Source organism: Camelus ferus, chromosome X (assembly GCF_009834535.1).
Source record: "Camelus ferus isolate YT-003-E chromosome X, BCGSAC_Cfer_1.0, whole genome shotgun sequence".
Classification (NCBI taxonomy): Eukaryota; Metazoa; Chordata; class Mammalia; order Artiodactyla; family Camelidae; genus Camelus; species Camelus ferus.
Window position 1 is genome coordinate 82283802 of NC_045732.1, and position 144179 is coordinate 82427980.

At 38.3% G+C, this 144179-nt stretch overlaps 1 protein-coding gene and 1 long non-coding RNA gene across 2 annotated transcripts in view; both read left to right on the forward strand.

Annotated features, from left to right (window-relative positions):
• Window positions 1-6402: 6402 nt before the first annotated feature.
• Window positions 6403-89297, forward strand: LOC102511285. The gene is made up of 5 exons (XM_032474713.1): window positions 6403-6516; window positions 6708-6861; window positions 39124-39437; window positions 87599-87739; window positions 88302-89297. The coding sequence occupies exons 1-5, from the start codon at window positions 6403-6405 to the stop codon at window positions 88302-88304; spliced, it is 726 nt and encodes a 241-aa protein (XP_032330604.1). The 3' UTR covers window positions 88305-89297.
• A 44534-nt stretch (window positions 89298-133831) lies between these two features.
• LOC116662031 overlaps window positions 133832-144179 on the forward strand; it is a 12673-nt gene continuing 2325 nt past the window's right edge. The window contains exons 1-3 of the long non-coding RNA XR_004318013.1: window positions 133832-133896; window positions 136006-136088; window positions 136358-136878. This is a non-coding gene — a long non-coding RNA (uncharacterized LOC116662031). The remainder of the gene's footprint in view (window positions 133897-136005; window positions 136089-136357; window positions 136879-144179) is intronic.

Genomic DNA, 144179 nt, shown 5'->3' on the forward strand with positions numbered 1-144179 from the left:
CCGTGGGGACACATGGGCACTGCGGAATCTTCCCAAGCCCCTCCACTAGGGCACATAGCTCACAGCCCGGAACTGACTGGTTGGTTGGAAAGGGAGGGTGCCTGGGCAAGAAGGAAACTCTCCCAGCATGATGCTCTTCCCGCGCCGGACCTCTCAGGACCCTCTCTAAGCATGGGTCACAGCCTTCATCCGCATCACATTTGGAACTCAATTTTTAGTCACTCTGAGTATATAAGGTTGACCTGCCTCTGCATTTTGATGACACTGTATGTTTTGATATCCTAGGTGACATGTCTGCATAAATACATTAAGACAGGAACAGCAAAGGTCATAACTTTCCTTATTACTGAAGATAAAATTTAATGAGCTAGATCACAGGCTGCTTTAAGAAGGGCTGTACCAGGTTAATGGGGCTCTGCCACTGAAGCCAATTACACTGGGTACAATTACATCCTATTCTAATAGCTGTAAGTCAGGGTTACACAAAGATTCTGTCTCTGGGTAATTACTAGCTAGGAAGCAGGTGAGGGGAAACTAAGCAAATTGTCACTGATCATACAAGAGACACACAGAGAGCAGAGGGTTTGTAGCTATTCCGGGTGCGTGTGTGTCATCTGTTGCTAAGAAGGAGCTGGCTTCATAGTCAGAAAGCCCTCTTCTTTTAGCACTGACCAAAAGGATATGTGATTTCAAAGACGCTTTTAGAAAAGTAGCTGAAAAGTGAATAGTAAGAGAGGGGGAGGAAGAACTCAGAGAGCCCTTCTCTATTGAGTCTGTCTGCCTGAGGGTTTTGCAACATTTAGTGGGCTGGCATGATTGATTTTTTTCTAACCAAAATACAAGAGAGCGTTACCAAAACCCAAAATAATATAGTAAAATTTGAACAAACAAGCCTCAAAGATTGACTTAATAAAAGACCTCCTTTAAACCTCTCTTATCCTCACCCTTGTGGCTACTTACAGGTCCTTCACTATACACATGGCTAAAAGGGGTCGCTGAAGAGCCTTCCAACAATTACAGATCCAACAGAAATGTACATGAAAACACTTTGAAATTCCAAAGTAACAGAATTTCCCTATGATCTCAGGGATCAATTTGCACACTATTGATTTTTGAAAAGCCTTTGAGGGAACAACGCATCTTCTCCAACTGAAACACATGTGTTCATGTTATCAATGAGTAAATATTGAAAAATCCAGGGGAGAAGGGGGTAATGTTTTCTTAATGAAAGCATCAATGACATTTATTAGAAACTGTGGGCAAATCATTGCAGACAAGGGCAGCTGTGTTTCTGAGCGCTGCCTTTTGCGTAGTACGATATTTATAAGGGAATGCGTATTAAATGACACAAGCAATGTCAATTTTTCAGAATGTTCTTTGTTTCCAAGAGGTTAAATATTATTTTCAAAAAGTAATTCCTAATATTAGTTGCTCAGACCACAATTGGAAAGACTTCCAGAATGAGTCAATTAAAGATCCTTTCAGGGTAATGAAGTGATTCGTGTAAAGGAGAAACAGAGTAAGAGGGAGTAGCTGGTAGGGTGTGAAGTCAGATCATGACCTCTGCCTACTGCTTACCCGGAGATTGAATTTTGGTTTTGTTGCTTTTTTTATCATTGGAAGAAGAGAAGGAAGAGGCTTTCCAGTAATTATATATTCATTCTGTCCCTTTTCTCTCTCTAAACAGAACTCATTTTTCTAGATCCTTCAATTTTTCCCACACTCTCCAAAATGCCATTTGTTTTTACTCCTGATTTAAGATTGCTATCATTTTCTTGATGATCTTCTTCAGGGATTGTCCTTAAAGAATTGAATTGTGTAAGTATGTTTAATCATCTAAAGGAGACTTCAGTCACTCCTAGCAAGGCCCCCAAGAGCCCTAAATAAATCAAAGGACAGAATGTTCTCCAGTTTACTTTTCTAATTCTTTCAGTATTCAGTTATACATAATGTCATCTCAAAAAGGAAGACAGCCCCACTGGAAGTGTATTAATGCTTGAGAGTTACTCAAGAAATGGTTCAGCCATTCTCTCAGTTGAAGAGGTCCAATGTCAATTTCGCATATAACTTCAGTGATCCAAATGTATAGATAGATATCCTTCTTTAATATTTACACTGACTGTGCCCACTCAGAGAACATAGTGGTCAGCTGTGTCACTCACATAAGTACAAGAGAGAAAACAGAACATATACCTTGACATAAGAATTAATATAAGAAAAATGAAAAGGTGCATGTCTTGAGGAACAATATATCCAACATCATATGCTGCTTACCCCCACCCAGAACTAACACAATCCAAGAATGATCAACAGCCAAGTTCCAGACATAGTAAAATAAAAAACTCAGATATACCGGAGGTTTGCTCTAATACCAATGGGTCCGCATTAGAGGCAAAACAAAACAGTCAGAAATGAGTTTTCCTGTCACTGGCAGAATTAAACTTTCTCAAAACGTTTAAGAATGACCCAGATCAATTCCTGTTTTATAACCTCGCTATTCAAAGAGTGGTCCATGGACCAGAAGTATCAATATTACTTGGGAGCTTGTCAGAAATGCAAAATCCCAGGCCCTCCCCCAGACCTACTGAAACAGAATCTGCATTTTATTAAGATCCTCATGTGATTTGTAAGCATGTTAAAGTTTGAGAAACACTGCCTAAAACACTATAGACCATGATGTTTCAGTGTCTACTTTCATTATGATCTTTGCAAGAGAACATTTAAAAAAATTCTAGATTCAGCCATAAATTCAGTTTCATGGATCTCCGAACAGGTCCATACTCAGATTTGTCTCTATATTATGAGAAATGAAAGAAATGTCTGGTAAATGATTATACTAAGGACACTATGGCCCTAGTGAAACAAGCATTAAGCTTAGAGTCAGAAAGTGATGCTCAATTCCTGACTCACCATTAGCTGTGTGAACCTGAACAGATGCTTTATCTCTGCGATTGTTCTTTCTTTCACTTAATGAAACTGGATTAATACTACTTGCGTTATAGTGTTGTTAAGAGATTGTACCAAGAAGATGTTAGCAGAGTGCTTAAATAAATAGAAGACTGATCTGTTTCTGAGGACCATCCCCAAATTCCCCCCGCCCCAGATCCTCAATATTAATTTCTCTTCTCTGGTTAACACTGTAGTTTGTTGTCTCAAAGGTAGGAGGCAAGTTCACATCAGCTTACATTTTCTCAAAGCAGTAGCCTCTCAGGTCTCATCACAAAGTCCTTACTGCTCTCTCTGACCAGATTTGGCCTAAATAATGGCATGTGAATAAATCATAAATGAGAGGTGGAGTATTTCAAACTAGTTCTCTTCCAAACTGATAACTTAGGTGAAACAATTTTGTCCAAGACTGACTGCAATTAGAGGATTTCCAGAGAACCCCAGAGACATTTTATGACTATCTGTCAAAGTGTGGCTTGGAGAATGCTGAGTCCTACCTACAACATAAAATAGGTGATCCAGGGGGCTTCTCTCATTTAGATAGCTTGACTATTTGTCCTCGTTTGCCCAGCATAATCCCAGTTTACTCTTGTTTATCCAGGTGTAATTATTAATATCTCCGATTTCACTTTAAGAAAGTATTCCAGCTTGGATGATAAATTATACAGTCACCTGTAAGCAGATGGCCTTGGCTATCCAAAGTTAAACAGGTAAGTGCAAAAGCAATGTTGCGCTTGTTCCCTTGCTTTGTCTGAGCAGCGATTTTGCTTCTGACATAGACCCCTATAAATTTCGTCAGTCCTCCCAATCCTATGCTGGGCCTGATATTCCTTGTTGGCATTCAGTAAGCTTTTACATCCCTCTTCTCTCTTTCTTCCCCTCTGTTTCAGAGGATGAAAACTTGGGATACGTGCACCAGATTGCCTTGCCAGATGAGGTCCATATAGTCTCAGGTTCCATATGGTAACATGCATTCATGTGAGGTTTGGAAACAGATGAAGCAAAATCCATTCCGCTTCCTCTGTAAGTGGCAAGCAGACTTGTAGGATCCCCCAGTGCATGTTTTTCTATTGTTGTTGCCATCTCTGCATTCCCCAGCCACTTAATCTGCTTTGAGGCTGAAGAAAATCTAGAAAGTGGGCAGCGACTGCCTTCTCATCCATGACCCTGAGTAGCAGCATCTCCGTGAGCCTCTGCAGATGTGAAAATGAAATCCAGTGGCATTAGCTTGCCTTTCACTCTCTTTATCCCTTCCAGTGCTGTGTTGTTGTTTGTTTGCTTGCTTGTTGATGTTCTAACAATTTTATTGAGCTATGACTGATATAATTCACCCTCTCACTCCTCTTTGTCCCCCACTGTGGGGAAGCTAATGATCTGCTCTCTGTCACTACAGATTTGTGTACATTTTAAAGTTTTACGTAAGTGGAATTTTACAGTATGTACCCTTTTTTATTTGGCTCCTTTCACTCACCGTAATGTTTTTTGAGATTCATCAATGTTATGGCAGGTATCAGATTTCATTACTCTGTATTACTGGGTACCATTCCATTATATGGCTATACCTTTTTCACTCACACACTTATTGATGGATATTTGCATTGTTTCCAGTTTTTTGTTTATTACAAATAAAGCTACTATGAATATTCCTATAAGTCTTTGTATAGGTATGTTTTCATTGTCCTTGAATAAATACCTAAGAGTGCAATAGATGGATCTTATGAAGGTTTATTCAACCTTTAAAGAAACTATCAAACAGCTCATATAGCTTAATATAAAAAAAAAAAACTAGCAACTCAATCAAAATGGGCAAAAGACCTAAATAGACATCTCTCCAGAGAAGACATCCAGATGGCAAACAAACACATGAAAAGATGCTCAACATCGTTAATTGTTAGAGAAATGCAAATCAAAACTACAATGAGGTATCACCTCACACCTGTCAGAATGACCATCATTTACAAGTCCACAAACCATAAATGCTGGAGAGGGTGTGGAGAAAAGGGAACCCTCCTACACTGCTGGTGGGAATGTAAATTGGTACAGTCACTGTGGAGGACTGTGTGGAGGTTCCTTAAAAAAACTAAAAATAGACTTACCATATGATCCAGCAATCCCACTCCTGGCATATATCTGGAGAAAACTCCAATTTGAAAAGATACATACACCCCAATGTTCGTAGTGGCACTATTTACGATAGCCAAGACTTGGAAGCTACCTAAATGTCCTTCAACAGATAAATGGATAAAGATGTGGTATACACACACACACACACACACACGTGTGTGTGTGTGTGTGTGTATATATATATATATATATATATATATATATATATATATATATATATATATATATATATACTACTCACTACTCAGCTATAGAAAAGAATAAAATAATGCCATTTGCGTCAACATGGATGGACCTGGAGGTCATCATTCTAAGTGAAGTAAGCCAGAAAGAGAAAGAAAAATACCATATGGTATTACTTATATGTGGGATCTAAAAAATGACATAATGAACTTATTTACAAAACAGAAACAGACTCACAGACATAGAAAACAAACTTATGGTTATCAGTGGGTAAAAGGGGTGGGAAGGGATAAATTGGGAGTTCGAAATTTGTACCTCTTGGGGAGTGATGGAAATGTTAGGCATTTTGATTGTGGTGGTGATTTCATAGGTATATTCATCTATCAAAATTCAACCAATTGTACATCTGAAATGTGTGTAGATTACTGTACAGAAATTATACCACAATAAAGTTGTTTTTTCAAAAGAGAGACTACCAAAGGGTTTTCTAGAATGATTGTTCCAGTTTATATTGATTGTACCATTGTATATGGTTTCCAGTTGCTTTGCATCTTTGTCAACACTTGTAATTATTTTTTAATTTTATCCCTTTTCATTAGAGAGAAGTAGAATGATCCACACCTTTACCAAGACTTAAATATGGCCATATTAGCTTAGAGGGTAAGCTATACAAAATACTAGGTAATGGTGAAGGGTGAGAGAAAACAGAATGAACCATGGAATCAGGGTGGCCATGGGGTATGACCTGGACAAAATATCCTCTCCTTGCCATGTGAGCCTCCAGAATTGAACATGGAGTGACAAGGAAAGTTAGCAGGTCAGTTTGGGAATGCTGTTTGGGGGGTGCTGAAGAAAAGCCCCTTTTGTCCAACCAGAGAACCTTTGCCTTCACAGAATCACCCCCACAGAGGTATCAGGAGTGGTACTTTGATATCAAAGCCGTATCATGGCCTCCCCAGCATCCACTACCCCATGTTGATGTCCTAAGTGGTGCATTGTGATGTCTAAGGCCCCCTAAGCCACCATTGGCTGGGGCAGTGCCTAGCTGACCAATCAAATTGAAGGGTGTGGCTCCTCATTGTCTGAGGAGGGTATATATAGGGAGGTCAGAAGCAGAGGCTTTGGGTTAGGCCAGTTCTTGGCACCATCATGACTAAGGTAAGCAGGAAACCACAGGAGCCAAGAACAGCTGCAGTAAAATCCACTCTGAGGATCAAAGGGAAGAAGACCCTCTGTCAACCAAGGTCCAGAGATGGTGTCAAAGTAAGATGACTGTAACCAAGCTCCTCCTCTTCTCCATTAACTTTGCTGCCCAGGATCCCGACCCTGCCCTTGCCTGGCTCAAAACCCCTCATCACCCCACAATCCCTTTTTCATGAAGCCCTCCCCTTCCCATTCAGTCCTTATCCTCTTTCCCCAAACTAATACCCTTCTGGGCTCTCTTGCCTTTCTAGGTACCGAAGACAACCATGAAAGTCAAAAGATCCTGTCAAAGGAATTCAAGAAAAAAGATTCAAACATCTGCCACTCAGTCTAAAAAACTTAAAAAAGCCAGAAAACCAAAAATGGTGGTCTGTTACTATATGCTTAACAAGAAATTGAATCAAAGTAAGAAAATGAATCAAAATAAGAGGCAGAATCAAAATAAGGGACAAGCTCAACCTGTCCCAGAACAAGAGACCCTGGAGAAGCCCACCACTTCATATAACCTGTGAAGCCAGCAACTGAATAGAAGAGGCCAGAGATCTTAGAATTGTGTCTCCAGATGCTTGGTTTCTGAGAAATGGCCAACCACAAAGACTGAATCTCACACCAATATAGTAAACTGAATCTCACACCAATGGCTATGATCAAAATAAAAATCAAGTTGTGAAAATGTGATATTTGTGTGTCTATCTGAATTTTCTGATGATGGGGAGGGAGGGAAGGAAGAGGAGAGGCAGGTGCATGGGAAGGGAGGGATGTGAGGTCCTGGGTGGTTGGGCACCAGACCCTTAGGTCCACAGTGAGCCAGACAGTAGAGGTCAGGACTGGGTCAGGCCTGGGTCAGGACTGTGCACTGAAGATAAATTTCCCTCCTAACACTGTGTCAGGGATAAGGAGTAAAAGGGTGTAGTGTTACTGCATTTGTTTGGGGTGGGGAATGACATTAGGGTCTAGATTGACAGAACCCAGATGGGAAAAGGGTTTGATGTGTGGACAGCAACTATGATAACCCCCTCAAAGCAAGTCAGGAAGAGAAATCACCTCTTGGCCACCTACCTCATAATGGGCTTTGTTGCACCCCTGTTGTATGATGTAAACTAAAGTTACTCACAAGGTACAAAATGCTCACCCTACTAAAAGTTACCATTAGCACTCCCAAGGACAAAAATAATGTTGGGAGGGAACAAACCCAATGCTGATTAGGCCACTTCTTTGCTAAAAAACTCGGGGTGGAGCAGTGGCCTCCCAAGGGCAGGTCAGTGGGAGTGGTCCAGTGGTCCACTCCTGGTGCAGGTGATAAAGAGGACCATTGCCTGCAGAGAATTTTAATACAAGTACAAAATCGAGTAAAAGTTGGTCTTTTAATTATCACCATACCCTAGATTTTCTAAATAACTACAGTGGTATAACACTCTTCTTCAACAAAGTCTTTTGTTAGTCCAAGTTCTAGAAGTTTAATGTGGTTTAAGTTTTAAAAGTATAAGCTTCATTCTACAACTAAACAAAAAACTAAATTCAATTTAAAAATGGACAAAGGAAACAAAGGACTTAAGGATATATTTCCCCAAAGAAGATACACAAGTTATCCATAGGTCCATGAAAAGATGCTAAACATCATTAGTCATTAGAGAAACATAAATCAAAATCACTACATATACTTCACACACATTAGGATGGCTATTGTGAAAAATTGAAAGTAAGTGTTGGTGAGGATGGAGAAATTGGAGCCTTCATACATTGTTGTTAGAAAGGTAAAATTGTATAGCTGCTGTTGCAAACAGTTTTGTGGTTCCTCTAAAAGTTAAACATAGAATTACCATATGATCCAGCAATTCCACTCCTAATTATATATCGGAAAAACTGAAAGCAGGTGCTCAAACAGATACTTGTACACCGGTATTCATATCAGCATTATTCACAATAGGTAAAAGTAAAACAACATGTGTCTATCAACAGATGAATGGATAAACAAACGGTGATATATGTATGCAATGGGATATTATTCAGCCATAAAAAGAATAAAATTCTGACATGCTACAATGTGGATGAGCCTTGAAAACATTATGCCAAGTGAAATAAGCCAGAACCAAAAGGACAAATACTTTATGATTCCCCTGACATGAAGTACCTAGAATGGGCAAATTCATAGAGACAGAAAGTAGAATAGAGGTTACCAGGGGCTGGGAGAGGGAGGAGTGGGGAGTTATTGTTTAATGGGGACAGACCTTCTGTTTGAAATGGTGAAAAGTTCTGGAAATGGATAATGGCAATAGTTGCATTGTAAATAAAATTAATGCCACTGAATTGTACAGTTTAAAATGGTTAAAAGGGAGAATTCTATTTTATGTTACATATTATCATTAAAATGCAAAAAATTTATGCAATATTCAAAATAGCACATTTGTAGTACTTCTCATTTAAAACTCACTGTCTTCTATGAGGGAGTTAATTTGGAGCAGTCTCTGTTATACAGGCTGCCACAGTTACCACTGCTCCTTTCCATAGAAGGTTCTCGATGATTTGAGACCACTTCCTGCACACTTCCCGCCTGCAATCCCTGAGATAAAGTAGGTGACGCACACACCCTACGTTTAAACAGTAGATTCTAAACACACAGGGATATCATAAAGATTGTCAAGGTAAACACATACTGCGTTAACTTGTTAATAAGCTGCTAAGCAAGAGTTTGAAACTCTTGGGTGTTGCTTTTAAGCTTTGTTAGGTGGGACCAGAATAGTACTTGGTCTAGGGCTAATATTTCCCCACTCCCGATGCAAAACCCTCTACATGTGCTTCCTTGTGGGCTGTACAATAATTTGTACACTGTTCCTAGTCCCATTTGAGCCCTGAGGACTGTTCCTCTCAGTTCTCTTGGGTAGTCCTTTCCTTGGCCTGGGGTAGTTTCCTCATGTGCAATTGCTAACCAGTACTCTGCCAAACACTGAAGGGGAACGTCTGTAGATCTCTGAATCAATCTGTCTCTGTTTCTCTCTCTGTCTGTCTCTCTCTGTCTCTGTCTCTCTGTCTCTTCGTCTCTGTCTGTCTCTGTCTCCGTCTGTCTCCCTCTCTCCCCATCTCATTACTCTCTGGCACTCTGCCCTCTGAACTCCAGCTGCCTTGGTCTGCCTAGACTGCCAGCTCTCTCTCTTCACTTCAGGGTGACCACCAGGATCTCCCTGGGTTGCGTGTTCCTGTCCCACAGCCTGGAAGCTCAATCTACGCAGTAAGCTGGTTCCTCCTAAGTCTCATCTTATCTTCATCCTGTCTCACTGATATCACTGTCCTTCATTAGCCAATGTCCAATGTTTTGAAAACTGACATTCAATATATTTAATTGGTTTTTTTTTTAAGTTGTAGGCAGGAGGGTAAAGGTTCTCACTACTTAATCTTTCTCAGAAGTGGAAGTCTTATCTCATTCTGTGATTTTTAAGAGAAGTGATTTACTGTAATAAATCCTTTTCTGTCTGAAAAACTTACAATTTTTCCTGTTTTGCTAATAGAACACTGATTATAAATATGCCTAGAGTTTGAAATAAATGAGATTAAAAACAGAAATGGAAACTAACATTTATTTAGTACTTACTGTTTGCTGGGCAAATTGCATACTTAGGCAAATCACTCAGTGAATATGAGCTGACTCTGAGTATTACTGATTTTATTTAATATTTTACTGCATGTATACATAATTAAATTGCATTCATTAGCAACTATATGGCTTGAGTATATAAGGATGGGATAGAGAGAGTAGTGGTGCTGGTGCTAGAACAGGAGCCAAACGAGTTCTAATGGCAGCAAATTTAAGCAATGGACCTTTGACAGTGAGTGGCTAAACAATTATTATTTCAGTGACTATTTACATAGATTGTGTTTCTACATTTCTTGGCTTGCCTTATTTTTAGAACGCCCTTAAGTGCAGGGTACTCTAGGACTATGGAATCTGATCATAAAAGCGGAATTTTATTCTTAAACCTGAATTATATATTATAATAGGAGATTTGTAAAAATTTCTTGAAAATACAGGAAAGTTTAAAGAAGCAAATTAAAATAACCAATAATCCCACTGCCTACTGATAAGCACTCTCATAGTCAACTTTATATCTGATCAGTGTTTATCTAAATGCATGTGAGTCTTTATCAAAATGTATATATTTCAGTTATTCATAAAATTATGTTGATATTGTATTTTTAATGTGCTTTTATGAACCATAAGATTTTTATACTTTATACTTCTTAGACCATTTTATAAAAATTGTTTTGAGAAAATGTAGTCTTGTTATTTATGTACTTGCTTCGATTTTCAAATAGAATTCCTCTTTTACTATTCCACACTATAATCATTTTGGTTCATCCTAAGATGATATCCCTGTATTTGTTTACAATTTGCTTACAAAAACATCACTTTTTTAAAACCATGATGGCACCACCAGTGGTGTGCTGGAATCCTGTCACACTTCTTTGCAAGAGGTGATTATGAGCATTTCTTCCTAATACTGCATTCAGTGATGTCAACATTTGTTGCCTGAATTCAGCTATGGGAGTATTTACAACATAGAAAAAGGAAAATGGTATAACTTAGGATCTATTTTTCTGGAGAACCAGTTTTTAAAATTTACTAACCCACCTCTGGGTATAGCCATGTCATAGAATACCATACTATTAAATGAAGATGTAAATAGATAAGGAAAAAGTCAAATCATAGAAAATAAATGTATTGTATTCCTACTTCTGTTAATATGAAATCTATATGCATATGCAAAGAAAGATGTCTTTAAGGACTAGGGTTACCTCTGAGAAATGTGACTGGGGAGTGATCTGGTTTTGTTTTTTTTTAATTTTGAACACATTTGTATTTTTTTAGACCTTTGTAGTGAATACACTTTTGCGATTAACATATATATTTAAATTAATAAATATTTCTTCAGGAAAATAAATTTATTGTGCTGATATTATCTTGAAAGTATTAAGATAGCAACAACTACAATAAAACCACTTATTTACTGTTTATGATACATCAGATGTGCATTGCACTGGGTAGTTTTTGTATATGTTTACTCATCTAATCCCCACAAATTCTATATGACTTGGATATTATTGTCCTCATTTTGCAGAAGCATCAGTTGAGGTATACAGAACTTATGTTATTTTGCCCATAATCTAACAGCCAATACTGATGTGAAAGCTTGGCTTTAAAGCCAGCCTTTTTCCTCTCTACTGAATGGCGCATTCCACTCAGTTGTTTGTTGTTTTGGAACTACTAATTTATAAGTCCATCTCCGAGTTAATGAGAAGGTCTTACACATGTTAGGAGAGGGACAATTGTTCGTATATGCTGTATGGCTAGCTTGAGGAGGGGTGGGGATGGACACCGTGCTGTCATTGAGTAATCCTCAGCATAAGAGAAATTTGAAAGGCAAAGTGAAAGGGTTGAGACAGAGGCGACCAACTGAACATAGAGATCATGTGCACAATTCCTGATTAGAAAAGAGTAACATTGGAAAAGGACTAGGTGCAGAATTACATGATAAACAAAAACACAAATAACTTGGCAGATGGGTGAAAGCAGGACATCAGGGGACTGCAGAGGTGGTAACAGAGATGGCCAAGGGGAGCCCAACTCGAAATCCGGGGCCAGTAAGTTAAGAGCGCTCACGTGAAAATGTACGTGATGAGATGAACAGTTTCCTTACAGAATGTGTTCCTTACAGGATTAGGCTAGTAGGTGGGGGAAACGAGGCCAAAAGTTTGTTCTTATATACTTAGACCAAATCAGATTTGCGAGTTCGAGAATGAAGTTCCAGCTTTGGGTAAATGGCTTCATCTTGCTGTGTCTCAGCTTTCTCATATGTAAACAGGGCACTGAAATACTTCAATAAACTGATGTGAATATGAAATAACAACGCACTTATTATTAGACTGGCAAAAATTAAAAAGCTGGATAATGCCAAATTCTGGTTGAGATGTTGGGAGTGTCCTGTTGATAGGAATATGGCCTGGTGCAGCAATCTGGAGAAGAATTTGGCACCAATTAGTTAGTTAAATATATGTATCCTTACCATCCAACAATTCTGTTTGTGGGGACTTATCCCCAGGACATTTTCACAGATGTCCATAAATTCTCACATAATGTAAACATTACGTATGAAAAATATTACAATATGGTGAGAACCATAAATATCGCTGAGGTTTGCAGCTGAAATCATTCCCTGGTGACATCAGAAACCTCCTTCTAGTTTCACATTCTAATTGCTTAACATGGCAAGATACTTCCTGCTGTTATTAAGCCCCAAAAAGAAGACATTTCCATGTGTTTGGAACCAGACATTTTGTAAATCGTTTTAGAGTGCAGAATATTTAATTTGGTGTTAACTTTCATTTTGAAATGTTTTTTTTTAAAGGTTCAAGGACTAGCCAATCAAATACAGAGATACATCAGGCAGTCTCTGACCTTAAGGATCCTGTGTGACTTCAGAAAATATTTTAGAAAAAAAAACAAAACACAGTGTTTTCACCCATCGGCAGCAAAAGAGAAGTTCAGTTCAGATTTTAAGTCAATGATACGGTATCTTTTATCTGGATCGCAGCTCTCTAATTAAATCTTTCTGGCACTTTAACTCCACAGAAACCCAGTAGATGATTCAAAGTCAGTCACTGAGTGTGATTTAAAATCAATAAGAGTGAAAGACACCCTGGGAGTGCTGTCCTTTCAAAGGAAGTGGGAGCACTGTCATGCCTTGTTTGCAGAAAATCAATTATCTGAAGCAGCTACCAGGATGATAGGGACAGAGAGAGCTCATGTCTACAGATAGGCCCGTGCAGTTATTGGTGATCTGCATATATGATCACTGTTTAACACTACTGCACTTTAATGCCTTCTTGTAGGAGCTGCTGAAATGCTTGCTGTTATAGGGGAAGGGAACAGATTTCTATGCGTAGAGAGCTGAAGTTGACCAAAAGCAAATGTTAGGGTGGCTTGTTTCCCCAAAGTAGCCTTGGTATATATTTAAATATGCAAGGATACATTTGCCACATTCCACGAAGACCTGAGCATACATAGAGTTTAAAAAGGATCGAAGAACACTTAGGGTTAAAAGAGAAAAACATAAATAAGATGTCATGAACAGAGAAAATATATATATATATTCAAATAAAGCAACAAATAAAAGATCAACATCAGATGGATGTGGTTCCCCTCAAAAAGGATGGCATATTATGCTTCAGACATGTCACATCCTATTGCAAAATCTGGGGGTTTTGCTCATTAGCACTTAAAAAGTACAAACTCTTTAGGCTTACATTAAAGGTCTGCTATGAACAGGCTCCAACTTACCTCTCTAGCTGTGTCCATAACAACTTCTATCAAGCAACCTTTGCTCCAGAAAAATTGACTAATGCAATGATTTCCCTAAGACTCCTCTGTTTTCCTCTTTGCCTGTATCCATACTATCTTCTGGGACCCAAACCTCACATCCTTCAAAGCCCAGCCAGCCTAATGGTCACCTCCCAAAGTTGTTTTTTCAATAATCCCAATAAGTACCAATTTTTCTATGTTCTCTACTCATTTATCTTACTGTTTACTACATGCTGCCTTTATGATAGTTATTTGAATATGTATCTTATCAGAAACACATGCCAGAGGGGTAAATTATTAGAAATCAACAGTGTGATGACATAAAATATTATCAGAAGCAGAGTTATCTAGGACTATAAGGGAGACAACCATTGTATTCTGCAAATTACATCTAAGAATCTGTTTTGAAAACATAATAAAAAACAAAGACAAACTGAAGAGTGGGTAAGAAGACAAAGGAATTTAAACCAGAGGCTTCTTTCATCAGAGGTCAAGAGGAACTCCATGTCCTTATATTAAGACCACCCTTTGCAGGATACCAAAGGTAGAAGCCAAAAGGATGCCCATGGACTCACAAAAAGAGCACAATACTGCTGGCCCACAGGCTTCTCTTGGCAGAGCTCAGGAGGAAGCTTATGCACTGAGAGCGAGAACACCTCAGCCCAGGACTCAATACATCCATCATCAGGGATCAAGTGGGAGCCCCCACACTCTACATGCTCCCGGCAAGGCTTCTCACCCCTGTGCCTTCACCACAGGCTTGTTATCCCTTTCTGCCTTAAGATTACCATGATTAAATTTCATCCTGCCTTCATAAAAAGATGCTCGATATCACTAATTATTAGAGAAATGCACATCAAAACTACAATGAGGTATCCACCTCACACCAGTCAGAATGGCCATCATTCAGAAGTCCACAAATGACAAATGCTGGAGAGGGTGTGGGGAAAAGGGAACCTTCCTACACTGCTGGTGGGAATGTAGTTTCATGCAGTCACTATGGAAAACAGCATGGAGATTCCTTAAAAAACTAAAGATAGACTTAACATATGATCCAGCAATCCCACTCCTGGGCATATATCCAGAGGAAACTCTAATTAGAAAAGATATATTCACCCCAATGTTCATAGCAGCACTATTTACAATAGCTAAGACATGGAAACAACCTAAATGTCCATTGACAGATGACTGGATAAAGAATTTGTGGTATATTTATACAATGGAATAATTCTCAGCCAGAAAAAAGAATGAAATAATGTCATTTGCAGCAACATGGATGGACCGAGAGATTATCATGCTAAGTGAAGTAAGTTAGACAGAGAAAGACAAATATCACATGATATCACTTACATATGGAATCTAAAAAATGATACAAATGAACTTATTTACAAAACAGAAACAGACTCACAGACATAGAAAACATACTTATGGTTACCAGGGGGGAAAAAGGGGGAGGGATAAATTAGGAGTTTGGGTTTAGCAGATACACACTACTATATATAAAATAGATAAACAAGGTCCTAAGGTATAGCAGAGGGAACTGTAGTCAATATCTTGTAATAGCCTATGATGAAAAATAATATGAAATGCTGTACACTTGAAGCTAACACAACATTGTAAATCAACTACACTTCAGTTAAAAAAAATTAATCCTGCCTTCTCTTAAATTAATCGCTCTGGGAAAACTGGAAATTCAAATGCAAAAGAATGAAATTGGACCCTTCCCTTATACCATATGCAAAAGTAAACTCAAAATTGATTAAAAATTTAAATGTAAGATCTGAAACTTAAAAAACTACTAGAAGAAAACATACTGGAAAAGCTTTATAACATTGGTCTTGGAAATGATTTATTGTACCAAAAGCATAGGCAATAAAACAAAAATAGAAAAGTGGGACTATATCAAACTAAAAAGCTGTTGCACAGCAAAAGAAAAAATCAACAAATGAACAGGCAGAGATAGATCAAGATGGCAGAATAGGAAGGACATGGAATTCACCTTCCTCAAAGAACACATCGAAAGTACATTTACATGTGGAATAGTTATCACTGAAAACTAACTGGAAACTTGCAGAAAGACTCCTGAACCGAGGCTGTAAGAAAGATCCACAAGGAATAGAGTAGGAAGGGACGAGAAATGATCAGGTCCAGATCTGTGCCCCTGGGAGGGGACTCAGAAAGATGAGGGAGGTTACATGGGTAGAGATTTGCCCTGGGGTGTGAGTGGTTCGAGCCACTTATAGGGCACTCCAATCCTGGGGTGTGACACAGGGAAGACAAGCATCCTTGGCTGGTTGAAGGGTCACTGGGGCTAAAAGGATGACTGTGGGAAGCCTGGACACCCCTCTTGAGGAGTGCATGCTTGTTGGCTTGCTCCGGAGGCAGGGAGGAGAGGACAGATTGAGACTGCACTTGTGGCTGCCTGCTGTCCCACAACTGCCCCTGCATACCCGCCAGCCTGAACAGAGCAAACACTCCAGCCCTGCTTACTTTGTGTTGCAGCTCTGCACCAGAACAAAGGCTGCCACTACCAGGGAGAGAGCTTGGCTGTGGGGAACAGAGGCCAATCTGACCCAGGGCGGCGTCTGGGTGGGGCAGCCAGGGCCATTGCTGGCACTTACTCAGGCAGTGCATCAGGGACAGTCCTGATCTCTAATGAAGGCCAGACTGCCACAGCAGACAACCTGACATGACACATGCCGAGAGCCCACACAGACCCCACCTGCCCTGCAGCACTGCTCCTCAACAGGGTGGGGGCAGCAGAGACTTGGGGGAGTGATCAGCTGTGAGAGACAAAGGGGACTCAGATTGGAAGCTGTGTCTAAGCCGTGGGGTTGGCGGCGGGGGGCGGTTAGTTTCTGCTGGTGCTTGCACAGGTGGCAAACTGGAGGCAGCCTGGACCTCAGTCTGCAGCCAGCCCATAGATGGGCCTCTTTTTTTTCAACCTGTACGGGCCCCTCTTGCTCCAACATGCCCCTCCTCTGGGGCAAGGGTCCCAGTGCTAGGAGAGGGGAGAGCACACACTTGAAGGGAACAGAGCCAGCTTGGGCCTGACACTCAGTGCTGCTGCTCCAGGAACTTGGGACCTGACCCTGCCCCCAGTAGGGCTGTGAAGGCCACTGAGCAGAGAGGAAGCCTTTATCTCACACCTGGCTCCAGCCCTAGCCTCTCCTTCTCCAGCCCCACTGCTTATCAAGGTGATAGCTGCTGGCACCCCTTGAGGAAAAACGACTTGTGTTCACATCAAATCCAACTGTCCCATCAAAGTCACTAGGTACATGCAGAAGGTACAGGGATGCTCCCACACAAGGACACCCCTTCAAGATGCGATGGGTAATTGATTCACCTAAATTCATGGAGGCAGAGGAAGTTAGCAAAATGAGAAGACAGAGGAACTGGTCTCAACTTATAGACTGATAAAACAACTAAAGAAACAGATAAATAATTTATCAGATAAAGAGTTCAAAGCATTAGTAATAAGGATGCTAACTGAATTAGGGGAAAGAATAGATGAACACAGTGAGAATTTGAACAAGGAACTGGAAAGTATCAAAAAGAACCAGACAGAACTGAAGAAAACAATAACTGAAATGAAAAACACAGCAGCTGAGGTGATACACAAGGATGCATAGGTGATCTGGATGTTAGAATAATGGAAATCGCTCAATCAGAACAGCAAAAAGAAAAGCAGAAATGAGAACAGTTTAAGAGATCACTGGGATAACGTCAAACATATTAACATTCAACATTACAGCCCATGAAGGAGAAAAGAGAGAGAAGAGGGCTGAAGAGGTATTTGAAGGAGTTATCGGTGAAAACTTTCCAAACCTGAAGAAGGAAACAGATATCCAGGTATAGGAAGCACAGAGTCCCAAACAAGATGAAGCCAAACATACCCACACCCAGATATACCATTATTAAAATGACAAAAGTTAAAGATTAAGACAGAATTACCAAGATAGTAAGACAAAAACAAAGAGTCATACACCAGGGAACCCCCATAAGGCTATCAGCTGATTTCTCTGCAGAAATTTTGCAGGCCAGAAGGGAGTGGCATGATATATTCAAATTACTGAAAGGGAAAAACGTACAACCTAGAATACTCTATCCAGTAAGATTATCATTTAGAATTGAAGATAAAGAACTCAGACAAGCAACAACTAAAAGAGTTCATCAGTACTAAACCTACCCTAAAAGAAATATTAAAGTGTCCTCTCTAAGTGGAAAAGAAAAGGCTGCAATAAGAAGTAAGAATTTATAAGAAAGGAAAAATCCCACTGGTAGAGACAATAGCCAAGATATTGAAGTAACTCAAATCCCCATCAATAGATGAATGGATAAAGGGAGCAGCAGTTTGGGTTTATATTCAAAATACTGTTTATGTATACAGCTCATACAATTCAATCTCAAAAAAAAAAAAAAAATGACTGGATTTAAAAAATGGGCCTAAGTAGACACTTTTTCCAAAGGAGACATACAGATGGCCAAAAGGTTCATGAAAAAATGTTCTATATCACTAGTCATCGGGTAAATGCAAATCAAAACCACAATAAGATATCACCTCCCTCCTGTCAGAATGGCTATCATCAAAAAGACAAAAGATAACAAGTGCTGGCGAGAGGGTGTGGAGAAAGGAAACCTTTGTGCACTGTTGCTGGGAATGCAAATTGGTGCAGCCACTAGGGAAAACAGTATGGACGTTCCTCAAAAAAATTGAAAATAAGCAATCCTATTTCTGAGTATATATTAGAAAAAAATAAAATCAGGATCTTGAAGAGATATATGCAGTCTCATATTCATTGAAGCATTATTTACAACAGAAAAGAGGTGGAAGCAGTCATTGGCAGATGAATAGATAAAGTATGCTTTATGCATGCAATAGAATATTATTCAGCTTTTAAAAAGAAGGAAATCCACATGCTACAATATGGTTGAACCTTGAGGACATTATGCTAAGTGAAATAAGACAGTCACAGAAGGACCAATACTTCATGATCCCATGTATATAAGGTATCTAAAGTAGTCAAACTCATAGAAGCAGATAGAACGGTGGTTGCCAGGGGTTGCAGGGATTGCAAAATGGGGAGTTGCTGTTCAGTGGGTATCAAGCTTGTCATGCAAGATGAACAATTTCTAGAAGTCTGCTGTATAACAATGTGCATCTATTTAGCAAGACTGTACTGTACACTTAAAATTTAAGTTTAGAATTCATGTTTTTCACAATAAAAAAATAAATAAATTTCCTCTCGCTTTTTATATATTTTGATGCCAGTTACCAAAAGAAGCCAAGAGTCCTGAGACATCCCTCCTTCATTTCATGGACTCTGGAAGCCATTCTGCATCTTCTTTTCTGACCATTTCTCCCACATCCTCTCAACTCCTGAAACTCATTCACTGGGCCCTTTGGAAATTATCACCATCAACATAAACTCCTCCATTTGCAAAATATCTCACCTCTTCATAGCAGAGACCCCATTGTCCCTCCTCTTTGTTGCAGGCATTTATAGACCCTTAGCTCCCAGTCACTGTCTCCAACACAACTCCTGTCTTAATTGTGGGCAATTTCAACATAAACAAAGATGGTCCTACCAGTCCTCTGTCTTCGCAGTTCCTTTTCCTCTACTCCAGTGAAACTGTTTTCCACCCCCTTACTTAGTCACTCCATGGTCATATCCCAGACTTTTTTTATATCCAGTAATCACAACTATTTCATAATCCCATTCCTTGACTACAACCTCCTAATTTGTAGAAATGGGAATTGTGGAAGAGTTGCAGTTACTGGAAATAATAAAGTCTAAAACATTCTTTGAGCACTCTAGGGCATCTAATACATTGAACCTACAACATTTTGTTATCTGCCACCCCACTTATATCCTCAGATCCCTCATTATCCAGATTGCATTATATAGTCAATTATCAGAATCATTAATTGCATGCATGTCTCTTTCTAACTGCACTTTTATACTCACTTGGGTAAATCACAACTATGGTAGGTTAGTATTTCAAAAGTCTAGGCAAGATCTCAGTAGTACATGAACTAAAGCATTGTAGATGTATTAGAGGCAGTGTATTTGAGTCATGTGAATGGAATTGACAAGACATATCGACAACGGGAGATTAGAGACAGTAAGGAACTAAGGATGACTTCTATCTATCTTGAGAGATGGAACATCCATAGTGGCAACATTAACTGGTCTCGGTTAACATAAAAAGGGCCATTTGTATGGGAGAAGATAATGTGCTTCTAGGCCCGCTCTGCTTTAATTGCCTCTGTGTCACCCAGATGGAGATATCCAGCTAGTAGTTGAAAAATATGGTCAAAAAGCTCAGGAGAAAATTGAGAATAGCAGTTACTGAAGTATAGTAAGAAGTTAAATCCATATGAATGAAAGAAATCATTCATGGGAAACCATATAAAACCAAACAAAACATAAAAAGAAGAGTCTGTATCAAGATCAAAACAAAACCTGCTTTGGGAATGTATAGTTTATTTTTGTTTTTACTCTTTATTGCTATCCATCACAGTGTGTAATCAACATATCATTATCTAACTCTCTCCCCAAAGAGGGAAATTATAGAAAAATAGAGATAAATTTCTCTTTATAAAAACAAGCTATATAATTCTTCCAAAATACTCACTTTTTGCGTAGTTTCAAAGGGATGGATTATGAGAAAAATTGTTTTCTGATTAGAACATGACCTATCATGATAAGAAAATGCATTGCTTTATTACATTCTCATATATTTTGGTCCTATGGGCTTTTTTCTTATGATTTAAGATCCACTATAAACATTCATCTATTTATGTTAGGATCTCTGTAAACAAAGGCCCTTCTAAAATACTGGGTCTAAGTGCCTAAGGTATTTTGATTCTCATACAAACTCTAGCATCTGAAGATAATATGTCTGCCCTAAATACTGGAAGAAAGGAAGATTTATCAGAAATCAGTGATTGACCATTAAATCCTGAAAGATTGAACAGGCAGGACTGGGGCTCAATAGCTATGCTTGGTCATTTTCCCATTTGCTTTTAGAAACATTCTTCACTCAAATATAGCATCATCATTCCTGTAACAAGAACAATGCCATTTCCTGAAGTTATCCAGAAAGTCAAAGGCAAAATTAGGTTATAAACTTGGCCCAGCTTTTTATCAGACATGTGATGTTCACAAGTCATTGACCTTTCTAGGGCTCAGTTTCCTTATATAAAATGTTTTTTAATACACAATGTAATTATCAAGAGGATTAAATAAGACTTCTGTGCAACATGTAAGGTATTAATTCTCCCCAATGTAGTTTCACAAAAACAAGAATTATTCTCTATTGTGTCTACTGATGTATCCCAAGTACCCAATAGCATACCTGGCACAAAGTAGGTGACTGATAACTATTTCTTGAATGAATGAATGAATTTGACCTCATTCTATCTGACTTTAAAATATTTCAAATTGCATACTAAATAAACAAAAAGCAAAAGAATAATACATACAGGAAAACATTTACATCAATAAAAATTGACAAAAATACTTCATGGAGGCCATGGGATCACAACAAAGTTCGTTTTTTTGAATGGGAAACACCAAACCAGACCAAGTACAAAATCTTGAAACATAAACAAGAGGAAACACCCCATGTCATAAATTCTAATCATCTCAATTTTAAAATGAGCTTACAGTAAAAATTAAAAATTTTTTAAAATAAACCTTTACCAGGAAGTAGGATTTTGAACAATTAGTTTTAATGCATTCTTATGTGTATTTTCCAAATTTTCTAATTTCTTCAATTATTTTCAGAAGCTGACCTAATGGTTTTGCCATTACCAAGTATGTCTTGTCCTTAATTATGCCACATGTGACCACTGTGCTGTAGATGTTTTTAATGTAAGAGGCTTAAAAGCTGGGGGATTTTTTTCATGAATGAATACTGCCAATAGGTCTACTTTTTATTTATCTGTGTATCAGACTGGAGATACTAACATCATATTACTTTCTCTTTTCATAAATTGATTTGTTTTCCTCTTGCTTTTGGTTAAATGCTAATTGCACATTCTTTTTAAAAGGCTTCTGTGTTTTAGTGGTGTAGATATTTTTCCCTGAGTTCATTTCAGCTTTTCCTCACCCATTGAAGTGTAATACACTTTCTCAATGTTTTAGTGGTTATCCAAGAGTTTGCAATATAAAATTACAACCGATCCAAGTCAACTTCCAAATAACTATATCATTTCATGGATAATGAAGGTAACATAACAGATGTACCCAATTCCTCCTTCCTGCCCCTTATAACATTGCTGTCATTCATTTTACTTATCCATATGATATAATCACCTAATTACACTGAATTATTACTTTTGACTGTTATACAATAGATCAGTTAAGAGTAAGTAAAATAGAAGACTTTATTTTCCCTTCATGTATCCTTTCTCTGATATTTTCTTTTTTATGTAGATCTAAATTTATGACCTATATCATCTTTCTCCTCCTTGAAGAACTTTTAACATTACTAGCAGGGCAAAGCTGCTGGAGATAAATTCCTTCTTTTTTATGAATCAGTCTATATTTCTTCTTCACTTTTAAAGAATAATTTCACTGGATACAGAACACTAGGTTGGTATCCATTTTTTTCAATACTTTAAATATTCCACTCTACTCTCTTCTTGTTTGTGTGGTCTTTTATAAGTCCCCTGAAAAACTCTTGTTCTTGTTCCTCTATAGGTTAGGCTTTTTTTCCTTTAACTTCTTTCAAATTTTCACTTTGTCTTTGGTTTTCTGGACTTTTAATATCACATATATTATTTATATAGATACAAATTATATATATAAATATAAACTTTTGTACTTATCCTGAAATTATCCACAGTTCTTGGATGTTCTGTTCTGTTCTGTTCCTTTGCTTCTTTTTTCCTCTTTGCATTTCAGTTTAGAAAGGTTCTATTATTGACATATCTTTAAGCTTACTGAATCTTTCCTTGGCTCCGTCCAGCCTGTTTATGAGCCCATCAAAGGTATTATTCATTTCTGTTACAGCATACTTGATTTCTATCATTTCCTCTTAACAGCTTCTTAGCATTTCCATCTTTCTGTTAATGTTACTCATTTGTTCTCACACATTGTCCACTTTTTCCTTTAGACTCCTTAACATATTAATTAAAGTTATTTCAAATTACCCTGTCTGATAATTCCAAAATCTGTATCATATCTGAGTCTTATTCTGATGTTTGATTAGTCTCTTTGGACTGTGTTTCTGTCTTGCCTTTCAGGATGCTTTGCAATTTTTTGTTGAAATCCAGATGATGTATCAGGTAATACGGAATATAATAGTCAGGGTTCTCCACTGAAATGGTGTATATATATATGCAGACCTAAATGTAAAATGCAAACTATGAAACTCCTAGAAGATAACATAGGAGAAAACCTAGATGACCTTGGGTATGGTGGTGACTTTTTAGATACAACACAAAAGGCATGAGACATGAAAGATATAATCGATAAGCTGGGCTTCATTAAAGTGAAAAATGTCTGCTCTATGAAATACAATGTCAAGACCATGAAAAGATAAGCCACAGACTGGGAGAAAATATTTGCAAAAGACACATTTGATAAAGGACTATTATCTAAAATAAACAAAGAACTCTTAAAAGTCAACAACAAGGAAAAAACAACCTGATTAAAAAAATAGACCAAAGATCTTAAGAGATTCTTTGCTGAAAAAGATATACAGATGGGAAAAAAGTGTATGAAAAGATGCTCCACACCATACGTCATCAGGGAAATGCAAATTAAGACAACAATGAAATACCAGCACGCATCTATTAGAATGGCCAAAATCCATGACACTGACAACACCAGATGCTGGCAAGGATGTGGAACAACAAGAACCTTCATTCATTGCTAGTGAGAATGCAACATGTTACAACCACCTTAGAAGACAGTTTTGTGGTTGTTACAAAACTAAGTATACTTTTACCATACAATCCAGTAATCATGCTCCCTGGTATTTACCCAAAGGAGTTTAAAACTTACATCCATACAAAAACCTGCATGCAAATATTTACAGCAGACTTATTCATAATTGTCAAAACTTAGAAGCAACCAAGATGTCCTTCAGTAGGTGAATAGATAAAGTGTGGTACATTCAGATAATGAAATATTATTCAGTACTAAAAATAAATGAGCTATCAAACCATGAAAAGAAATGGAGGAAACTTAAATGCATATTAGTTAGTGAAAGAAGTCAATCTGAAAGAGCTACATACTGTATGATTCAAACTATATAACATTATGAAAAAGGCAAAACTATGGAGACAGTAAAAAGATCAGTGGTTGCAGGGGGCAGGGAGTGGATGAATAGGCAGAGCACAAAGGACTTTTAGATCAGTGAAAATAGTCTGTATGATACTATAATGATGCGCACATGTCATTATACATCAGCCCAAATCCATGGAATCTAAAACACCAAGAGTGAACACTAATGCAAACTATGGACTTTGAGTGCTAATGATGTATTAATGTAAGTTCATCAGTTGTAACAAATGTCCCATGCTGGTGGGGGATGTTGATAATGGGGGAGGCTATGTCTGTGTGGGTGCAGGAGGTATTTGGGAAATATCTGTACCTTTCACTCAACTTTGCTGTGAACGTAAAAGTACTCTAAAATGAATGTCTTTAAATAAAACAAATAAAAAACAATATACATTCATAGTTCACTTACTTTGTCAAAGGATTCTAGGGCACCCGATGTTGGATAGGCATACCCTCAATCCAGCTGATAGCTCTCAGATTCTCCTACTCTCCTGCTTAAAATTCCCCCATGGTGGCGGGATCTAGGGGGTGGTGCAAGTATAAAGAGGACACCCAAGGGAGCTCCTTTGTGGTGATGAAACAGCTCTGCACCTTGACTGTGGAGGTAGTTACACAAACTTAAACATGTGACCACATCTCTAGACACTATGGCCAAGCCAAGTGGACACAGAAAGCTAACCATCACAGGGACTGAGGTAAATTGGCCTTTATCATGAGTTTTGCTGGATAAAAAACAAATAAGCACTAAAGTAAGGAGGGACTTTATTTGAAAAGATGATTGCAGTAGGTAGAGTGCACAAAATCCAAAAAATGTCTCCAAGGTCAGCCAGAAAGGGATTTTATTTTGTGGTAACAAGGCTAGAAAGAATTGGCTATTGGGGAGTGAGATGAACCAGTGGCATGATCAGACAGTTCATGTGATGCTCATATTCATAAGATGCTGTGACTAGAAACTGAAGCTGGAAATGTATTTCCTTATGGTCAGCTCATTTTCAGAAGGGATCATTGTTCCAACATTTGTTTCCAATGTTTGTTTAAGCACTCCAAAGTCTGTTTAAACTTAGGGGTGAGTCAAAGTTCAGGACTAAAATTTGGTCAAGTCAGTAGGCATTATGTTCTCATTGACCAGCGGGGACAAACAGTTCAGCTAATTAATCATTTATAAGACAAAGAATGGGAATTTGTAGGGTCAGTGCCTGGTCTTGTTCTGGGTAAATAAAGGGGTGACCTGCAAGTCTGAGCAGGGTGGTGGGATTTCTTTAATAGTAACTGTTTTCCAGGATCATAGAACTCTGGTTAAGGTCAACACTGCCAGGTTTTATGCTAACCTGACTATGAGCTGATCTTGTTTAATGTTTGCTATAGCTGTAGGTGCCAGAGGTTTCAACTTCCTCTAGTTCTAGTCCTTGATTTTTTTCTGTCCTGTTGGCTTTGGGTTTCCCTAAAAATGCTTCCTTAAATAATAGAAGCACCTTGCTGCTCTTTGAGCTGTCATCCACTCTTAGTATATGGGAGCACTGTTAATTGTATGGTAAGGTACAGGGAGAAGCAATGCTCTTTTATCTTATTACATCTGTCTTTTAGGTGTCCCTGGGCTGTGCCTTCACAAGTGTTTCTCAGCCTCCCCTCCCTATTGGGTGATACAGGAAAGCTACAAAGGACTGGAGTTGAATAATTACCCTTTGCTTGCTTCTGAGAAGATTCTGGTAAAACCTTTTCCCTCAGAGAGTAGGCCTTTGTTATAGATAATGCTCTAGCTCAAAGTGGAGACGTTTCTCCTCTTCCTGCCAGAGCCATAAAGGAATGTTTTTTTGACTCTTCACCAAGAGAACCTGTTGGACTCCTGGACCCCGTGAAGGCATGGAGGCCTTCCTAAACAATACAGCCCCCAGGAATTTCTCATACTCACTGTAGGCCACACTCAGCCTCTAGCAATTCATCAAAGTTTCTGTTAAGTGTACTTTCCAGTTTGTGACTCAAGTGTCTTCCATTCCAAGTAAGCTGATCTCAGCTGGGATTCTCTGTATTTGCTTGTTTTCCAGATTTGGAAGTGGGTTTTGCCCTGTGACTTTAATACTCTGGTGGGTCCAGGAAAAGTCATTTGTTTTTAGTTTGTTGAGCTTTTTTCTTGCTTTAAGGATGAGAGTTTTGATTTTCAAGTTCTTTACATCTTACAGCTGAAACCAGAAGTCTTCAATGTCATTTTTTATGATTAAGAATCACTTTATATAGTTTAAATTACAGAAAATCAAATGCACTAATTAAATTTTTCTTCTATTTTTATCTTCATTTGTATTTATCCTTGTGCATGATTTGTTATTTCCACTGATATGGAGATCCTGAAATTCTTTTTTCACGCAATTAAAAGTTGAAGGAAATTCTAATTGTCTCCATTTGGAGATGAAATGAACACTTATCTCTCACATAATTTTGTTGACAGATTATTATACTTCTTGTGTACACCTGTTTTTATTTCTTAAAGCCTACTTATGCATAGAAAGTTATTTATTTTTAAAAATTAAAATTCAATAGCTCATCATTTTATACTGATGTTTGAGATATGCTGTGAAATTGTAGACGATGTTCTTAAAATAACACCAACAACTGTATACAGAATTGGACTTGGGCAAACTAAATACTATCTAGCAACAGTATTCTGTCTCTGCTTAAGAGCCCAAGAATGTCTCAAAAGAAGTCCACAGCCAGAATTCTTTAATTGGCTAAATAAAATAAAACTCACAGAATAGAAAAGTAAGGATCTAAAGAGATCATATGATCTATTTTGGCTAAGGAGAAACATGAACACTGAGAAATAAGGTATTACACATTTTGTTATGTGTAGAGCGGTAGTGAAGAAATAACACCTTGAAATTTTGCCTGGCTTTTGAGACTTATCACAGACTTTGGATGACAGCTGGGACAAATGTCATAGTTTAAAAAATACATCAGGAACAATAGACTTGCATAAACGGCAAAGCATTTTAAAAAGTAACATTATGAAAAGTATTATGAACAATGATAAGTGACAAATGAAAAACTGGAAAAATCACGAAAATTATAAGACTACCACATCCAGGTAATTTTAGTTATGAGTGAAAGAAAGTACAACTTAAACAAGGTGCCTTATAATATTTTTAGAAAATTCTATTTTCTCAGTTTGAATAGATTTCTAGTACAGTTGTATCAGAGCTCTGGGTCTAATTGTCTGTGTTCCTCTTGATTCCGTACACTTTCTAGTATTGGCTTCATTCTCAGTTTGGCATCCTTCAAAATCACAACATGTTTGTGACTGGCAACTGGGGCTATATTATCCCTTTTTCGTTCCAAGAGGAGAAAATGTTCTACTTCCCATAACCATCAAAAACATCTTAAGCTTATTTCAGATTAGGTCACTCTTAAACCCAATCACTATGTTCAGGGAGTATTTCCATCATCTGATTCACTTACGCTTGGGCTAGTGCCTATCATTGTGGACAGCAGGGTGTAACTAACCAAATTCCCTTAGCTTAGACTTCCTACACTGGAGGGCTACTTGTCACCTCTGAACCAATCACTGATTCGCCTAAGCCCACATTAGGTGCTGGTGCCTAAACTAATAATCAGCAAGGAAAGAAGATGGAATCATTCTCTATAGGTTAGACCAATCCCAGTCTACTACTGGAGCTGGGAGTAGGGTTAATCCATCTGAAACCACATGAATGCTATACAGTTAGGAAAGGGTAAAATTAATGCGGCAGAAGCAACTCCAATATTTGCTGCCTAGAAAAAAAATGCCAATAGTTTTTTTTTTATAAATAAAAGGCCATCATAAAAAAGTGAAAGACAAACACAAAATGAGAAACAGCAAAGGATGTGATAAAGAAATTCAGAAAAGAAAAATTACAAGTGATAATATCAATAAAATATAAAAAGACTTTCTATTTTACTAGTAATCGAATATATACATATTTTAAACTGACATTAATTTTTCACATATCATATTTGCAAAAATGAATAATACTGTTCCTATATTGGGTTGGCAGATGTGTGAGGACAATGGCATTCTCACCTATTTTTGGTGAGACTAAGAACTGGCAATAAAAACTTTTCTGAAAGGTAGCCTGGCAATTCATATAAAAACCTTGAAAAGAACATACATTTGAGGGGATTAAGATGGTGCACTAGGAAGATGTTGAGCTCACATCAAAAATACCTCTACATGTAGAGGAGTTCTCACTAAAAACAAACTGGAGACTGGCAGAGAGACTCTCATGCAACCAAGGCTGTACAGGGAGGTCCACACAGAAGTGGGTAGGAAGGGAGGAGAAGTGATCAGGTCGGGACCTGCACCCCTAAGAGGGCACACACAGGAGGGGGATTATATGGGATTGGAGATGCCCCTGGGGAGTGAGGGGTTCAAACTACATCTTGGGAACCCCAGCCCTATTGTTGGACACTGGGAAGATTAGTTCCCTTAGCTGGTTTGAAAACCAGTGGGACTAACAAGATGGCTGTAAGAAACCCAGACTCCATTTGTGAAGAGCACCACACACTTGCCACTCACGAAACACAGCAGAGGAAGCAGATGGAATCTGCCCAGGTCTCTGGCTGGTTTCTTACAAATGTCCCGGGATGTGCCCCAACCCAGGCTGAATGCCTGCTCTGGCCCTCTTATTCCATGATGCATCCCCCACCAAGGGATGAAGGCTGCCATTGCTGAGGAGAGTGACAGGAGTAGGGGACAGAGCTGGCTGAGGCCCAGCCTAAAACTGAAGAGGGCGAGGGCAGCCATCACCAGTGCTCGTGGAGGCGGCACACTGGCGGTAGTCTGGCCTCTAACTGCTGTGCTCAGGCTGCCCCGGTGTGCACCTTCGCCGGTACTAAGTACCTGCTCCAGCCCCTTTGCTCCAGTGTTGCTCCCCTCTGGGGCAAAGTTTCCAAAGCTGGGAGGGGAGAGAGCACACACCTGAGGGAATGAAAACAACTCTGACCCTAAACTCAGGGCTTTTGCTCCAGCAACTGGGGACCCAACTCCACCCTCAATAGGGCAGTGTTGGCTGCTGAGCACAGAAGAAGACCAGGCTCACACCTGGTTCTGGCTCTGGCTGCACACCTCCAGCCCCATCTGCCACCAAAGTGATAGCTGACAGCAAACATGGGGAAAGACGTGACTCATGTTCATTTCAGATCCAGCTCTCCCAGCAAATCCACTAGGCACACGCAGACTGAAAAGCGATGCTCCCACATAAAGACACCCCTTCATGACCAGGATAGATAACTGTTTCACCTAACTTCATAGAGATAAGGAAATTTAAGCAAAATGAGAGGACAGAGGAATTTTTTTCAAATGAAAGAATTAGAAAAAAAACAGAAAAACAACTACAGGAAAAGGTAAATAATTTACCAGATAAATAGTTCAAAATTGTTCAAAGCATTAGTAATAAGAATGCTAACTGAACTAGGGAAAAGAATAGATGAACACAGTCAGGATTTGAACAAAGAACTAGAAAATATAAAAAAAGAACCAGTCAGAAATGAAGATTACAATAATTGAAGTAATAAACACACTAGACAGAACTAACAGCAGACCAGATGATACAGAGAAATGCATAAAAGATCTGGAAGATAGAATAATGAAAATCACCCAATCGGAACAGCTAAAAGAAAAACAAATAAAAAAGGAGAGCAGTTGAAGGGACTTTTGGGACAACATCAAGTGTACCAAGTTCATGTTACTTCATAGACTTAAGTGTATTCCTAATTTAAAAATGCAAAAAAATTTTTAAAAGGGTGTCACAGAAGGAGAAGAGAGAGAGAAAGGGGTCAAAAATAGATTTGATGACATCATGGCTGAAAACTTCTCAAACCTGAAGAAGGAAACAGATATCCAGATACAGGAAGCACAGAGGGTCCCAAACAGACCTACAACAAGATATATCATAATTAAAATGACAAATTTAAAGATAAAGAGAAATTCTAAAGGCATCAAGAGAAAAACACAAAATCACAAAAAAGGGAGCCCCCATAAGGCTATCAGCTGATTTTTGTACAGAAACATTGAAGGTCACCAAAAAAAAAAAAAAAAAAAAAAACAGGCTAATATTTCTGCTGAATGTAGATGTAAAAATTCTCAACAAAATATTAGAAAATCAAATTCAACAACACATTGAAAGCATCATACACCATGATCAAGTTGGATTTATTCCAGGGATACGAGGATGATTTAATATCTGCAAATCAGTGTGACACACCACATTAACAAAGAGAAGGATAAAAATCACATGATCATTTCAATAGATGCTGAAAAAGCATTTGACAAATCAACATTCATTCTGATAAAAACTCTCCTCAAACATACTATAGATGGAGCATACCTCAACACATTAAAGGCAATTTATGACAAAGTTGTTAACAAACTAGTTAACAAACTCACTGGTGAAAAGCTCAGATTTTCCTCTAAAATTAAGAACAAGACAAGGATGCCCACTCTTGCCACTTCTATTTACCATAGTATTGGAAGTCCTAGCCACAGCACTAATTCAAGAAAAAGAAATAAAAGACATCCAAATTAGAAGGAAGAAGCAAAACTGTCAATATTTGTAGTTGACATGATACCACATACAGAAAACCCTAAAGTCATCACTGAAAAACTATTAGAACTAATAAATGAACTCAAAATGAATTAAAACCCTAAGTAAAAGACTGGAAACTATGAAACTCCTAGAAGAAAATGTAGGCAGAGCAATCTTTGACATAGACCATAACAATAATTTTTCATCTGTCTACTAAGGGAAAGGAAACAAAAGCAAAAAACAAACAAATGGGACCTAATTAAACTTAAAAGCTTTTACACAGCAAAAGAAACCAGTGACAAAATGAAAAGACAATCTACTGAATGGGAGTAAATATCTGCAAATGATATGACTATAAGGGCTTAATATCCAACATATGTAAACAGCTCATACAACTTTACATCAAAAAACCCCCCAAACAACCCAATTTAAAAATTGGCAGAAAAACTGAATAGACATTTTTCTAAAAAGGAAATGCAGATGACGAACAGGCATATGAAAAGATGCTCAACATCACTAATTATAAGCGAAATGTAAACCAAAACTATAATGAGATATCACCTGACACCTGTCAGATGGCTATCATCAAAAAGTCTACAAATAACAAACGTTGGCAAGGATGTGGAGAAAGGGGAGCCTATGTGCATGGTTACTAAGAATGTAAATTTGTGCAGACACTATGGAAAACATTATGGAAGTTTCTCAAAAAACTAAAAAGAGAACTACCATATGACCCAGCAATTCCACTCCTAGATATATGTCAAAAGAAAACAAAAACTAATTCGCAAGATACATGAACTCCAACATTTATAGCAGCATTATTTACAATAGGCAAGATATGGAAGCAACTCAAGTGTCCAGATGAATGGATACAGAAGATGTGGCGAATATTACTCAGCCATAAAAAAGAATGAAATTTTGTGCGCACACACGCACACACACACATACACACACACACACACACACACACACACACACACACACACAGGAATATTACTCAGCCATAAAAAAGAATGAAATTTTGCCATTTGCAACAACATAGATGGACTTGGAGGGTATTATGCTTAGGGAAATAAATCAGACAGAGAAAGACAAATGCTGTATGTTATCACTTATATGTGGAGTCTAAAAAATACAAACTAGTGAATATAACAAAAATGAAACAGACTCACAGATTTAGAGAACTAGTGGCTACCACTGGGGAAAGGGTAGGGTCAGGGACAACACAGGGATAGGGGATTAAAAGGTACAAACTACTACATATAAATTAAATAAGCTACACAGATATATTGTAAAGCACAGGGAATATGGCCAATATTTTGTAACAGCTTTAAATGGAGTATAACCTATAAAAATATTGAATCACTATGCTGTACAATTGAAACTAATATAATATTGTAAATCAGCTATATTTTAGTAAAAAGAAATAGAACATACATTTTTACTTAGGCTTTTGACTGTTAGGCATTTAATCTAAAACTATTGCCAACAAATTTGTAAACATTTATACACATGGTTCTCCACAGCAGTACTGTTTGTAATAGCAAGGGTTAAAAATAATCTGAAAACCTACTGTTAATTAAGTATATTACTAAGGTATTTTTTCCAGACACTGTGCTAGATGCTAGGGACATGACAATGAACAAGACACATGTGGTCCCAGTCTTCCTGGAACTTGCATGGACTATGGGAGCAAAAATATTAACACTAGAGCAATCCTTAGAGATAATGGCAGACACGTGTTTGTTGAGATGGAGATTCTCCCAATATATTGTGTTGAAAAGGAAAGCTACAATATAGTGTGTAGTTTGATTCAATCTCTATAAATAAAAATATTCATTTATGTTTCTATGCCCACCCAAATATATGTGTATTATATACATTTTAGCATTATATAACATATATAATATATAATATAAAGTATGTATTATATACATTATAAGCATTTCAGGTATAACAATAAAAACCAAAATACTAACAGTATGTACTTCTGTGAGATGGCCTTAATGGTGCTCTCTAATTTCATTTTTTATACTTTTTTTGCATTTCCAAACTGTTTTGCATTGAGTATATATTTGCAATCAGATAACATTAATGCTCTTTCAAAGCAGAGAAATACAGACATTAAATTAACATAAGCCCAGGTGTCCCTTCAAGTTCTCACTTCTTTATATTTCCAAGGCCACGTTTCTTCCCAATTCCCCCATAATACCCTAGATTCCAGTCATATTCAACTCCTGAAGAACCAGCTTTCTTGGGTCTCAGTCCCTGTGCAGATTCTCCCCCTGCCCTTGGTCTGGAAGACACTTTCCCCTCCTCTCACTTGGTTGTCTACTTCGGGTGTTTTAGGATTCATCTCAGGTGTCTTCCCACCTCCTTGCCTTTCGACTATGACAAATGCCTCTCCTCTTTACCACCACAGCACGGAACAGTTTGTGTACTACGAACCAATTCATCACATAAATGGAAAAATTAATTTAATATTACTTTCCTCCTTTTCCTGCCTCGTTCTCTCTCCCCAGCAGCTCACCCCTTTCTCCTCTCCTCCTCACTGCCCTGGTTCCACCTGTGCCAGCCTCAGCTTTTTCAGAAGGGCACAGACAATAAATGCCAATTTGGGCCTTTGGCCCTGGCTGTTTCCTCTGCCTAGAATTTATTCCCCAAGATAGCCACAAGGCCAGTCCCTCACTTCTTTGAGTCCTTGCTTAAATACCCTGGATTAACAAGGCCTTCCCTCACTAACCTCTGGGGAGGAAAACTCCCCATTTCTCATAACCCCAGAGTTTCTGTCTATGCTGTATAATTCACTATTTTGTTGTTCTTCTTTGACTAGAATGTAAGGCCCATGAGGGCAGGGGTCTATGTATCTTTAGTTACTGATGTGTCCCTTGTACCCACAACAGTGCCTGAAACACAGCAGGGGTTTCATTGATATCTGTTAAGTAAGAAACATTACACCAAAGAATTTCTGTTCGTTTTACAGTCAAATAAATTCAACTCCAGACTTATGTAAGAAGAAACCTGATTTGAAAAGACTATTGCAGGAGGGAGAATGCTCTGACCACAAGTTCTCTGACAGGAACCATGTGTGTGTGTGCGCGCACGTGTGCGCGCGCTGTGGGGCAAGTGGTGAGGATGAGCAGACAGTATGATGGGGGCAGTTTAATAGGAAGTGTTTCTCTCTAGAGTGAGTAGATTCTCAGCATGAGTTCTTAAGGGAGCAAAGAATGTCTGAATCTCAGTGCTTCCTCAAGTTTGGGGGAAAGCCAAAGTTCAGGGGCTGGTGAGGACGAGAGAAGCCTGACTAAAGTCTGGTCAAGGCAAGTCAGTGGGTATGTGATGGAGAGTTGTGAGCACCTGGTCAGTCCCTGCTGCTGTTTGAGAGGCCAAGTCTGTACCTAGACACTATACGGATAGAATAAGTCACCGTGAGGGTAAGGGTGGTCAAAATAGTTTTCAGCGGTGGACTGGCCTTCATATTCCTGTTGGCTTTGAAGAATTAGCTATATATCTGTTGAGCATGTTGTCAAGTGAGAGCTGTTGGAGGGTCTTAGAGATAAGGTGCTGGTGAGAAGTATGCCTGGGAATACAATGAAAAGAATGGTTACTAAGGGTTAAATAAGGTCATAAAACCAAAAGCTGAGGTTGGAAGGGGTCAGCCAAAAAGATTCCAGGACATTGGACCCAAAGTGTCCTTAGATGGCAGAGTGACAATCACATTGGTGATCAGACGAATTTTCCAGTGTGTGTTTTGAATATTTTTGGTGATGGCCCAGACATCACAGATGTTTTGGGGAACATATGAACAGCAACCACTTCTGACCACTGACCACCATATAAGTGCCCCTTTGGGAAGCCAGAACCATGTCCAATCCCAGTTGCCGGACTTGAGGTAGTTTCATGGTAATCATGTCGGTGATTCTGGTAAGACTGTCCATAGTCTCGGTTATTTCCCAGTGCAAAGCATGGAAATTGAGGGAGTTTGTAAAGAACCCTGAGAAGACTTTGGCTTCTTAAAATAATCAAGGACATGATAAAAATCAATATAAAAGCACAGGGAATTACTCTAAAACCCAGTATTTCTGCATTTTAGGCAAATTACGTAGAAGTCAAAGAAAAACTTTTATAATTTCTTAAGAGTATGTGGAATCTAAAAAATAATACAAATGAATGTATATGCAAAACAGAGATTCATAGATATAAGAAATGAACTTTCAGTTACCAAAGGAAGAGGGGAGAGTCAAATTAAGGGTATAGGGTTAACAGTTATATAAAACAGATAAGCAACAAGGATAATTTGTATAGCACAGGGAATTATAGCCATTATCTTATAATAACTTATAACGGAGTCTAATCTGCAAAAATCCTGAATCACTATGCTGTACACCTGAAACTAATATAATATTGTAAATTAACTATACTTCAGCTTCAAAAAGAGTAGATCAACAGTCCAAGAACATTTTGTCATTTGACAGAGAGAAAACCACATTCCAGTTTTGTAGTGATGTAAAATTTGATATTAAAGTTACTTTTTAAAAATTATAAACAAATCCATTAATCTTTTGCTAGGTGTGAACACCACAAATAAAATTCCCATTTATAACTTTTTATATCTACTTAAATTTTATCCTACATTTTCTTGTCTTTTATTTTGGGACAACCAGTCATTTTTTACTTTAGGACAAAACTATTTCTTTCCTTAATAAAAACATATCTTTCATACTTTGCATACAAAGTTGTTTCTATATGTTACTATTGTTCCTAGTAGAGTTTTATTCATATATTGATTATAACATTCATTCACAGTAACTTTTAGTTTAGAGAAAAGTTGGAAGTGGATAATAGTGAATTTCTGTCATACATCAGTATTTTGTGGCAGATTAACAGAGCTTAAGAATACAGCCATAACTATCTTTTATAGTACAGCTTTTCAATGAGGTAGAAATAAATACATTCATTAATAGACCCAAACATATATAGCCTTAAAAGTATGGTTAGTAATTAATATTTCAGTATTTTATCTTATTTAAAAGGGATCTAGTTATTTAACGAATATTCATTAATTAACTTAGCATAGGTCTAAGGGTTTCACTTACCAAAAATCTTGAAAACTGTTTTCAAGCTAACATATCACAAAACATAATCAGTGTCAAAATAAAGTTTGCCAGGATAATGATTTAATTTGTTTAGACATAAATTTACATTTTTTATTATCTTAAATATTTAACAGCTATAGTGCTTGTGTACTCAATCAATAAACCTGTATAAGTTTAGGAAGAATATCCCAAATAGAATAAAAATGTATGTTTATATTTTATCTAAACTTGGTAACTCAGAAGACATAACCGATTTTATTCAACTAGTCTTGTTTGCCAAGATTTAAATTATGTGAAATTGAGGTTTTTTTAATTTTTGAGTTAGTTTCTGTAAGAATATTTTTTAAAGTCTTAGATGTTAAATTTCCTTAATTTTTGAGAATTTTAGGAATATTTAACTTATAGAAGTACTTACTTATCTCTAAGCCAGTCAGAATAGAGTTCCCTTAAAGCATTTTATAGTCTGATATTGTAATATTATCTGAAGTAGGAAAAGAACAGGCATCCGTACATAAATGCAAAACCAGACACAGACAGCAAACTAATAGCTTTAATGTAAAAATTTTAACTTATTGGTTTATATAAAAGTGCTGGCTCTTGACCCCAACCACCTATACATATTTTTTTTTTTTTAAATCAGGATTGCATTTCTGGTAGATGGAGCAAGTTGAAGTTACCTACTCAATATGAGAGTTGAAGTTTCCCCAATAATATTAGTGGAGGAGAACTTTTAAGACTTTCTTTGCTCTGATATGTAATTTTACAGAGGCTGTGTATTGAATTTTGGGCAACTGACTAAGGATACACCAAGTTTGGGTGCTTCTAAAGCTCATTGGAGTGGATAAAAATCCAACTTGTTTTCAATTAGCCTTTTCAACCTTCAGTGTTTGCTCTTGGGGTCCTTGAGCCCCTCAAGAATAACCAACAAGGAGAAGGTGGTCTAGAGATGAAGTGACTATAGGACTTTGAAGGGCTGAAGAAGGATGGAAAAGCTTTAGCAGAGGTGGATAGAGGGATGGAGGAGGTAAGACTGTTGAAGGGGGACAGGTAAATCAAAGGATTCAAGGAGCTGAAGGGAAGTTTGAAGGTCATGAAAAGAAAGAAGGAGCATGGGGGGCAGGGAGATGGGAAGGGATGGGTATTTGCTGAGTTAGTTTAGGGAGATCCACGTTTCCAAGGCCACTGTGGCTCTAAATTATCTTTAGTGAAGTTTTGTCACTTTTTTAAGATATTGAACTGAATTAATGTCATAATGGTAGAGCAGGGAAAGAAGAGGGAGGGAACATAGTAGAGTAAGGGTTACCCATGGGATTAATTAACTAAATCAGCAATAAGACCTTAAAGGAACCAGGGAAGTCTCCTGCTTGAGAGTTAGGGAGTGAGTCCCCACTCAAAACACCAGAGAACAATTTCTTTGCTCAAAAGAATCAAAATAACTTCTTACCATGCTGTAACAGACATGATGCCCAGATCACTGGTTTGAGAACTGAATTCACCAAAGGATTCCCAAATTCATGAGCAAGAGAGGCGTTCAAAAGATTTGCAAGGTGTCATTAGTTACCTGTGCAGGGATGACAGGGTCCCATGAGGAAAGTCCAATCTTGAGCCAACTCATGGCAACATAAAACTGTCAAATAAAACAGATCCAGACTTAAGTAAGGGAGACTTTATTCAAAAAGACTATTGTAATAGGGAAAATGCTCTGACCGACAGATCCACAGACATCTCAGAATCCAACAGAAAAGGGTTCTTTTTCTTTCTGGTTTTTTTTTTTTAATAGGAAGGGATAAGCAGGGCTAGCAGGAACTTTTCTGGGAGGTGAGGGGCTATTTATGGGGATGAGAGTAGACAGCAGCATGATTGGGGTAGTTTAACAGGAACTGTTTGACTCTACACAGCCAGGAATGAGCTGCATTTTAGTGCTTGCTTAAGCTTGAGGGTGAGCCAAAATTTAGGGGTCTGTGGAGAGAAGCCTGCATAGCATTTGGTCAAACCAGTGGGTTACTTGTGAGTAATTATGTGAGCCATTACCATTCTGAAAATTCTTTCTGTATTCCTACTTTGTCTCTCTCAACATGTTGATATTGCTCAGTGTGCTCAAGAGTGATAAAAAAAAAATCATACTTTTAAAAGTCAAAACCTCAAGGCAGCCAGATTTCTAGTGTAATCGTGGCCTCAGCTTCTGAGACCTCAGTGTTCCCTGGTCAAACTTCAATGAGATCTTAACCTTTTCCATATGTCACAGACATGTTTACCCAGAGCTGTTTCTGCCACTGTCTTAGAATAACTACATAGTCATTACCAGTAGCTTTAATTAAGTAGATAGTTCACCACCCTTTTTCTGAGATAATCTCAACTCCCTACACAGACATTGTCACTGACATTTCAGGTGAAATTATAATCACTTTCCAGCAAGGAGATGAGATCATGATGTCAGCAACTTTTACTTAGGCTTCAGATAGCCCCTTTCCAGACCAGTTGATTATGACCAGTGCAGCCACTATCCCCACAGGAAATGGCACTTGGTAAGTCATTTTTTTTTTCAGATTGTTCTCATATTCCTAAAAGGAACTGAATGTATCTCAGGATATGGAGTAAGAAATACCTGGATGAAACAATTTTGCTGACTGGTTTGGAACACAGTATCTAATTATACAGGCAGGGAAGATTTTATTTTTTGAGGGAACCAGAGGCAAGAGCCACCCCAGTCTACCTACTTCAGGACCACTTGGCTTGCCTCTGTCGACAAAGGATGTTGCCTGGCATTTCAGCAAATAAAGGATGTTTTAGCCAGGAAGCCAGCAACCACAGCAGCCGCCCCTGGCGATGCACCCTGAGGGGATTCAGGATGGAGAACAGGATATTGGCCCTAGATAGTTAAGGTGCAAATGAAAGGAAAGATTTCAATAAGCCCATACAAAGAAAAGCACTAAATTCATTAACTGAAGACGGCTGTTTCTGTGATTAGCAGTAAACTTTTGATGTTCAACTACTAGTTGTTTTTTTTCCCAACAAAAACGCCTACCTGGCTCCTCTCTTACCTCTTTGGAACAGTCCCTCAGAGACATCTGAGAGGCTGTTTCCCCGGCGCTAGTTAAGTCCAAACAAAACTCGCAACTTTTACGCTGTGCGTCTTTCTTCAGCCCACACCTCCTCCATCTTCGCCACAAAGGTCCTGTCAGAAGTCTTTTCTCTTGTCTCAGGTTAAAAATACTGACATTCACAAAACCGACTCCAAAGCCGAAGGCTACCTGCACTGAAGGAGGTAATGCTTCTAAGCTCCCAGACCCTTAGCCCTGGCCTGGCGCGGTGGGAACTACATTACCCAGAAGGCTCTGCACCGTGAGCCTCGGGTCGCTGGGCCAATGAAGAACCCGGAGAGGGACGTTTCCGTGCCGTGCGCACCACTTCGGGGCGGGACTTCTGGGCTAGTCCTCCTGGCGGTTATTTTATTTGGTCTTGGTTTGGTTCCCGGATCAGAGGCGCCAAAGCAGGGTTGTACCCGAGATGGCAGGGGAGAAAGCGTTGTCCCCACTGCACAGAGGTGGGTCTGAGGCTTGGCAGCGTCGCCGCCCGCGTCACCCTGCCGCCGGCTGGGCCGGGGACGACGGAGCCCGGGTCCCCGCCCCGGTCGCCCGCCGCTGCTGGATCTGAGGCGGCAGCTGCGCTGTCGGACCGGGCGCAGGTGGGTGCTGCTATTCCCAGGTCGTCACCCGACTCGGACCCCCCCCCCCCCAACTCCAAATGCTAAATCCCGGGATGAAGGTGCCTGCCCAGATCACTGAAGCGCAGGCGACTGTGTCCAGGACAGTGGGTGCTCGTGAGCGGGGTCCCTTCCTAATAGACAGTGAGAAAAGATGTGGGAGAGTTGCGGGCAGAGGGACCAGCATGTGCAAAGACTTGGCTGTGCGGCTGCGTCGGGAGCGTTTGGCACACCTAGGATGCGTGGTGTCTGTAAGGAATGCAGCGTGAGGGGAGGAGGCACATGCATGTGGAATGGCAACCTTACCAGCTGGCCCTTCATTCCTAGGGCGCTCCAGGCCTTGAGGAGTTTGTGAACAGCAAAGGAACACAATCTGGGTTAAGACTTTTGAAGTTTTTCAAAGGTGGGTCAGATTGGAGTTAGAGGGAGGGAGACCAATGAAGAGGCTGCTGCAATTGACTGGGGCCAGACCTGAGTGATGGCATCAGTGGAGGCCAAAGCCCGCAGTGTTTCCTGCTGCATCAGATGCTGTGAACGAAGGTAGCCAGTGAAGGACGATCCTAAGATTTGTTTGTTTTCTTTCTTTCTTTCTTTTTTTTCCTGAACATCTGGGAGAATGGAGATGGAGAAGTTGGGTGGAGGGAGCAGGTCTTGTGTTGCTGGGGAGGTCAGCGGTTGGGTTTTGGACTTGGTGATTCTGAGATGTTCCAGAAGTGTGTGTATGTGTGTGTGCGTGTGTGTGTGTGTCACATGGACAGCTGGACAAGCAAGTCTGCAGTTTTAGGAGGAGTCTAGGCTGGAGATGTCAAGGAAACTTCAGATGTGGATCAGGGCATAGCCGGGGGGTCAGATTTAGGGGAGGGAATCTTAAGGTTATGTCAAATGAGCCTGAAGTGACAAGGGAGGGCTGGAGAGTAGGTACAGCGGATGGGCATCCCCAAAACTGCCTCCAGAGAGGAGGAGGCCTTCAGCCCTAGTGGCTCTGGCTATTCTCTGAAGAGAGAGAGGCCTGCACTGGGTAAGGAGCCTGAGCTGGGGAATGGTGTGTGTTCACTGCTCTGTGAGCTCAGCAGCATGTGTCTACTCCCTGTGAGCAAGAGAAGAGTCGGCCAGGCCAGACCAGACCAGTGTGCCAGCTCCTTCAGCCGTCAAGCCCCCTCGGCAGGAAGGATGATCCAGTGTTCCAATGGAAGTTTCCTTGAGCAGGTTGGCCTTCAGGGGACCATGCAGCAGGCCGGCTGTACTGCTGAAAGAGCTAGCATCCCACTGGCCTCTTGACCCACTCCCCAGAATTTGTTTATGAAATAATTGCTACTTTAAACATTTCTCTAAAGAAAAACACATGATAGAAATTTAAAATGTGGATTTAACTAGTTGAATGTATACGAATTCTTACTAATTGTTTGAAAAGTTACTACACCTCTAAGCATTTGATTAAAATCAAGAGTCTTAAATATCACGTTAATTTAAATGCTTAAAAAGCAGGAAAGCCACCCACATTTTCAAAAGCTCATCACCTTATTTGCTCCCAAGCATTTACCAAAGTGTTAAACCTGTGGACAGTAAAAGCTGATATTTAGGAGTTGACATGTACCAAAGTGTTTGATACCAACAAAGCCCTCAGAGATGGGTACCATTTTTATGCCCATCTGACAGTTGAGGACGTTGGTGCAAAGAGAGGTTGAGTCCTTATGCGAGTTCATGCAGCAGATACAAAGCAGTGCGGTGATTTGAATCCAGGTGTCCCTTTGGATGTAAACATACACCAGGTCGTTAATTCTCTATCAGTCATCCTGATTACTCTCATCATAGCCCTGATGGCTCTTAGGACTTGTCTTATTTTTTCATTAGTTGTCCACGTGGCTTCATTCCTAACTTCATTACAGGACCCCCTCCCCACCCCCCAGTGTCCCCTCCTCAGAGAAGCCTTCCTTGGCTGCCCTGTGGAGAATTGCCTTAAGTCTCTCCTGTCTCACTCTTATTCTGTTGCCTTGAGGATTCTCTTGCTCATTCATATAGATCCTTGTGGCTGATCTGTCTCTAACTTTGGAATGTGAGCCCTGTTCGTGTTCTCTGCCCAGGCCTAGAGCAGTGCTGGTCTGGACCAGGTGCTCAGTGAGTGAGTGACTGATGCTCCCCTCCACGGGCTCCCCTCATGCTTAGAATAACTCCAGCCTCCCTGCCGTGACTTGGAAAGTCCCGTCTGATCTGTCCTGGGGAACCACCTCTGACTGTGTCTCCTATTGCCCGCTGCCACCCAGCCATGACAACCTGAATGTGTCAAGCTCATTCCCTGTTTCCGGCCTTTGCCCTCGGAGTTCTCCTCAATCGGGACGCTGTCACCAGACCCCTTCCTGTCTGCCCTTTCACATCCTTCCAGGCTCTGCTCACATGTCACCTCTTTGAAGAGGCCTTTCCTGGCAGTTCTAGGTAAAATAGCCTCAGTCCCCTCCTGCCCTCACTTGGGCATTTTTTGTGCAGGGAATTTGGCACAATTACAAAAGCAAAGATGCAGGCTGAGTTGAGCTTGTCCAGGTTGCTGAATAAATAGAAATAAAATAGGAAAAATACTAATAACAAAACAATCATAAGAGTTGGCCTGTGATATGCACTGAGGAGCCATTATTATGGACCTCCTCACTTAAATCTCACCTTCTTAGAATTAGATTTTCTTATTATCCTTATTTTACAGAAGAGGACATTGAGTCTCTGAGAAGTTGTGTTACCTGCCCAAGGTCACACAGCTCTAAAGTTGCGAAAACTCAAACTCAATACATCAGCCTCAGAGCCTCCACTTGTAACCATGACAATACCCACAGTGGGCTGGGGCGGCCTCGGGGAGACACCTGAGTCAGCTTTGCAGGGTAGGTTTGGGCTTAGGAATGAGGAGGGCATACGGGGCATTCCAGGCAGAGGGAACCACGTGGGTGAGGGCAGGGGGGTGTGTGTTGCAGCAGGCATGAGAGGGCCTGCGTGGCTGCTGCGCAGGTTCTGGAGGGCAGATAATGAGATAGCTTGCTTGATGCTCATCTCACCCTGATTGTGGTCATGGAGGAGCATGCAGGTTATACACATGGACCTGGAACCAGAGGGACCTGACTTCAGCATGCTGCTTATTTGACGTGTGACTCTGGTTCACCCTCCCTGAGCCTAGCATGCTGACTGTGACATTGAGATGATGCTGGTGTTGACCTCATGGGCTCTGGGAAGAGAGATACAAGTAGCCAAAACACACTGAGCACAGACATGTGCCTGGCATCCCAGTGTTTGCCTGGGGAACATTTTCTGTTTCATCCTCACAATAGCCTGGCGAAGTGTGAACTTTTAGTGGATTGATGCAGAAATTGCTGTTCAGAGAAATGAAGTGACCTCCCCAAGGTCACACAGCTGGTATGTGTCAGACTGAAGAAGCTTGGTTCAGACTTAGGAATCTGGCTCCAGTGCTGGGGACGGTTCATCACTTTAATACGGCGCATGAGGCGCTCAGCACGGAGCCAGGCACACAGCGAGGACCAGTAAGACTCGGCAGCTGCTGCTGCTGGTGCTGTTACCATTACTGGTGTTATGATTATTATCAACATTACTTCCTCCTTCCTCTGACGTGCTCCAGTGCTTACTCTCTCTGTCCTCATCTCAGGACCCAGGGACTTGTTATTATCTTGTGTCATTCTCCGGTGGCTTCCCCTAAAGAAGACTTCACTCTGACCCCATTGCATTCTGTGCACCTCCCCCTTGAGCCCCGCAAAGAGCTAGGCCCCCAGGCACACGGGGATTCAGGTCTTGGGCCCCTCTGGATTGTTTCCAGTGACTGAGTGACAGATTCTGATCACATCCTATAATCACAAGGTCAACATCCCTGTCTCTCTTTGACTTTCTAGGGATCAGAGGATGTGGCTATGACCTTCACTTTGGGTTCCTGGCCTAGAAGACCTAACCCAAAGGGCCCTGTACGAGGAGGTGATGCTGCCCAGCTGGCTGACCTGCTTCTGCCGGGCAGGTCCTTGCCTGTGCCGCTTTAGAGGCCCTGCAGCTGCCTCCACTCTGCCCCCGCGCTCCAGGCCTGGCTCTCCCCGGGGGCCTGGGGGCCTGCCCTCGCCCCTCCCCGTAGCTCCTGATGTCCTGCCCTGTCTCCCTGTGTCTCTCCCAGGGATTGGTGGGGCTAGAATCAGAGTCCTCTTCAAGATGATACAAAACAAAGGGAGACTTCATTAGAAGGGAATGGGGTTATATTGCAGAAACCAAGGGCAGGATGTCCAGCTGGGCCCCATGAGAGGCTGAAATGCAGAACTGAACCGAACCGCCATCTGTCTCGGCCTCGAGTACTTAAGGTACTCGGCACGGTCCCCGAGACAGGTCTACGGCCATGGCCTCTCTCTTCGTGTCGGCTCAGTCTGCTCTCGGCCCAGTGGCTCCTTCTGCTGCAGTGAGTTTGAGGCAGGAATTGGTCACCCCAGTTCTCACTCTCTGAGACCCCAGATTCCTTGCCTCTACTTTTCTCTGCAAGCTTCACCTCTTTCCTCTCAAGCTCTCTCTGCACTTGGACTTGCCTGCGTGGTTGTCCTTGAGGCAGGAAATGGAGCCTGCATTTCCCTCGACTTTTCACCCCCCTGCCCGTCGCAGGCTGGCCTCTGTCTGAGCTCCTCATCCCAGGTTTCCACACGGGGGAAGCCGGCTGGCCTGGCGTGGTGGAGGAACGGGCCCCCACAGCCCCTACAGCAGGGACTGGTGACGGGCTGTTCTCCAAGGAGGGGGGTGAGTCAGACCAATGCCAAGAAGGCATTTGTCATCACTGTCGCCTGGTACCTTTCAGAGGAAAACACAGTTTCGGTTAAAGGGTAAAAGCTCAGTTGTGCCCAGGTGCCTGCAGGGTCTGCCCCTGTTTCCTGAGGCCTGGGCCAAGACCTCCAGGGGTGCGCGAGGTGAGTGTAGAGGGTGTGCGGGCACATCGCCACACGGCACTGACAGGCAGCCTGAGAAAGCCGTGCCTTCCCCTCTTGTCTGTGGTCAGCATGGAGGGAACAGTGACCATTCCATGAGCACTGCCCAGCTGTCAGGCCTGCTCTGGGCACCGTCCATGCGCCACTCATTTCCTTCTCCCAGTGTCTCCCTGGGCAGTGCAGGGAAGTTCAGCCAGTGCAGTGAGTCTCAGCTGAGAAAACGGCCCTTGACTTTGAGATGTCCTCTGCCCTTCTTTTGTGAAATATTGAGGAGAGTAGACGATGCGTGTGATGTCTGAATAAATGTCCTTAATTGACCAAATAACTATGTGGGTTTCATGGGTTATATTTTTTACTGGTTCATAAAATGCCAGATTCTGAGAATCACCATATTAGCCACTCCCACTAGCCCCTATTTCCTGAAGAGTAAATCCTCCCATTCATAGCCCTTCGTCTCCATGTCCCACTCTCCACAGAGCTGCTTCCTCCTTAGTGTAGCACTCAGGAGCCCGGGCTCTGCAGCCAGACTGCCTGTGCCACATCCCAGCTCCGCTGCTCTTGAGCTCTGTGATGCTGGACAAGTTACTTAACCTCTCTGTGCTTCGGTTTCCTCATTGGTGAAATGGGGTAAAACAGTATCTAATTCACACAGCTGTTTCAAGGGAAAGTAATGTATGAGAAGGCTTAGAACATAGCCTGCTGTTCACTGACGATGCTGATTGGTGATTATGGTCCCTGTTGTGATCACGATTGATTACGACTGATACTGTCATCATCGTCATCATGCTTGGACTCGGCACCTTCTGAAGCCACGTTGAGTAGTCCTGTGGAGAAACATCACAGGTGGCAGACACAGCCATACCTGCACTCCCGTCTGGCCTCGGCCACTCATCATTTCCAGGCATGCCCCATGACAAATCAGTTTATGTCCCTGAGCCTCCGTGCCTTCATTCCTGAAATGGTGCCTGTCACAACACCTGCTCCCTGAGGATGCCGTGAGAAAAACCAGAAGTAGAATTCTTTAGTACAGGGCCAAGAGCAGGAAGGACCTAAGCAAGCCTTGGATCAGTGAAGACGCATTACCACGTTCTGGAATGATGAGACTCACCATTCACTATGTGACTTCTCCAGGTGAGTCCCTAAACTTAGCTGAAGTTTATGAATGTACTTAAGGTACTCGGCACGGTCCCCGAGACTTGGTAAGAATCCATAATCGTTTTGGTCTTGCTGCTCGAATTGAAATTCTCATGGCAGGATGGCAAAGAAGCACCTGCACTTGGGAGTCACAGCGCGAATCTTGGCGCTGCTGCTTACTTTCTCTCTGGGCCTTCTCGGTTTCCCCATCTGTGAGAGGGACAATAGTCGTACTGGCCTGATAGTTGATTATATGAATTAAACTCGTATTTGTAAAGCTCTTAGGAAAGAACTGGACACGTGGCATGGGCTATCTACATTTTTCTTAAGTAAGATAAATGAGTACATTCCATCTGTCTTTCCACCCAACCTCTGGTGGTCTGTTTACCAAAGAATTGGTCAGAAGAATAACTGAATGGAAACCTGTCCCAGATGGCCAAATGGCTCCCACTGGCTGGGCTTCCCTGGCCTCAGCATCCACACAGCCTTTCCCAGGAGGTCAGAGCGATCCCCCACTCCATGGGATAGTGGGCAGGGCTCCTACCCTTCCTCCCTGAGGGGGATCAAGCCCTCGGCCCCGTGCTCTCCTGAATCTCTGACTCCAGCCTGGGAAATCTGCAGCTAATGGAGGCTGAACACATGGACACAGACCGGCCTTCTCCCCTCATTCGGGGGACCTCACCTTTGAGCCTGTTTCCTCACGTAGAAGATGGAATGATAAGTATCCCCTGGGGCCGCGGCGAAGATTACATGAAGACGTCCTTGCAAAGCGCCTCACACCAGGCCCGGCTGAAGACGAGCGCTGCTGTGAAATAACGCAGACGCCTCACTGAGCTCCCTGATCAGGTGCACGTGCAACAGAAGACCAGCTCAGACGGGTTTCCCCTGAGGCACGTTCACTCCCCAGCAGGTGAGCAGCCCGAGCGGGGGTCCAGCTCCATGGCTGGTACTGCCATCGGGGATGTCAGGGTTCTCGCGCATCCGGGTGTCTGTCTTGTCCTCAGGCTGGCCACCTCCCAGGGGTTGTGGGATGACTGGGCTAGCACGCCTCCACCAGTTACCCCTCTCCCCCCACTCCAGAAGGAATGCTTTGTCTTCAGAGTGCTTGCCTGGCCTGGGCCATCCGCCTCCCTCGGGTTTCTGACTATGGTGAGATGCCTTTTACCGACCGACTTAGACCCGTGCTTTTCATCCTCCTTGCCTCCTTAGGCTGCAGTGAGCCTCCCCCTTGTTCTATCTGGGAACTCCTACTGCCCAATCAGGAGTCAGCTCGTGGGACACCTCCTCTGGGAAGCCTCCCCTCATCTCCTCACTCCCACCTGGGCCTGGTTAGGCGCTACTTCCCTGTGTTCTCGTCACACCATGAGACGCCCTCTCTTAGACCAAGGGCAGCACACGGTGTCGCAGAGCCTACCACTTCCCAGCTGGCCTCACCTGAGGGAACATCGCTCCAGGGGCAGCTGACTCAGGGAGCCTCAGGGCCATCCACATTGGGGTGATCCAGGGAGCAGCAAGCACTGGCCTTCTGAAGTGCAGGAAAGGTGCCTGAGACCATGGCCAGTCCTGCAGAAGACCTTCCCCAGGAGGACGAGCCCTGAAAGCCATAGTGCAAGCACAGAGAATACACGGTATGCACTCTTTGGGTGTTGCAGCAGCAATTTGCGGGAAGATTCTGCGAAGGAATGGGGTTCATCCAGGCCCGGTAAAGACCGCGTGCTTCATCCAGGAAGGATTCTTGCCAACGCAAGGACTGGCAGGAAGGGTTTAATAGGACTTTCCTCTTCGTTCAACACCAGGAGATTCACACTGGGAAGAAGCCCTGCGAGGGCAGCAAGCGCCACAGACAGTCTCATGACAGAGGGCACCTCACTGGCCTCTCATCCGTGCCGGGAAGGAGCCCAGAGGAGAGTGGCGTGGACAGGCGTTCACATGCCACTCGGCTCTTGTCCCGTGTAAAGTAACGCACTCGAGAGAAAAGCCCTCTGAGGGCAAAGCAGGCAGGGAAGCCTTTTAACCTGACACACAGGGAGGTGTGCTGAGAAGCCCTGTAGATCGCGGAGCGTGCAGCCTTCATCTGTGGCTCACAGCCCACGTCGCTCCAGCGTTTTCCCCCTGGAGGGAAGCCCTCTGGGTGCACTGAGAGCCGGAAAGCCGTCGGTCAGAGCAGATGCCTCAGCCTGAGCCCTGTCCGCCCTGGTCCTTTGTGTTTATGCAGGGAGCCGTCCTGGCTCTGCTGCCTCATCTGTTAGGTCCTTGTTTATTAAAAACCATTTAAGATAAGTGTTTCATTTTGTATGGGTGCGTGTAGCTGTGTGTTTGTGTCCCCGGGTAGAGTTACTCTTCATATAGGAAGCCCTTTGCTGTGAGGATTAAAGACGGTTGTTCATCCTGGCTTCTAGGCCGGCTCCCTTCACTGCTCTCCTTAACTCCGTGGCTACCATTCAGCAGGGGAATATTATTGTTCATTAGTTATTGGCCTCATTGTGCCAACTGAGAAATATCCTAGTATCAACCACGTTAAAACCCTTTCCACTCTCTATTTCCAGTTTCCCAAGTCAACATTCATCCCTGAAATACCCCAACTGTATTTTATTTAATGTTTTTCTCCTTGCAACCAGGTGTTTCCTAAGGCCCCAGGGGCTGCTAGCCAAGGTGATATCTGACTTGTCACTCTGCACTCAACTGTGACAAAGTCTTAGGTTGACACTTGTCCTTTCTAATGTCATCCTTAACATTTTCTCTCCCTTTCCTATTTGGTCTCCCACAGACACAGGAAGCTCTGCATCTCCTGACATTGTCAGATTCCATTTAATTCCCTCCTCAAAAAAACTCCCAACACTCCATAGCCCATGCTATCAGGCTGTAACTCCAGCTACCACTTCTGCAGTCATTACCAACATCTTGCTCAAAATGCTTTCTTTATTGGAGGCCTGGACTCTTGATTCATGGCCTCTCCCTCCTCCCCTATTCCTGTTATGATCCACCATGACTTGAGCATCTGTGATGGGTGACCCAACCAAAGCTCCATAACCTCAGTGCCTCACCATCTTGACTTACAATGATCTTTTCTTCCACTCCACTGCAACCAAGACTCCAGTGGTTATACCTGGAACATTGTCATCCACACCCCCAGTTACCTGGCCACACTCTTAGCCTTCTGCCACCATACTCTCAGATATTTTATAATCTAGGTTTTCAATTCACTGACACCATTGTATTCTCATTCTCGGTGACCTCCTTTACCTCTATAGAAATCTTAAATTCCGTGTTTTGTTATTACTGCAAATCACTTGAAAACAAACTCAAGAACTACATAGTCCAAAATGGTAGATACATGTCACTACTGAGCAATTGAAATGTGGCTAGTATGACTGAGGAACTTAATTTTTAATTTTGTGGCAAATTAAAGTTATATATGTTTAAGGAATACAACATGATGATTTGATATATGTACACATTGTGAAATGATTACCACAATCAAATTAATGAACATATCCATCACAACACATGATTACCTTTTTTTTTTTGGTGTGGTGAGAATGCTTAATATTACTCTCTTAGCATATTTCAAGTATACAATATAGTATAAGTTAAATATAGCCATCACGCTGCACATTAGATCCCTAGAACTTATTTATCTCATAGCTAAAAGTTTGGTCCCTTTGACCAATATCTCAAAATTTTTTACATCCCCAATGCCCAGTTCTATTAATCATTCTCTGGTTCTATGATCCTGACTTTTTTAAAAATCCCACCATATAAGTGAGATCATACAGTATTTGTCTTTCTCTATCTGGCTTATTTCACTTAGTATAATGTCCTCCAGTTTCATCTATGTTGTTGCAAATGTCAGAATCTTCTTTTATGGCTGAATAATATTCCATTGTGTATATTTTATCATATTTTTAATCCAGGCATATGTTGATGGACACTTGAGTTGTTTCCACATCTTGGTTATTGTATATAACGCTGCAATGAACATGTGGGTGCAGGTGTCTCTTTGAGATAGTGGTTTCATTTCCTTTGGATATATACCCAGAAGTAGGTTTGCTGAATCATACGGTGGTTCTTTTTTAGTGTTTTGAGGAAACTTCACACTCTTTTCTACATTATTTGCACCAATTTACATTCCCACCAACAGTGAACTAGGGTTCCCTTTTCTCCACATCATTGCCATTACTTGTTATCTGTTGTTTTTGATGTGAGGTGATAACCTTATTGTGACATTCTGAAAGGTATGAAGTGATACCTTATTGTGGTTTTGATTTGCATTTCTCTAATAATTAGTGATGTTGAGAATCTTTTCATGTGCCTCTTGGCCAGCTTTGTTCTTTTTCTTCAGTATGGCTTTGGCAATTCTGGGTCTTCTGAGATTCCATATAAATTTTAGTGTTATTCTTTCTAGTTCTGTGAAAAGTGTCCTGGGAAGTTTGATAGGGATCACATTAAATCTGTTGATTGCTTTGGGTAGTATGGCCATTTTAACAATATTAATTCTTCCAATCCAAGAGCATGGGATATCTTTCTATTTCTTTAAATCATCTTTAGTTTCCTTAATCAATGTTTTATAGTTCTCAGCATATATCTTTCAGCTCTTTGGTCAGGTTTATTCCTAAGTATTTGTTTGATGTAATTTTAAAAGGGATTTTTCTTTTACTTTCCTTTTCTGATATTTCATTGTTAGTGTAAAGAAATGCAACATACTTCTGTATGTTCATCTTGTATTCTGGTACCTTGCTGAATTTGTTTATCAGCTTTGGTAGTTTTCGTGTGGAGTCTTTAGGATATTCTATATATAGTATCATGTCATCCACATATAGTGACAGTTTTACCTCTTTTCCAATTTGCGTCCCTTTTATTTCTTTTTCTTGTCTGATTACTGTAGCTAGGACTTCTATTACTATGTTGAATAGCAATGGTGAGAGTGGGCATCCTTGTCTCATTCCAGCTTTTAGCAGGAAGACTTTCAGCTTTTTACCGTTGAGTATTATGTTGGCTGTGAGTTTGTTGTAGCTTGTATTATGTTGAGATATGTTCCCTCTACACCCACTTTGGTAAGAGTTTCTATCATGAATGGATGTTGAATTTTTCAAATGCTTTTTCTGCGTCTATTGAGATGATCATGTGGTTTATATCCTTTCTTTTGTTGATTAATTTCTGTATATTGAACCATCCTTGTGACCCTGGGTTGAATCCAGTTTGATCATAGTATATGTTCTTTTTTATGTGTTGTTGGATTCAGGTTGTTAATATTTTGTTGAGAATTTTTGCATCTATATTCATCAAAGATATTGGCCTGTAATTTTCTTTTTTGGCAGTGTCTTTGTCTGGTTTTGGTATCAGGGTGATGGTGGCTTCATAGAATGAGTTTGGGAGTGTTCCCTCCTCTTCAGTCTTCTGGAAGAGTTTGAGAAGGATTGGTAAAAGTCCCTCTCTGTAAGTTTGGTAGAATTCCTCAATGAAGCCATTCAGTCCTGGACTCTTATTTACAGGGAGTTTTTTTTTTATTATTACAGATTCTATTTCACTTCTGGTGATTGGTCTATTCAAATTATCTGTTTCTTCTTGAATCAGTTTTGGTGGACTGTCTTTCTAGAAACTTGTCCATTTCTTCTAGGTTGTTGTACAATTTATTGGCATATAATGGTTCATAATATTCTCTTTTGGTTTTTGTATTTATTTGGTACTGGTTGTAATTTCTCCTCTTTGATTTTTTATTTTGTTTATTTGTTTCCTCTCTCTTTTCAACTTGATGAGCCTGGCCAGAGGTTTGTTGATTTTGTTACCCTTTCAAAAAAACAGCTCTTGGTTTTATTGATTTTCTTTTTCTATTTTTCATCTTTTAATTATTTCCTCTCTGATCTTTATTATTTCTTTCCTTCTGCTGAATTTAGGTTTTGTTTATTTTTCCTCTACTTCTTTTAGGTAGTAGATTAGGTTGTTTATTTGAGATTGTTCTAGTGTTTTTGAGGAAGGCCTGTAGCACTATGAACTTCCCTCTTAGGACTGCTTTTGCTGCATCCCATGGATTTTGTATGGTTGTGTTTTCGTTGTCATTTGTCTCAAAGTACTTTTTAATTTCCTCTTTGATTTCATCATTGACCCATTAGTTTTTTTAGCAGCATGTTGTTTAGTCTCCATGCAATCTTTTTTTTCTGTCTCTCATTATTCTTTCTGTGGTTGATTACTAGTATCATGCCATTGTAGTCAGAAAAGATGCTTGAAATAATTTCTGTTGTCTTAATTTTATTGAGGCTTGTTTTGTGTCTGAGCATGTCGTCTATCCTGGGGAATGTTCCAAGTGCACTTGAAAAGAATATATATTCTGGGGTTTTTTTGGATGTAATGTCTTGAAAATATCAAGTCTAATTATTCTATTGTTTCACTTAGGATCTCTGTTGCCTTATTGATTTTCTGTCTGGAAGATCTGTCAGTTTTTGTTAGGGGGTGTTGATGTCTCCTACCATTATTGTATTCCCATCAATTTCTTTCTTTATCTCTGCTTTATTTGTTTTCCTGTATTGGGTGCATATATGTTAATGAGTGTAATATCCTCTTCTTGTATTGATCGTTTTATCATTATATATTATCTTTCTTTATGGCCTTTGTTTTAAAGTCTATTTTTTGTCTGAGTGTTGCTACCCCTGCTTTCTTCTTATTTCCATTTGCATGAAATATCTTTTTCAATCCCCTCACTTTCAACCTATTGTCTGTCCTTTGCCCTAAAGTGGGTCTCTTGTAGGCAGCATATTGTCCAATCTTGTTTTATTATCCAGTCTGCCACTCTGTGTGTTTGGATTGGAGCATTTAGTCCATTGATGTTTACAGTAATTATTCATAGATGTGTATTTATTGCCATTTTAAACCTTGTTTTCTAGTTGATTTTGTATTTTTTTTCTTTGTTCCTTTCTTTTTATTTCTGTTTTTCCTTTTGTGGTTTAATGATTTTCTTTTGTATTATGCTTGGTATCTTTTCTTTTTTGTTTTTTTGTGACTCTGTTGTATATTTTTGATACACGTTTACCCTGTCTTTCATGTTTGTTAACCCATTACTATATCTACTTGCTTTAGATTGGTAGTCATATAGGTGCAAACACATTCTAAAAAGAAAAAGATCTCCATTTTCTTGCTCCTCTTTCCCACATTTTGATTTTGATGTCCTCCTTTACATCTTCATGTTTATACTTTTGCTGTTCATTATATTTATCATCGCATTTCCAATTGTGGTTTTCTCTTTTCTGTGGATTCTTGCTTCTTTTCTATTTGAAGAAGACCTTTCAATATTTCTTTTAGGATAGGTTTAGTATTGCAGTATTCTTTTAGTTTTTGCTTGTCTGAGAAATCCCTAATCTCTCCTTCTATTCTTGATGATATTGTTGGGTAGAGTATCCTAGGTTGCAGGCATTTCTCTTTTAGGACTTTGAATATATCTTACCACTCCCTTCTGGCCTGTAACGTTTCTGTAGAGAAATCAGCTAATAACCTTATGGAGGTTCCCTTATAACAACTCTTTGTTCTTCTTTTGCTGTCTTTGGAATCTTTTATCTTTAAATTTTGCCATTTTTATTATAATAGTCTTGGTGTATGTCTGTTTGGGTGCATCTTGTTGGGGAACCTTGGTGCATCCTGTACCTGTATATCTGATTCCTTCTCTAGTTCTGTGGAGTTTTCCCCCATAATTCCTTCAATATATTTTTGATCCCCTTTTCTCTTTCCTTTTTCTTCAGGGACCACTATTATGCATAGATCAGCATGCTTTATATTCTCCCATAGATCCTTTATATGGATTTCTTTTTTTTCAAATTTGTGTTTCTGTCTGCTCATCTGATTCAGTGATTTCTGTTATTCCATCTTTCAGATCACTTATTCATTTTAATGCATTATTTAGATTGCTGTTTATTGCCTTTAGCTTGGCTTTCATCCCAGCAACTTAGTTTTCTGATTTTAATTGGCTCCTCTTTATAGTTTTTATTTCTTTTTTACAGTAATCTGCATTTCTATCAGTAGCCTCTCTTAATTCCTTCTGTATTTTTACTAGCTTGTTTTGAATTCAATATCTGGTAGACTGGAGAGGTTTATTTCATTGTTCTTTTGGGGGATTTCTCTTGTTATTTTAATTGAGAGTGGTTCCTCAGCTTCTTAATTTTACTTATATTTCTCTAACCCTATGAATTTACAAGTAACAGTTATCTAATGTGGTCTTAAAAGGCTATTTTTATGTAGGAATATCCCTGTGTAGTCTTTGTGCATCTTAATATTTTTGCTGTAAGGGCTGTTTTTAATATAGATGGCTGCCACATCTCTCCTCCATGTGTGCTGGCTGTTATCCTTTTGATAGCGGGTGTTTGGTGTTATGGTGACCTAAGCCTGCACTGACTGTTGAGCTGGGCCACCTCTTTGCTCTGTGGTTTTGACAGCCCTGTCAGGGGCTGGGTTCACTCCCCAGTTGTTGGAGTAGAAGTCCCCAAATCCATTTCTGAGCTGCTGTGTGAGATAGGTGCGACTGGAGTGCTTTGGCTGGAAAAAGAGCTTCTGAGTATTCCTCTGCAAGAACTGTCTACCAGGAAGTACATCATGCAGTGTCACCTGTCACCCCTTGTGTGGGCTTACAACGTACACTGTTGTTGGTGCTGCCCTTGGTCCTGCCTCAGCAATAGGAAATTAGGTAGTCTGCCCTGTTGTCCCTCATGCACTATGCTCACAAAGTCACCAAGGCATATCCATTGACATCAGGCGCCAGGACCCACTGTGGTCACATGTAGCCGTGCACCTGGATCCACCGTGGGCTGTGGGATTATCCCCAGCCCCACCTCCACCTGCATGTGCCCACTGTTAACACTGGGCCTGCCCCAGCTGCACACCAGTGTTCTGCTTGGATGTCCCACATGCACTGTGCTTACAAAGACACTTGGGTCCCTGGCAGCATTGTAAATCCACCAAAGTCACCTGGAACACAATTTTTGTTTTTTAATCTTCATACTAGCTTATTGAAGTTGTTGATCCACAGCCTTTACTATATATTTGCCTTTACCAGTGGGCTATTTCCTTTGTATAAATTCCTACTTCTTGCGGTAGCCTTTTCTTTCCACTTAGAGATGACCCTTTAACATTTCTTTCAGGGTTGATTTAGTATTGATGAACTCTTAGTTCTTCCTTGTCTGAAAACTTCTTCATCTCTCCTTTAAGTCTGAATGATAATCTTCCTGGGTAGAGTATTCTAGATTATAGATTTTTCCCTTTCAGCGTATTAAATATATCATGCCACTCTTTCTGGCCTGCAGTGTTTCTGTACAAAAATTAGCTAATAGCCTTATGAGGGTTCCCTTCTATATGACTCTGTGTTTTTCTCTTGATGCCTTTAGACTTTATCTTTATCTTTAACTTTTGTCATTTTAATTATCATATATTTGTTGTGGATCTGTTTGGGTTCATCTGTTTGTTTATCTTGGGTATCATTTTCTTTCTTTAGGTTTGGGAAGGTTTCAGCCATAATTTAATCAAATACATTTTCAACCCTCATTTCTCTCTTCTTATTCTGGAGACCCTGTCATATGAATGTTGGTACACTTGATGTTGTCCCAGAAGTCCCTTAAGCTGTTCTTATTTTGTATTTGTTTTTCTTTAATCTGTTCTAATTGGGTGATTTCCATTATTCTATTTTCCAGGTCACTTATGCATTCCTCTGTATCACTTCATCTGCTGTTAATTCCTTCTAGTGTGTTTTTCTTTCTTTAACTTTTTTTTTTTACTGAGTTATAGTCAGTTTACAATGTTGTGTTAATTTCCAGTGAAGAGCACAATTTTTCAGTTATACATGAACGTACATATATTCATTGTCACATTCTTTTTCACTGTGAACTACCACAAGATCTTGTATATATTTCCCTGTGCTATACAGTATAATCTTGTTTATCTATTCTACATATGCCTGTCAGTATCTACAAATTTCGAACTCCCAGTCTGTCCCTTCCCACCCCGCTCCCCCTAGACAACCACAAGTTTGTATTCTATGTCTATGAGTTTGTTTCTGTTTTGTATTTATGTTTTGTTTGTTTGTTTTTTAGATTCCACATATGAGTGACTTCATATGGTATTTTTCTTTCTCTTTCTGGCTTACTTCACTTGGAATGACATTCTCCAGGGACATCCATGTTGCTGCAAATGGCGTTATGTTGTCATTTTATGGCTGAATAGTATTCCATTGTATAAATATACCACCTCTTCCTTATCCAGTCATCTGTCTTTGGACTTCTAGGCTGTTTCCATGTCTTGGCTATTGTATATAGTGCTGCTATGAACATTGGGGTTCAGGTGTCTTTTTGAAGTAGGGTTCCTTCTGGAAATGACAACCTACGGAACGGGAGAAAATTTTTGCAAAAGATGAAACTGACTTGATCTCCAGAATATATAAGCAGCTCATACAGCTTAATAAGAAAAAAAAAAACAGTCCAAAAATGGTCAGAAGACCTAAACAAGCAATTTTCCAAGGAAGACATACAAGTGATCAATAGGCACATGAAAAAATGCTCAATATCACTAATTGTCAGAGAAATGCAAATCAAAACTACAATGAGGTATCACCTCACACCAGTCAGAATGGCCATCATTCAAAAGTCCACAAACAACAAATGCTGGAGAGGCTGTGGAGAAAAGGGAACCCTCCTTCACTGCTGGTGGGAATGCAGTTTGGTGCAGCCACTGTGGAAAACAGTATGGAGATTCCTCAAAAGATTAGGAATAAACTTACCATATGACTCTTCTAGTGTGTTTTTCATTTCAGTTGTTGTACTCTTCAGTTGGGAGTGGTTCTTTTTTATATTTTCTAGTTCCTTTTTAAAATTTTCACTGTGTTCATGTATTCTTTTCCATAGTTTAGTTAGCATTCTTATTACTAACACTTTGAACTATTTACCTGGTACATTATTTATCTCTGTTTCTTTAGGGGTTTTTTCCATGTATTTTTATTCTTTCATTTGAAACAAATTCCTCTGTCGTGCATAACTTTCTCTGTCTCCATGAAATTAGGTGAAATAGTTACCTAACCTGGTCTTGAAGGTTGTCCTTGTGTGGGAGCAACCCTGTACTGTCTGAGTGTGCTTAGTGGCTTTGGTAGGAGAGCAGGATCTGAAGTGAGCATACATCATGTCTTCCCCCAGGGTGTACTGGCAGCTGTTATCTTGGTGGGAGGTGCAGCTAGAGATGGAGGGGCCACAGCCACTGCCAGGTGTAAACCAGTGCTGCTTCTATGCTCGGCGGCCAACACCGCCCTATTGGGGATGGAGCTTGTTCCCCAATCCCCAGAAGTCCTGAGTTTCAGGTCTGAGCTGCTTCCATTCCCTTTAAGTGTGTGCTCTCTCTCCTCCCAGCATTGGAGACTTTGCCCCGAGGGAGAGCAGTGCTGGGGCATGAGGGGCTGAATGGGTGTCCAGTGTTGGCCAGGGTGCACACTGGGGCAGTCCCAGCATACCAGTCAGAGTTCCAGAGTGCTGCCAATATGCTGGCTTCATGGACACCAGTAATGTCTGCCCTCAACCTGTTCAGATGTAGGCCAGGTCTGAGCTGGCTCCATCCCCCTTCACCTCCACAGTCTCCTCAGCAATGGCAGCCTTTGTCCTAGTTGGGAGGTGTGCTGCAGAATAAGAGGGGTTGGAGCAGGTGCTCAGAGCGGGTCAGAGCGCTTCCTGGGACCATTGTTGGAAACCAGCCAGAATCCTGGGCAGCTTCCATCTGCTTCCTCTGCTGTGTTTCATGAGTAAGCAAGCCTGTGATGCTCTTCAAAAATGGAGTCTGGGTTTCTTATAGTCTTCCTGTTAGTCCCATTTGTTTTCAAACCAGCTAAGGGGACTCATCTTCCCAGTGTGGGACTCCAGGGTTGAGGTTTCCAAGATTTGGTTCAAACTGCTTACTCCCCAGGTGGATCTCTGAGTTCTTGTCATCCCCCCTCCTCTGAGTCCTCTCCTAGGGGTGTAGATCTCAACTTGATCACTTCTCCTGCCTTCCTACCCACCTCTGTGGACCTCCCTTTACAGCCTTGGTTGTATGAGAGTCTTTCTACCAGTCTCCAGTTTGTTTTCAGTGAGAACTCCTCTGCATGTAGATGTATTTTTGATATGTTCATGGAGGGAGGTGAACCCAGTATCCTCCTACTCCATCATCTTGATCTCCTCCCATCCCTCTGCCTATTTTTTAATAGATTATATTTTTTTTTCTATTGAGCTGTATCAATTCCTAATATATTTTGGGTATTAACCCCCTATCAGATAAATGCTTTTGAAAATATATTCTCCCATTCTCTATCCTACCTTTTCATTTTGTTGAATGTTTTACTTGCTGTGCAGAAGCTTTTTAGTTTGGTGTAGTCCCACTTGTTTATTTTTGCTTTTGTTGCCTGTGATTTTGATGTTATATCCCCCAAAATTGCTAAGAACAATGTCAAGGAAATTTTCCCCTGTTTTCTTTAGGAGTATTACAGTTTCAGGTCTTACATTTAGGTTTTAATCCATGTTTAATTTCTGTGGATAGTGTGAGAAAGATCCAGTTTCATTCTTTTGCATGTGGATTTCATGTTTCTGAACATTTATTGAAGAGACTATTATTTCTCCATTGTGCATTCTTGGCACTCTTGTCATAGATTAGTTTATCTCATATATGTGGGTTTATTTTCCATCTCTCAATTCTGTTCTGTTGGTCTGTCTGTTTTTATGCTAGTGCCATATTGTCTTGATTACTCTAGTTTTATAATATAGTTTTAAATAAGGAAGTATAAGGCCTCCTGCTTTGTTCTTCCTTCTCAAGATTTCTTTGGCTACTTGGGGTCTTTTGTGGTTCCACACAAATTGTAGGATTGCTTTTTTTATTTCAGTGAAAAATGCCATTGGAATTTAGAAAGGGAATATATTGGATTTGTAGATGACTTTGGGTAGTATCAACATTTTAGTAATATTCTTCCAATCTATGAATGCAGGTATCTTTCCACTTATTTGTGTCTTCTTTAATTTCCTTCATCAATGACTTTTAGTTTTCAGTGCACAGATCTTTCACCTAAGTTAAATTTCTTCTTATGTATTTTATTCTTTTTGATGCTACTGTAAGTAGGGTTATTTTCTTAATTTATTATTCAGATAGTTTGTTGTTAGTATACAGAGACACAACAGATTTTTATACATTTTGTGTCCTGCAAAGTTACTGAATTCATTTATTCTAAGGGTTTCTGTGTGGAGTCTTGGGGATTTTCTATATATAAGATCATATCATCTTCCACTGGAGACAGTTTAACTTGTTTCTTTCCAATTCATATCCCTTTCATTTCTTTTGCTTGTAAACAGACTACATTTAGATGATACTCTATGATAGATGGAAGTGCCTTGGTAATGGCCTCAAGCTCTAAGCAACTAATGTCTTCAGAGGCAAAAATAAATTAAATGAGATAACCAAAAACCTAGTGTAGTGTAGGCACTGGGGTGAAAATCTGGAAATCTGGGCTGTGAAATACCAATATGTTGCTAAGTAAGAAATTTTACCGTTCTTACACCTCTCTTTCCCTAGCTATTTAATGAATGGGTAAAATGTATTATATATATTTGGCATACTTTTGAACTCAATTATGCTTTATATTTCATAGAAAATATACAAATGCTTCTTTATTAAAATTGCTCATTAATAAATACTACTGACCTAATAGATTATTACATAAAGCAAATTGAAATAACCTACATACCTCAGGTCAATTTCATATTTGACTTGCTAATCCTTCTTGTCAATCACTACTTAATTTTACCACTACTTAATATAACCACTGTCTTCCCTAAATATAACATTTCTTCCAAATCTACCCTTTTCCTTAAAATAGATTAAACTTTTGCAAGACTGGTTTCAGTTCTGATATATCTGGCTAATTTCCTGTGAAATGCTTTTGTAGTTTAAAAGCAGACATCAAGTAGTCTTAAGGACTGATCCTGCTGAGGGATGGTACACTTAGGAAGTTGTTATTTCATTCAGCTAGACTCCCAGTAAACACTCAAGAGTGTGTATGCATATGTGCGTGTGTGTGTGTGTGTGTGTGTGTGAGTTTTGCTAGTTGCCATTACATAGTAAGTTGCCAGGCATGGCATGTGATCAATCCTGAGAATACTTGGGAAGAACCAGGAGTTTCTATAGGACCTGTCTGAGATCAGGATTGGGCAAGATTTTTTGGCAGGTGGAATCTTCCTTCTGTGAGTTGTATCACTGGCCCCTGCATGTTGCCCAGTCCCCTCAGAGAGGTTTCTTGGCCTCGTTTTCTCGATCACGTCACTGTTCTCAACTGTTGCCTGTACAGGAGGAATCTTCCCTCCATTGATAAAGACACCAGTTCCTCAAACAATCAGGAGTAACAGTATGCTGACGTTCTTTCCCAGAATTCAAAATTAGCTAGTTGAATGATAAGCATACCTGATTCTTTACTTCCGTTTTGCAGCTGAGAAAAAAAGATGCTCATTAGTGCTATGCCTTTACAGTCAACCCTGTGGTCATCCTCTTAACATTCAGAAGGACATTTCCCAGATACCTGATTACATCTCTTAACCTTAACTCTGTCCATTGAAGGTGTAGCTTTGATAGTTCAAACATGCATTGAATAGTCCCTTGGCAACCACTGACCTCACTGGGTTAGGTACTAAATGTAATATGGTAGAGAATGTCTCCTGGGGAAAAAAAGCTTCAAATTACACAATCTAAACTTATTGGAAACTAAATTAAAATATGCCACATTTAATTGGTGTAAAAAGGCTTTTCAAACAGATGGAATGTACAGCCTTCAGTAAGCTGAAAGTGGAAAATTCCTTTTTTCCTTCACCTATACCAAACCAGATTTGTAGGCCAATTTCTCTTCTGTTCTGCTTGAAATTGCCTCACTTGTTTCAGCTCTGCTAGAGAAGTGCACACGACAGGCACTCCAACACTTAGGAATTCATGATTAAGGCAAGCAGAATCAGAGAGTCAATCACAATCTGAAATTTATGGGGAAAAGCACAACTGCTCTAGCATTTTGAGTATTTCCCCTTACCTCTGTGAGACTGAGAATTTATTCATATGGAAAACTGAGTGAGGAGATTCATATAATTGGTATTCTCTTTAGTAGGGCTTTGATTGTCTTTTCTGTCCTGGAGCACTAAGTTGGAAATCCCAAAAAGTTGACTGTTAAACTTTAATATGCAGAGGTACCATGTTTTAGTTTAAAATGCAGATTTTCAGGCACCATGCTCCAAAGTTCTATTTTAGTAGGTCTGGTCTAGGGTGTCCTGCAATCAGCCTTTTTAACAAGCATCCCACGTGACGTGGTATAGGTCAGACTACAGTTTGAGGAAAACTGACCTAGGCCCTTTCCTGAAGTCTAGAGAAGTAAGCAGATACTGACAGGCCCCATCCTGCTGCAAACACAGAAATGCTGAGTTAAGATTTAACAAAAATGAGCGTAATATATAGGTGAGTTTGAAAGAAGGGGAAGTACCCTTGTGCCAGAAAAAGAGACAAGAAAGCCAGAGAAATCATAAGGAACTTCCACCAATTTTGTGTAGTTGTCATGTTTAATTTAATTCTCATAACAATTCTTCAAAGTATACCCAGTATGAAGGTACATACCAGGTATTAGTACCATGACAGAATTGAGATACAGAGACATGAGATAACTAATTTAAGATTATACTGGATTATACCAGAAATTCCACTGCTGGGATTGAAGCCAGGAAGTTGGCTACAAATTTAACACTTGTAACTAGTACTAAAATCTCAGGTAATAAGAAGCAATAAGGATTAGAAAGAAAGGAAGGAAGTTATCTATAAATGATATGACTATCTACATAGAAAATACAAAAATATCTACAAAATAAATTTTACGAAGATGATTTCATCAAGCGGTTTGTACACACAAGATTAAGACATCAAAATTGTTCTATACAGTCACACAACAAATTAAGCAAGGTAACGATGATTTAAAAACTCACATTAGCAACCAAAACTATGGCTGCATAATAGTTTTGTATTTCAATTTGACTAGGCCACAAGGGGCCCAGACATTTGGCCAAACATTGTTCTATGTGTGTCTCTGAGGGTGTTTCTTATGGGATAAACACTTGAACTGGTAGACTGAGTAAAGCAGCCTACCGTCCATGATGTGGTTGGGCCTCATCCAATTTCTAGAAGACTTTAATAGAACAAGAAGGCTGAATAAAAGGGAACTCCTGACTGCTTCAGCTTGGACACTGGTCTTTTCCAGTCTTCAGACTCAGACTGAAACATGGGCTCTTCTTAGGTCTCCAGCCGCCGGGTTTTTGACTGGAATTTACACCATCAACTCTCTTGGTTCTCAGACCTCTGGACTCAGAGTGGAACTACACACCAGCTCTCCTGGGTCTCCAGCTTGCTAAGTGCAGGTCTTGGGACTTCTCAGCATCCATAATCATGTGAGCCAATTCCCTATAATGAATCAATCTCTCTTTCTCTAGATAGATACAGTGATATAGATATAGATATAGGTACATAGCTGTATACACACATCGTACTGGGTCTGTTTCTCTGGAGAACCCATAACTAACTGCTAATGCAGGGTGTAGGAATTACTAAGATAATGCACAAGGCCTGTTCATGTGTAGGAAGAGATTATATTCATAACATTCAAACATTGCTAGCTCTTCAAGGCAGAACCAACTGGTTATTTCCACCTACAGGCTCAGGCCTACTTCATCTTCTCTTTGAATACTGAATTAAGCAGGAAGTATATCTACACCTTCTATCTTGCTTTCCACTGCCCCCACATGCTAGGGCAGTGGTTCTCAAAGTAGAGTCCACGGGACAGCAGCATAAGTAATGGCATCATTTGCAAGCTTATTAGAAATACTTCACCTCAGATCTGTTAAACTAGGTCTGGAGTTAGACCTCCAAAATCTGTTTTCTAATAAGCCCTCCAAGTGCTTGAGTCAGAGGACTACCGTTCTAGATCCATGGTTCTCAAGTTTAGCGTGCCTAGGAGTGACCTGGTGATGGTGTCAAAATGCAGATGCTGATTCAGTGGGTCCTGGCTGGGGCCCGAGACTCTGCATTTTGAAAAGCTCCTATGTGATGCTGCTGCTCCAGGGAACATGCTTTGAGCAAAGAAGTTCTGGGATTTACAATTAAATCATCCTCCCAGATCCAGGGCTCCAGGCAAGCTGGCTGGACTCTTGTATTGCTTCCTCATTGTTGACATTCAGACCTAAGACTTAGTCCCTCAGAAACATCCCTAATCCTTCTTCCCCCCAGTTATCCCCTAGTCACATTTCTCCTTCCCTGTAATCAAAATATTCCTTCATACCAGTGTGTGTGTGTGTGTGTGTGCGCGTGCGTGTGTGCGCGCGCACATGGACATCCCATTCATTCACTCGCTTGCTCTTGCACCTAGGCATCCCAGTCAGCTGGAGGTGGTGATTGTAGGTCCTTACCTCCTACTTCTGACCGAAGTACCTTCCTGTATCCCATGCCCTTGGTAGACTGTTAAGTCTAGTCTAAAGTTAAGTCTCGTACATAACATCCTATTTTTCTGACTTGTTTATGATAGTCCTTCACCCTCGGCCAAGTGAGTATTTTATACACTTGGCAATTTATCTCAAGAAAATATAAATGCCCAAGGGTCTGTGGATCATAGTTTGAGAAAAAGTGCTGTAGTATCTAAAGGATGTCACTTGAGGTGGTTGTTTAGTGCCATTTAAACACAAATGAAAACGCAGGGCCACCGATATATGAGCAGAACTCTTTCAAAGATAATAATCCAAAAAAATGCAGAATGCACTTTTATTAATATTTTTAGATTATCCTTAACGTGGAAATAAAACATTTAACAATCCTCAGAGAGATCTCAATACTGAATGAACACTGGCTTAGAGCAATGCCGACAGTCCCAGTCTGGTGGGACAGTGCATCCAGAGGATGGCTACTCTCCCGTCTCTGTCACAAGATACACCACAGTGTGATGGGTAAGACTGCAGGCTGTTGAACTATGCTACCTGGGCTTGCTTCCTATTTTTTAACTATACCTCTTTCATTTACTGGCTGTGTGACCTCAGGCAAGTTATTTAATTGAATGTGGTGAGCACTCAATAAATGTCATTTTATAGATAGATAAATACACACACATACACATATATATGCACATACATTACATTATATATGTAGGAGGTGTTGATGCTTCCTAGGCTGTTCCGTGAGAGTGCAGATGTCTGTACTGAGGATTAGCAGTGACATCAGCATGATGGGGAAGTTGATGTGGCTTATGCTCTTTTTATTTCCCATCACACATTAAACTTCTGCACCACCAAGTAACAGCAGCAGAACAAAGGTACACAATGAATCCAGCAAGGCACAGAGAAGTCCATTACTGTATATTATGGGTTGAATTGCATCCCCCTAAAAAAATATATGTTGGAGATTTAACCCCCAGTAGCTCAGAATGTAAGCCTTATTCGCAGATAGAGTCTTTACAGGGGTAATTAAATGAGTTCAGTAGGGTGGGCCCTAATCCAGTCTGACTGGTGTCCTTATGAAAAGGGGAAATTTGGACACAGAGACACACAGAGAGGGGAAGATGATGTGAAGAGACACTGGGAAAAGACAGGCATCTACAGGCCAAGGAGAGAGGCCTGGAACAGCCCTCAGAAGGAACCAACCCTGCTGACACCTTGATTTTGGACTTCTAGCCTCCAGAACTGGGAGACAATTATCCTGTTGTTTAAGTGACCCAGTCTGTGGGGCTTTGTTACGGCAGCCCTGACAAACTGACACAGCATACATGAAGTCCATTCCCCACCTTGCTCTTCTCCTAATGGCTTGAAAAATACTTACCATTCAGTTCTGTCCATCTGTGTGCGTTTTACCTTTGTCTACATAACCCAGCAAGTCCTAACCCTTCCCTACACCACCTTCTGTTAAGTTACCTTGTACCATTTTCGATTAAGTTAAGGAGTATATTTACTATGATATTCCTTTTTTTTTTTTTCAAGTATTTAGACCTTTATTTCTTTTGGGGGGATTTTAATTTTAATTTTTTTAATTTTATTTTTTATTGAAGTGTATTTGATTTACAGTGTTAGTTTAAGGTGTACAGCAAAGCAACTCAATTATACATACATTTTTTTTAGATTCTTTTCCATTATATGTTATTACAAGAAATTGAACATAGTTCCCTGTGCTGTATAGTAGGTCCCTGTTGTTTGTCTGTTTTATATGTAGTAATTAGTATCTGCTAATCCCAAACTCCTAATTTATCCCTCTTCCAACCTTTCCCTTTTGGTTGCCATAGTTTGTTTTCTATAATATTCTTATATTTGTCCATGATTTACCATATCTTTTCAATGTTCCCAGGACTTTTTGTTGTTACTGGTTTTGTTTGTGGTGGTAATGCAGTTTCATGATTTTTAAGTGGTCTGTCACAACCCTGTTTTTCTCGTAAACCCTTTTATATTCTATGTACGAATTTACAAACTGCAAGGTTTTCCAGGAACATATGTATTGCATTGTATTAATTTTCTACTGCTGCCTAAGAAATTAGCACCAACTTGGTGTCTTAAACATCACAAACGTTTTTTATCTCACAGTTTCTGTGGACTGGGAGTTGGTGGGCATAGCTTAGTTGGGTCCTCAGTTTCAGGGTCTCACAAAGCTACCATCAAAATGTTTGCTGGAACTGAGTTCTCTTCTAGAGTCTTGACTGGGGAAGAATTCACCTCTAGGCTCTTTCAGGTGTCTGTAGAATTCATTTTCTTGAAACTGTATTATTGAGACTTCTTCACCGTGGCCATTTGCTTCAGGCTCACAAGGAGAGTGTCTCATTCCAGTCTGCTAAAGTGGAGTCTTATATAAACAGAGTGTTATATATAACATAATCATAATTGTCACATGGTTGTGACAAGCAAAATCATAGTTTGCCATATACCGTAACCTAATCATGCGAGTGGCATCCATCACCTTTGCCATAATCTATTGGTTAGAAGCAAGTTACAGGTTTGCCCACTCTCAAGGGGAGGTGATTACACAAAGGCATAAATACCAGGAGGTGGGAATCATTAGAGGTCACCTTCAGGCATGGCAGGATTATATTTAATATAGAAGATTCTTGTGCCTTAATAGGTGTTCCACATATACGTCAGTGCATAGTGTTCCATTTATGCATCGAGAACCAGACATTATAGCGAGGCCACCGAACCATGGTGAATAGATGTGCAGGCAAGTCTCAGCTCCCTTTTCTTCCAGGTCTATACACAGTGCTTCAGGATTCAGGCACAGATTCTAGTATCCAGAAGTACACACCCAATATTTGACAGAAATGACTACCTCATGAATCATGTAAAATTATTGCCCCTTCCTATTTTCCTAGGCTTAATTTCTCTTCTCTCCTGACAGAGGTTGGAGCTTCTAATTTCATAATCAGAGGTGGAGAAAGGAAGTCTGACACTTGCTTCTTCCTTCTTACAGTGATTTTTTTCTTTTTGTAACCTGCCTCACCCTGATTTTTTTCCTGGCCTCAATAGTTTGACATTCCAAATATGGGTTAGCCAGTTTGCTCATTGTCTTTAACTTTGTGTCCATTGATTCTTCACGTCCTGAGATGTTTACAATGAAGGACATCCACTTGATGTTTGTAAGAGGAGCATCTTGAAGGAAGTATCTAGGAAAATGGAAATTCATTTCTTCACATTTTAAACAATATGACTTTCTGTAAGTAGCCATTTTCAGAAAAGCCTTACTATTCTTCACAAAAGGATACACCGTGGCTTGTACAAATACAACATGCAGCCTCTCATTTAGTCTTCCTTTTTAATCATCTAGTCTCAAATAGCTTTCCCATATGTCAAATTATTTTTAATGTTCAATGTATTAGTAAAATGGCTCAGTACTAACCGCTCGGGTATTTTCAAATAGGAGAAGTAGGGTTGAATCTCCCAAATTGCATTTACAATGAAAGATGCTTCATGCCAGTGACTCAGATCTTGACAAACGAGGCACGACATTCATTAGTTTAATGTTTTTCCCCCTATTGTGATAGAAATTCATAATGTCAAAGCCTAAGTAATGTGAAATTATTCAGCAGTGTAAGAAAAAAATTCAATAAGCACTGCCTACCAGTTACAGTTCTTAAGCTCATCTGCAGATTTCTTCAGTTGAAAGTGACTTAGGAGATTATAAGAAAAGTGCTGCCTTTTCTTACAATCTTACCTAAAATCATCATCCCTTATTTATTTTTGCTCAGTTTTTTCTCAAAACAGGCAGATTAATACATTGATCTTAGCTTCCATGAGTCTTTAGGATAAAGGATACAAAGAGTCATGAAGAGGCTAAGATAGCTTGATTGTGGTAACCATCTCACAGTATACATGAATATCAAATTATCACATTATAAACCTTAAGTATATACAATTTCTGTCCATCAGTTATACTTTAATAAAGCTACAAAGAAAGAGGCTTAAGATAATACTGCTACTAGATAGCAGTGTCTATAATTGTGTGGTAGATATTATAGAATCAGAGGCTATATTTGAAAAGAATGAAGGCGATGTCAGGAGGTCATCAGTCCAATCTTCGTGGCATTAGGCAGGACTACATCTAAACCCTCTGAAATTGCATGGTGTAATGGAAGGAATGCTAGCCTAGCTCTCAGGAGACTTCTGTTCTAGTTCAGGCTCTGCATCATATATTCTAGATCTCAATCTCTTCATTTACAAAATTAAGTAATTGGACTCCTCTAGTCACTAGGTTGTAACAAAGCACCTTTAAATAAATTTGCCTTATCTGCACAGATGCATTAGGCAGTTCTTTTTATTTGTTTTAATCACTCACATATTTTCTACTTAAGTATCATTTTCCTCCCTCATCGTGAAGTCAAATAGTTGATTACTATTGTGTAAAGTTGCACATCTACTTCCTTGATACATATGTGTATTTGATCCCTCAAATTGTGTTCATCTCTGGCTTAAAGTAATGATACACTGTGGTACAATGTAATAAGGACAGACATTGTCATCAGGTTGACTGGGTTTCAACCCCTGGTTCCATACATTTCTAGGCCCATGACATAGGGTGAATTCTTGACCTTCTGTTATACTGTCTGTCTGTAAAGTGGTCAATTATAATCATTTCCATGCATATACTCACAGTTCCCTTGCTCCTCTCTCATTTCTTATACTCCTTTAGCAAAGCCACTTCTGGTTGAGTACAACTCTCAGGCTGCTCCATGTGTGGATGGTGGAGCTGAGCATGGTTAGAAACAGTACAGCTGTGTCAACTCGTCTCACTTGAAATTCCTAATCTAAACCACAAAATTCCTAAACCTTAAGTGGGTCTTAAATGCCATCTGAAGCCATACTATTTTCCCTGGTTAGTTTTACTTTCCCACTCTCATAGGTGACTATATTTTACCTGTCTTTTCCTTAATCCTCTTCCCTTGCCATAACTCTCAGGAGGTGAGTGTTCAGCTAGGAATGACCGTGTGACTAATTTTGAGCTTTTGGAATGGGAGTGCAGGAAATGTGCAAATTAAAGAAAATGAACTTCCCTGGATTTTTTTCTCTATCCACAAACTAGAACATGGAAATAGCAACCCACTTTGACTATGGAGTGAAAACAACTTCAGGGAATGATAGAGCAAAAAATGTTCTCCAGCTCAGAACAATTGACTGTTACATGAGAGAAAAAACAAACTCTGGTTTTATATAAGCCACTATATATTGGCATTTCTTTGTTACATAGCCTCAACTCTTAATACATATTTTATGACTGAAGTATGAAATATATACAATAAAATGTATAGATTTTAAGTGTCCAATTCTTGTTAAAGTCTACAATCCTATATAATAATATAATCCCCATCCCACCCCCCAAAATATAGGGTATTTCTTTCATCCCAGAAAATTCCCTTGTCTTATCTTTCTGTCAACCCCCATAGGCAACCACTTTCTGATTTCTATCAATATAAATTAATTTGTCTCTTAAAGACATTATATAAATGGGAAAAAACAGTATGTACTGTTTGGTGTCTGGCTTCACTTAGGATAATGTTTTTGAGATTCATCCATGTACTCCATGAACTCACGAGAGTTCACTTTTATTTATTTTCTTTTTCATTGAAATACAGTCAATATAAAATGTTGGATTTGTTTCTAGTTTATAGCATAGTGATTCAATTATATATATATAACTCCTTTTCATATTCTATTTCATTATTGGCTATTATAAGGTATTGAATATAGTTACCTATGCTATACAGTAGTACCTTATTGTTTATATATTTTATATATAATAGTATCTGCAAATCCCAAACTCCCAATTTATCTTTCCTCAGCCCATTCCTCACCTGGTAAACATAAGTTTGTTTTCTGTGTCTCTGGGTCTGTTCCTGTTTTGTAAATAAATTCATTTCTGTCATTTTTTTAGACTCCACATGTAAGTGATATATAGTATTTTTCATTCTCTTTCTGGCTTACTTTACTTAGTATGACAATCTCCAGGTCCATCTATGTTGCAGCAAATAGCATTATTTCATTCTTTTTAAGGCTGAGTAGTATTCCACTGTAAATATATATACCACAACTTCTTTATCCAGTCATCTGTCGATGGACATTTAGGTTGTTTCCATGTCTTGGCTATTGTAAATAGTGCTGCTATGAACATTGGGGTGCATGTATCTTTTTGAATGAGAGTTCCCTCCAGATATATGCCCAGGAGTGGGGTTGCTGGATCACTGAGTAAGTCTATTTTTAGCTTTTTAAGGAATCTCCATACTGTTTTCCATAATGGCTGCACTCCGACCAACTACATCCCCACCAACAGTGTATGAGGTACAAGTGTGTGGTCTATCCTAGAGAATGTTCCATGTGCACTTGAAAAGAATATATATTCTGGTTTTTTGGATGTAAAGTCCTGAAAATATCAATTAAGTCTAACTGTTCTATTGTATCACATAAGATCTCTGTTACCTTATGGTTTTTCTGTCTGGAAGATCTGTCCATTGGCATTAGTGGGGTGTTAAAGTCTCCAACTATTGTCCCATCAATTTCTCCCTTTATGCCTGTTAGTATTTCATTTGGGTATTTAGGTGCTCCTACACTGGGTCCATATATGTTAACTAGTGTAACATCCTCTTCTTGTACTGATCCTTTTATCGTTATATAGTGTCCTTCTTTATCTTTCTTTATGACCTTTGTTTTAAAGTCTATTTTTGTCTGATCTGAGTATTACTACCCCTGTTTTCTTGTCATTTCCATTTGCATGAAATATCTTTTTCAGTCCCGTCACTTTCAATCTATGTGTGTCCTTCACCCTAAAGTGGAACTCTTACAGGCAGCATATTATAGGCTCTTGTTTTATTATCCAATCTGCCACTCTGTGTCTTTTGATTGGAGCATTTAGTCCATTGACATTTATGGTAATTATTGCTAGATGTGTGTTCATTGCCATTTTAAACCTTGTTTTCTAGTTGATTTTGTATTTCTTCTTTGTTCTTTTCTTTTTCTTTTTGTTTTTCCTGTTGTGGTTTGATGGGTTTCTTTTGTATTATGCTTGACTTCTTTTCTTTTTGGTTTTTGTGACTCTATTGTATGTTTCTGTTTTGTGGTTACCCTGTTTTTCAAATATGTTAACCCATTACTGTATCTACTTGTTTTAGACTGGCAATCATATAGGCTCAAATGGATTCTAAAATGGAAAAAAAAACCCTACATTTTCTTGCTCACCTCTCCCACATTTTATGATTCTGATGTCCTCTTTTACATCTTCATGTTTATTCTGAGTATGGGCTTTTTCTTCAATTTTAGTTAGATTTATTTCACCATTGATTTCAAATATTTCAAGGGTAGGGTCAGAACTTCCCCTTCAAAGGAGATCAAAGTATCGGCAAGACTCTAGAGAACTCTTTATGTTTAATCCTGCAGTCACCAGCTTTGACGTCCATGAGAAATCACTCTGATTTACAACTTGGCTGACAATGATTGGATTGCCTTAGAATTCTCTTTGCTCCACAGTCTCACCCCTGGATTTCTGCGTCTTGGGTGATCTCTTTTGTGCTCTTTCCTGAAGCCTTTGAGGGCCACTGCAGTGACCTGGATGAAGGGCCAGCTCTCCTGTCATATCTTCAGGCCTTGGCTTTTCACTAAATGCTCCCTGTGTGCTTCAGGAGGGGATATTTCTCAGCTCTCTTGCCTCTATTCAATCTTTGTTTGGACCACACCAGTAATCTTGTGGAAGGCCCACTGGAAAGAGTTGGCAGGTACATGCATACTTGCTCTGAGGCAGGGGCCCTTAAGAATTCTGTTCTGTAGTTCCAGTCCACATGTAGCCAGTAAATGTTTATTAAAAGTTTTGTTCTTTTTTCCTTGCTCCTATCTAATGGATTTTTTTCTTCCTCTTGCCACTTTGCAGGGGATGGAAGCAGCAGCAGTTTTCTTATCACCTAGAAAGGGCTTGAAATCTACATATTTAGTTCATTGAGACATTCCCAGCTCTTTGATGGGTTTTTAACGTTTATAACTTTGTATATTATCTAGGTTTTCCTCATTGATAGGGTAAGAAGGATTGTTTCTTTTGACTTTCTATATCCTAGCTGGAATTGAACTAACACAATTTCTATTCATTATTGATTAGAAGAGAATACAAACACATTCAAGTTCTGAATATCTTAACCAATACAATAAAATTTTAAAAATAAGAAATGAGTGATAAACATAACAAAGAAGATATAAAATTATCATTTATTACAACTAATATAGCCCCATCTACATAGAAAGTCAATGAGAATAAACGAACAAATGATTATGGCTAGTTGGAAAGAGCAATTAAATGGCATTCAAGGTAGCAGCAAGAAACACAAAGATAAAAAGCTTTCCTATATGCCAGCAACATTATCTCTTCCACAGAAACCTTATCTAACCATCCTATACACTGATAGAGCAAGGTGTTTCTTTCTTCCTGCACTTACAAAATGTCTTACACATTTCAATGACAAATAATATATTTTATTATGATTAATATTTGTGTATGTATTGTATATACATGTAGATCTGTATGTGTGTGTGTATCTTCCCCAAATAGACTTTGAAAGTTTGAGGACAAGGATAGTCCTATTAATATGTGTATCATGAACATTTAGCAGAAATCCTAGCAAGAAAAAGGAGCTCAATAAGTATTGAACAACTGAGTGACTAAAAGACATCAAACTAAAAGATCCTTAAGGTCTCTTTCAAGTATGATAATACTTTTAGAAATCATCTTTTTTGGCATCTAAAAGACTTATGAAATAGTCACTTCCCAAATAATACTGGATATACTTAAGCCTTTTGATATGTTGTGGCTTTTACGGTTACAGTACTTAAAAGTGATATGTGGTAAATCGCTAGGTTAAGTCAGTGTTTCAGAGGAAGTTGGAACAAATGAGTAATGTGATCAAGCTTTGTACATCGAGTGACCCTAAGAACTGACACTTCATTTGGTTGTTTGCTATTTCTTTAATGAACCAGAGCAGTTTTCTTAATTAGCAAGGGCCCATCTGTTTCAAGCACAAATGGCATTTAGCATAACAAGGGCTGAAACAATAAGACAGCTTAATTTTGGAGTGCAAATGTCAATACCAAGTGACATAATTATTCGTTTGTGTTTACCAGATGTGGTTTAGTAGGTCTTCTAGAACAGAGGTCAATCTGGTCGTCTTGTCCTCTAATAATTCATAATATACTGATGATTGCTATTTCTTTGTACAGGAAAAATACTATCAGTTAAAGGACACAATTAGATATTTGTGAAAAACTAAGCTTCTCCTCTGGGTTTACAATTTGAGATGTACAATAAGGCTATTATCATTGAGTCAAATATATTACTTGTAAATAAAGTTTTCATTGTTAAGGGTTTTCATAGGAGAAAGGCTTTTTAAAAAAATGTCTGTAAAATATTTACTACGTAATGCATAGTTTATAGTCCTTTATAAGTTTATAGTTCTTTTAAGCACTTACCAAATTCAGTGAAGACTCCCTTCTATGTTTAGACCTAATTCTGGCCCCTTCAAAATAAGCAATGAGATGAAATTTCAGGAACCAACACCTTCTGTGCCGGCCACCCTTCTCCCCTCCTTGTAGGAGGCACAGAACTATACAGATAATGAGAAAACAGAAAAAAAAAAGGAGGGGGCCAAAACTAGTGTGGATACTATCTGAATGCTGTTTAATTTTATTTAAGGTAGAAGATAAAGGGCAGAAGAAAAATATTTAACTGGTTCATATTTCTAATTTCCTATAATTTCTATCTCATTGCTTATTTTGAAAGGACCCATGACATGATACGTCCTCAGGCAGAAATTATTGGCTATAGTAACAGCCAATCATAATTTGATTGTCTGGTTTGGCTCTTTTCTAACACTATTAAAATAGCAAACAAAAGATTGAGCAAAAATATGTTTCTTATAGAAGCTACAAGAGAATTTCATGTGACATGATTCAGTTATTAATTCAACTAAAATTTACTCAAAATCTACTGAGTCAAGCATTGTGCTAGACAATAATAGTGATAAAAAAAAATACCCCTGCCCTAAGGGAGCTTACATTCTAGTGAGGAGAGACAGACAATAAGCAAAATAAATAAGTAATGATTTAATGAGATTACACATAACATGTTCTGAGTTAACATAAAGTAGGGTAAGGGAAGCGAGAATGACAGCAACACAGCTGCCCTGGGCAGGAGCTAGTCAGCAGAGGAAATGAGTGATGTATATATCTGTCTGGAGATAAAATAACCAGGCAGAATAACCACAGAAATTAAAGGTGATAATATTGAATTCAATTTAACGGGTTTGAGGAATAACAGTGTAGGACAGATAGTTGGGTTCCAGTGAATGAAGGTGAACGTGGGGAAGAATAAAGTTGAAGAGGTAGGCTGGATCATGCAGCTGAAAGGTCAAGTAAGATGACAGCTAAAAAATGACAACTGGATTTAACAACTCAGAATTCACTGGAGACTTTGACGAATGTTTTCTCAGTGCAGTGTTGAGACTTACTTGCTCTGTGTTCAAGAGAGAACAAGAGGTGAAGAAGTGAAGAGAATAAGTATAAACATCTCTTTCAATAAGGTTGGTTATAAAAAAGGAACAGAAACATATTAATTCATCATTTTTATAAAAGGAACAGTAAAATGTAATGGATGCATACTATGTAGCAATGAGAAGCAACGGGCCAGGTAAACACAGCAACATGAACATATTTTTTTTTAACATTTTTTATTGATTTATAATCATTTTACAATGTTGTGTCAAATTCCAGTGTAGAGCACAATTTTTCAGTTATACATGAACATACATATATTCATTGTCACATTTTTTTCTCTGTGAGCTACCATAAGATCTTGTGTATATTTCCCTGTGCTATACAGTATAATCTTGTTTATCTATTCTACATTTTTAAATCCCAGTCTATCCCTTCCCACCCCGGCCCCCTTGGCAACCACAAGTTTGTATTCTATGTCTATGAGTCTGTTTCTGTTTTATATTTATGGGGGGTTTTTTTGGTTTTTTTTTAGATTCCACATATGAGCGATCTTATATGGTATTTTTCTTTCTCTTTCTGGCTTACTTCACTTAGAATGACATTCTCCAGAATATATTAGCAGCTAATACGACTTAATAAGAAAAAAACAAACAACCCAATCCAAAAATGGACAGAAGACCTAAACAAGCAATTCTCCAAGGAAGAAATACAAATGATCAATAGGCACATGAAAAAATGCTCAATATCACTAATTATCAGAGAAATGCAAATCAAAACTACAATGAGGTATCACCTCACACCAGTCAGAATGGCCATCATTCAAAAATCCACAAATGACAAATGCTGGAGAGGCTATGGAGAAAAGGGAACCTCCTACACTGCTGGTAGGAATGCAGTTTGGTGCAGCCACTGTGGAAAACAGTATGGAGATTCCTCAAAAGACTAGGAATAGACTTACCCTATGACCCAGGAATCCCAATCCTGGGCATATATCCAGAAGGAACCCTACTTCAAAATGACACCACACACCAATGTTCATAGCAGCACTATTAACATGGACATATGTTAAAATTGTATGGTTGAGTGAAAGAATTAAAGAAGATAATGGAATCTATACACAATATCATTTACTTGAATTAAAATACTGATGGAGAAGAGAATATTATGTATTTCAGAAGCACACATATATGTTCAAGGACCGATAGCAATCACAGCATGAAGTTAATGAATAAGAGATGGTGCATTTGTTGAGGTGAGTGATGGTGATCACTGCTGTACTGGTAGTAATTATATTTATAGTAGTAGTAGTAGTAGTAAATTCAAAAAAATCAAACAAATATATCCACAATTTAATATAGTTTTCAGAGATAACAGACAAAAGATACAAACAAAGATGTTCAAGAATTACCGTAAATAAATGAGGAAAGTCTAGATTATCAGGTGCAGGTCAGTAATAATAGAGAAGATGAAAGATTATGTTACTTGAAGAAATTGTGAAATAATTTAAAGAGGACAATTGGGAGACAAAGTTTCAGGGGGTGTAAAAAGGGCTAATGATCAATTTCCCAAGGCTCCAACTTCTGGTGTCTTTAGTCTCTTTTGGGCTAATTAACACATGTTTTTCAATTGTCCAGAAACATGTTGAGTGAAAGGCTCAAATACTGGCAAGCCAGCTCAGCTAGAGACCAGTATAAGGCTAAAGAAGTGTATCAGTTTGAGTAATTTATCCCAGCTTGACAACTGACTATTAGATCCAAGTTGTTGAAGCAAAGGGGTCTGGGTGTAATGAATTCAATGCTGAATTAGACTAACTTTTGAGGATGAAAAGTACTAAAGTGGCCAAAAGAGAAAATAACATAAGGCATAATAGTCAAGTTGTTGCGCTGTGAATTGAGGAACATACTAGATACTGGACAATACCGATATTATGAAATGACAATTACAGGGATCCTAAAGCAGAAACTGGCAAAAATAGCAGATAAGGTGATGCACATTTTGCATACTTAAGAGCCTGAAAAGAGCCGACTGCTAATTTTAAGAGGAATGGCCTTACAAATTAGAGGGAATTAAGAAAATTATTTTGAAAAATCAGTTTTAACCAGATAGATTGTATGATACTTAAGGCAGTGAGATTGTAGTCAACTAACCTCAACCCTGCTGGGTGTTTGCAACACCCAGCTTGTATTAAACCAGACTTCCCTCATCCTCTACCTGTGTGCAACTCAATTTTTGAATGGAAATGCAAACCAGTCCATGTGAAAATTCCTCTAGTTTTTTAGACCCAGTTATTTGCACTCTTTGAAATATCTGAGTACAGGATATTTGCTAGCTAGCTAGCCCACACTGATGTGTATCTGCCTCAGTATACTTTGTAGGCTCTGCTTCCTCTATATACCCTTTAAATATCATTGTGACCCATGGTTTTTGCCTCCATTTTCATAACTTCATACATGGCTCTTTGGTGATATCAGCATCTGTGTCTGAAACCACCATATATATTCTGATGCCTCTGTAAGAACTGTGTCAATCCCAGAATTCTCTCCTGAGTTCCAGGCTCTTATTTCCCATTGCTCACTAACCATCTCTTCATAGCTTTCCCATAAGTGCCAGTGCACATGTAAAAGTGAACTCACATAACCTGTAGAATGAGAATGGAGACAGAAGGTTAACAGTGGTTTCCAAGCACAGACCATAGTACGTGAGGCAAGGGGAGCTGCTGATAGAAGCCAGAGTTATAGCGCAGCAGCGGCTGGGTGTCGGGCCTAGGGCAGTGTATCTGAGCTTGCTTCACAAACTTACCTGAAAACACAAGGCCCACGACTGGAGGTCACAGCAGCACCTCAACCATCAGTAATAGGGAGTAAGAGACAATGAAATCAACAGAAGAATATGAGGTGCGTCTCAGAGGAAGCCAGTGTAGACTCAATTATTGTGAACCAGATGCCCCAGTTCCCTCTGATTTTAAGACAGAAACAAACACCTTCCATCCTCTTAGATAAAAGGGGAAGAGAAAGGGTGGATGGAATCCTGAATTGACCCTGCAAAACTGAGTTGCAAATTGGAAGTGACTAAGTTTATTTTGAATTAGCTTGAATGGTTTTACCACTGTTGAGTGCCAATGAAGGCTTTGGTTACAGAAAAATTCACCTTTTGTACAACTGAGGACATGTCTGTGAAATTTAACTGCATTAATTCAAATACAGTCAATAAAGAAAATAGAATTCAGTGTTTTGTATATCTTGCAATCACAGTGAGTGTATTTAACTAAGACTCAAAGGCTGCACAACAAGAAGAAATAAGATGTGCTAGCTTGATAATAGGAAATTTGAACACAGTAAAAATAAACAAAAGCAGTATCCACCATTGATTGAACTGGGACAGGCTGTACTAGTAATGGGAGCATTTGCTCTGAAATTGGGCAGGTGTGCTTGGCTACACAACTCATTGGCTTTCTGATGTGGGCAAGTTATTTAACCTAAGCCTTTCTTTCCTTATTTGAAAATGAGGATAATTATGTCACTGACCTCCTAAGAAAGTTGTGAATATTAAATTAGATATTCCCCACAAAGCACTTAAATTAGGGTCTGTCATATAATAATTCAAAAAACATTAGATATTTAAAAAACTGAACTCACTGTTTCCCCTCTCACAAAGTTCTCTATCTTGGTTAGTGATATAACCATCCATCCAGTGGCCCAAGTCAGAAATCTGGCAGTGATCCTAGATTCCCTTCTTGCTCGTCTCCAACCACAACCCTGACATTTATACCGTATGTCTTGAATCTGCCGCTTCCTCTCCATTCCTACATCCATTACCTTAGTCCAAGGCCCTTATCACATCTGTCCTGCAATACTACAAGAGCCGCTTAATTAGTCTCCCCCAAATCTTTTTTATATTCCATGTTCCCTTTTGAAGGATCTGATAGTAGGCTCTTTTCTATAAGTATTTGAATTTCCTTTCATACTACGCATCTCACCATTAAATATGTGCCATTACATTAATTTTATAGATGATAAAAGAGGTTCAAGAGAGATTAAGTAATTTACCCAAGGTCATACAGTTACTAAGTAGCAATGGAAGTATCTTTAGGACACTGTAGAAAATTAAAAAATTAAAGCAAAGCAGAAATTTTATTTAGAGGAAATGTGATTTAAGAAAACAAATTCCTGCAGAAGAGTTAAAACAATGACAGCATCCATTTGTTTGTGTAAGTTATGGGGTTTCTGTACAAAAATTATCACTCATTTCAATAATCATTCTTTTACATTTTATAGAACAGCTAAGACATAGACAGTTGTCGTAAGGTTGGCAGTAATAACAACCCAGAAACACATGATACAAGTTGCCTTTAATATAAGTAAATGGTGCAATAGATTAACTGATCTAAGATGGATGCATAGAGAGACACAGAGTAGCATTTTCCCAAGTGGAGGTGCAGCTCCTCTGACCTCGTACAAGGCCACACAATTGTCAATGATATTGTATAGTTAGAATTAGTATTCCATCAAGAAGATAAACCTTATCACCCTCCCCCTCATCTTTTCATTGTTGTTTGGGGGAGGTCTCATTCCTCTAATTGTTCTGAGAGGCGTGAAGGAATCCTGACACCAGGCCAGCCCGCTGGCTTGATGCAGCCATGTATAAATCAATTACACTAGGGTATTAACGCAGCTTGCCCTTGAACATCTATATCCATCCACACACCATATAAGCAGGGGGGCCAGTACAAGACACTGGTCTGGATTAAATCAGAGGCCAGTTCCAGGCATCTACCTCAGAACTAGGCTACAGCCCTGCCTCAAGTTTCAGACTCAGATAGTTAAAGTAAAGAGAATAGAAGAACAAGAATATAAAAGACAAAAATTGAATTCATTAGATTTCTATGGAAGTAATGTGTGGCAATTTGATTCTCTATGAAACAAAAATGGATAATATCTAAAGTAAAATTTTAAGATTGTTTAATTGAATTCAACACTTATTGAACACCTACTATTTATAAGAAAGGCTAGACACCTTGGAAGGTTAAAGATAAGAGGGACAGTTTTGCTGCCACCAAGAACTGATTGGCTAATAACAGGGATTAGGGGTAGGGTGAGTATTTTGGTAACTGATAAGAGAAATCCATAGGCCAGTTTGTCTGGAATGTCAACAAGAAGCAATAGTTTATGGGAAATGAAGCTATAGAATGCTTTGTGCTAGAAGAGTTTAGTAAAATTAAATTGGGCTTTTGCACTGCCTGCCTACATATATGAGAACATTAAATGAGATATATAAGAAGCTGGTATTTTCACTTTTAAACTTCAGTGAATTGAAAATAGTAGATAATTCTATGATGACTTCTTGAAAGTCAGGATAGTAAAGAGCACATTTATTTGATAAAGGATAAACTCAGGATATTTATTTACGGTCTTTAAACCACATATTACACTTTATTTCCGAGGGTAAAAGCTACAGAATTGTTCTATTTTGCTGAAGTTTAAAAATCACTTTTAGTTTCCTTAATATCAATCTACACAGGATTCTGTCAGGTCGAAAAGGAGAGGCAATTTCTTGTTTTATACTTATAAGCTGCAGCTCAGCCAGCTGTCAGTCTATCAACATACTGATATGAGGAGAGACTTTGAGAAGACAGCTGCAAGGCTACAGAGCACACACAAGACACCATAGGCCACTAGGGTGAGACAGGGAAATGCAGAAAGAAATTATTGAATTATATTGGCTTCAGAGGAAATTCATTCAGCCAGGTAACTTATAATCAAATAGTGAAAGAAAAAAACGAATGACTGAAAATTTAACTTCATTTTGGATGATTAGCACAGGCGAATTCTCTTTGTTTTGGTAACTTCTTAAAATAAACAAGACATATCACACTATAAACATCAGAAAACTGTCCTTGACATCCAGTCTATTGCCAAATTCAAGGTTAAGTATGTGTTTACCATCCACATCCTGGGCAGGATATTTTGATACGTATGACCTCTGATGCAGTGTCCATGTACTGCGGGAGAAAACAGGTTTACTTACCTGTCAAGTCTTTGGTTTTCTTAACTGTCACTGAGTTTATTGTTCACTTTCTGGTCCAAATGACAAAGTAATTTGATTCACAGTCATAGCATTGAAAATCCCAATTGGTTTATGTTTCTAGCTGTGCCAGAGGCAGAAACTACACATAATATATGACTAAATCTAGAAAATATCAGGAAGTCAGGAAATAAATCAGATGTGAATTACCGAGCATCATATGATTATAGATGGGAAAATTCTGGTATTTTCTCAATTGGTTTAAATATCTATTATTAAATTTCATTTTTAGAATCTTTATTGTACATATTTTGGGGTATTCTATGCTTTTATAATTAGATTGTATCTGTTAAAAAACCTTTAGTGAAAGTATTATATCTACCAATTTGGGTTTCAAGGAAATAAGGTAGATGGATTTATGTGAATGAATAAAAAAGAATACAGAGCGGGAAGGGTATAGCTCAGTGGTAGAGCGTATGCTTAGCATGCAGGAGGTCCTGGGTTCAATCCACCATATCTCCTCTAAAAACAAAGAAATAAATAAACCTAATTACCTCCCTCCCCGCCCCCCCCAAAAAACTAAATAAATAAATCACTCTTCAAAAAAATTATTTAAAAAAAAGAGAATACAGACTTCTGTTTCCAGCAACATGGCAGACTAGATATCCCACACACCCTCCTGCTAAGCAGAAATCCAAATCAAAACTCACCAAGAAATGCTGGATAAAATAAAACAATATCATTTTAAATGAACATCTGAACTCACAATAGAATTAGGGAAATCCTCAGGGAATAAAACGAAGAGTGAGAGAACCGAAATCCACAGCAGCAAGTTGTTTGGGGGAATTTTTTGTCTCGTTAAGGATGGGGCTTGTGCTTCAGGTCATATGATTACAGACCTTGAACTCATACAAAGTGGGGATTTATATTTGAAAGGCCTTTTAAAAGTTCTTGGTTAACCCATGATTTAGTTGGTAGTATATATTTTATTGTCCAAATATGGGTGATCATATTTTTTTCTTATTAACTTCTAATGTAATTGAAGTGAGATCTGAGATCATGGTTTGTATAACACCCAATCTTTAAAATTTGTTTAGGCTTTCTTTATGGTATGGCCTAGTTAGTTAATGTTCAATGTTTTACGTTCCATGTGTGTTTGAGAAAATGTGGGTTTTCCAGTTGTTGGAAGACTGTCATCTGTTATCTATCATCGTCTACGGCCATACTATCCTGAACGTGCCCGATTGCATCTGTTATCTATCATCTATATTCATCCATCCACCTACCTACCTACACACATCCACACATACATCCTCTTTTCCATTATACAGTATCCTAACATCCAGTATATAACACCTGAATATCCATTAGGTGAAGCTTAATTGTATCATTCATATATTTTATATTCATTTAAATTTTTACTTTTCTGATTCACCTATCCATTGAGAGTTGTGTTGAAATCTTCAAAATGAAGATGTTTCCATCAATTTATTTTTGTCATTCTACAAATATTTCTTCATAAATGTTAAGACTATTTTAATAGGTGCATACATATTTAATATTGTTAGATCTTCTTGAAAGTAAACATTTATCTTCATATGTAGTAAACTTTACCATCCCTAATAATGCTTTATGTGTATGTTAATGTCTATTTTATCTCATATTAATACAACTACACTGGCTTTCCTCAAATTTATAGTTGCCTCATGTCTTTTTTCATCATTTTACTTTCAACCTTTGCATGTACTTAATGTCATTCTAGTAAACTGAATATATTTGCATTTTTCCTAATTAGTCAATCTTTTTCTTTTAATTGGCCAATTTATTCCATTTGCATTTATTCTAATTATTGATAGACTTATTTATAATAATACTAATTTATTATTTCCATTTGTCCCATAATTTTTGTTTCATCTTTGTCTTTTGTTACCTTATTTTAAAAATGCTACCTATCTTGCCCCTTTAACAAGACAAGAACTTCAGTATGATCACACATTGGTCTCCCGTACTCCCAACTTCCATCATGAAAATATCTAAAACTTTAATTCTGAGTTACTATGAATATATTTTCTCTTCTTTTCAACTTGGTCTTAGATTTCTAAAAGACATCAGTGAATCTTGCCAAGATATATGATCACCGTAATTTTATTTCTTTCCCTTTATTGTCTCTTATTTAAGCACTTCACTCAAAACTGTTTGCAGTGTGAGGCTTTGTGTGACAAAATTCTGGCGGCCATCTATACTTAAAGTTATTTTTTTTTTCAATTGAAGTATAGTCAGTTCACAATGTGTCAATTTCTGGTGTACAGCATAATGTTTCAGTCTAAAGTTATTTTTATAATGATTTTACTTTTGAAAGACAGTTTGGCTGGATATAAATAAGTTATTTTCCTTCTGTATTTCAAAAAGTATACTCCATTGTTATCGTAAGTCCAGCTTTACTGTTGAAAAATCTAATGGCAATTTGATTTTTGCTTCTTTATATGTGATCTTCTCTTCCTTAAAGATTTTATTTACTTTTCTATCTTCTGTTGATATTTTCCCCAGTAAATATGTCTAGGTTTGGCTTTTCCTTATTCTTCCATGTTGGCCCCCTAAGGGATCTTTCATCTGATTTCTTTTATTTCTTTTACTTTGGGGGAAATTTATCTGTTATTGCTTCAGATCTTTCTTTTTTTTCCCCTCACTTCCTGATATGCTGCCTACTTCTATCCTCCAAGTTTCTTAGCTTTTCTTAGGGTTCCGATTTCTTTTTTCTTTTCTTCTTTCTATGAGATTTCTTAATCTGATCTACAAATTTCCTGATTTCTTCCTCAGTTACATCCATTCTGCTATTTATCTCATATATTGCATAGTTTATTTCCATTATTATATTTTTGCTACCTAATATTTTCTTCATCTTGCATTCTTGTTTCATATGGCTTATATACTTTATCTCTTTTAATAGGCTTTATTAGGCTAATTATATATTATTAGCCTGCCTGTTCTCATACTTCTGCTTTTGTGGAATCCATATCTAGAATGCTAGATACATTTTTAAGTTTATGCTTATCAAATACATTGTGATATTTGCCTCTTTGCTCCTTTCCCCCTTGGAGTATTGGTTCTGCTGTTAAGTAATGTTATATCCTTTTGAAACACTGCTTGGAACCCAGCTGCCAAGCTGGGAGGGAGCCCAGGCAACCATTTGGGAAGAAAGCAAGGCCCCTGGCCAACACGCCCAACTATGTTTTCAGACATCTGACAGTTAAATGAATGAAGCCACTTTGGACACTTTGCCCCAGTGCCCCAGCTGACAGTACCACATTAAGTAGAAGAGCCACCTAGCCAACTCATAGAATAAAGAGAAGTAAGAATTTGTTGTTTTTAAACCATTAAATTTGGGGGGGGGGGGTTGTTACACAACAACAGATAACCAAAATACATGGTCTTTCCAAGTGGCCTTTCACAGCATGATAGTTGGATTCCCAAAAGGAATGTTCCAGGAGGACAAACTCTAACTGCTAGTGCTTATCAAGCTCCATCTTATACCATGATTGCTAATGTTCCATTTTCCATAGCTTATCATATAGCCAAGCCAAGAGTAAGTATGGTAGAGATACTATGGAAGGGACTGAATAAAGGGAACTGTGGCTCACTAGGAGCCACCAAAGTAACAATCTACCATGATATATTTAAAAAATACAGACCTCATTATCTGGCCACAATGAATTGTGTTAGAAACCAATAGGAAAAGTATAAATTTTTTAAATATGTAGATTTAGAATTTTAAAAGACCATATCTAAAAAACTCACAAAACAAAGACTATATAAAAATGGAAACTAGGAAACATTTAGAACTGAACGATAATGAAAATAACCATTTCAAGACTCATGGGATTCAGCTGTCTTATTTAAAGTGAAATTGTATAGCATTTAATTCTATATTTAAAAGGAGGAAAGAATGAAAATTAATGATCTATGCATCTAACTTGAGAAGTTAGAAAAGGGACGGGAGAAATTGCTGTTTAAACACTGCAAACAACTTAAAATTGCATTGACTTACAGGTTCTGAAAGAGCTTTCACATACATTATCTCATTTTATTCACTCATAATGATTTATTTACAATCTTTTGGTCATGAAAACCCAATGGATGGTTAGAGCATGTATTATTGAAGCTAGTTTTAGAGATAATGGTATTCAGGTTCAGAGATTTTAGTGACTTATTGAATAACACATGGCTTCTAAGTCACAAAGTAGTGATTCAAAACAAGGTTTATGAATCTGAGTCTAGCGATCATTTCACTATATTATAATGAAAGCTTGTATTAGAAGAGACTGTATCACAAGAACAAATATGATGACCACAATTGAATAGCTATTGGGTCTTCTTTTCATCCCACAGAACTGTCTACCCCAGCCTCTAATTCACATGATTAGAGGTGGCTGCAAGCAACTTTGTTTCTGCCTTGTGGCGTTGTATATGCGCCAGTCTGAAATAACTGACTTACCAAAGTTAATCTGTTGGTGAACCACTCTAAGGCCCAAAAGAATATCTTCCCGAGGAATTTGGGATTAGAACAATGAGACATGATTTAGACTCTCTTAGATTTTCTGAAACTATGTATAATCACAGGAAATGTAGGTTATGTACCACTGACCATGTGAATGCAGCGTATAAGATTCAGCATATGTAACTACTGTGGCTTAAGCTTAAGAGAGTTCTAGGAAACTGCCATGTATCAGAGCATGTAAGCTACACTCGTGATCTTCAGTAAGAAACAAGAAGCATTATTCAGTGCTAAAATAAATGTGCTATTAAGCCATGAAAAGACATGGAAGAACCTTAGCTTACTGCAAAGTAAAAGAAGCCAGTCTGAGAAGCTACATACTGTGTGACTCCAACAGTGTAACATTCTGGAAAAGGCAAAACTATGGAGACTAAAAAGGTCAGTGATTGCCGAGGGTTGGCATCTGGGGAAGGGATGAATAGGTAGGGCAGCAATAATATTCTATATGAGACTATAAATATGGATAAATATCATCATACATTATCCAGATCCACAGACTATACAACAGGAAAAGTGAACCCTAAGGTAAGCTATGGACTTTGAGTAATTGTGATATGTCAGTGTGGGTTCATCACTTGTAACAAATGTCCCATTCTGGTGGCAGATGCTAATAATAGGAGAGACTGTGCATGTGGGGAGGGCAAGGGTTATATGGGAAATGTCTTTATCTTCCTCTCAATGTTGCAGTGAACCTAAAACTGCTGTAAAAAAAAAAAAGTCTTAAAAAAAACTGCAAGAGAGGGAAGCATGCTGGATATCTTAAGTTTGCCCCTTTAGAACCACCCTTCACTACCAGGCTCTGTGCCATGGTGGACTGAGTCATATGGACTGCATCAGGGATTGGCCTTGACCTTTGGTGTCTGTTTGGGATCTGACAATGAGAGGAACTAAATGGGCAGAAGAAGAAAATTGAGCTCAGAGTTTTATTCCCATACTTCCAACTCTGTAGCTTCACCATAGTTGAGTCATTCTGTGGAGGCCCACAGCTCCTGCCAGGCAGCCCTGCCCATACGTCTACCAGTAGCGGGTACGTCTGGTTTCAGTAGCAGGTCCCTCCCTCTGTATTTTTAGGTCTGTTATTGTTAGTCCTGCGATACCAACCTTTCCATCATTGGTTTTTCTGAACATTCCTGTATTAATAGTCCCTTTACTAATTTATTTTCAAATTCCTCAGTTTGGGTGTGCCATCAATTTCCTGCCAGGGTGCTGAAAGATTTTTTAAAACGTTAAATAATAAGTGCAGAAATCCATGGTTGTTCACCTGAAAGTCTACAATGAATGACGGGGGAAGCTCTGTTAAGGAAGCCCTTTCTGACTTTAGCCAGTGTTCTTGAGACCGCTGAAATTTCTGTAATCATGAACTTTGCTGAGCTGAAGCAGTCAAACTCTCTGCTGTAGCCAATTTCTAAAACTAAATTGAAAGTGCTGACTAGATAAACATGCACTATATTGCTTTACTGGTTTGAATGGGGTTATCTGGGAGAAGCCGGAGGAACTGGAGAACCCAGAAACTTAGGGCCTGTCCAATGCGCCTCCTGTACTACCTCTACTAAATACAAATACGTGGCTATGGGTATGACAGCAGCAGCATGGAAGACGGTGTAACGTTCTAAGGAAGATCAGAGATGTCTCCCAACCCAATACCCCAACCTCGTAGTTTCCTTATTCAAACTGTGAGGCCAAGGCCATTAAGCAGGGAGCAAAATAAAAAGCTTTATCAAGGAGAAAAACAGAAGCCCTAGAGTATTAGCAGATCTTTGTTTTTTCCATTTGCTCATTCAGGGATTCAAACAATAGGACCTAATGGTGCTTTTGGTATTAGTTGCTATCAAATAGAATTCTCCAGAATGAATTGTCAAGCACTCAGCTAAAACTTACTTGACCCATAATTCCGGAAGAAAAAATCTGGCAGTGACTTGCTGGCCAGTCGCTAAGCCTCTCAGTCAATCCTAAATCCCTGGGGCCAGCACCAAAAAGCAATGGCCATCTAAGTTAGTAGAAACTTCTACCCTGCTCTAGCCATGGGAAAACTTACTAATTTGTCAGTGGGATTGAGGGACACTGTAGCAAGAAATCATCTGAATACGCAGAAGCACAGATGGCCAGATTGACCATATTAAAAAACTAATTTCTTATCTAGAAGATGCTCATGAGAGCCACTGATCCAATCAAACTCTCCGACCCTGTCTAGCATAATAAAATCACTTTTTGGACCAGTGAATAATGAATGTTGTGTCTTCTCCACACTCTTTGAAAAAAGTTTTCCATAAATACTGGTGATTATGACAAAAGCACTTATACATGAATTTACTACTGAATATATGCATAGGATTATAGTTTTAGTGCACTCAGAATTTTCTTCACATTATGAAAATTCAGACATACAAAAATATGAAAAGTATAATGAACACCTGTGTTCCCATGACCAAGGTAAAGAATAAAGCATTACAAAAAAAGAAAAAAAAGTTGAACTCATAGTAACATAGTAGAATGCTGGTTGCTAGAGCCTCGGGGTAGGGGAAAAGAGGAGTTACTGATCAAACCTTCAGCTATAAGATGAGTAAGTTCCAGAAACCTAAATTCCAGCATGGTAACTGTAGTTAATAATAATAATAATAATAATAATAATAATAATAATAATAATATATTATATACCAGGAATCTGCTAAAAGAGTAGATCTCAAGTGTTCTCAACATACACACACACACACACACACAAAATGCTAACTATGAGAGGTGATGGAGAAGTTAGTTCGATTGTTTTAATTAGTTAACAATGTATACATATATCAAAATATCATATTGTATACCTTAAATATAAGCAATTTTTATTTGTCAAAAATAAATAAAAATTAAAAATAATGAAACATTACAAAATCAATTAAATTCACCCAGACTCCTTCAAATTACAGTCCTGCCTTCTCTCATCCTTCCACTTTCCCAGTGCTGACCACTCTCCTGAATTTATCTCTCATATACATGTCTTCATTAGTTCACTAATATGTAAGATTCCTAAATAATACATATATATGTGCAACTAACATGTAAAATGTAACCTTATGCAACTTGTTTTTCACTAAACAGTGTTTTTAAGATGTATGTGTGCTGATACTGCTCTAATTCATTTAATTCTACGGATGAAAACATTCCATTGTATGAATGTATTATAACTCATTATTATAATTACTTGCTTTCTCGTTAGACTCTAAGGTTCATGAGAGTATGGTGTGTATCATTTATATTCATCACTAAACCCCAAATTCATAGCACAGGTCCCAGTAAATACTAGGTACTCAATAAACACTTGATAACTGAAAGATTGCTTCCACAAACATAGAGTCTGCTCCTTTAGCTCATCTTCCCTGGAGGCACAGTTATGTGGTGGCTGAGTTTTAGCCAATGGAATGGGAGCCAAAATGAGTTGGCACCATTAAAAAGTCACTAGCCATTCCTCTTTGCTGTTTTGCCCTTCTCTAGGTGGGTGGAATGGAGATGACACCGGGGGAAACCTTGAAAGCCAGAAATTCAATATGGCAGAACCCCCATTATCCAGAGACTCCAGATGACCACGTGGAAGAGGGTAGCCCAATGAGCTCTTCACCCATACTGTACTTTTACGTGAGTAAGAGATATACTTGTGTTGTGTTTGAGCCATTATAGATGCAGATCATTTGTTACAGCCATCAGTCTGTCCTCACTAATATTCTATATGAATTTACCTCTGAGCTCTGACTGAGCTGTATCTCAGTTTCTTATGTATAACATTTTCATTGTTGTTCTTTCCTGAGATTCCAGCCTTTTGGTTGTGATTTGCTCTGTGACTCAAGTTGTTTAGTAGAGTATTAAAGTTTTTATTGCATTTAAATATTCAGGGGGATAATTAATATTACTTTTAGTTTCATAATCTATAAGTATTGTTATTCAGATATAATGATCAGAAAATGTTGTCTGCCCTGCTTCTATTTGGAATGTATTGATTTTTATTTATGGTCAGTGTCGTGAATGTTTTATGTGTATTGGAATACAGTGTCGGGTTTCAGTTTTCAGATTACAGAGTACAACATACATCAACTAGCTCTACTTTATAGTATGTATTTCAGTCTCTTACCCTTATTATGAAAGATAGTATTTTCCAAAAATGGCCACGACAATAACTCCCATCCTCTGTGCTCTTCTGCAGTGAGACTTCCCATCAAAAGGAGAAGCCTGTTTCTCCACCCTCTTAAATCTGGGCAAGCCCGCTACTGTTTTGACCAATAAAATTGTGCAGAAGTGGCGCTATGCCAGTCCCAGGCATAGTACATCATGGACCTGGCAGCTTCCAGCTCCTGCCTCTTAGAAGCCAAACACCAGTAAGACGTGTGACTAACCTCAGAATGACATGCTGTGAGCAAGCCCTAAACCATGTGGAGAGACTGACAGCTCCCAGCTTTTCTAGTCCCCGCAGCCCAGGAACTAGACATGCAAGTGAAGAAGCCTTCAGTTGATTCCATCCATGCTGTTTGATGGCAACCTAGTGAGAACCATTCACCTGAGCTCAGCCAACACTAAGAACTGTCGGAAATAATACCTTATTTTTCCACCTCTAAGTAATGGGGTGTTTTGCCATGCAGCAAGAGATAAATACTTTTTTTTTTTTTGGTTTGTTTGCATGGCATTTCAAGGGCAAAAGAGGCAAATGAAAGGATACCTTTATGACCTCTATTTGTTGCATGCCCTGTTTTAAGTGGCCACTCCACAGAAATAGGATGGACCCTCTCACCCAAAATGTGGTACAAATATCAAGACTGATGACAGCACATATACACTAAAAGGGTTTGAAATAACTTATCATTTATATAACAAGGCTTTCCAGGGAGAGCTGGGGGGTTCCCAAGGAGGAATGCAAATGGCTTCACAGGGCAGGGAAAGGAGATTGGCTTGAGGTTGCCGTCGTGGTTAGGGAATGGGGCTGGAGTGAGGGTTCTCCCGGTGTGGGCCAGGGCTTGCATGGTTTGAACTATCCACCAGCACCGAAGGAGGTAGCACCCAGACTTCCTTACCACCTTGCCCAGATGTAGAGCAGATGGGCAAGGAGGAGTACTGGTGCTTGAAAGCTGTCAGCAGTTGAACAGCAGTAATGGAGTCAGACTCTTTATTGCACTGTAAGTTTTGATGCTATAGTATTTGGTACATAAAATTCATAACCTAAAATCAACGTGGTTAATTGTTCACTTTCTCATTATGAAGTACCCTTCATTGTGTTGTTTAGTACTTTTGTCTCTGAATTCAATGTCTGATATCAGTATCACAACCTATGTCTTTTTTATTTTTTATTCAGTCAAAATTTATATAGAAACACATCTATCTTAAGTGTAGATGTGATGAATTTTAATAAATATGTATGCCCGTATAGCTACCACCACATAGAGCATTTCTGTTACCCCAGAATCTTTCCTTTTACCCCTTCTAGTCAATTCCCATCCCTGTTGTCAGTCACTGTTCTCTCTTTCCTCCCCATAGGTTACTGTTAACTGTTCTTGAATGTCACATACATGGAATCTTACAGTCTGTACTCTTTGTGTCTGTAATCCTTCACACAGCACAATTTTTTAAACATTTTACTAAGAACCATTTCAAACATACTAAAAAGTTTCAAGAGTGTGAATGTGAAAACCCATAGACCCACCTACTAGTCTACCATTAACCTTTTATTATACTTGCTTTCTCACATGTCTATCTATTCATGAATACATCTTAAAGTTTTACACATATCAAAATAAGTTGCATATATTCATATAATGTTTCCTAAAGACCTCAGCATGCATATCTTCAATTATAGCTGAAAATGCTCTTACAGTTCCTTTTTTTCTTTAGTGGTAAATTTTACATATAATAAAATGCACAAATATTAGTACTATTGGTTGAATTTTAACAAATACATGCATCTGTGTAGCCTAAACTTTCAAGGTATAGAATATTAACATCATTCCAAAGTTTCCTCACATCCGTTTTTAGTTAAGCCTCATCTTTAAATTTCTAAGTAGTGTGTTAGCTATATCCAACAAAATTTTGATGAACTTTATTTTAGAATAGCTTTAGATTTACAGAATCATTTAACAAACTCTGATAGGTTGTATTTTATAACCATTCATTTAAAAACATTTTCTAGTTTTATTTTTGATCTTGAAAGGCTTTGTGTGTTATGCTTCTTGGATCCAGATTTTTTTTCTTCTACTTCACTATTTTACAAACTGATGGTTCACATCCCATTAGTAGGTCACAAAATAAATGCAGTGGCTTGTAGGCAGCCAGCATTTAAAAAATTAAATAATAAGTATCAAATAGCAGGATGCAAACATACAAGAAAGTTAACTGTTGTTTCATTACATTTTTGTTTCAGGTGTGTATGTGTGTGTGTGTGTGTGTGTGTGCGTGGGTGGGTGGGTGGGTTCTTGTGCACACCTGAATATGTGCATACACTGGGTCTTGATAAACAAGGTATCTCTGTCTATAAGAAAAAATACTGAAAAACAGCTATAGAACATTGGATCTCATGTAAGAGAATAACATGGTTACATTTGCATTTTGGAAATACAACTCTGGCAGCAGTTTGTTGAACTGATTATAGGTGCTCAAAAGTACGTGTGAGGCAAAGAGTTAGAAACTCATTACACTAGTCCAGACAACAGATTTTAGAGCCTAATTAAAACATTAGTTTAAGGTTTAGAAAGAAAAGGAGAGATGTACCAGATAAAGGGACTTCATAATTGATTGACACTGGAGGATGACTCACATGTTTCTTGGATGGCTGCATATGCCATTAATCAGATTAGAAAATAACAAAGAAGGAGCACATTTGCAAGGAAAAACATATTAGGTTTTGGCCATATTTAGTGCAGAATTTCTGTCTGTTCCGGCTGCTGTAACAAAAATATCATAGACTGGGTGGCTTATAAACAACAAAAGTTTCTTTCTCACAGTTCTAGAGGCTGGGAAATCAAGATCAAGGTGCCAAAAGATTTGGTGTCTGGTGAGGGCCAACTTCCTGGTTCACAGATGATCATCTTGTGGCTGTGTCCTCAACAGCAGGAGGGGTGAGGGAGCTCTCTGGGGTCTCTTTTGTAAGGGCACTAATCCCATTCATGAGGGCTCTGCCCTCATGACCTAATCATCTCCCAAAGGCCCTGCCCCCTAATACCATCACATTGGGGATGAGGTTTCAGCACGAAGTTTTGGAGATACTAACAGTCTATGGCAGCTGCTAAAAGATATCCACTTAGGGGTATCTGTACATTTGCCCATATAATGCTAAGAAAGATATCTAGGTCAGAAATACAGATTTGCAAGTTATCAAACTGTAAGTTGTTAAGCCTTGTTAGTAGTTGAGATTGTTAGTAGTTGAGATTGTCTAAAGAGTGAATATTATAAGAGCAGAGACCTTAGGCTAGAACTCTTTGGAACACTGATATTGAGGATGTAGGAAATAGAAGAGAGATCAAAATAAGGGACTTAGAGTGAACTGTGATAAAAGCCAAGAAGAGTTGGTTCTGGAAGATAAGTGCCAAATGCTACAAAGAAATCAAATAGAAAGGAATTGAATTTAGCAACTAGGAATTGGTGACTTTAGCAAAAGCAGTTTCATTAAGTTTTGACAATATCATGACATTGAAAGCTCTGGTGTTCTGGCAAATGTTTAACCAGGTCTCCAAAAAAAAAAAGTGGGGGCTATACATACATACATATATTTCTAATATATTTTAATGATTGTGCAGCATGTGACTTACAAATACTAATAAAATATACCATTCTCTTTACTATACTTTATTGTCAATTCTATATAGTCAAGTTATTCTCACAGAATGCTTTTGTTGATTTTTGCCAAACTCCTATATTCTGGTCACAATTGATGAATTAATATAGCTCTGAAATAAATGTTGGGTGATATTTTCATTTATGTTAAGAAGTAAGATGAAAGAGTAACATCAAAGGTGAATGGTGAAACTTTACTCATTCTGTTAAGGACGTAAGTGAATTTTTGCTAAATTGGATGATAGTTTTTAAATATTGCAAGAATACATGTTTCCTCATTTATTTCTGCTATTCACAACATAATAGCTATAGGCGTAGAACACTTTTAAGTTTAATCTGCACTATTAACACTTTCTCTATCACTTTATTAAATCTAGAAAAGAACCAGAACAATAATCCAAGCTCTGGTTTATAGCATTTGCTGATTTCCATGGTGTAAATATCACACTGTGACTGTTTTCAAGCTACCGAAATGATGCCACTGAATGGGGCACTAGAAAAAGAGACACAGCAGTGCACCACTGTGTGTTATTTCTACCATACAGATACAATAAATGTCATAACGTCAGTAACCCAGATAATAGTAAAATGTAGAAAAATAACTAGAAAATGATGAGTTTTGAGTATTACCTTTTAAAATGCAATTTATTTGATTGTAGGTTTATATAATTTAGTTTTTAATAATGGCTTGAAAAATCCCTGAAAATTTAAAACTTGGCCCTTGCATAACAATACAGGTCAGCTCCAGCAAGCCAATGGTTGGAAAGAAAGAACAGTCCTTGGCATAAACCTGGTGACTGTGGTCTACTGTTAGATCCAGTTTTGATCAAGTGATTTTACTATTTGGAGTCTTCATTTCCTTATCTTAAAATTAACGATCCTAACATTTATTTTGCCTATTATTATGATCATGAGAGATAGTGAATATAACTCACACATTAGACCCTCAGTGTATAGAAATCATCATTCTTTTCATCACTGCTGTTTAAAGACTGTTCTTGTTAAGTTATTTTTAACTTTTTCGACATGGAAGAGCCCAGCTAATTTTGAGGCTGTCTTCTTTCTTTATAACTGAACTTCCCATCGAAGTTCTAATACTGTGAGAATCTTTTCAAAATTAACTACAAATTCCCATGTTGCCTGATTAGTTAGGCATTCCTTCTTTGAATTCCTAGCAGAAGAGTAGATGCGGAAGCATGATGCAATTTCAGGAAGATTTTAGAAGTGCCATCTTATTAGGTGATGATTGATGTGAAGTAAAATACCCACCAATTATTCACATAGGCCTGGGGCATGGGGAAAGGGAGCAGATTCAACTATTCTAAGTCTCCTCTAAACAAAAGCAAGTCTGTTCTCTAAAATAATCATCTTTTCCCTTCTCAGTTCTTTTCATTCTTTCCCACAGATGTGATATCCTTGACATCATGCAGAAGTGGTTATATCTACTGAGCATCTGAATGTCAGATGAATGATCTTGAATACTGCTTTTGAGATTCCTACTTCATTTAATCTATTTATAAATTCTGTTTGGCAAAGGAAAAATCCATTACCTTCTGAAGTCATATTAAGAGCTACTTATCTATGTGTTTGCATGATATTATGACTAATAGTTTGATTGCTTCATTCCCCTTAATATTTGTGATATCAAAATAAAGCTAGATAACAGCTTAGATTACTTAGCAAATAAATGGGAAATATTTGCTTTTCAAACCCAAGTTTTTTATTTAATATAATAAAATGGTTATGCTTTACCCTTTAAAATTATTTTTGTTGAAATAACTTCACAAAGAAAACTATTTAAAATATCTCTGCTACATATCATTTCTATTTTCAACACACACTTTAAAGTTAATTTGGTTAATGGAAGTAAAATGTGAAAACAGATGCTTTATATGGAAATCATTTTATATCATTAAAAAAAACAGTTAAATCTATAGAAACAAATCATGAGTTTCCAAATAAGATAATTCATTATAATGATATTTTAGCTAGGTTTAAAGACTACATTCATGTAAGAAAATTAGTATGTGAATGAAAATATTGTTAAAATTTTCAGGGCCATTCAGATAATTTGTTTTTTAACTTTCTCTTTCTAGTCCCATGGGAGGATTGTACTTTCTGACCCCCTTGTGGTTGGGTGAAATCATGTGGCTAGTTTGGATCAATGACTTGTGAGCACAAGTAACATGCCACTTCTGGGCCAGGGCTTTTAAGCACCAGAGACCATCCAGATCTCCCTCTCCTTCTCTCTCCCCCTCTCTCCTTCTCCCTTCTCTCTTTCTCTGTTTCTCTCTCTCCCAGAGAGAGCAAGCAGCAAAGTTCAAGATGGTGCCTGCTTCATCAGCCTGGGCTCCTGACTGTTGTATAATTAAGAACTGGGCTGGCCTTTGTTTCTGGTTCCTGGGAGGTAGCCGCTAAAGCCTTGGTCTTTTTTTAGTGGCTTTGTTATTCATGATGGGCCCCACATACCATACTTGATAGTTTATGCTAATAGGTGACTTATGTTGAGTCCCTAGATAGTTTTAACTAAGGAAGTAGCTCTTGATGGGGGTGGCCAAGCCAGAAAGACCCATGTGATTAAAGGTTTGATATCAGTCCAGCCTCTTGGGAGGGGAGGATGAATTAAATTTCATGCTCAGTGATTCAATCAATCATACCTACATAGTGAAACCCCAATAAAAATCCCCAATAAAAGTCTTGACAATAAAGCTTGGGCGAGCTCCCCTGGTTAACAATACTTGGTGCTGGGAGGGTGATCAGTCTTAACTCCACCAGGAGAAGGCTGCAGAAGCTTCCCGTTCAGGACACAGCCAGACCTTGTTCTGTGTCTCTTCTTTTGACTGGTTCTGCTTTGTATACATTTTGCTGTAATAAAACTGTAATATTACGTGTAGCACTTTCCTGAATTCTGTGAATTGTTCTAGTAAATTATTGAAATTATTGAGGGGGCAGTGGGAACCCCCAAAATTTTACCTGTTGGTCAGAAGTGCGGGTGGCCCTAGAACCCCCAAGCTTGTGGCTGGTATCTGAAGTGAGGGCAGTCTTGTGGGGGACTGTACCCTCAACTTGTGAAGTTTGGCCTAACTGAGTAGTCAACATCAGAAGTCTTTGCACTGAGCGACCAGGTAGAGCAAAGCTTCCCTGCTGACCCCCAAGAGAACTCTCGTATGCAGACGAAACAAAGCTGTGTTGCTTTATACAACTGAGATGTTGGAGTTGTACTGTTTTGCATATCCCAGCTTACATTTATGATGCAGAAACATCTGACAGAGAACATATGGATGGATCAATACACGTCTCTCCATTTTGTACAATGACAAACTCACAGTTGGAGAGGACTCAGACACTGCCTGTCTACCCCATACTCACTGCCTGAAACACCTCTGCGATATCCCTGCCAAGTGACTCCCCAGCCTTTGCTTAAAAGCCTAAATTGCTCCAAACTGCATTGTACCTTGAGAGATGGCATTCTATTAAATGAAAAGTCTTTAATACTAGAAAATTCCATCTTTACACCGAGCCAGATCTCCCGCCCTGTAGCTTCCGCCACAGGTCCCGCTGCTGTCCTTGTGCACCACGCAAAGCAAGTCTGATCCGTCCACGGTTCCCAAGTACAATAGCAAAAAGGCACCTGCACCAGGTCTTTTCTTCATGTAAAGCTTTTCGAGTCGATGCTGGCAATCCTCACATAATATGGTTTTAGGTCTCTTTACCATCTGGTTAGCCTCTTTGAACACAGTCTAGCTTGACTGTTCCCCTCCCAGAATGCAATGCCTAGAACTAAACGTAGTCAGACTGTAAAGAAGCAGGTGGGGCCCATATTGCCAGTTTTCGTAGCAGCCATATCATTGAGTTCATGTGTTTTATGTGTCAAGCCATTTAAAGCCCAATCTTTTTTCAAATGTACTGCTTTTAAATCACGTTGTTTTTGCTTTCATTATTCCTTTATTCCTTTGACTCATAATGAGCATAAGAGAAATAGCGAAGGCTTAGGGTTTGAGAGGTGTAGTTTCAAATTTCTACTCTTGTACTTATTAACTGTGACTTTGGAAGTTACCTCACCACCCTGACCTGTAGTTTTCTTATATGCTAAGTAGGGTTTATAATTTTTACCTTTATAATTTTTACCTTTCAAAGGTATTTTGAGAATACATGTAGAGTAATACTGTACCAGAAAAAAATCGGTACATAATAAATGATCATTTAAAACAGTAATAGCGATTTTAAAATATAAACTCAGAAGCATAGAAATGAAGCAGCAGCAGCAAGTATGAAACCTGTAAGGGTTAACTTATTTGTTGGGTTTGAGTTTCAAAATTGGTCCTGATATTTAAGAAAACCAAATGAAAAGGAGACAAACCTATGAACAACAATAACAAACACTTGAATAGCTCTCATTATCACAAAGCAGAAAGTGATTCAGTCCACTCAGATGATGTAGAAAATACATCAGTTTATAAGGAAAGCCAGCATTTTTTTTATGAAACCATATTCTAAGATCATGTTGCATTTGAGGTTTTATTCAGAGGCTATCGAGAGACAGAGGGGCATTCCCTTTATACCCAACATCATAAGTAGCACACTGTAAGCACTTAGTAAATATTATTATGTGCTAGGAACTACATTAAATACTTCCTATATGCGTTACCACGTGTGTTTTCACAAAAACTCCATGAAGAGGTATCATTAGTACCTATATTTTGCTGAAGAGGAAGGTGATGCTTGGAGAGGAAAGTAAAGTATGGAAGGTCACACAACAGAGCAAGAGTCCACCCTCAGTCCATCTGACTCAGCTCCCCCATCTTTTAAGTCCTTTCCTCTACTGCCCATTCAGTGGTTAGTAAATCTAGCTAGCTAAGCTCTATCTATATCTCTCAAAGGTGTGGGAGCAAAGCTTATTCTCGTTAACTTTTATTTATCATTTTTTAGCTCTTACAGAGTATACAAAAAATGTTTTTGCCAGTCTTGTTCCAACATCGACTGTTTTCAGCAGAATTAGAACCACTTTGGCCACTTTTTCTCTGTCTCCTTCTCTAATGCTTCATCCACATCCTGTACCCCCAATGCTGGTAACTTTCTAAATGCCCTTTCTAGGTTCTCTCTACTTCTGTTCTTGCGCCCTGTCCTGGGGCTTTAACCATTGCTTCTAAGCTGATTTTCCTTGATTTTTTTTTTTTTGGTAGCCCTCATTTTCGATCCAGTTCTTCATTTTCAACTGCCTGTTCTATGTTCTGTATGGCTGACTCCCAGGTCCATCAAACCAGGATGTCCAGAGCATGTTCACACTTTAATTCAGCTCTGTCTCAGGCCTGCTCCTCTTTCTGCACTCTCTATTGCTGTGATAAGCCAGTGGTGACAATTCCTTCCTTGTGTCTCCCTAGGATATTTTAAAAAGCTTCCTAAACCATGCTAATTCTGTTTATATTTCCTTCTTAAAAATCTTCAAAGACTCCCAATTGCTAGCTTGATAAAATTAAAACTCCTTAGCCAGGTACTTAAGACTCTCAAAAATTTCATCCCAAACCTCCTTTCCAATCTTATATTCAACTTATGTCCTTCACACACTCAATGTTCCAGCCCCACTGATTTAGCTGTTTTTCCCCATTAACCTCCTGCATACTCGTCCCCTCGCTGCTTTTGCTAACATTGGAATAAATCACTGAGGTTATTCTCACATCCACCTCTGTATATCCAAAATCGTAACCACTCTTCCAGGCCCAACTCAAATCCCAAACACGGTTTTGTGTTCATGCTGACTACAGCCACAGACGTAGGTTACGAGGTGTTCTTGCTGCTGCCCTGGCCCAAGGCGACCCCTAGTGGTTATACCTGCTCATATCACTCTGGTGTAGCTAATAGATTCAAACCAATGAAACACTAACTGAAATCTGAAGATAGTTTTCCCATCTGTGTAGTAAGAAAGAAATCATATAATGAAAATATAAAGTCAAGTAAGGCAACACATTGATAAGCTTCCCCTTTCATATTCTCTCTTAGCCCTGTGTATCTCCTGCATCAGAGTTATAGAATTACAATTAAATCAAATAAATTATTCGGGAGTTTTTTTGTTTTGTTTTGTTTTGAACTGTCTGACTCATTCTTCTAATCTGTAAACTCCATGAGGGTTGGGGTTTATTTGACTCATTCTCTTAGTGTAGTGCCTGGTACATAGTAGAGACCCACATGTTTATTGAATAAATGACCTTCCCCCCACTACACACAAAAGTAGGAACTCACATACTTGTTGAATGAACAAACTTCCCCCCGCAGAGGTTTCACTCACATTTCTTAGCATTAGAAAGAAAATTTCTGTGTTCTGATCTGATACTCTCTTGCTATACAACTTTCCTCCTTTGCCTGGGCCTCAGTTTCCCCACCTGGGCCATCTAAGAAGGCGTCCAGCAATTAAAACCCCTATTGTAGAAATAAATATAGTTTACATAAAACCTCACATCTTTTGGAGCCTGACTTTTCTTCAAATAGCGCAGCTCAGATTTTCATGAGTGATACTGACCATTTCTGAACAAAAGTCAACACTTAGGTATAAACTAATTGTGCACAGCATGCCTTTCTAACAATGAAAACACTAACTACAAGACAGTGCAATGTCACTGAAATGCTAAGTCATTCATTTGAAACATGACTATGTTTTTGAGGCCTACAGAATTTAATTAAATCAATCTAAATTTGCAGTACTGAAGAAGTAATTTCTAATCATTTTCCATTAACTTATTTTGCTTCTGTACGCATAAAAAAATAGAAATCTTCACGGACTCCCTATTATCTATGGTATAAAGTATGGGCTTCTTATCCTGGTATTAAGATCTACCAGTTTGTGCAATGGTTTGACTAATTACCTAGAATGGGTCATACTGGCATACACGAGCACTGGCCCCAAGGCGATAGTCAGATACAGCTACTATTTACTAAGAGTAAAGATTAGGATTTTAAACTATTTTGTATTCTCATAGTGACACTAAGGTAGGTATTATTTATACCGCTTTCATAGATTAAAAAAAAACAGGCTCATAGTTGAAGAGTAATGAAGAGATTGCAGGAAGTGTCTGAGTTACAATTTAGCCCCAGCTGTGTCTGGCTCCAAAGCCTATATTCCTTTCATTGAGCTGTGCTGCTCCAAAATGACATCGTTTAGTGAAAAATCAGAGTCCATATCCAATTAGTACTGGGGCATTTTTCAGTCCATTGTAGCCAACATGTGTCAGCCGAGATCCATGTCTTCATTCAGATGCACAAACTGGCTCTGCCACAACTGTATCTTCAGAAGCTATAAAGGAAAGAATCTTCCAGTAGATTTCAAAGCTTAGTTTGCTGTCATCATAATTTCTTCTTCCCAGTTGGCTGGTGTTAATTTTGCCTATGATAAAAAGGATGGAGGGGGCACATTTCATATTCCCACTTACTGCCATCCCATATACACAGACTTAGCAACATAGGATGCCCTTAGGGATTTGGCCATGCAACTCTAGGCCCTGGGGAGCTGGGATAAACCCACTGAACAAGCAAGATGACTTCACTAAACTGGAGGACACATCCTGTGGCCCTAGAGTCATCTGCTTACCAGGCTTCCTCCTAGTCTTTTGTATCAGGAAATTGCTACCCTAGGTTCATGTATGCTGAAAACCCAACCCTCGATCCCCGTGGTCCAGTTTATCGCAGTGAATTCCATGATAGCAGATGTGATTCTCCTGTGGGATAAACTGAAGGAAATGGCCTTGAACTCGGCATTAGCAAACATTTTAGACCTGGAATCTGCATATTTTTAAGGAGTCCATACATGGGTTTCATGAGATTTATAAAACGTTAAATTTTTATGTGACTCACAGTATATATGTATTCAAAAACATTTGATGGGGAAGGGTCTGCTGCTTTCATCAGATTCTCAACAGAAACTTAGGCTCCTCTCCCCTCAAATTGAGACCCACCACCCTAAAGTTTCATGTGTAGCTAACACTTCCCTTTATTCTTTTGTCAACATAGTGAGTTTGATGGGCAGACTGATGGTCAAACAACTACATGGCTGTTAATCTGGGTAGCGGCAGGTTTTAATTGAGTCCTGGCAAGAAATATGCAGTTCAGAACAGCTGAAAAATCTGAAGAGATGAGAAAGCACATAGAAATATGTAAGTAAGCCCTAGCAGGCATTAAAGTGTTGGGGTATATACCTTGGACACCTGGCAAGTTCTGTAGAACACCAGATGAGGAACTAAGAAATCTTGGTCTTAGTAGGGTACTCTGACAAATAATAGATTGACTGTCATGAGGGAAATTTTCCCAAGAGGACTAACCCCTCTTTGAAGACTTAACTCTCTTCCCTGAAGCACTGTAATCTCATCCAAACATCTGAAGACCCCTCTTTTATAGTGTGCTGAAAATGCTTCTAAACACAGCAAAATAGACTTCAGTATTTGCAGACCATTGTACACTAAAGAGAAGAGAAAAACATAGACCTCTTCATTCTATAGGGTTTTTGGGGGGCTTAGCAGTAATATTATAAAAGAATATTCATGGGATGAATGGGATACAGAGTGAGTGAGGATGCATGATTCCCTGTAATTGTATGAGTGTACCAGGAGAATACAGTTAACCCCAGTCCGCTCCTTAATAATACCATGTATGCATAAACTATCACAAAGCTCTTGGCACTCTTATTAAGTCTTACTGTGCTGTTACTAGTTTCCACTTCACTTCATACCGTAATACGTTTCATTCAAATCCTAGTCTATCAAATTCATCTTCACATTTATAATGCCACTTACTGTCTCATCTCTCTAGCTCAAAAGTTGCTTTTGTGTAGCATAATGTAGTGCTATATTCTCAGAGATGGCATTTAGAACGTGGAATGCTCACAGAACTATATTCATATCTTGTAGTAACCTATAATGAAAAAGACTATGGAAACAAATATATGTAAGCATATGTATGACTGAGACATGCTGCACACCAGAAATTGACACATTGTAAGTGGCTATACTTCAATTAAAAAAAAAAGATCTGACCTGAAATCACAGCTTTATGCTTACACACTGGGTGACCCATGGTAAATGTCTTAACCTCTCTGTGCATTAATTTCCTTTTCAGTAAAATAATAATTCCTACTTTGAAAAAAAGAATGAGGAATGCTCAATTAAAATTCATTAGCTCACTTTTACACACACACACACACACACACACACACACACACACTTCCATAAAAAAGAGTAGATTTAATAACATCCATGGTAAATTCAGCCATGACTATTTCATTGACCTCCCTGTCATCATAAGACAATGAGATTCCAATAAAGAGTCCTTCCTATATTTTGGACCACACAAAAAGGTGAAAACAAAGAAACAAATGAGTGAAGGTCATGGAGTATCTATAATAATTTACATTTCTGATTATAAAGGACATCCATGCTCACTGTGGATAGTTTGGAAAATATACATAGAAATTTATATATAGTACATGTACACACATACCCCCACCGTCACATGTGTATGTCTATATGAAAAAAAGAAAATAATCCAGGTAAATATAATGACCTTTTAGTATTTTGGGGCATTCATTCCAGTTATCATTCCCACATAGTACATGCACACACATGCACACGGCACACACGCGTGTGTTCCTGAATCATGGCTCTACTATTATTGTCTGTGTAATACCAATCATATCATGTAACTTCAATAAGCCTCATATTTCTCATTTTTTAAATGGGGAAAGGTAATTTTCACCGTCTCAAAGAGGAGTTGTGAGATTTAAATGAATAAATGTAAAGCACTTGGCACAGTCCCTGGCACAAAGTAAGTGCTCAGTAAACGTCTGTTGTGTTTGCGGTTATTGTAATTATTGTAATTGCCCTTTATATACAATATTCTAATAGGTTCTCTTAGTATAAGTATCTTTTCTTAGAACTCAGAAATACTCACTGGTGCATCATGACATGTTTTACCCATCTCCTCTTTTGAGTCATTTAGGTCTCTAATTTTTTATACCCGACACTGTGATGAATATCTTTTTACAAACTTATTTTTGCTACATCTCTGTTTACTTAGAATGGATTTCTGGAGGTAGAATTCTTATGTCTTGTATGGTTACAAATCTTGGCTGCTGTAGTGGGTTTACTTTATTTTCCTCTCATCTGACTTGTTGCTATCACTCTGGAAAGCTTTCTTTTATGAAGAAACCCTACTTGGGAGTGATCAACTTGTTCTCTTAGGATGTCATTTAATATACACAGTGTGAAAATCACAACAGGATGGCAAATAACTACGTCTTCCTCATATTACTCTCCATGTCACCCTATTAATTATTACTGAATATCTTCCCTACTCCTTTTTTAAGTACTTGATTCTCTCTCCATATGTACCAAAGGCATTCATAATTTATTAAATGCATTTACGTCCATGGCTTAGTGTAAAAGATGCCTACTCCAGAGGTAAAATAATAATTAACAGAAGGGAATCCTAATGATTGGCCATGGTTTCCCTATCTTTAACTAATATTATAGAATGATGATGTTTTTTGAAAAGAAAAGAACTATATATAAAACTTTTGGTCAATATGGCTTAGTGAGTTTATGCAGCCATACATATATTCCAATCATACAGCAATGACAGATTAAAACAAAACAAAATAGACATGTCTAGTCTCAAAAATATGATAGATATTGCTGAGAATCAGAAACAGAATAGAATCATGAAGTACCGAGCAGTCTGGAGCTATAAGCTTCTAGTGTTCTAAGTCCAAAAGCAGTCATTGAAAGCTTGATAGAAGTTTGGAAGGATAAGGACTAATGAAAATGTTCCATTTCATAGAGAGTAATACCAAGAAAAGGGAAAAAAAACATAAAACCAAGCAAATAAAACCCAAACAGGCCAGACAGTTTTAGTAATGACATCTACTTGAATAGGCAAAGAAGAAAGTCCAAATTTATATGATCTTTTTCAGAGAACAGAAAAAGAGGGGAGGGGACGGAGGGGATGGAAACTATATCAATGATGACAATGAAGACAAGAGAGCAATGAAGTGGGGACATACATCCTAAAAGATATCAAGATATATTATTAAAACCCAGGGGAAAAAGACATGTAAATATATGTAAATGATACAGAAAAGCAAGGTTATAGCAAGTCAGCGGAGAAAAGATAGGCCACTCAATAAATGGTGTTGAGCAATTGGTTATCCATCTGAACAATAAAATTAGATCTTCTCACCTTTTACAAAAATTAAGTATAAATGGGTTAGAGATTTAAATGATACAAACATGTCTTCAAAATTATTAAACAACAATGTGCAAGACTATTAAATGACTGAGGTGGGGAATGATTTCTTAAAGAAGATACAAAAAACACATGAATAGGTAATATTACTGATAAATTCATCTACATGAAATTAACATTTTCATATGCAAAAAGCATCATAAAAAAATAGAGGCAATGAGTGATGTCAGCATCATAGTAGAATTAAACATTCCTGGGTTTTGTTCCCCTCAACAACAAAAATAATTTGGGATCCATCCAGAGACAAGTGTTTTTCTGGGAACCAAAGGATTTAGCAACAGACACCAAGGGACCCTAGAGGAGTCTCACCCACCTGTGCATTAGGTAATTAGGTAATATGGACCTGGCAGTGTCTTGTAAACCAGCTCCAGCCCCTCTCAGCTACAGTTCAAAAACGCCTGGAAAATACTGTCCTAGACAATCACCCACAGATGGGAGAACCGTTTGGAAGTCCAGGTTTACAGAGGAAAAGTTCCAGCACACCACCAGAGCCAAAAAAAGGAAAGAAAGAATTTGGACACATTGGAGAGGGTAAGAGGAACAGCTTGATTTAATCCGCATCACCCCTTCCCCAAAACAGCACAATTTAGAGCCAGAACATTCTTGGCCCATGATTCCTCTCAAAGGGGAAAGTGAGAGCATGTGAGTGAGCACCTGGCTTCCCCAGCTGTGCGGGAAGCTGACAAAGAGGCTGATTACTCTGTTACCACATCCAGAGTCCAAATCATAAGATGCATGACTGGGGAGCAGGAAGAGGCTGGGAGAGTGGCAAATAGGACTCTTGGAGGGCATTAAAGGGATGCAGATCCTACTAACTACATCACAGACTCCACCAGGAAGCTCATAGCTGCTGGGAACAGCACATCCACAGATCCCCCAGTAGGCCCATAGGTACCCCCAGAGCTCAGAGCGCCTAGCCCACAAATACCCCGCCTTGTGGCCGGCTCCCTCTGTTCATTCCCAGTTGAGGCAGCAGGGGAGAGCTTTGGCAGATGGCTAGTGAGCATGCACAGAAAGCTGGCCCAAATCTGTAAGCCAAGAAGAGATGGCAAACTTGAGCTTTAGCGCCACCTTTGGGAAAACAAAAAGGAGGCTGTCAATATCGAGCTTGGTGCATTGCAGGTTTAAGAGAAGGCATAAGGCTTAAGATTATGCCACAAGAGGGAGCAAGAAGCATGGAACAGATCTAAGAAGAAGGTCTGAGAAAGCCTCAGAACCCCTAACGGGGTTGACCAAAGGTGTTTCTCTCCCGAAGGCACTTAGTAGAAGCTGGAAAAGACGACTGCTACTTCAAATGCTTAGACAGCAACACAAAACTTCAAGGAACATAAACAATCAAGGAAATACTACACCACCAAAGAATCACAGTAATCTTCCAGTAACCAACCCCAAAGACATGGAGATACATGATTTACCTGATATAGAATTAAAAATAGCTATTTTAAGGAAACTCAGTGAGCTACAAGAAAACACAGAAAGACAGTTTACAGAAATAAGGAAAAGAATTCATGAACAAAATGAGGAGTTTAACAAAGGGATAGAAATCATGAAGAGAATCAAACACAAATTCTAGAACTAAAGGATACAATGAAATGAAAAATGCAGTCGAGGGCAACAACAGCAAAATGGATCTAACAGAACATGGAATCTGTGATATAGACATAAGGAACTTTGAAATTATCTAACAGGAGAACAAAGAAAAAGAATTGAAAAAAGTGAAGAAAGCATATTTGCTCTACAGGATACCATCAAAATAACCAATTTGTGAATTATTGGAGTTCCAGAAGAAGAAAAGTGAGAGAAAGGGTCAAAAGGCTTTTTAAAAGAAATAATGGCTGAGAATTTCCCAAATCTGGGGAGAAATTTGAATACTCAAGTTCATGAATCTCATAGGTCACCAAACAAACTCAACATAAGGATATCGTCTCTGGTAGTGCACCTGACCACTTCTGGTCTGGCGCTGCCTGCTTCAAGTCCATTTTTGCTCAAGTAAACTCAACAACAAAAGAGAGAGAGATCCTCTCCAAGACATTATAGTAAAACTGTTAGAAATCAAAAAGAGATTTTAAGAAGCAAAAGATAAAATGTTTGAAATATATAAGAGAACCCCATAAGATTATCAGCAGATTTCTCAGTAGAAACCTTGCAGGACACAATGGGATGATATATTGAAAGTGCTGAAAGAAAAAAAAAAAACTATCAACCAGGAATAGTCTACGTGGCAAAGTTATCCTTGAGAAATGAAGGACTTACCCAGACAAACAAAAAGCTGATGGAATTCATCCCAGCTGGACCTATCTTACATGAAATCCTGAAAGGAATCATTCAAGTTGAAATGAAAGGATACTAGTTAGTAACATGAAAACATATAAAGACATACAGTGCACTGGTAAAGGTAAGTACATAGTCAAATTCAGAATACTCTAATATTGTAATCTGGTGGTATATTAACCACTTAACTCTAATATAAGGGTTAAAGGCTAAATATTAAATTTAACTGCACTTACAATTATTTGTTAATGAATATTCAGTTTAAAAGAGGTAAATTGTGAAATTAAAAATATAAAATAAGTGAGAGTAAAGAGCAGAGTTTTTGGTCGAAATTAAGTTGTATCTATAAAATTGATTGTTATACATATAAGATGTTTTATGAAAGCCTCATGGTACTCACAAGGTGAAAATCTGTAAGAGATTCACCAAAGATAAAAGCAGAGAATCTAGACATACCCCCCCAAAAAAAGATCATCAACTCAAACAGGAAGGTTATAAGAGAGGAAGAAACAAGGAAACTACAAAATGGCAAAAAAAAAAAAGATGGCATTAATATGTCCTTATATATAAATAATTACCCTCAAATGAAAATGGGTTAAATTCTCCTATCAAATGGATAGTGTGGCTGGATGGAAAAAGAAACAAGAACCAATTATAGGCTGCCTACAAGAGACTCCCTTCAGATTTATGGCTACAGATAAGCTCCAAGTGAAGGATGAAAAAAGATATTTCATGCAAGTGGAAACTACAAGAGAGGTGGAGTAGCTATCCTTTTATCAGACAAAATAGACTTTAAGCCAGAAATGGTAACAAGAGACAAAGAAGACTATCACATAATGATAAAGGAGTCAATTCATCAACAAGATACAATAATCATAGATGTATCTGCAGCCAAAATTGGGGTACCAGAATATATTAAACAAATACTAACAGACCTGAAGAGAGAAGTAGACAACAATACAATAACAGTAGGGGACTTTTGTATCCCACTTTCAACATCCTGACAGGAAGAATGAACTTGAACCATACTTTAGGTCAAATAGACCTAACAGACATATACAAAGTATTCTATCCAATAGTTTCAGAATATACATTCTTCTCAAGCATATATAGAACATTCTCCAAGACAGAACATATGATAGGTCACAAAACAAGTCTTAGCAAATTTTAGAAGATTGAAATCACAGCAAGTATCTTTTCCAATCTCAGTGGTACGAAAATAGAAATCAGTAACAAAAGGAAAGCTGTAAAATTCATAAATATGTGGAAATTAAACAAAATAATCCTAAACAACCATTGGGTCAAAGAAGAAATCGAAAGACAAAAGTATGAAACAAGTTAAATTGAAAACACAATGTAGCAAAACCTATAGGATGTAGCAAAAGCAGTTCTAAGAGGGAATTTTATAGTGATGAATGCCTATGTTAAAAAAAGATTTATCTCAGACAACCAACCTTCCACATCTTAACTATTGTAAATATTGCTGATATGAATATTGGAGTGCATGTATCATTTTGAATTAATGTTTTCATTTTTTTCCAGATACATACCCAGGAGTGGGATTGCTGCATCATATGGTACTTCTATTTTTAGTTTTTTGAGGACTCCCCATACTGTTTTCCATAGTAGCTGCACCAATTTACATTCTCACAGTGTGCAAGGGTTCCTTTTTCTCCACATCCTCTCCAACATTTGTTATTTGTAGACTTTTTGATGATAGCCACTCTGACACGTGTAAGGTGATATATCGTTGTTTTGATTTGCATTTCTCTAATAATTAGCGATACTGACCATCTTTTCACATGCATGTTAGCCCTTCTGTATGTCTTCTTTGGAAAAAATGTCTATTCATGTCTTCTGACAATTTCTTAATTTTTTTTTATATTGAGTTATATGAGCTATTGATATTGGATATTAACAATTGTCAGTATATCATTTGTAAATATTTTCTCCCATTCCATAAGTTGTCTTTTCATTTTGTTGATGGCTTCCTTTGCTGTGAAAAAGCTTTTTAAGTTTAATTAGGTCCCATTTTAAATTTTTTTCTTTTATTTCATTTGCCTTAGGAGACAGATAAAAAATATTGCTATGATTTCTGTTAAAGAGTGTTCTGCCTATTTCCTCTTCTAGGAGTTTTATATTTAAGTCTTCGGTCCATTTTGAGTTTATTTTTCTATATGGTGTGAGAAAATGTTCTAATCTCATTGTTTTACATATATCTGTCTAGTAGATATGGAAGCAATGCAAGTTTACATCAACATATGTATGGGTAAAGAAGATGTGGTCTCTGTGTGTATATACACACACATATCCACACAATGGAATACTTCTCAGCCATAAAAGAATGCAATTCTGCCATTTGCAGCAATGTGGATGGACCTAGAGAATATTATGCTTAGGGAAATATGTCAGACAGAGAAAGACAAATGCTCCATGATATTACTTACATGTGAGATCTAAAAAATAATACAAATGAATGTGTATGCAAAACAGAAACAGACTCACAGATTTAGAAAACAAACTAGTGGTTACCCAAGGGGAGGGGAAGTTAGGGGTATGGGATTAAGAGATACAAACTACTATGTATAAAATAGATAAACAACAAGGATATATTGTCTAGCACAAGGAATTATAGCTATTATCTTATAAAAACTTTTCTTGGAGTATAATCTGTAAAAATACTGAATTGCTATGCTGCATACCTAACAGCAAAAACCACAGTGAGACATCACCTCATACCACTTAGAAAGGCTGTTATCAAAAGGACAAGTGATAACAAGTACTGACAATGACGTGGAGAAAAGGGAAGCCTTGTACGCTGGTGGTGGGAATATAAACTGGTGCAGCCACAATGGAAAACAGTGTGAAAGTACCTCAAAAAATGACAAACAGAACTACCATATGACCCAACAATCTAATTTCTGGTTTTCCCATGATCACTGGATATCGTGAGTGTTCACTGGCTGGAGTAAAGAAGTGAAACCCTCCCCAAGATGATGACATTTTAAGAATACACATGAGACACACACACATGATATTCATACACATATATGGGCGTGAACACACACACACACACACACACACACACACACACACACACACAGTAGTTTACTTGGATACCAAGAGTATGAGGGATTTTTCTCATGATTTTGCTTTTCTGTATGTTCTAAATATTCATATACAATAATAACTAAAATGTAAAAGGCTTCTATGTGCCAGACATTGTTCAGAGTCTTTCATGTGCATTATCTTCTTCAATCTTCCCCTGAACTCATAAGGTAATATTATTTTTGCTATCTGATACATCAATGAAACTGAGACACAGAGAAGTTAATTTTCCAGTGGTCACACAACCATGATGTGCCAGAGATGGGGTTTATTTCACTTCAAAATCCATGCTCCCAAACGCTACATTATACTTTCTTTCCAAAGAATACAAAGTTCTAGAAAAACTACGACAACAAATAAACCTGTTACAGTGCTTACATTTTATGCACTGCTGGAATCTCATTTGCATTTCCAGGTATTTAGCGGAGAATCTAGCTTTGATTGGACTTCTCTACAGAATGAAATCTTTGATGTTTTATAAACAATGTAGAAAAGGGCTGTTCAGTTGTGTCCAATGAATGTCTCTATGACAGAGAGGAAACTCGAACTCCGGATGAGTCTGAGAGGAACACTCTAAAGGAGGCCACAAACAGTAATAGGTTTCTTTTATTTATGTCTTCTTTTTTAGCTTTAACATTCATGTACATTTTATATTGCACGAAAAGCTACACCTTTTTAAATATAAATTTATTTTAAATTACCCGTGAAATTGCTTTAAAACATCTCCCCCCTGAAATATTCAAGTAAACTGATTCAAAGAAGTGACATCATCTATATCCTATGACTTTGCAATCTGTATGTTACCTGGCACAAGTTTGAAATTAAAAAACAGTGGTTGAAAGGATGCCTAAATGTTCCACTCCTTTATGCTTTCTAACTATAATGGTTATTTGCTTTCAGGGCAGTCTGCTCAGAGAAGGGGCAGAGGCAGTGACAGCAAATTCTTGGGCTCAGTAAGAAGGCAGTGGCCATAGCAACAGAGGAGGATGATTCCCTGCCCGGCCTGGCTGAGTCTGGAGTTCCTGGCTACCTGGAGTTAAACCCCAGGCCTGCTCCCTGAACAGCCACAACTCTCTTCTGTGGCTGTGCTTTAATGCCAGGTAAATAAAAGAAATGGCTTTTAAAATTATAAAATATTCCTAGAGTTTAGAATAAGTTAAATGCTTGCCTTTGAGGGGAAAAAAAGATTTTTATCAGACAATGAGAACTCTATGGTACACTATGATGTGGTTTGGGGGCTTTTTTCTTTTCTGTTTTGCTTTTACCTTTGTTTAAGTTGTCACTTTTCCTGTCAGGAAGTAAGATTAAATTTTCAACTGTGCTAATAATTACATCTCTACATCATTTATCATTTATCCCAGATTTTTATCTCTCTATAATGTCTAAACTCGCATCTGATGGCAACTGTTGTCTATGTTTATTTTTTAAATTGAATATCTTCCCTCTGATACTTTTTGGAAGTAAGTAGATTAAAATAATGAGACAAAACACTTTAGAGCTATAAAAACCTGAATGCATACCACATAGTTTTATAAATCACTGGTGAACTCTGGGACCACAGAGGGATTAAACTCACCCTGTGCCTGATCATTTTCCTTTGGGAAATCCTCATGTCAACTTCAAGCTAATTTGGTCTCTGTTGTTTTTCTATGTGAATGAAAAGGAAGCATTTCCACTGAAAGAAGCTCACTCCATTTTGAACTCATTATATACTACAAGCCTCAGAATCAAGAAGGATTTTCTATTCTGACCTTTCTGGGCACATATATAGGTTCGCTTTATAAGTTGTTCTTGAAATTTGGAACTCATAAGCTGGAACTTATTTGCCTGTGTGCCTAATTTTAAGCCAGACTCAATATAAAAACAAAATTTGCATTAAGTTGAAGGACTTTCAAGTTACACTGCATTGTTTTTCTCAGGTTTCCTATTCCTGAAGGGGTGGTTGTGTAGAGCAGTTTAAGAGAATGGATGGGGGTTTGTTGACTAGCAGTTCTGTTTTTTCTCTCTGCAGGGTATAGGGAAAGGGTGCAAAGATGCTGAAACTTGACAAATTTCTTGGTATCTGAAAATAAGAAACCTTATATCAAGATGTCAACAGGCAGAATAAACTTTTATGTTACATCAGACCCTCCCTCACTACTAAGAGAACAGTTTGATTCTGACAGTATCAGATATTTCTCGCTTGCAGAGAAAGTTCATTTTACCATTAACAAGGCAATTCAATGGGGCCATTCTTTTATGTTGCTAATACCATTAATTCAGAGCTCTTCATTTTAACATCTCTTAGAAGGATCAATTGAATTGTATAGATATTAGGCCAATAAGACTACGAATGAATAAATATGTGAATTGCACTTGATAGTTTCTCTAATAAGTAATTTGATTTTTCTAAAATGATCGAGTCATTAAAGTCACCTCTATGATAAGAACCTGAGTTTTTCTGACTACTATTTCCCTTGGCTAAAACACAATAAAACATTGAATTAAAGCACTGATTCTCTGTGGTTTCCCGTAGTTGTATCGTAGGTATAGATCGGTGAAGTCCCTGTAGGCTTTCACTGTACCCCCATCCTTTAGCCCCTCACGCACTGTGGTTTCTGGGAGAAAGGCAAGACAAGGCAGGGGAAGGAGGCTGAGGATTAGCTAGTGTGAATAATCTCAGGGGACTCTGGGCATAGGGGCTTCCCCTAGTTGTTTGATACCTGGCCCTGGAGTCATTAAGGCATGTGGATAGTGGCCTAGAGTCTAAGAACTACATAAAGGAGGTAGCTGGGGAGTGTAAGCTTGCAACTGGTTGGTTTGCAGAAGGCATGCTTGTGGGTGAGCTGTTTGCTGTCTGTAGGAATTAGCTAACCCTAGGAGGGGCAGTCCCTCCCCAGTGGTTAGCAAGGCCCCAGATACCAAAGCATCGGAGTACAGAAAATAAGGAAATACAGTTAAATACAATTTCCTCAGCCACTCTTTTTTTTAAAACTATGAATGCATCAACTCTTGATTCAAGGTTCAGCTCAAATGTGTCTGCTTCTATCAAGTCCTTCTCAATGCCTGCAGTCAAAATTAATCATGCACCCCTCTTCACTGCCAAAGTCTTTTCTTTAAAGTTCTCCTTAATTATACACAACAGCTCTGATGTAATAATTAAGGTCTGTATGGGTTACTATCTGCCATATTTTTGAAAAAATAGAAAAGTTATCTTTGGGAACAGTTATTTCTAGTAAGGACCTAAACGACATAACGTGACATTATCAAGTCAAGTCCATGAAAAGTATATTTTTTAAGAAATATATTTTATTCATCTGGACCAAGTATATATTTCTTATAAAACCTTATATCACAATGAATAACTAGTAACATCTAACAGATGTTAGATGAATTTAAAAAAAAGAACATAAATACAAAACAGAAACAGACTCATAGACATAGAATACAAACTTGTGGTTGCCAAGGGGGGCGGTGGGGTGGGAAGGGACAGACTGGGAGTTCGAAATTTGTAGATACTCACGGGCATATGTAGAAAAGATAAACAAGATTATACTGTATAGCACAGGGAAATATATACAAGATCTCGTGGTAGCTCACAGCAAAAGAAAATGTGACAATGAATGTCACATTCATTGTATGTTCATGTATAACTGAAGAATTCTACTCTACACTGGAATTTGACACAACATTGTAAAATGACTATTAACTCAATAAAAAAAAAGTTAAATAAATAAATAAATAAAATGGGGGGGAAATGTCCATTAAAAGTATTTTTAAAGTAAACTCAGAATGAGGAAGAATTACTGGCAGTTTCTTACCAATGAAATAGGATGTTGATTTTATACATAGAGAAAAGAATCCAAGTTTCTTTATATCTGTAAGTGTAAATGGAAAAATCCAAGCAAATAATGATCTAGTCAATGAAATGCTTAATTCAAAGTACAATGCCTACTTAGAAGTAAAAAAAAAAAAAGTAAATAAGTTTTTTCAGCAACTATGACACCCATCTACTGACTTGACTGTTCTGTTTGCTTGCTTGTTAATTACTGAGCTGAGTGATTTTGGCATTATAGAGACACAACCTTACCTGTTGACCACACCACACTTGAGTTGTAATCAACACCCAGAGCAATGAATTGAATATATGGAGTAAGTTTGATTTAAAGAAACCTAATAGTACATACTAGCTGTGATTCTAGTCTGGTATTACAGTTATTCGTGTACTACTGACTAAGGAATATTCCTTCACGATGTGGGAAAGCTGTCCTCTTATAACATGGCTTCAGAAGGGATGCACTCACCAGTGACACATGTGCAAAACATCTGCCTACCCAGAATCTGACCAGTGCTTTCTAAAGAACAAGTATATGCACTAAAATAATGAGAATAATAATAATAAGTCTCAATTATATCAATCTGATTATTTGTAAGAATAGAAAGTTTCTATAATACTGAAGATTTACTGGATGTTAAGTTAAACTCTACGTCTTACAAAGTTATATTTGATCGGCAAATTAATATTAATAGTGTACGTTTATAGTGGGGTTTTTAACTTTTACAGTAATTTTCACCACCTATTATTTTCCTTTGCACTTGGCTACACATACCAGTTTAGGATTTATGCCAATTAGCCATGGTCCATATGGATGTCTCGATGTGCCATGTTTGTAAGCTAGGAGGGATCATGCATGATATACCTCCTGTGTCACTGCAAGACATTGAATGTTAAGTATCATCTGCCAACATGGCAATGGTTGGTTCTTGGTCAGGAGATAGTTGAATTACTTGTTCTTTCTTAATTCAAGGTGATACAGAGGAGGCTATTACCAAGGGACAGACTTAGCATGAAAACATGTGCTAGAGGAAGCAAAGGTCTATATGATAAGAGGTGACTTTTTTTCATTAGGATTGAAAGCACAAGTGATTCTTGGCCTGAAGGTGAGTCACAGATGGCCAGGGCTCAGATGGCACATGAAGACACAGAAGTGAGTAAGATTCCCTAGTGAGAATTCAAAGTGCATTTTGGCAAGAGCTGAATTTGTCCCCTATATAGTGGGGTCATTACACACAACCCTTGCCCATCCCTCCATCTGGTTTCTATGTCAAATAGCATTAATTCAGTTTTTAGTGGTCTGATTCTCAACCAGTTCAAATACAGCAAGTATCCCAGCCATATACTGAAATGTGTATGTATATGGTTCCGTTTGTATGTAATTATAATGGTCACATCAATGAAAAGAACAAATATGTTATAGAAAAAAGTCAAATTATTATAGTGACAATTTTTGAAGTACAAGTGTAAAGAAAAAAATTCATTCTTTAGGAGCCCTCCAATATCCTTGTTATTTTATCTTAAACATTGAAACTCCTGTCATTGAAAGAATTACCAGCTCTAATGAAAAATGCCTAGATAAGAAAGAGAAATTAAGATGTGATTTGGTGTTTACAGAAATACTGACTGATGAATCACTGTTGAAAGGAAGAATAGCTCACTTTCCTCGAAGAGAAAAAGCACCTAGAACCTAATAGTAACCATACTGTCTGTTCTCTCTAGATTGTTTGACAGTTGATGTATAGCCATGCTAACCAGGTAATAATATCAAGGGCATGTTACTATTATTACTCCTAGATCATTAAAAAATGAAAGGTGATTAACTCAAAATAATGAACTTTATTGAACTGTTTTCAGTTTCTTCTTAACTTTGTGCTTCATTGTTAGATCAGTTTTAAATTAAGCACACATCCACTGAAAGAATCCATGGGCATAGGTTTCTCTCAAAGAAATACGCAGCTACTTTAAAGTCAGCTTTATATGCTAATCAACCTGAAGGGGAAAATCAGGCCAAGATTTTGTATATTTTATTAATCATTTTGAAATTCTGGAGATAGACTAATAATTGCAAACTATTATTAAGGTTTCAGTTAATTGACTATAGAATGTTGTTTTTGATACTATCTCAGTGACCTAAGCAAATACTCCCCCCAAAAAACTGTAGCAGTTGCACTCAGAGACTAAGTATATACTGGGGAAAATTGGCTGATAGAATACATAGTTACAACATACTGTGAACATCCATGGGCCGACAGGCATGACCATTGTTGAGTTCTATTGTATGTAAAGCCTTGTGTTAGTTACTATGGGGAGATACATGACTTAGGAAATATACTTCCTCTTCTTGACACGTTCAGTCTCATTCAGTTTCATTAGAATATATATTCGTGGGAAAATAGACTTTGGAATTAGTATCAAGCAAAATACTAATAAGCACAATAGAAATGGTCCTCAGTACGAAGGAAAATGGAGAGACATTAAGGGACAATCAGGAGTGACTCAGCTTTTATTGAAAATCTTGTAGGACTGTGTAGGAACTAAACCCTAAATGGAGGGTGGGATAGTCCCATCGATACTTTTGAGCTAATGGAAAGGAACAGCAGAAAGCTATGCTGGCAGTCCTTCAAATGAAAATGTGCTCACTGATGACATGGTCCACCTCGTATCTAATGTGAACAGATTGTGGAAGGTCAGAGGGAAAAAAAAAAGAATGATGGCAAATAACGGGCAGAACTAGCTAGAGACCTTAATTAAAGCAACTCCACTTGGCTTTCTACAAAAAAAGTAAGAAGCTGCCTAAAAGAAAGAAAAAAAATGTTTATAATGAAGGTCCCTTTGAAAAACAACTTTACCAAGAATGTAATCTAACATTAGCCTAATAGCACAGAATTTTGTCATACAACAGTATATCCTTCACAGCAGTTTTATTGAGAAACATGCTGATTTTGTGCTAACCAAATACAAATAACCACAAGCATAATGTTCTTCTCGAGTTGGTACTGTGTTAAATAAATGCACTTGGTCAGTCATTTTTCCTTGTTAGCGTCATACTCCTGAGTGTAGACAATTGAGAATGGATGTAATTACAAACTATTCAAATAGACTAGCTCTACAGAACTATTTTTAAGCATTCATATTTCAATCAGTAGTGCAGAAAGGGCTATGGTGGAAGTATTCTCTATTCAGACTATATTTGCATATTTGTGTCAGTTGCTTGATTCAAACCAATTAGACTGTAGTTATCTATGAAAACCATATGGTGCACAAATAAAGCATACAGGACCAGTTAAACATCAAAAATGTATCATTTGCATAGTTAGAAAGGAATAGTGACTGGGAATATACTTATTATTCAAGGCGTATACTACCTAGTAGAAGGTACTATCTTTACATTTTAAATCTATACGTACTGAAGCAACTGATTACTCTTCAAATATTTGTCAGTGTTGTATTAACGTGGGGCAAAGAGCATAGAAAACGAGTGATGTGAGGAGCAGAATTCAGACAGCTGTTTAAATAAGCTTGAGAAAATTGTGGGTTTTGTAGGTAAATCAATGACAGAATGACCTTTTCACATTCTATTGGAATTTCTAATTTAAACTTTTCTAGTAGGACTCTTCTTGTCAACACTTAAGGACATAATCATCACTAATTTATTTAATTATGATCATGGCATTTTAGCTTTTAAAAAGGTTTGACCTGAAATAAACATAAATGTCTTATTACTTTCTTTGCTTTAGGGGACTGTTTAAACACACACACACACACACACAACTCCTACATTTAGGTCATCTAGGTCCCACACCCACATTCAGGCAGATGGACACTGTGGTAGATAGAATAGTGGCCTCCAAAGATGTCTTATGTCCTAATCCTCAGAACTTGTAAATATGTTAACTTAATGGTAAAAGGGACTTTGCAGACATGATTAAGGTTAAGGATTTTGAGATGGGGAGAGTAGCCTGGATTATTCAGGTGGGCCCAATATAATCACAAAGGTCCTTTCAAGACGGAGACTGGAGGCTCAGAATCCAAGCAGGATGATGGCACCAGAGGGGTGTGTGTATGAGAAGGGACGAGGGACAGGGAGAAGGAAGGAAAAAACAAGAGGGAGAAGGAAAGTGAGAAAGAGAGAGATTAGAAGATGCTGTGCTGCTGGCTTTGAATATAGAGGAAGGGGCCATGAGTCAAGGAACGTAGACAGCCTCTGGCAACTGGAAAAGGCAAGGAAATGGGTTCTCCCTTAGAACCTCCAGAAGGAACACAGCCCTGTTGACCTATTTTAAATCTCTGACCTCCTTAACTATAAGAAAATCAATTTGTGTTATTTTACGCCCATAAATTTGCTTCGGTAGGAACTAATTTGGAGCCCCTACCCATGAAAGTTCTAAGATACCACTTAAAACTTTTCATGCCTCTTTAAATTTTTCCCTTTTAATAGACATATTATCAGGGAGTGACTTGGTCACTTAACAACACGTTTACTTTGGGGTATTCAATACAGCTATGTCCTCGGGTCCTAATGAGATAGATAATCACTCATATTTTTCAAATTCTTCTTAGTTTGTAATGTGTGCAACAATATACCACACACAAAAATATCACACAAGCCATTACCATTTTCAAGTATTTCAGGATTTTGTTTTGCTTATGCCATGTTATATGACAGGCCATTCTATATGTACCAGGTTCAAGTTATCTTTGTTGAAATATATGTGTGTAATCAGATTTGTAAATGTGAATGCTATCTAGTTTTGAGTGGAGTTATATTTGGAGTTAGATTTATTCTTTAAAATATGGTTCCTCAATAACCAATGATAAATGTTTGCCAGTATTCTCTATCTCCCACAGTCTGGAGCACATAGCAGAACTCAATAAATACTAGTTATAAATAATCAATGAAGTAACCCTTGGAAACATAAACTGAAGAATTTTTAAAATCAAGGCATAGCTTCTTCAGAATTGTCTGGTAATCAAAATGTCTATAAAATGTAAATAATAATAAAAAATCTAACGCACATTTTTATCTCTAATGATGACACTATGTTAATTTATACAAATTTCTTCCTTGTTCCCAAATTCATATAGACTTTAATCTTTGAATGTACTATTTGTATAAATGAAGGTCACTAACATTCTTACTAAGTTTAGGTTTGGGGATTGAATTCTGTCTTTGTAAGACTGATTAGAGTGTACATTATTACAGCATGATTATGGGATGCCTGGTGCCTCACAAAGAATTAAGTCAGTGAGTTCCCTTATCACTGAAAGGAGTGAAACAAAGGCTGGATCCCAATGTACCAACCATTTTGAAAAAGGGACTACTGAATTAGAAAGGAGATTGAATTAGAAATGGCCTCTAAGGTCCCTTCCGCCTTGCAGAGTCTATGATTCTACTATATAACTTAAGGATGGCCATCCACATGAATCACAGCATAGTCAGCTCAGATGGTTCAGCTCTTGTCACTAGTCACCATGGCTGAACTATTTCTGTACTGTCTTATCAGTATATTCATGTAGACCCAGCCTTGCAGAAGAAATATACTCATCATTAATATATTCAACTCAGAAGGGATTCCCTTCAATTTGCTCTTTAACTTTTGTAAGACAGTTTAAGAATTATGAAATTACATCAAGTGCCAGCAACAGCACATTTTCCTGGGCAGGATGAAGAAGAAGTGAGATCATTGTCTTACAGTGGGAGTTCAAATTCAGCATTACAAAACCCTACAGAGTATGTAAATTGGGCTGTCATTCCCCTCTGGCCTCTTTCCTTGCCCACAAGTACATTCCTCAGAGAACATGTCATTTCATGGCAAATACATCATTCTATAATCACTGAATCAGAGAAAGCTAATGGACATTATCTTGGGTCAAAACAATACAGAATTTCTCTCTTTCTCTTTTGCTGTGGAAGTCCTCAGTATAAAAATTACTCATAAAGAAGGGTAGTCTGAATTCAAGGAAAAGATGAGATTGAACAAAGTATCCTCATTTGTATTCAAGTCTAGGGAGCAAAGGTTTAGGAAGAAGCTATGACCACAGGTCACCCAGTATCTGAACCCAAAACAGTTTCCATCTATCTTGGAATTCTACAGTTGTTATATAATTTTTTCCTTCCATACAGAACTATCAAAAATATTTGAATAAATCAATGTACCAAAACCTTAAGTATTTCTCAGTTAATTACACCGATACAGCAAAAATATGGCTGTTAAAACCCTGTAATTTTCTCCCAAAGTTTTCCAGGCTTCTGCCTCGTGAAAGGTTAGACTTTTCAATGGAAAGCAAATAAAATAAAATTGAAAAAAAAAACATAACTAAAAGCTTTTCAGGATTATTTGAGCACCAAGACAGTAATAACTGAAATCCCTTTTAACTCCAACCACCTATGTGTGTAGGGAAGTGACCATTTAAATGTTTGGTTTGTTCTAATATATTATATTAGTTATATTATATATCGTATCATATTATTATAATTATCAGGGTGCCCAAGAACCCTGTCATTTTACATTTTCAGTGCAGCTTTATTTCACCTTTCATTACTGACACAAACTTTCATATGTAAGCCACATGTTAAGTTTACTTAGTTTTGTAATATGGACTTTTCCTTTGCAAATTTAGCTTTAAAAAGTCACTCTAAGATAAAGAGCAGACAAGGGTCTATTGAGTTTTTGACCAATTAGCCATATCTGTAGTAGGCTGAGGAAGGTCTGAGGACCCCGATTCTTCCTATGAGTATTGTCTACTTGGCAGAGATGGAAGCCAGCAGGGTTGGCCAAGTCCAACTGGGAAGTCATAGTTAAAGAAAATAAATAGTGACTTCACAGTCTCCTCTGAGTACTAAAGGGGGGAGGTACTGATACTCACAATTACTATTACTGAGATTGTGATCTCTCTCTATAGATATGGATATAGATATACATATAGATAGATATACTTGAGCATAGATATTTTTAATTTACTTTCACTTCAGTAATTGATTATATATATTGTCATGTAATCACATACAGAAAAGATCAGAAAATTGGTGAGTAGCAAAACTAGCATTTGAACCTAAGACTTCCTAATTCAAAAATCTCATGTTCTATTCAAAACAGCGCACTGCCTAGAGCCAGTTTGAGTTTTTGGTAATTGATTTTCTAATTTACATAGGGTAAAAGTTACTCTTTTTGGTGTGTGAGTTCTGACAAATGCATAGAGCAATGTAACGACCACCACAAGCAACAGAGGAAACAGTCCCATTACTCCCCCCAGACCCCCTCGCAGTGCCCCTCTGGAGAGAAACCTTCTCCCATCTGAACCATGGCAAAAAGAGGAATAAAGAAAGGAGAGAAAGAAAAAGAGAGAGAAGGAGAAAGCGAGAGAGAGAAGAAAGAAAAGAAAGAAAGAGGAAGGAAGGGAGGGAGGGGGGAGAGAGAAAGAAAGAAGGAGAGGGGACAGGAGAAAGAGGGAGTGTGGGGGTGGGCACAGGGAAGGAAGGAAGGACGGAAGGTAGGTAAGTAGGTTGGTTGGTTCTACCTCACTCCCCAGTTCTCAAGTGAGCCTTTTTCTTGGTCCTCTGGCCACAAAGAGGTTTCTCTAGGAGTTTTCTGCAGATTTCTGTGATTTGGGTCAAAGCTAAGAGATAGAGGAGGAATACAGTAAACAATCAAAAAACCCAGGAAGCACACCATGGTGCTCGTCCTTTACATTTTTACTCCCTCTCCCAACAGCCTGTTATTCCTACTTTTCAAGATCCTCAGGTAGTTGCTTTTAATATTCAGTCCATTTTTTTTAGCAGTAATCAGTGGGAAATAGAAGCTATAATGGGCTTACTTCAGGTTGACCAGGATGAGAAGTTCAGTTTGAATTTAACATGGGGAAATGGATTCTTTGATGGAACAATTCAACTCCAAAAGACAAAATAGGTTCTACCATGCTGTTAGTGATGCTTAACATTGGATATAAGCCTGAACTGGTTACCCTTTATCCTGCAGCTGAATTTTAACAAGAATTATAAAGCTAAGATAGGTTTGCGATCTCTGGCCAGTAATGAATGAAAGATATCTTGACTTTGTCACTCATTCTGAACTTAAGAAGTTCACTAAGACCAGGTTCCTAGCATGTGTATGGGAGGAAGGATGTCCTCAGGGTGACTAAGACCCCTGTTATTCTATATCGAACTCAAAAGTTTTGGTCTACTCAGTTATTTCCACAGATTTACTTGATGTCTGTACATCCATGTCTTTTTTAAAAAAATTACAAAGAATATCTATACTAAAATGAACATTATACTATATGATTGCCCTCTAGTGGGGGTCACCCAAACTGCAGACCACAATTACCAAGGTTTCCCGGAGGCTTAGAGGAAGAATCTGGCAAAATCCACTACATACTGTTAACATCAAGGACTCTGTTTGTGTTAATCCTAAGGACACAGAATTTTGCTAGATTTTTCATTTTATTCTATAAATACAACAGTGACCTTCTTCTTAGTTCCTAGTTCTAAATAGCAAGCACAGGCATGTTTGTGATAAGGAAATAAGTGTCTAAAGAGTTGAAAAAGTTTTCTGAAAAGTTTCCCAAAAGTTGGAGCTCTGATCAGTATCTTTACTTCAAGAAACCATCAAGGTATATTACTTTACTTTGCATTTATGTTGAACTTAATAATATGCTATATTCTTAATCTAAATTAATTCAACAATATTTATTGAGAACCATAAAGATAAAAGGAATGTTTCATCAGGAAAAAGTAACAATATAAATGATGTGCCTAATAACAGAGCTTTGAAATACATAAAGGGAAGAAAAACCAAAATTCAAAAGAGAAACAGACAAACTCACAAAGATACTTGGAGAGTTAAAGATTCTTCACTAAGTAACTGGAGGAACAATTTAGAAAAAGAGCTGAAGACATAACTGAAGCACCTGCTCACAGGCAATATGCTCTGAGGAAGGGAAACCATCCTCTCGGTCAAAGTATATGCATTGAATCAGAAACCTGTGTCCCAGCGGCAGGCTGAATAATACCTTACAACATGTCCATGTCTTAATCCCCAGAGCCTGTAAATGTTATGTTACAGGGCAAAGGGACATTGCAAATGTGATTAAGGATCTTGAGATTGGAACACTATCCCCAGCCACTTGGATTACCCAAGTGGGCCCTAAATGTAAATCTAAGTGTCCTTAAAAGATGGAGGACAAGGGATATTTGACTATGGAAGAGGAGAAGCTGGTATAATGACAGAAGCAGAAACTGGAGTGATGTACTTTGACAATGGAGGAAGAGGCTACAAGTCAATGAACACAGGCCACTAGAAGCCCAAAAAGGCAAGGAAATGGAGTCTCCATAAGGAACCAGCCCTGTCAACACCTTGATTTTAGCCCAGTGAAATCAATTTCAGAGTTATGACTCCAAATACTGTTTAAGGGAATAAATTTGTTTAGTTTTAAGCTACTGAGTTTGTGGTGATTTGTTTCAGCAGCAATAGGGCCCTAATATAATCTATACCAGTAAGAAGACATGGGTCTGGAAAATTAGGGGTAGAATCAGTAGTAACTATAATGACAATGAGCTGTAACAACTAACTAAAGGAGATTAAAGAGACATGTCAACTTAGTACAATGCTTTATTCTTTTTATAAAATATCATTAACTATTGTATTTTATTGTTTTCTAGAGCTATTAAAATATAATTGACATATAACATTGTATAAGTTTAAGATATATAAAGTAATGATGTGATACATTTATATATTGCAAAATGATTACCACAGTAGGATTAACACCTCCATGACCTCACATAATTACCGTTTCTTTGGGGGGGGGTGACATCATTTAAGATCTACTTTTTTTAAGCAACTTTCAAGTATATAGCACAGTATTGTTCACTACAGTCACCATGCTGTATATTAGATCCCCAGAACTTATTCATCATATAACTGAAAGTTTGTACACTTTTACTGTAGTGTCCTTAGGTGGTTTTGGTATCAGGACAATTCTGGCCTCATGTCTTGACCAACTGGAGAGTTACTGTCTAGATGAGGAGGTGAAACTCATCAAGAAGACGAGCAACCATCTGAGTAATCTTGACAGGCTGGCTGGCCCCCAGGTTAGGAGCCTACCAAGGGCACAGCTAGGAGCCCTTGAATCCCAGTTGCCTTTGAGGGGCCCCACTCATCTACCTGGTAACAGGACTTCCTGAGCCTCTCTCTCCAGCCACCAGGCAGCGTTTTAACCACCCTGGATCCTTATCCCAGGCCATGGACCAAATGGAAACAGTAGCATTTTCTTTCCAGCATAAAATAAACCAATACCCTGAAATATACATGGTGCTAAGAGCACAGCATCTAGGGGCCTCGTCTAGTTTAGGGGGGTAAGGACACTTTTCCTGAGGAATTATTCATGATCTGGCCTCCTTGGGCTGGTCATAAGTCCTAGATGTTCATAGCCCTCAGTATGTACTTCCAAAATATTACTGAATTATTCTCACTTCTGAAATGTTGCCAACTCCTAAGGTGGCAATGCAGATTGCATATTTATAGCTGAAAATGGAAGGTGATTTAATGAAAGTAAAATGACACTATTTCTACCAAAGTACATATTTACCCAGAATTCTATTTGGCTGCATAATAATCAATATTTAAAAAAAAAAAAAGAGGCTAGACTTGAGTCTTGACCTCCTTGCTTGTTCTCTGACTTACTTTCTTTGTCTGAGAGGGGCTATTCTCACCCCATCATGGTTGAAGGTTAAATTCCATTCATAAATGCAGAGATGGGCAGTCCCAAGCCTGAGTAAACCTAACCACCTAGAGACCTGAGAAACAGTCTTCAGGCTTCTGTCTGATGAGTGGTTTCTGACCCTGCTATGCACAAACTTCTTACAGGTTTTATTGCTGTTTACTCCAAGTACTGTTCCAGAAGTTGTAGGGGATAAAAGGAAACACGGAAGGATCTTTGATTTCCCCCAAAAAACTAGACAGTCTAGTGAGAGCAACAGAACTGTACATAAAGACTAAAATACAAGGCAACCCCAGATAAGGCAAATTGAGATTAGAGCTGGTATGAGAGTCTGTTTTGCCCTTTTGTTTCCCAGAAAGTGACCCTGGGCTGGCTGTGACTCTGATGACAGACATACTTATGAGGTAGTGCAGGAAGCACTCAGAAGTGTATCTCTGAAGCATTCTATTTTGTATGTCTAAAATATTTGCTATTCCAGAGAGGGAGACATTTACAGTCTGAGATAACCTGAAAAGGAGAGCAGATTTGGGTAGTGGAAGGAATACTGTCAGCACCTGAAAAGAAACTAAAAGTGACATCGTGGCTTGCTTTAACAATTAATTTTAATGTGGTACTGGTTTGAATAATGTATGCTCTTTTTAAAGTCTTTGTTACAAATGTCAGCAGAAGAATCAGAGCAAGTATTTCAGAAATCAATACTTCTCCCAAATCATAAGTAAAAACATAAGTAATCCTGCAGGAGAATTCTGTCAGGAATATAGTATGTTCCAAGATAAAATATCAATTAAACATTTTAAATATCAAGGTGCTAAAATAATTGATCACATAAAAAAAATCAGAAAATGCAAATCAAACAATGACTTATTCAATTTTCTCTTGCACTCAGCTTTAAATTGTATAAATAATGAAGACAGAGACTTTAATAAATTATCCTGTCTATAGATCAGAGCAACTCTGCGAGGATGGATGATTATTTCCATTGTACAGATAAAAAACTGATGCACAACATGGATAAACCATTTCTCGACATCTCATAGCATATAGAATGGATATACGTGTAGATATAGCCTCTTACTCTTATGAAAATTACCCTTTAGGTAATGAAATGAATGTTCCCTTCAGGTGTCTCAGCAGGGGAGATTTACTTCACTTTTAGCCCCCAATTTTTATTTGAGAATAGAATAGGGAGGGCCTATTTATTTTCCCCCACATTAATTTATTTTGTAATTATGCTGTTTTATTTACTCAATAAATATCCTCTAACTTCTTTTTCATCTCTACATACATTTTCAGAACTTCCCTGCTTTGAAGAATTATTTTCCTTTAAGTTCCTGAAATAACAAACTGTATTCTGCGTTGTTGGAAGAACCTGCAGATAAGGTTTTCAAGTCAATCTGAGTAATCACTGAGGAATCATCAAGTGAGAGAAATGATGGGAAAATGATGATAGGCAAATCAAGTCATAGATTTCATTAAGATTTAGAAGAACGCATATTCCCCGGATTATAGCCCAATGTATTTGACAATAATACTAGACACGTTACTTGAGTGTTAGAGATGTCTTGAGAGCTTTTGCAAATAAATGTAGGAGCACTAGTTGACACAGAAAGAATCATGGCAGAAAAACTCATTTCCATTGCTAGAAAAATCACTGCACTAGTGGACCGGGAGGTGGATGCTGAGAATAGAGTCTAACTCATCAGTGCCCCTAATGGTGTACTCTATCCATTCCACGGGACTGATACAAAATTAAATGTCCATTTTTAAATGATAAGACTTTGCATAATTTCAATATTAATAACAAACTAGGAAAAGCCACAATATTGAAATTATACTCCAAATGAGAACTGTCAACAGCAATCTCGAAGGGGTTCATTAGCTACAGCAGACTTTTTACTGTTCCTTTTCTCGGGGTAGCATAATATTTATTGGTCAGCATTAATTTAACAGATTGGGTTTTTTAAAAGATTTTCAAGGTGATTTAGGGATTTATTGACTCATGAAACTGTGATAGGTTTTATCAGGAAAACCCTGCATCCTGGTGATCTGTAATTGCTTTTCAAACTGCCATGGCATTTCTAAATCAAGTCCTCATTGTTAATTAACATGTGGAAAAGGGAACAACATCATTATCCTCTCTATATCCAAATTGTTTCCATTGTAGTCTGTGTTGCAATTCTACTTGAGAAAGAATTTGAAACATTCACGAATGTCTTTAAGGCCTGTAAGCAACTCATTATGTTCATACTGTAGAGAATGGAAATGTAAAATCCTAAATCTGTAAGTACATCTTAGGACCTTGCCAAGTTTCCCCAAAGACATTAAAGAATTACTGACAAATCCCTATGAAAGCAATTTCTATTACTGCAGCATTAAAGTATTCTACTGGTAGTGGACCCCATTACAGAGCTGGCAGTGATTCTGGGGGACAGGATCAGCATGTCCTTATAACAGATACCAGGTTTTTCTATATATAATTTTACTTTTTAAAAACTTTCAAAAATAGAACTTTTATCTTTTGGCTATAAAAGCAATACTGAGAAAAATAATACAACTAAAAAAAAAATCTATGGTTTGTTTAATGACCCAAAGATGAAAAGTGACAGGATGATACGTTTCTTCAGTTTTCTCTGCTTGAATGTATTACATGCCTACATCTTATCCATAAATTGGGATCCAACTTTATTAGCTCCTACTTCATAGGACTTTTTTACTTCACAATACACCATCACCATTTTCCCATGATATTAGATGTTCTTCTAAAGTAATATTCTAATAGCTACACAGTCGCTGTATGTTAGTAGTCATAGCTTAGCTTTATGATCTAACTGAAACTGCATAATGCTTTATTTTGATTGTTTAACTTATATGCTATGAATTTAATCTCTTGGAGATTTATGTTTTCATTACCCGAACCTAAAGTATTTTCCCCAGATATCTCTAAATAGTTCATAACTTACATATACGTTGTACCTGTCATCTACAAAAGACCTTGAAGAAAATAATTTTAGAGAATTTTTTAAAAGTAGGTATAACTTTTCTACTCAAATAATTTTACAGAAAGCATGTATGAAACAAGCACTCCTGGCTGCTCTGTAACCCTTTCTCTGGAGAAACAGCAAAATTTAAGTATGTGAGATTCACTTTTAATGAAATCATCTATTGTCATTTCACGGGTAGCAAAGAAGGAATTTCTCACACATCACTGTCCATTCTATTCATGTATATTCTTAAATATAACCAACATGATTAGAGAAATCTCACAAGTGTATGAATAAGAGACTAGAATAGACTTGTTTCTGAAATATTCACAATAATTTGAAATAGATTTATCTTGTCTATTTCTGCATAATTTGTTCAAAAGCATGGAATATTTTCAGTTCTCAAAGTTAAAACATTCGTTTTGTCAACACTTTGATTAATGTGTGCAGTAATTTCTTTGAGTTAAAAGAAATTTCAGTCATGAATTCTTAAAATATTTACTGTTTTTTCTTTTTGTCCTTAATTATTATTACAAATATTAATTACTAGGTTTTATAAAAACAGAGATTTGTCAAGCACCCTTTGCCCAATATTTGTGTGACTGTGTATCTGTGCATATGACCAATGCATGCAAATATGATTTTATATCCTTCAACACAGAACAGAGGAGCTTGAGCAAACAGTGAAATGATATCCAGACAGAAGAGTCTGCTGATATTTTCAAGGAATATAGTCAGATGCTCTCAATATCTCCACGTTCAAGAATAACACTATTACAACACTGTAGTATATAATTTTCCTCAAAAATTCCTAGTAATAATTACAACTAATATTTACTGAATAGTAACCAGGTGCTTAGCACAACGTGATATACTTTCTCTAGCTTTAATCTCACAAGAAGCCCATATGGTAGGGACTATGACCATCACAAAATTTACGAAAGAAACTTTCCATTGTCAGTAAAGGACAAAATCAGATCTTGAATCCAAGTATCTAGTAATAAATTACAGTCCTTTAACCAGTGCATCATTAATACTATCTGCTGTGGACTGAACTGTGTTCCCTCAAAAATTCATATGTTGAAGCCCTAACCACCAATGTGATGGTATTTGGATATGGGGCCTTTGGGAGATAATTAGTGTCAGATGAGGTTGTAAAGACTAGTGGCCTTGTAGGGAGAGATGTTTCTCTTTCTCTGTCTCTCTCCCACCTGACATGTATGCGCTAAGGCCATGTGAGCACACAGCAAGACAGCAGCCATCTGCAAGCTATGAAGACAGGTCTCCCTCGAACCCAGCCGTGTTGGCGTCATGACCTAGGACTCCAGCCTCTGGAACTATAGAAAAATAAATTGCCATCTTTTAAGCCACCCAGTCTATGATGTTTTGTTTTGGCAGCCCAAGCTGACTAGCACACCATCAGAAAGCAAAGAATGGCTTACAGTTGTGCTATTATTGATCCTCTTAAATGCTGGGGAGGCTGACGCCTCATCCCAACTTCTCTCCCCACATAGCTTTCTCCAGCTCTAGGCTTCCCTCTGGTTTGGAGAGTAGACAATTATTTAAAGACTGCATTACAGGGAGAGTGACGTCAGCATCATGGCAGCATAAATGTCTTTTTCGTCTCCTCTAAAAATAACTAACGTTGGCATCCATCCACAAACAGGAGTACCGCTGTGGGAGCTGTGGGATCCGAGATCCAGGGAGCCAGGCCAAGGGACGGGGCATGAGTCTCACCTACCTCTGCATCAGGTATTAGGCAGACAGACCACAGTATGAACCACGGAACCAGCAGAAGCTTGAGAAGCACCCACAGCCTCTCCTGGCCACAGTGAGAGGAACACCAGAAGACTGCTGACTTGGGCAGACACCCCCAGATGAGAGTGCCTTTGCAAAAGTCTAGACTTCCCAAGGAGAGACTCCAGAATTCTGGAGAAAAACAAGTGTGGGTGCAGTGGAGACAGTAAGAGGAACTTCGCCAGCACCAACCCTTGCCTAAGGCGGCACAGTCCTGGGCTGAACGGGATGTGGTGACCTCCCCTATAAGGGGAGGGGAGAGAGGTGAGTGAGTGTTCGGCTACCCCAGCTATGTGGGAAAAGCAACAACCAGAGGCGGCAACAACCAGAGGCAACAGCAACCAGAGGCAACCAGCCACAACCAGAGGCAACCAGCCACAACCAGAAGCAGGGTCTCTACGAATGGGGGGAGAGAGGAGATCGGAAAGAGGCAGATAATGTCAAAGAGGTGTGCAGTCCCTGCTGACTGCTTTCAGGACTCCAGCAGGAAGCCGGCCCGTTAACCACTGGGAGAACCTCATCTGAGGATCGCCCACCTGGCCCGTGGACGCCCCCAATGCCCCAAGTTCTAAACACACACCTCCCCCCACCCCGTGGTGGGTCCCCGGTGTGCGCTCTCAAAGCGGCAGTGAGAGAGAGCTCCGGTAGACAGGGAGTCCCTCGGCAAACAGGCCAGGGTCTGTGGGCGCGGGAGAAACCACAAACTTGACCTGTAGTGCCACCTTCTGAAAAACAAGAGAGAGCTTTCCAGCAGCCAGTCTGAGGAGTCCTAAGAACCAGAGAAGATTGACAAGCTTAAGAATTCTGCCACAAGAGGGAGCAAGAAGTGTGGAGCGGGTGTCCCATACAAGGTTGGAGAAGGTCCCAAATACAAGAAACAACCAACAAAAAATATCTGCGAAACAGCAAAGCTCCAACAAACCTACCCTTCAGATATGAAGGGGAAATAAAGGCTTTCCCAGATAAAGGGAAGCGGATGGGAGTTCATCACCACTATACCTGCCTTACAAGAGATGCTGAAAGGTCTGGCAAACTGAAATGAAAAGAGGCTAATTAGCAACATGAAAACATGTGAAAATATACAATACTCTGGTAAAGGAACTATAGGTCAAATTTAAGAGACTCTAATTCTGTAATAAAGGGTGTATTAGCCATTTAACTATAGTATAGTAGTTAAAGGAAATAATATCAAAAACCATAGCTCGTATAATTTGTTAAAGAATACACAATATACAGAGGTCATTGTGATAATAAAAACAAAAGGGGGAGTAAAAGTGTACAGCTTTTGTATGCGATTGAAGCTAAGCTGCTATCAGCTTAAAATGGACTATTTTATCCATGAGATGTTTCATGTAAGCCTCATGGTTACCGCAAAGGAAATACCTATAGTACATTTTGCAAAAGATAAAAGAGAGTGGAATCAACATACCACCATGGAAAATGACTAATTCGTAAAAATAGGCAGAAAAAGAGGAAAAAATAACACATTATGCCCACGGTTTGGAGAATGGACAGTTAAAGGCAATAAGAACAGGTAAGAGGCTGGAGTGACCAAGGTTAAGAGATGAGAACCGAAACTAAAGCATGGATGGTAGGAAGAGAAGGGGACAGACTGAAATTATATTTAGGAGGAAAATGGTGACTGATAGAAGACAATGAAGTAGCTTTCATGTTGCTAATCCTTCAAGGAATGAACACTTACTCTGTCTCATTTTCCGCCCATTTCTCCTGCACATCATGCACTCACCAACGTGGTCCCTCATTTTCCTCTGACCGTGGTGAATTCTCTCCATACTTTGATTTGCTAGAATCTTCCCAGGAAGAAACTGTTCCTTTTCTGCTAGTGCACCAAAGCAGTTTCCTCTGTTGAGCACTTGGGTTGTGCCTGGCATAAGTGTTTATGTTATCTCAATGAATACTTTCAAACTCCTGCAAGATGGAAATTATTTTCTACGTTTGAAAAAGTGTGTTACCCAAAGCACAGAAAGATTAAGTAAATTGCCAGCGTCATAGAACTAGGAAGTACTACTGTTGTGATTCTAAACCCAAATGTAAATTATTTCTGTCTACTTATTCCAAGTGGTTATTTGTGGTTTAGGGAGTGGATAAAGAGGAAGGGACAGATTTAAGAAAGTAAACTGCAGTATTAAATGTGATCATTTCCAAGTCTACATTGGACTGCTTTACAATACCCAGTAATTAGAATATATTAAATTTCTAATAAATATCATCTTAATGATGTTTCTTAGAATAGTTTTATACCAAAATAAATGCAGTTTTTGTTTTTATTTTACTTTTCTGTTATCTGTCTGTTTTTACCTTTAGTTACTGGATGTCCAATTCTTTCAAGGAGACCTAAATATTTACGAGTTTCCAGTTTTTCTAATTCTTCAATAGTTAGCTTTTTTTTTTGTACATAATGCATATGTCTGTCCTTTCAAATTTTATGTGGCTTTGTATTATAAAAAAAACAAGCTCTGTCTTACCATAATTGCTCAAGTATTGGATAATTGTAGGTAGTTTAGGAACCTATTTTCAGAGTTGGCATTTTTATTGATTATTGTCATTATCTTTAATAATAGGTTAATTACTCTTAGGGCACACATGATATTTTGATACATGGACATTTCACAGAATTAAAGTATTGCATCTCAGAGTTTGAAGAAAACTTATAGGTCAATTAACCAAACGGAAAATTTTAATTTTTAAGACAATCCCTATTCAAAACATATATGACCCAGACCACTACCAGCAAAACATAAAATGAAGGATATTTTCCAATAGCAGCCATGGGAGGAAAAATTGTCATTTTTTTAAGTTTAGCTGAAAACAAACCAACTGTCTCAATGATGCTTAGTAATCAGAGAACCCACTATATGCCAAGCACTGTTCTAAGTGCTTACAGGTATGAACTCATGTAATTCAGGATGACGATATTATTATTATTCCCACTTTATAGATGATGAAACTGCAGTGCAGAGAGGTGAAGTAAACCTCCTCAAGGTCACACAGCTGGTTAATGACGGAGCTAGGCTTCAGATTCAGGCGTTTTTGACTCGAGAGCCTGCGAATGTAATGGCTACCCTGTCCTTTCTTCTTTAATCTGGTAAGAAATCATCAAAACATTTGTTCACTGATGATTTTGGCCTTCCTGCTTTGATTTTCATCCTCTCTAGTTCTGATAGACTTTTTGGGTTGTACTAGGAAGTCCACAGGGCTTTGTAGCTAGGTTATTCTAATTGACAAGAACAACAACAACAACAAAAGACAGGTTGCCTGCCACTTTTTCACAGAATATCTATGTTCTACACTCTGTTAGAACTTTTGTTTTTTGAAGAATGTGTTTATTCTTACCATTGAAATGCAGAGCTTCAGCTGCAAATGAAATCAGCCTCAGTCATTCTACTACACTTGGTGTTCGAAAAGAATATGCATCACTTCTTCAGTCAGCTGGATTTCTTCCCATACGGCTATGCTGCATTGATCAGCTCGGAGGATATTTATAACCCTCCTCATTTTAATAGTACTATTAATACTCCTGATATTTCAACAAACCAGCATTAATCGTTTTAGTGCTGACATATTGACAAATGATTTGATATGTGGAAAAGGAAAATATAATCAAAGACAACCAAATTACATCTTTCAGAGGCTCATGGGAGAAAAAAATGTTAACATAATTTAAAGTTTCAGAGGATTAACAACTATGCTGGTGAGAATGTACCCAACAAAAGCAATCCAGTCGTAAGTTAGCAGTGGATACTGGCAATAAAATAAGATGCTCTGGTTAAGAATATTATATCATTCCAGAAGGAAGCATCAATCCTACATTTGTGGAGTTAAAGGCATAATTCTGAAGCTTTACTTATCACACTAGTTTGGTTTGCCAAGGTCATACATAGTTTAGTCTGACAGGGAGACCCTTTGTGAGGATTTTATAGGCTAGGAGTCTTCAACAAATGATTGCACTGTAAACTACAACTGGGATTTAAAATCTCTAGAATTTGGTTTACATTACTACCATGAGTACAATAGCCAACATAAATAGTAGGCATTGGTTTAATTTTATGAAACAAAAGCACATTGTAAAATATAATCACAAAATATAAAATAATTTAACCTATATGTATGCATATAAGAATTTACACATTCTGTACCAATTAAAGATACTAATTTTAATATATAGTAAGCCTTATGCAGCCAATGAAGGTGCTGCTTAAAAATAACACTTATTCCAACACTATTCCTAGTGTTCGAACAGGTCTGAAATTCATCACTTGGAATTTTCTTGGAAGCCAGCTGAAAGCCACTTGAGAAACTTATCCAAGTAATTATTATACCTGTTATAGACCAAAATATCTGTCAATCTCACACTTATTAGAGTAATTTCACATTCGTTTTTAGTTTAAAAAAATCTTATCCACCTATACAAAAATGTGATGGGAATAATACAAAAATGGTGACTGGTGCATGGAAGATGCTAAAGTAATGTATCATGGGCAAATGAATAAGTGAGACACAAGCTCCAGAGATACCTCCACGAATGAAGCTTCATGAATTATTTGAGCAGTAGCTCCATCACTGAAATAAGGTTATGCTCTCCCATGTGGATTCCTTAGAAGGGGATGACACTTACTTGGATGGATGAGTTCAAATCTTCACATTATAAAATCAGTCACCTTATTTTTAAGTCACACTTCGTATATCCAGAGTTTAACTTTTATTCCAAGATTTTTCAGAATTTGAATTTATTCAAATGTATTTTATATTTTGTAAGGCAAATCAGAAGTTATCCACTGCTCTATAAATAATGCATAGGGAATAGAAATAGATGTAATAACGTGAAGATGGTCTACTATGAGTGAAAAAGCATTTAACACCAGTTCTGTTCCACCACAGCTGAAAAACATGAGCAACCCTTCATATTCTTTGCCCTCTCTTTATGATAGTTACCCCATTAGCAGGCTACCACTGCCGCCAGGTCCCCAGGCAGATTCTTCTATGCAGATAATCAAGGGCAAATTAGCAAAACTCACTAACGGATTGACTTCAGTAAAACAGCCAGGAATTTTTGGCGGTCTATCTACTGTTAGATAATGACTTTGTTTGACTTTTTTCCAATTTTCAACCAATTATTTGGGTGCAACATACATTCAGTCAGGGCAAAACAGAACAAATAGAATGGAGCCCTGGAATTCTGCCAATCTCAGGAGCACAGTATAATGAAAAGATGACTATTCTAGGAGTTCCAACTACTAGGACATCTCGAGGCTAAACTTTATGTATTTCTAAGTCAGTTATTGTTGCCATTGCTCCTCCAAGGCACCCAGAAATCCCATGGGGAGAGTAAGTGGAGTAAACAGAGTCATCCTTTGTCTTGCTGCCAATTCAGGGATTACAGTGTCAGCAGCTTGCGCTTTGTGTTTACAGTGAAAGCTTAGCCCTGATCTCAAAGCTTTGGGATAGAAAGGGCACCTTTCCCTGACAGAATCCATGGGGTCTCTGGTCCTACGGGTAATTTTGTAAATGGATATTAAGTAGCTAATGACACTCTTGATAACATGCTGAATTGCTTATTATTTCTTTCTATCTGATTATTCTTTAATATTCAGATTTGCACTTGCAATCTAAAAAGTGCATTTCTTTTTACTAAGGTCATATAGAAACCAGGATTTCTGCTGACACGAACACCATAAAATAGTCACACTTTAGGTAGTAACTTTGCTCCAAGGAGGTTGCTAATATGGCTGTGAATTATTTGTTTTTCTCCTGAGAAGGAAATCACCATTATAATTTCCTACCATTTAGAATGAATTCATAGGGAGGAAAATATGGGAAAGTGATTTGTCCAAAGTTCACAAACACACGGAACTGAAACTAGAATATATTTTGTCCTAACACAGAGTTACTCTGAAGACTGAGAAGCATTGAATTAAAAATCAGAGGACTTGGGAACCTGTATCCTGTGTTTTGTTTGATAAGGTGGAAGCTTATCATAGAGGACAGAGGTAAAATTATCAAAGACGATAAATTCTCAAAGATCTCCTAAATGAAATATTACCTAAACTATTGCCTTGAACTCAACAGATTTTTTTAAAAAACTGTTAAGAAGGCCTGTTTACTCATTCTCTTAAATTCACTGTTATATTCTACCCTCACTGTCATCAAATTCATCTGAGCTTTCATCATTCTTACTTGGGCATCTGGGGATTAAATGAATTAATATCTATAAGGTGCTTAGAACAGTATGCATGACAGGAAAGAAAGAGATAAACTAAAAAATGGTTTAAGCCCTTTAATTACCCAGAATCTAGAGGGCGAGACAGAAACGAAAGTGCCCGCATTGTACAGCAGACTGTAGCCAGTGCCACTGTAAAGCCACAGGTAAGAACAAGAGGGGTAGGAAAAGTTATCTTTATTATTATCCACTCATTCATTCATATAAATTAACTGCAATCTTCTCACAACCTTTTTAGGTAAGCTGGACAGATGTTCCTTTGAGCATTTATGCCGTACTTAACAGTTTACCCAGTGCTTTCGCATACACTATCTCATTTATTGTAACCCTCACAACAGCTTTGTAATGGAGATATTAGCATTATTTTTATTGTATAGAAAGGAAACTGAAGTTCAGGAAGAATATTTTATACAGCCGGTCAAATGTCGGAGGCATTCTGATGTCAAAGCTAGGATGAGGAAACTGAGTTCCGGGGACACAGAGACTGGCCCGAGCTCGCACAGCCAGCTAGCAGGAGGAGCTCCATCGGAGGGGATGTTCTGTAGAGGCATGCTGCGCACAGGCAGCCCTCGCCTCAGCTGGGACAGCATGATCCGCGTACCTATCTCCCCCACCCTCTAGTCCGTGGGATATCTTGAATATCAATTTTAAAAACTTACTACACGGGACTTTTAAAAAGATGCACTGGCATTTGCCTGGAGGTGCTTTCAGGGCCTATCTTCACAGCATATGAGTTTTGTCTGCCATCTAGTATAGCCTTTACAAATAAGAAAAATTATGATAGCAACTGAGATTTTAAAAAGTGCTTTCAAGAAGGGATTGGCAAATAAGTCATTAATTTCATTCCGGAGGGTCACCCTTCCTCATTTAGTATTTAGATGAAGAGTGCATTTTTTCAAAGTGCACTGTTTCACATTAAACATTGACGGAATATTTCAACTTAGTCTCTTATGTGGACTCATTATTATTAGAATGCCAGAAATATATTCAAGAATGGTATTGTTAATCAGAATAAATTTCTTTGTCACTTGTCTTGCTCCACATTCTACAATACATGGGTGGGCTGATGGAATAATTAGGTAGATAAGTGATTTTTTTTTCCTAAATAGTCAAATGAATTTCAATTAAAGGAACATAATGGTGAAAATAGGTAAGTATTAACTTGAACTTGTCTCCCATTTAGGATGTTCCAAAGTTCATTTAAATCAGGTTTGTAAGTAAACTTGGAAGAAAAAAAAATATATTACTGCTAAAATTATAGAACCAGATCTCTGAACCTGATGTGAATATATGATGTTTAGAAAATGATGTTTAGGGAATGCATGAATATTTTGCTTAAAGATTATAGATCCTTTTGTAGAGAGGTCATATATTTATGAATAAAAAGTCAAAACATTGATAGCACTGCTAATGACTATTTGTCCATCTAAATTCAGGTCAAATAAGCATAGTATGAAAGCTCTACACAAACATTCTACAATGATTATCTTATAAGGGTGATGTGGTAGACACAGTTTGTTCACAGTTATTCCCTTCAAGCTCTGGTCATGACTTCCCTGCAGAATATATTCCTCTGTCCCATTGATTTTGGACTTGACTGTGAGACTTGTAACGTATGGAATAAGAGTGGCAGTTACAGTAGAATAGTTCCAAGTGGAGGCTTTGAGTCATTATTTGGTTTTGATCATCCTCTTGTGCTCATTCTCAAAATACCCTCATTTTTAAAAGAAGAACGTGGCTCAGAGTGGTTAGAGACTTGTTTGTAATCACATAGCATAAGTCTCCAAATTCATAAGGGCTGTAAGTAGCATTCTTCTTTTATATAATCTTCATGACTTCTATTCACTTCAGTTATTATTTTCTAATTTTTTTACCCAAGTCATAATGAGTGTTTTTCTGCAATGATGTGTTCACCATGAAGAAAATCAATAGGAGTGAAGAGAATCTTCTGAAGATAAACTGGTAGGTCATAATAAGTAAGCTTTTTATGTAATTTGTATATAAATACCATTTGACTTAAAATATCATTTAAGAAAACTGCAAGATAAATAATGAGAAACTGGGCTGAACTTTGGCCCCTTAAGACCATAGTGTATCTTCCTTAAAGTCTGCGAAGGACAACCCCCTACACTGCACACATACCTTGATTTATTATTCCCTGCTCTGTTGTGATTCTAGGATCCCTACCCACAGCTTTGACATATGGCTCCTGGCTTCTATCTTTGTTTCAGACTAACCTGAAAGTGACTGAAATCGACCCCAGAAGATCCAGTGTCAGACACACATCATAAACAGCATGCCATTCGTAGACTGAAAATGTGAGAGGTCGCTTGGATGGTTTCCATTTGTAAAAGCAGCTGGCCTTTGTACATCGGCTTTTCCTCATGCTGTACTACATCGCTGTGATCACCTAAACTTCATTTGCAGGGAATTACCATTTCTCAATTGTTTCTCCAGGTATTCTTCATTACCGAGAAATGCAAATAGGGTTTTTGCTTGAAACCCCTCCTGATGGAAACAAAATCTGCACTGCTATTCAAATTATTATGAGCTATCTACAGCACTTGGCTAAAGCAGTTGCATAGAAACTGTTTCATAAACCATTCTGTCTTCACAAGGGAAGTGTGACAAGAGTTAGATGTGATTTCATCATTTCAGTACAATCTCTTCCTTAGGCAAATAAGAAATGGTCAAGGTGAAGAAGAAGTAAGGAATCATGAGGGGTTTCCCAACTTTACACATCAGAGCTCTGGTAAGTCCATGCCAAGGTCACAAGGACCACTGTGAGCAATGAAGTATAGGTCTGACTCCTTACTCCAACAGAGGAGCTCTGATTTTGTCTTCATAAACCGTGTTTGGATAATACTTTGGGTAAAAATGAATGTGTTCAAACACATGACCTCATTCTCTTCGCATGAGTCTGTGTGTGACCACATTATGAGGACTGTCCCCAGATTGAGAGATTGAAGCAATTGCTAATTTAATGACTGCAGTGCAAAATCTCCATTTAACAGGGAAAATGAGTGCCCAGGGCAAACAGCCATAAATGGTGTTCCCTGAAGGACAAACAGTAAGATCTGCTCTCACCATAGATTCTCTACTATGTCTCCACTCTCATACCATTTTTCAACATGCTCGAAACACACCAAAACAGAACTATCTATTTCAGTTAAGTGAATTACACTAGCTGAGGGTAGGCAATAGGGAAAGGAGTGGAATGTATAGCAGACAATGTCCACGATGTGAGTGCTTTTTGGACAGGCCCCATAAATGTCACTGACTTGCTTTCCATTTACTGACTTTCTAGATATGGTGAAAATGGTAAAATGGCTACACGGCAGAGAGGATATTCTGCAGGAAACAAACCTGCATTCAGCGTAGTAAAATGATACATCAGTCCACAAGTCAGGGGGAGACAACCGATGAACACGCCTAACTGAAGCCCAGAGCCTCTTTTGCAGTGTCACTCACAGATGAGGCTGCATCTCTCCCCTGCTGTCATTTATTCACTCAACAAAAAAGTATTAGCACTGTTCTGGGGATAACATAGTGAACAATACAAAGTTGCTGCTCTCCAGGAAGTTGGAATTTAGTGAGGGATACAATCAAATAAGTAATTAGATGTGGTGCAGTAAGTACTTTAATACAGGCAGTTAGAGGCTGCTAGAGAAGTTTGTATAATGGGACACTTAACCCAGTTCTGGGAGTCAGAGACAGCCCGAAGAGGACATAATATCAAAGGAGAGATGCCAAAGAGGAATAAGAATTAACCAGGTTGACAATCAGGGGAGAGAAAGGAACAATGTTCCAAGGACAAAGGTGATTAGTACCCGCAAAGGTCCAGATGCAGGAGGGATAACGCTGTTCTGGATGTGACTAAAACAGAAAACCAAAGGGTGAAAGCGGTGGGGCTGGAGAGGTGAATAGGGGGCAGATTATGAAAGGCCCTGAAAACTGTGCTGAAGGCAGCGGGGGAACTGTTGAATGGTTTTAAGGAGGTGCATATCATGATCAGGTATGGTTTTGAACAATTACTCTGGAAGAAGAATGGACCAGAAATCTAGACACCACTTAAGAGACTGCTGAAGTAATTGTGATGTTTCCTCAGACAAAGATAGGGTCAGTGTGATGGAGATTAATGAACAGATACAAAACTCATTTCAGAGATAAAATCAACAAGACTTGGTGATTTATTAGATATAGGAGATGAACAAAAAGGAGACCTCTAAGTTTCTAGGATAGGCACAGCAAAGAAACAGATATTTGCAGAGAATCTGGAGGATGCATGGCTAGAGATAAGTAGGAAGAAAATCATGAGAGTAGAGTGTTAGAGAAACTCAAAAAAAAAAAAGTGTTTCAAGGAGCATGGTAGTGTATCAAGCGATATGAAGCAATACTAGGAAGTGATTTAAAAGTTGTTAGATTAAAAAAAAACAAATTTCTTCTGTATAGCACAGGAAACTATATTCAATATCTTGTAATAACCTTTAATGAAGAAGAATATGAAAACGAATATATGTATGTATGTGCATGACTGGGACATTGTGCTGCACACCAGAAACTGACACATTGTAACTGACTATACTTCAATTTAAAAAATTTGTTTTAAGTTGTTAATGGATTCAACATCAAGTAAAGCATTGGTAACCTGGCTATACTGTCAGGACAGTTTTAGTGGAGGTGTTCCTACTTCCAGCAATATGAAAAACCACCTACCACAAAACAGAAATGCAATGGAAGATAAAACAAACACCCTCGAAACATAACTGTATGTGGTCTCAGCTATTGCATAGGTGAGATTATCTTAAAATTACAGAAGAGTTGTAAATAGAGTAGAGAACGCTCTCGTATGCCCTTCATCCAGCACCCCCTCATGTTAACATCTCACAGAACCACAGTACTTATGAAATTATGAAAACTAAGGGATCAAGACTTATACAATACTATTAAACTATAGATTTTATTCAGATTCTATCAGTTTTTCCACTAAAGTCCTTTTCCTGTTCCAGGATGCAATCCATCACAGCACATTGCATTTAGTTACCATGCCTCCTTAGTTTCCTTCAATCCCTGATACTTCCTCACTTTTAGCTTTCAGGACACTGACAGTTTTGAAGAGTACTGATCTCCAGGTTATAGAATGTCCCTCAGTTTATTGAAGTTAGGCTTTTTTTTCAAAAATACTCTGCATGTGATATTGATAATGCTGTGTGTCTCTCTCAGTGCATTGCCAGCAGGCAGAATCCTCACGTCTTTGGCTCCTGCCTTCTCAGCCTTCTTATTCTTCCTCCTCCAGCTGTAGTTCTGGCCCCAGCACTCATTTCTATCCCTCCCCCTCTATAGATTTCTAAAAACTCTGTTCTTTCCCCCAACTACAATAGATGTTTCACCAGTGTCATAAGTGCACATCTGTTCTTTTTCTCTGCACACCCATTTCCCCCCCGCAATGGATTTTGTCCCATAGAGAAAATAGTAAGAAGGGTGTTACTGGAGTTCCATGTCCTCTCTCAGTGGCCACTGTTTCCCTTCTCCTAGTCTGCATCATAAGGGGAACTTTCTAAAGACTTGCTAACCTTTTCTGTGAACATCCTGTAAGGTACATGCAGATAAATCCTTCAAGATGTTGCAGACATCCCCACTTTTTGTGGTCTTCATAAGATTCAATCTTGGCAGTGTACACACAATCTCCACCAATTCGCTGACCACCCTAGGTGGACTCTATTTACTGCCATCTGGGTGTGTCATCTCCAAGTTAGCCAGTGCTCACATCTTTCCTTAGATTTGGGCATATCCAGTTGCCCTGCAACCTCAAATCTCTTATGAGTTCATGAAAAATTATAAATTTGAAGATTTTTTCAGCTTTTTTAAATTGTAAAGTGAGACTGACGCTCTTTCCAGCGCTCCACATCTTCAAGCAGGAGATACAAAATCATTTATTACTGCGTTTTATATAGATACTAAAAATATTTTTTCTTTAAAAATATAAAAAATGAATTATTATATTTTTATTCATAACCTTATTCATTTATTTGTCATGGTTTTAATACTATTAATATTATAGTGTTTCTCCAATAAGCGTATGGCTCTAACATTTTACTTGTCTCTTTGGAAGTACATTTCTCATATTTAGATGTGAAAGATCCTTTTGATAATACCTCAAATCCTGCGGCTCCAGAATTTGCTGAATAGTACATCTTTGTCCTAAGCAGTGCCCTAAGTGCTTATGTAAATGTAATGCAAAATACGTATTTTTGAATTTACATATCCAGACACATTTTCTGATACCATTAATATAGCAATTGAAGTGCACTGAGGCACAGACAAAAGTTAAATGATTGCTTCTAGATTTGACTTTATTCCTCAATGTTTAGGTTGTTCTGTTTAATAAAGATATGCTTTTTAAAGCCTATTTTCCGGTTTCAGATCTCTTTAAAAATTAATACCTAACACTGCTGGCTTATATCTTCTTAAGTATTCTTACAGTCTATTAATATGCAATAGATAAATGTTGTGAGCATTAACTATAGCTACTATTTATTGCTAGAATAACTATTATACTATTTCTTAAAGGAATCTAATACAATTACTTGGTCACCAAATTTATAATTATTTATGAAACAACTTGTATTCCTAATTCACCATTATTGAATATATATATATATATATATACACACATACACACAGACACTTAGTTATATATACACAGTTTTATACACATCCACACACACATGTGTAGCTTTCTTGTCTAACTCTAGATCTTTTTAACACCTATGGAATGAAGCTGCTTCATGACATAAAGGACAGATCATGGACTCTGGATAAGGTGTATCTGTAGTCACATTCTGGCTCTTCCAGTTAACTAACCTTGAACAATTTGCTACAGCTGACTGGCCTCAATTTACTCATCCATAAAATGACCATATAGTTGGTATTAAGATTTGGAATAATATATGCAAGGCAACTAGCACAATTACTGGTGTATAGTTGATGTTCAATAGGTAATGGCTATTATTACAATTATGATCACATCAAAGGGAATTCCATTTACGGTAAGAGTCAGGGTGATGATTTTAGCAATGAATAATGTAACTAGTTCTATATTTAGTCACCAGAGAAACTTTCAAAAGCTGTTTGGTAGTTGAGATAAAGCATATTTTTGAATAATACCCAAAGAAAAATTCTAAAACTATTATTAGTTTTTCATCTGTCAATTTTTTCCAGATTTATTGAGGTATAATTGACAAATAAAATATATTTAAAACACATGATATGATGATTTGATGTATGTATAGATTGTGAAGAGGACTCCCACAATCAAATTAATTAACATATCTATCATCTCACAAGGCCGTCTGTTTTTTCACCTGTGAATTTCTGATCTTGTGATTTTTCTGACTTCAGATGCCACATATATATGAATATCAGACAGCAATATATTAGACACCCCAGTTCTGCCCCGCACCACTCTCTTCTCTAAACACTGCCCTGCTCATAGGTTGCAAGTAGGTCAACGTGTCTTATTTAGCCTCCTCTGAAAAAGGATGTGACTTGGAGGGTTTGAGCTGTGTGTGTGTTTTTTTAAAGTTAGCAAGAGTGACTGAAACTCATTCATCCTTGATTCATTCATTCATCCAGTAACTCCATGGATACCATGGACCATATACTATACTGAGACTAAAGACAGAAACATAAATAGGTATGTTCTCTTCATTGAGAGAGTCACAGTTTACCAGGTATAAAAGGCACTGTAATAAGTGCAACAAAAGAAGTAAATATAAATAGCCATATGAGCTGAAGAAGAGAGAAAATGGGATGAGGATGTTTGAAGAAGGCATAGAAGGTATGCTGTTTTAGCCATTCTGGGAGGATCAGCTGAGTACTGTTAGCCAAGGGAACAGCACATGCAATAAATGTAGTTGGGAGAGAGCTTCAGTTTCTTAAGGAACGGTGAGAGGGCGAGCGTGGCTGGAGTACGGTACACGGATGGGGTGTAAGAGATGACTCTGCAGGAGGCTGAGATGCGTTTGTAACAGGTTTCATGGACCTTGTTAATGAGTAGGGAACATCACCTGTGGCTATAGTGAGTGCTGTGGAGTGAATGTTCGGGTTCCCCCCTGCTCCCCTCCCCACCTAAAATTCATATGTTGAAATTCTGTCCTCCAGTGAGACAGTATTAGGGAGTGGGGCCTTTGTGAGGTAATTACGTCATGACTCCTTCATGAATGGGATTAATGCCCTTATAAAGGAGAGCGCCTTCAGCCCCATTCCACCATGTGAGGACTCGATGAAAAGACAGCAATTTGCAACCCAGAAGAGGGCCCTCACTAGAAGCTGGCCATGCTGGCACCCTGACCTTAGAATTTCAGCCTTCAGAACTATAAGAAATAAACTTCTGTTGTTTCTAAGTCTCTCAATGCTACTTTGTTATAGCAGCCAGAACAGATGAAGACAGTGAGCCAGTGAGTTCAGGGGATCATGGGATCATGTTTCTGAGATATCTAAAGCTGCTGAACTCCACTGATATCAAACTCTCAGCAAGTACTTCTTAAGAGGAGTAAAATAAAGACTACTGGCTCTTTTATGCTAAAAATTATCTGAAAAACTAAGATGAACAAATCAGACATGGGTTCTTAACTCAATAAAATTGATGTTGGTTTATGCTTTCAATTGTAAACTATCTTTTATCACACAACTTACTGTTTTCATGGGTCTTCATTAAATTAAGTGTCTGAGACTTAAAAAGATTAAGTAGTTTTTGTAATTTTTTTTTCTCAGTTGTTCAAGGGCAGAATCAGATAATGATTCAGCTCTGGTGCCCTAATAGGACACAGCTCATTTCATAAAAGTCCTTAGAGAGCCACTAAGGGATGGTGAGTGATAATATTTACTGGTCATTGACATGAGTGTAAGAATTAGCAAAACATTTATGCATTTAAAAATTATTAATTCTAGATGCAACTAATATTATCTTTTTCTTATCTTGTAAGAAGCTTAACAAAATACACTTTCATTCTCTCCATTCATTGTGCTATTGTTTTCATATCTTTTACTATAACACGTATAAAGTCTTCAGAACATTATTATTAATTTTTGTTTTAAGAAGTTAATCTTATTTTAAATTTTTAACTAAGAGATAATTTAACTAAGAGTAAAATTCACCCTTTTTAGAGTACAATGCTGTGAGTTTTAACTGATGCAGATAATTATGTAACCACCACCCACCACCACCATCACCACCACTACAGTCAAGATAAAGACCACTTCTAGTACCCTCCAAATTTCCCTTGTCCCTTGGTAGTCGGCCATTTCCTTTCCTTCCTAGTCACTTGCAACCACCAGTCTGTCTTCTGTCCTTATAATTTTTTCCATATAAATGGACTCATAAGTAAGTAGCCTTTCTGATCTGGCTCTTTTACTTAACTTGAAAAACATCCCTGTACTTGTATTTATCAATAGTCTGTTCCTTTTTATTGCTGAGTAATATTCCATCCTATGGATGTACCATTTGTATACTGGTTTACCAGCTGAATGGCATTTGGGTTGTTTCCCGTTTGGGGCTATTATTAATAGAGCCACTATAAACAATGACATGTATAGTTTTGAGTGAACAAAAATTTACATTTTACTTGAGAATTATTTAGGAATGGGATTACAGAGTTTTATGGTATGTATATATATTATTAGTAATGAAAAAAATTTCCCAAAATGACTTTACCATTTTGCATTCTCATGAGCAATTTATGAGTTCAAGTTTCTCTCTTTTCTTGACAGAAGTTGGTGTTTTCAGTTAATTTGTTTCTTTTACCCATTCTAAAAAATGTGAAGACACAATTATGTACTTAATTTGCATACCCCTAATGACTAATGATTTTAATCAATTTTTATGTGTTTACTAGTCATCTGTATATCTTAGGTCAATTAGTTGCTATTCAAATATTTCACATTTTTATTGTTTTTTTTCTTATTAATGACTTTTGAGAGTTCTTATATATATTCTGGATATAATATTTTATCATATATATCACATATATAATATATATTTGCATAACCACC

Bases quoted from the DNA above. Each gene is read 5' to 3' on its own strand.
- LOC102511285 (XM_032474713.1), top strand. From the start codon at position 6,403: ATGACTAAGGTAAGCAGGAAACCACAGGAGCCAAGAACAGCTGCAGTA. The intron at 6,517-6,707 runs GTAAGATGACTG...TTGCCTTTCTAG, and splicing joins GGTCCAGAGATGGTGTCAAA to GTACCGAAGACAACCATGAA. The intron at 39,438-87,598 runs GTGGGTGCTGCT...GCCCTTCTCTAG, and splicing joins CGCTGTCGGACCGGGCGCAG to GTGGGTGGAATGGAGATGAC.